The sequence below is a fragment of the Myotis daubentonii genome, chromosome 11, assembly GCF_963259705.1.
Source record: "Myotis daubentonii chromosome 11, mMyoDau2.1, whole genome shotgun sequence".
Classification (NCBI taxonomy): Eukaryota; Metazoa; Chordata; class Mammalia; order Chiroptera; family Vespertilionidae; genus Myotis; species Myotis daubentonii.
This window is the reverse complement of record NC_081850.1, coordinates 29,873,977-30,018,155: the sequence shown is the minus strand read 5'-3', so window position 1 is coordinate 30,018,155 and position 144,179 is coordinate 29,873,977. Positions and strand designations below refer to the sequence as shown.

The following is a 144,179-nucleotide window of genomic DNA, read 5'->3' as shown; positions in this document are numbered from 1 at the left end:
CCAGGGCTCTGGAAGAGATCTTTGTCAACTAAGTTGATACTGATTCCCTTCATCTTTACTTGGAGACTCACAGATGACACAGAGCTGTCTCTAGGTAGAATTATTCTCTAGGGTCAGGGGTCAGGTCAGCATGGCCATGTGGTAAAACACACACACACACACACACACAAAAAAAAAAAAAAAAAAAAAAAAAAACACACACAGAAAGAAAGAAAGAAAGAAAGAAAGAAAGAAAGAAAGAAAGAAAGAAAGAAAGAAAGAAAGAAAGAAAGAAGAGAAAAGAAAAGAGTATTAAACAAGGGGTGGCTTGGACCTTTACTTGGAAAGTTCTTTATTTTCATATACTTATTAGGTAGCTGCTTCCAGATGACCTTAAAGATCTCTGTTCCTAGAGCGATCTCCATTCCCATGTTGTGCTACATTTGACTTTTCTTTAGAGAGCCTGGCCTTCCCTACCACCGTACGCCAGCAGATCATCTATCTGCTATTTAAATGGCACAGCAGTTTTTCCAGGAACATTGGGCTCTAGGAGGCAAGTTGCGATTATAATTGCCTATTTTCATTTGTCATTTCCTTGTAAAAGCAGCTCAAATGCGGTGACGAGGGGGCCACAGCCAACAGTTGTCTGTCTCGGTGAGGAAATGAGAAAGAGAGGGCTTTTCCGTCATTGACCAAGTTCAACAGTTTTTTAAGATTACTGATGGGATGAAGTTTATCATTGTAAAATGGAAATAAATCATGGGTTGTTGTCTTTTGAAGTGAAATGTATTACTTTAAAATAAGGATTAAGGTCTTTGGGAATAGGCAGGATGCTTTGAATCAATCTAACATTTCTTTTTTTAAAATAAGCATTAACACATGGAGAAATGAGATCTTTAAAAGACAATGCTAACACATACAGGGGCCTTTTGTTATATGCATGAATTAGCTAAATACAGTTCAAAAGCAGCAAGTTCTGCTTCTGGAAAACAGCAATTTCTCCTTAATAGGGAAGCCATACAATGGCCTGAATTCTGCCCCCTGCTGGTTACCTGTGGCAATGGAAGCAGGAGATACACACCTTACAGGGCGAGATTGGGCCACGTCATGTGTGGATGGTGCCCTTTAACAGGAGTGAGGTGGCGAAAACATTTACTAGGAGTGGCCACAGAGTTCTAGAAACGGCCTGAAACAAAAGGGTATCACTCTGTGAAGCCACCGTGGGATCCAGCAGTCTTGCAGGGGGCAGACTTAAGTGATCTAAATAAAAATATCTCTGTCTGTGAATTTAATTTTATCCCTGCTCTTCTCAGTGGGATAAACACCCTTGTGATGATCTTCATCTTAACATCCCCTTGTGAGCGCTTTTTTAAAAAAATATATTTTTATTTATTTCAAAGAGGAAGAGAGAGATAGAAACATCAATGATGAGAGAGAAGTATTGATCAGCTGCCTCCTGCACGCCCACACTGGGATCCAGCCCGCAACCTGTGCATATGCCCTGACCAGGAATCAAACTGTGACCTCCACGGTTCATAGGTCGATGCTCAACCACTGAATCACACTGGCTGGGTTCCCCTTGTGAGCTCTTACTTTCTTCCAATTCATTCATATCCTCTCCTCTTTCCTCTTCCTCGCTTCCTACTTTTCTTTTCTCAGTGTAGTGGGCTCAGGGACTGGAAGAGAAGGAATGCAGTTCCACAATGGCCATCATCTCCCATCTGCTGTCCTCAGTCCTAAGGGGGATTCAGTGTGACTGGCTCCTCCATCCAGGCTGCTGTATCTCCGCTTAGGACAGGAATTTTGTTCAGACCAGGTAGAACCCCTTGGGTTCTAGCAAAAGACTCCTCCAGTAGAAGAAAACAACTCAGACAAATGCACGGGGGAGGCAGCATGGGAAGAAAGAGGCCCCAATTTCATGACCACAGACTCTGAACCGGTGAGCTGGAACTGAAAGAGAACCCAGAGAAAAGCCCAATGTATTGATTCACTCCACAAACATTTGCCAAGACTCTGGGTTAGGCACTGAGGATACAGAAACTCAGATCATTCAATTATAGTACAACAGCTGAGTGTGTGTGTGTGTGTGTGTGTGTGTGTGTGTGTGTGTGTGTTATGGTGCTGCCAAGGTTCTATATGAGCTCAGAAAAAGAACCACTAATTTTGAGGTTGAGCGGAGGGCGTAATATTACCAGGTAGCAGACGTGCAAAGATGCAGAAAAATGAAAGGCCACTAAGTATTCAATAAATGACGGAAGAGTATATGATGAGGTAGAGGCATGGGGATCATAGAATTGAAGTAAGATGAGGACAATAAAGTGAGTCACAGAAATTAATATGTCATTGGTAATCCTGATGTCCATTTCAGTGGCCTAGTAGAGGCCAACTACAGTGAGAGAGGAGGGAGCTGATAATGAGAATAGGTGAACAGATTAGCATTGGATGCATTAGCATTGTGTTGGATGACAGCCCCCTTTTGTTACTTATGAGGAGAGAGAAGGAGGCAAATGTCTGTATTGCCACCTGCAAAACCTGCAAGGAAAGTAGAGCAGGAAGCTGAGTGCTGGGCAAGGGAGGGGGAACAAAGGCTTGTGGGGAGACAGAAAGTGAAATGAGCAAGAAATGGCCATAAAGCCCAACATCGCCAGCCATCAGGAACATGCCTTTCCACCCCCAGCAAACTGGCGAAAAAACAGTAGGACACAAACAGACATATATAGCTCTGATAATTACAGGTGTTGACACACGTGAAGTGGCATGTTAGCTTTCTGCACACCTGCTTTGAGAGCAGTTTGGTGCTATGCAGTAAAGGTGGAGGTGGGCACACTCTCTGACCAGAGAGTACACCTCCAGGAATGCACCGTGCATAAGCACAGGGAGGATCTAACCTAAGTGGTCATCGACAGGATCTAGAATTTAAAATGTAGTACATAAGGTGGACCACTATCCAGAAGTGAAAACAGACTAAGTATACATGTACAAAAATGGAAACACATCTTTAGCATAATATTGAGAGAGGAAAAGCAAGTTGGAAAATGATATGTATATGTAGTAAGGCATTACTGATGTAAAATTCAAAGCACACAGAACAGTATTACATATAATTAATGGATACATCTATTTATGTAGACTAAGTAAAAAACAATAGATAGGATACATAGCTCAAACTTATTGTATCTTGTATCCCTGACATTTTATTTTGTAAAATAATTCAGGAGATATGCAGACAATGGAATACCATGCAGCACCAAGAATAAAGGATCTACGACGATACACAACTGAATGAATGGATCTTGCAGATTTAATTTGCTTATCCAGGAAGTTGAGCAAATGAAACCATCAGCAAAAAAGTACATACTGTGTGATTTATATAAAACAGAAACAAAACCCAAAATCAAAGCCAATGTATCTTGGTAGGAGTCAGGATAACAGGCTCCCCTGTGGTGATGGGGAGGGAGGATGTAGACTGGGTCTTCCCTAGTGTTGGTAAAATGTCTTCTTTCTTGATTTTGGTTCCAGTTACATAGGTGTTTTCAGTTTTTTTAAAAAACTGCTCACTTTTCTGAATGTATGTGATATTGCCAAAATAATGTGTAAAATACTATTTGATAAAGAAAAAAATTGCCTGTCAAGCATGGCTCAGTGGTTGAGTGCTGATCTATGAACCAGAAGGTCACGGTTCAATTCCTGGTCAGGGCATATGCCTGGGTTATGGGGAACCCAGTGGGGGGCATGCAGGAGACAGCTGATCAATGGTTCTCTCTCATCATTGATGTTTCTTTCTCTCTCTCTCTCTCTCTCTCTCTCTCTCTCTCTCTCTCTGTCTGTCTCTCTCTCTCTCTCTCTCTCTCTCTCTCTCTCTCTCTTCTTTCCTCTCTGAAATTAATAATGTATTTTTAAAGAAGAAGAAGAAATTGAGGATCATATGGCAAACTAATATTTATTTGCTCTGGATGGATGGGTTCAGAGGTGATTTTATACTTCCTGTCCCTTGCTCTTTATTTGCAGCACTTCACTGTGAGAAAAGGGAGCACAGGAGCAAATCAAGTTAAGAACTACGGATAGGAGATGGCACCGGTTGGCAGTGATAGACAACAAGACATGAAGCCAGAGATCACAGCAGATTTGCTGCGGCAGAACCAAAATATAACTGCAGCCTCCTCACTCCTTAGCCCGGGTCAGTGCTGTCCTCTGGCATGTAAGTTGTCACAAGCTTTACGTTTGCAATGTTTATGTTGGAAACAGATTTGGCTTCCGCCTTTAAGTCATGTGCATGGCCATTACTCTATGTCAGCAATTCTATTTATCAACAATTATAGAGCTTTGCAACCCTCCTATTACCTGTTGATATTTTAAAACATAGGGTTTGAGGTGGTTGAAAGAATAACAATGCTTCTTTCTCTGCCTTTCAGACTTTCCCAGAAAAGGGAGACGAGACCACACCGAGCCCCCCCCCCCCCCCCCCCCGTGAGACAGTATTTTCTAAGCGGCACCAGGATAACATCAAAGCTCTTCATTGAGGGTCTGGCAAGCTCGCTCTCTTTGGTCCTCAAAATAAAAGTGTAAGTCAAGTTCAACACTATTAATGGGTAATCTGTACTCACTTTCTCTGCCCTTATGAAAACAGGCTGAGTTTTATTTGGGAAAGCCAGTGATGGTGTGTTTGATTTTAAACATACCAAGTGTTTGAAAACTCTCTCAGATAATGAAACCTCAAACAGTGTGGGAGATGTATCAGCAAAGTCCAAGAGTACTCATCTCACCCTGAGCAAATAAAACAGAGAACAAAATGCCCTTTGTCGCGCACTGCGTACCCTGTATGTGTGCCGTGCCTGTGCTGCTGCCCTCACTTCCGTGCTCAGCTGATCCCAAGGTGTTTAATCCATGTCACTTCAGCACATCAACTTGATTGCAGAATTTAAAGACAAAGAATACTGTGACATGTGACAGACCCCTCTGGACCTCAGCTTGTTGTATAAAGATGGGTGGGAAAAGCCTCCTAGATTTAACTCTCACGTATCTTGAAACTAAAGCAAGGAGATAACGATACGTCTCATGTCAAAGATGGGCATTTCCGTCAGAGAGAAGTGGAGCAGCCCCGAAATCTTTAGTTCCAAGGTTCAGCATGATCCTGAGAGCCTCTTAATATTTGCTGCCCCCTGTAGTTTGCTCTTGTAAACATTTTATTTAAAAAGAAAAATCAAGAGAGCTATTTAAAACTGCAGTTGCTCTTCTTCTAAATCCTAAGTACTTGTGGAATTTTATTCCCTCTCTCTTTTCAGTCCCAATCCACAAATCAGAGTGATGACATGGGGCGAGTCGGGGGAAGACTGCTATGAGCAGTCGCGATTTCACTTAAGAGAATAAACTGAGGGACATGATTGCCTTTAAAACATGTAGATTGTATTATATGGAGAAAGCTGCTCAAATAAATCCGATTTTCTTTAAAAAGGCAAAGGAAGCATCTGTTTATTAAACTACTTTCTCAATTTCCCATTGCCTTCAGAATCGGTTGTGGGCCATGATTGCCTTTGTCTCCAAGCACAATAGCTTCTAATAACATTATGCTTAAAATAATATGGTAGAAAAGTATACGCTCGTGGTTTGTTCATTTACTGAAACTGATATAGATGGCAGAAATTTTACCCAAGCTTAAAATAGCACATGGAACACTAGGAATTTAACACTGGCCCAGTGATGAATGAAATTTCATTATAAAGAATCACAATCTAATATCTAACTTTAGTAAAAAAAAAAAAATTAGAACTAGTTATCACCATGCACAAATGCTAGGGAAAAAGTTAATAAAAATGTTCATTCTACAACAGATTAATGAAGAGGCATAGATAATCCTAAAATAATGTCATCCCATAGTCTGTGTGACTTGAATAATTTTAGATTTAATTTCATGATTCAATTGTCCTGTGTATATGTGACTCCCAGAAAGATCATGGAAAGTTACTATTAATTTGTACAGTGTTAAAGCTCCCCTCGGTACACAAAACACCTCCTTTAGTTCTTTAGAATCTATATTATATATTTGGATGTTTTTCATCACAAATGGATCAAGAAATTAATACAGTTGACCCTTGAACAATGAGGGGATTGGGAGTGCTGACTCCCTTCCAATGCAGTTCAAAATCCATAGATTGAATCCCCCCAAATTTAATTACTAATAGCCTACTGTTGACCAATGATATAAATAATCAATTAATACATATTTTGTTTTGAGATCAAAACATGTTAGCTCCAATTTTATGTAGTTAACTATAGAGACAAGGCCACTCTAAAAAAATTAAAGGAAAGATTTTAAATAGGAAAAATTATAATATACATAAAATCCTGTTAAATGTGTGATGATAAATCATATTGGCTGATAGTCATTTTTATTGTGAAACTTAATCTTGTTATGAAACTCTGACAATATAATCACATTATTCCATGTGGTTGAGGTAGAAACAGAGATCAAAATCCACCAATCAAGAACTGTTTGCTACATGTTCTTGGGCTCCCTGCTGTGGAGAACATAAAGGAAGCATTTGACCTGGACACTCTTCTCAGGGTGCATGAAGACTGACGAACAGGTAAAGGAGTGAAAAGACAATACGTATTTGAGATATTTACAAAAGAGAGGTACCTTTTTCTTAGAATGTTCATGAACATACAGTCTGAGCTTGGCCGGAATTTAAATGGGAGGAAAACATATAGACTGAAGGGATTGGAAAGGACTTCTGGTGTTTGAAATATGAAGTAAAATTCTGAGAGGAGCTGTCACATACCAATGCTGCCTGCTCTAAAAGCAGACACAGAAGACATACAAACAGATTTGTACCTGACACTGAAGATTTCTGATATTCCCAGAGGGGACCTTGATAAAGAGCTACACTGTTCTAGTAAAGCAACACAGATAGACATTGTTGTGGACCCCAAACTCAGTACCTGGCTGGCAATGCTTCCACAGGTCCCTGATGAAAGGGCCTGGCCAAGAAGGAAGGGGTCTGCTATGGGAGCCTGGCAGACATTTTGGCACCTTCAGAGGGTGGACATGCACACTACTGGAGAGAATGCCGACCTGGATGACAAAATATTTGATTCTATCCCTGTCCCTTTCTTACTGTATGAAGTTCAAGCTGGACCCCAAACTTCTCTAGTCCTCAAATCCTTTATTTACCATATAGGGATTAGTAATACCCCTTCTGTCTAAATCATACAACCATGGTCAAAAGCAAATGAGAAAATGTAGGCAAAACACTGTATAGACTGTAATTTGCTATATAAATTAAGCACTGATTATGTTCAAGTTAGTAATCAACACCTATGACACCGTGTCTCTGATTAATTGGCCGAATCATGGCTGTCAAAAGCCCTCTCCCACTCTTCTCCATTAACCCTCATTCATTTCTAACTTCCCTGTACTAATCCCACTCCTTTTATGAAACTCTCTAACCTTATCCATTGTCACACTTACTTCCCATGCCTTCCACTCTTTATGCGTGATCTCTACCACATTATCCATTTCACTCATGTTCTCTCCTACAGAGGGATGTGCGCCTCTCAGTTGCATTATAAATTCCTGAAGGAAAGGGACCTTATTCTCAATTTTAAAATGACACCAGAACCCTCCTGTACTTGGAAGCAAAGAGTTAGGAATAGAGGGAAGTTGAAAGACACTGGAGGTTCAGAGAGAGTGACAGAGGGAATCCTAAGTGAAGACTGACCCCATCACAGGTATCCTGGCAGTTCTAGCTCTTTTCTTGACAATAATTTGAATTATTTATTTTTCACAAATAATTATTAAATTATTAATTACTTAAAATGAAGATGGCAATTTAGGTCTCCCATTATGTGTGGGCTGAGTTGAATAACTGGAAAACAATCAAGTTAATAAATGTTACCATATAGAATGGTATTCCCGCCCCCCCCTCCAAAAAAAAAAATGAATGAGGTTGGGTGAGCTTACATTTTTTGTACCAAATAAACTAATTGAATTTCTGATCCATATGACTTGGGTAAGGACAAAATCTCGATGGATTTTTTTCCCCAATTCTCTCAGAAACAGCCAGGTTACCTTTCCCCCACTAATGACATATATTATTCCATTGTTGACAACCCTGGCATAATGAGGCAGGATGCAGAACATCCCGCATTTTAGCTAGACAAGCTATCTGTGAAGGGCCATTGTCAGTGGAGAAATAATGTGTCATATCTTACTATTTAACAAGATACATTCATTTTATATATAAGAAGACTACCTTTCATGTTTCAATCGCTCATTTGAAAAAAGCAAAATATAATTCAGAAGAAAAATAGGCAATAATGCAATACAAACTGGGTGCTTAATTTCACTTCATGGAAATTCATTGTTTTGGATTATCTGCATCAGTGATCCACCCATCAAATGTCTCCCTCCATAAACTCCTGTATCAAAACATTTCCCCCCCCTCTCTTTAGAGTTGCCGCCTTCTAGTACAGAGCTAATGGAGACGTTGGTAAGATGAAACGATTAGATATCTGCTGAGCGGGGTTTATAAAATCATCCAGTGTATACTTTAAAGAGGCCTACTCCAGGAGCACCACAATTATCACTCTGAACCTGGGTCCGTTGAGTGGTGTTTCTCTTTTAACTTATAACACTTTAAAACTAAAGGTAGTGGGCCCTCTTGAACGAAAGCAAGTTGAACATAGACTGACTCTGGGTTCCTGTAATTTCAAAACGGACAACGCTCTCACACTTGAACTCAAGCAGTCGCACAATTCAAGACCATGGGACTGAGTTTCTGCAGTTTGGCTGTTGTTTAAATGGAGATGAGCACATCCCCCACCTCTGCCTGTGGAGAGGCAGTAACAGCAGCTGACACTGGGATGGTGGCATTAAGGTCTCCAGGCAGAAATTTGCTGGGAAAGTGCTTGCAAAACAGATTGTTTCCATTTCTGCTCGCCCCATCCTGCAAGTGGTGGCTGCTTCACGGCCAGAAGCAGTTGTGGGGAGGTTGTTGAGGGTGGTTTCAAGGAAAACAGCCTGTGTTTAGACTGGAGCAGAGGCTTGGAACCCACAAAAGTGAGCATTTCTCCTTCCACTAGCATTTGCGATGTGTCACCATGGGGGTTGAGAAATCTCGCCCAGATGCTAGTGTGTGCATGTTTTAGGTGTCCTTGTGGGTGAGGGCTTGGCAGGCAGCATGGTGCCTCAGACAGTCAAATGGGAGCAGTTCATCCCGTTAAAGTCTAGACATTTAAAGAGCAATAAGTGTTTGTGAAAGCTTTTAGAATGGGAGCAAACAGAGGATTTGGAAACGTGAATCTTCCTGAAAAAACAAATCCAAATTAGTCCAAGTGCACTTGGACATGCCTTTCTTTTTGGGTGTATTTTTATTATTTTTTGAAATATTTTACCAAGATCTTTGGGGGAATGTAGGCATGTATAAAAACATTACTAAACGCGGTGGTGTACTGTTCTACTCACCAATTGCTGGTCATCTCTAACACAGAGAGTGGACTTATGTGACAGTACTAGCCAAGTCCTTTGTTCAGAATGTCGAGTCAAATAATTAGGTTCAAGGGAATTATTATGGAGAAATCCATCTTTAGTAGCTAATAAAGACATATCACTTTTAATGCATCGAGAATGTATTCTAAAAGGTAGCAACAGGTTATCATTAAAATGTGCACAAGAGCCTGGCTGGTGTTGCTCAGTGGGTTGAGCATTGTCCCATGCACCAGGAGGTCGCCAGTCTGATTCCCAGTCAGGGCACGTGACCGCACTGTGGGCTCCATCCCCAGAAGGGGGCATGTAGGAAGCAGCCCATGATGTTTCTCCCTCATGGATGTTTCTCTCTCTCTCTTCCTCTCCCTTCCTCTCTCTGAAATCAATTTTAAAACATGTGCACAAGAATAGACATGTGGACTTTTAAAGAATATGGCAGTAAAAAAAAAACACTTTAGATTTTTCTTAGGATTTGAAGGACTCCTAATTGCTCAACCGAAAACAGTGTAATAATTTTAAAAGCACAGTCATAAAAGTAATAAACACAAACTTCGTGTTGTACACTGAGGGGTTCACACTATTTATTTTGAGTGATGCTATTATTAATTTTAAAATAATGAGCCTTCATTTCGGACCACTGTTTGGCCAGAGTTTGACCCTGAAGTGGGATGTGGAATTGATTTCCAATTGTGATTATACTGATGTACTACAATCGGTTGGGGGTGGCCATGATGTTGTGGTGACAATGGCATAATATAAGTGCTACAAGGCCTTTCTGTGGAGTTTTCCACATGCAGAGAAAAGACAGTCATGTTTGTCAGTAATAAACCAAATTAGCACTGAATGCAAATTAAATATGGGGGAACATAGTCCCAAAGAACCCATCACTGACTAGGATTGCAGTTATAAAACAAATGCTTGGTTTAGCATAAGATTTCAGCAAAGCTGTCTAGAGACCATATTGATTTAACTTCTATTTCTGCCTATGAAAGCTGAAACTGGCAGCTTTATATCGTTCATTTCAACTCCGATTTTTATTTTTCCTGAAATGAAAAAAATGTCCTGCTGACATAAGTACAGGTAAGTGACAATTAATAGTGTTGACATCAGCAGGTGTTATCAGATTTAAAAAGGAGGAAAAGGACAGCACCAGGAGGCATGCAAGTGGGGAATCAGAACAGATACTGGAAGGGGCAAAAAGTGGGAGGAACAGGAGTGTTTTAGTGGTCTTGATGGCTTCGTTGAAAGTCAGTAGCTTTGCACATGTCCCAGTGAGAACGCCAAGTACCCGTGACACAAAGCCAACATTTGTGTTTTCTGAATCCATCTGATTGTCTCCGGTGGATAAAAACTTGAGCTCAGATAGACACCTAAACTGGCTGGGAAAAGTTTCAGAAAAGAGAGAAACAAACGAGGACCTCAGAAAAGAGAGAAATAAGTTGATAGCAAAGATCCCTTTCCTCAATGATGACAGTGGAAAGGGCACTACTCATAAATATTAATAATCATGGTAAGAACAATGATCATCTGTAGAGCACTGTTAATTTTGCACATTTGTTCTCCATCTATTGCTTCACTAGAGCAGCATGAGGCAAGTAGGGCAACAATTCTTATCTTCATTTGACAGATGACAAACAAATAGAAAATGCTTCGTGAAATTGGAGTAACGTGTCCAAGCTCCCAGGAGTAAAATACTATAGTGGCAGAGTTGCGGCTAGAACTTAGGCGTCCTGATTCCCAGCACTTAGCTCTTTCCCTTACTTCTCTGACCACTCCTGAGCCACAGGCCACACTAATGTAACTTAGAAAATAAATTACTTAAAACTGCTTTGGCCAAGACTACCATCTCCCAGTAATTCACCAAAATGACTAATACAAAGGGAAAGAGGAGAGGCACCGGCTATACATTCTCTAGGCCTTTTAGAAAACATGTAGTGTTCTTTTGGTCACATACGTGTGAATCTACAAGAAAGGTGATACTGTAGACACCAAGGGAATGGGCACTATTCAAAAGGAATGCCCTACAAATGTTCCCATGGCAAAACTTTAAGAGTCTACGACAATGATGGCGAACCTATGATGCGCGTGTCAGAGGTGACACGCGAACTCATTTTTTTGGTTGATTTTTCTTTGTTAAATGGCATTTAAATATATAAAATAAATACCAAAAATATAAGTTTTTGTTTTACTATGGTTGCAAATATCAAAAAATTTCTATATGTGACACGGCACCAGAGTTAAGTTAGGGTTTGTCAAAATGCTGACACGTTGAGCTCAAAAGGTTCGCCATCACTGGTCTACGATGTCACCCAGCATGCGGTGGGCATTGTTGTGAATAAGACAGTTAAGGGTAATTGTCTTGCCAAGAGAATTAAGATACATATTGAGCATATTAAGCACTCTAAGAGTTGAGATGGCTTCCTGAAACATGTGAAGGAAAATGATCAGAAAAAGAAGGAAGCCAAAGACAAAGGTGTCTGGGTTCAACTGATGTGTCAGCCTGCTCCGCCCCGAGAAGCACTCTTTGTGAGAACCAATGGAAAGGAGCTTGAGCTGCTGGAAGCCATTCCCTATGAATTCATGGCATAATAAGTGTAAAAACAAAAGAGAATGGTGTCTTTTCCCAAAAAAAATATTTAAAGAAAATCAAAATACCCATTTTGTAACTGGATCATATTATTCACTAGAGGCCTGGTGCATGGAATTCATGTACCTGGGCGGGGGGGGGGGGGGGGGGGAGGAGGGGGGCGTCCCTCAGCCCGGCCTATGCCCTATCACAGTAAAGGAATCCTTGGGGGAATGTCCACCTAAGCTGACACTGAGACATCCCTCTCACAGTCCAGGGCTCTAGCAGTCCAGGACCCCTTACTCCTTACTGCCTGCCTGCCATGGAGGTGGGGAAGGCTCCCGCCACTGCCGCTGCACTTACCAGCCACAAACCCAGCTTCTGGCTGAGCGGCGCTCCCTCTATGGAAGCACACTAACCACTTCTGCGTTGAGCGTCTGCCCCCTGGTGGTCAGTGCACGTCATAGCGACCAGTCATTCCGCCATTCAGTCGATTGGCATATTAGCCTTTTATTATTCAGGATTGTTTCAGGTCAGCACATTCTCATTCTAGATCTCCTTGGTCTGACTTTATAGCCCCCTTTTCTGGCCATACTGCACCCTGACTGGTTTGGCTCAGTGAATAGAGCATGGCCCGCGGGCTGAAGAAGGGTCCCAGGTTTGATTCCAGTCAAGGGCAGGTGCCTTGTTTGTGGGCTCGATCCCCAATAGGGGGCGTGTAGGAGGCGGCTGATAGATGTTTCTCTCTCACTGATGTTTCTAACTCTCTATCCCTTTCCCTTCCTCTCTATAAAAGTCAAAATATATTTTAAAAAATAGTCATACTGATTTTAATATGTATAAAAGATAAGGAAATCCTTCCCTGAAATTAGAGACAATGGCAGGCACAAATAGTCTGAGTAAGTTTATAAAATTCACTGAATCTCAATTTTCTTATCTGTAAAAAGAGGAATTCAGATTTGTTTTAAAAATATATTTTTACTGATTTCAGGGAGGGAAAGAGAGATAGAAACATCAATGATGAGAGACAATCATTGATAGGCTGCCTCCTGCACATTCCCTACTGGGGATCAAGCCTGCAACTTGGGCATGTGCCCTAATTGGGAATCGAACCATCAAACCATGATCTCCTGGTTCATAGGTGGATGCTCAACCACAGAGCCATGCCGGCTGGGTGAGGGGTTCAGATTTAATGTTTCTTTATACTTACTTTCCATTCAGTTGTTAATTAATTAATATATTATTATTCCTATCCATGATATATTTATTCATGCTATATATTAATTATATTAATTTTAATAGAATTTAACCTTCCACCCGAGTTTCTGGGCTTATGTTTGTAGTATTGCCACGTGCTAGGCTCCTTTGCTTTTCAAAGTGTGGGTGATGGACCAGCAACCTCACTGTAATTTGGGAGATTGTTACTAATTCAGAGTCTCACGCTCTAATCCAGATCTATTAAACATAATGTGCATTTTTAATAAGATGCTTGATGATCTGTATGTACTTTAATGTTTGAGAAATGTTGTCATAGATCACAATCTTTTAGGAAAAAGGAGAAATAAGACTGTGAATCTGTCTATAAGACACACAGTATATGGTGATTTAGAGGCTCATTTGAAGTCAAGTAATGGTAACAAAGAGGTTAGATTTTTTTTTTATTTTTTAAAGAATAATTATTGAAGACTTCACAAGTCTTAAGGTAGTTACAAAAAATGTATGAATTAAGACTGAGGGTCAGTCTTATCTTGTCCTTATCTTCTTGAATAAAGATAAGTCAAATAGTGACCGGTCTCACCAAATTCAGGAACCTAGATCCACTGCAGAATTTGCCTAAGGAATCAAAGTTAGTAGGTGGTTTAGGAGCCTATCTGACTCTAAAACCTAGTCACAGTCTATTAGTCGGGGCAAGTGACTGGTAGAGAAAGGTAACTTCAGAAACATAAACAGGGAAAGGCCCATGATTGCTAGAAAAAGCATGGAGCCAACATTTAGTATTTCATCATCTTATTAGTCTTGCTTTAAAGTATAATGTCATTTAATGAATATTTTTCCAAGCTACACACCTTCCCAAAGAGGGTATTATATTTCAACTATATTAATCACTTTTCAAAGTTTTCAAATCAGTAGGTTTGAAAAAATTCCCAACAACAGCAAGGATGAATGTTGGAGTATAAGTAATAGCTCTAACCTTAAGTATCCCCAAACATTGCAGAATATGTTGTAAACCTTTCAAAAATAAAAACAAATAAAAAAATATTTCAATGCTACATATTAATGCATTATAGTAAGGAATGATTTTCTTTGAATCTTAGCTTTGTCTTATCAGTAAAACTAGCTGAAACTTTTATGATTTTCTACCTTAAAATTTTTTGTGTGAAACTTGATTATTTTTCAAATACGGCTCTGTAAAGCAATATGCCACAAGTGAATTGGGTGAAGTTCATGGTAACAATAGTTGACCTAAATCTTGTTTCATGTTTCAATTATTTATGTATTTCTAGCGCTCTATTTACAAAAGATTCAAAGGAGTTTATTGCAGTACAATTTTAAAGCAACAAGCCTAAATTTGCTTATATGTGTATTATTGAATTTCCTCCAACTTTTTTATTTTGAAAAATGTCAGGGCTATACAAAAGTTGCAAGATACTACAATGGACACTCATATTCCCTTTATCAATTGTGAGTATTTTACCACATTGGCTTTATTGTTCCTTCTTTCTGGATCATTTGTAAATTAGTTGCAGTCCTCATAGTACTTCACCCTTAAATAATTCAGTATGTATCTCCTAAGAACTAGGACATTCTTTCCATAACCAAAGTAAAGTTATAAAACTCAGGAAATTTAACATTGATATCACAGTATTATGTAATACTTACTTACATTTGAATTTCCAATTTTATAGCTGTGTATTTTTCAATATGGGATCCAATGAAAGGTCACACATTACATTTAGTTGCAATTTTATTTGCAAAAAATACAAATAATCATGTATTACTGTGATCTTTTGACACGTTTCTGAAAGAACAAATGTACTGTAGTGAAACTTCCACACTGATTGTACACTTACAGTGCATATTTTCATAAAATTGAGGTAAAAATCAACTCAACTAAAAAATTTTTTCCTGGTAGATAAATATACACCACATTCCCCCACTGAAATGAGCATGTATAGGCATGTTTGGTGTGAATACACACTGAAACGGGCTGAGGACACACACTCGAACCTTGTCAAGATCGCAGGACAATAAGGCCAGAATTAGAAGAAAACTTCTTCTTGATCTAAATGGCATGAAAGATTAGAATTATGAGTAGGGAAAAATGAAAGTGAACATTGTCTGTCTGTAAGGTCATCCTTTATCAGTCATTTCCTCTAGATGGGTGGTGAAAAGTGAAGATGAAGTTAAAGGACTTACTGTTACATGCAAACCAACCCAATGTTTATGACTAAGGCAAACCAAGCAGTTCCAAAGTAAAGGTTTCTGTGGTGATTTCAATGTGGCCATGGTTTGCATCTCTGTTCCTGTTTTCATAGATATGCATGAACTTAACCTTTTCCTCAGCCTTCCTCCCCGGGCACTCTCGGGTTGTCCTTAAAGGTGTTATTTTTTCTGTGTTTATTATGGCGCTCCAGACAAGCTGAATTTCCTTTGAATGTGTGAGAAGGATGGGGGACTAGAGCACACTGGAGAATAAAGAATAAGCTCCCTTTTTCCTTTCCTGGCTGGCCCAGGATAATCTGTCTCCACACAGGACATTGCCCATACCCTGCCGGTGGACTGCTCAATAAACGTATTCACAATGACCCTGAAGAAACACATGAAGTCTGTGTTGCTAATTTGTACTACATATTGCCCAATGCAAAACTAATTATTAATCTAGCTCAGCTTCATTCGAAATGCCAAAGTTTAAGTTTTCCAAGATCAGTTTTAAGCATGCATAGGTCAGGTTTATTTGTGTAGATAAATCTGTAGGTTGAAGTGCAGAGAGACACATGGCAAACTTTTTTTAAATGCAACATGAATATCACACGTTCCATATTTTTAAGGACCCACATCCTAAGTTTGGTAATTTCCCTGGCCAGATGATGGCTTTTCAACCTTTAAAGTGCTGTTGAACTAACATCTTTTATTTTCTCCTTACAATGCTGGCTTCTAGAAGTTTAAAAGTTGGAATGGTAAAAGAATCAGCACTCTTTTTCTTTTGGCTCTTGGAGAAAAGTAACTCTACCTTGTTACACAATTCTTTTGCAATTCATTTGAATGAACTAAAAACAGAACCCACCGAAGACAGATAATGGCTCTATCGTTTTATAGCAGTGTAACTGTTGGGAAGATACTATGTCCTGATTTATCTCAGTTTTCTCATTTGTAAAATGAGAATAAGTTATCTACTACACACGGTGATCAAAAAGTAAATGAGCACAGCTCGTGTGGCTCAGTGGCAGAGCATGGACCCATGCACCAGAGGTCACCAGTTCAATTCCGGGTCAGGGCACATGCTGGGTTGCAGGCTAGATCCCCAATAGGGGGCCTGTAGGAGGCAGCAGATCCATGTTTCTCTCTTGTTGTTTCTTTTTCTCTCTCCCCCTCCCTTCCTCTTTGTCTAAAATAAATAACAACATTTTTTAATAAATGAGATAACGCTATGCTATGACACACCAACAGAAAATCACTGACCAATAAAGGATATAAATTATTTATCATTATTACATGGTTTTCCTCACCAATGGATTTCATTATAAAAAATATATAAAAGCTAGTCAAGGCAACATTACTATTCTGACTGAATAATAGGAACAATCCTTTTTTTAAATAAAATGGGATATGTAGGTACTAAAGGGGTTAATAAATCATCTCCCCAAGAAACAACTATAAAACTGGATGAAAATGTAAAAATTAACCAATTGAGAATCAATTATTCATGAAAAGTGCTGAACTTCAGGTAAGAACAATGGGAATCTGCCTGGGGTTAATGCCCCAGGTGCTTCCCATTCTACCTGTTTCCTCCTCCACCCTCGCAGCTTGGTTAGAATGACGTCTCCACTAACGCACAGCTGTCTGTTAAGATCAGGAGGAGAAGAGGTGGTTGGAGAAAAAGAGGGGAAAGAGAAGGAAAAGAGGGGAAGGGAACAAGAGAAGAGAATTTTGACACTTACTTTGAACCATACACAAAAAACAACTCAAAATATATCATAGGCCTAAAATGTAAGAGCTAAAACTATAATACTTCTAGGAGGAAATATAACAGGAAAGTCTTTGTGACCACAGATTAGGTTAAAACATCTTATATATGACACCAAAAGCATAACCCATAAAAGAAAAAAAAAAATCAGTAAGTTGAACTTTATCAAAATGTTTTCTCTTCAAAGTGCCAATAAGAAAATGGGAAAAAGGGGGGGGGGGCACAGACTGGGAGAACGATAGAAAGTATTTGCAAATTATATTTCCGATAAAGAACTCATAATAAAGAAAAGACAACTCAATTAAAAACTGAGCAGAAGACCAAGACATTTCACAAAGAAGGTATATGAATGCCTAATTTAAAGAAAGATGTTCAGTGTCATTAGTCATTAGAGACATGGAAATTTAAACTACAAGGTACTATATGTCTGTTCTTGTGCCAGTACCAAGCTGTTTTAAGAACAGTGGCTTTGTAATACAGTTTGATATCTGGTATTGAGTTCCCACCTACTTTGTTCTTTCTCAGGATTGCTGCAGCTATTCGGGGTCTTTTTTTATTCCAGATGAATTTTTGAAACGTTCGTTCTATTTGTGAAATATGCCGTTGGTAATTTAATGAGGACTGCATTGAATCTATAGATTGCTTTGGGTAATATGGACATTTTGATGATGTTGATTCTACCAATCCATGAACACGGTATATTCTTCCATCTGTTTATGTCTTCCTCTATCTCTTTTTTCAGTGTCCTGTAGTTTTTGGCATATAAGTCTTTTACCTCCTTAGTTAATAGAGACCCCAGAAATCGACCCAAACCACTATGCCCAATTAATATTCGACAAAGGAGGCAAGAGCATACAATGGAGTCAAGACAGTCTCTTCAATAAATGGTGTTGGGAAAATTGGACAGATACATGCATAAAGATGAAACTAGACCACCAACTCACACCACACACAAAAATAAACTCAAAATGGATAAAACAGTTAAACGTAAGATGGGAAACCATAAAAATACTAGAGGAATCCACAGGCAGCGAAATTGCAAACATATGCCGAAGGAATTTCTTCTCTGATAATGCTCCTAGGGCAATGGAAACTAAAGAGAAAATAAACAAATGGGACTACATCAAAATAAAAAGCTTTTGCACAGCAAAGGAAACCATCAACAAAACAACAAGAAGACCCACTACATGGGAGAACATATTTGCCAATGATACCACCGATAAGGGTTTAATTTCCAACATTTACAGGGATCTCATGAAACTTAACAAAAGGAAGATAAACAATCCAATCAAAAAATGGGCAACGGACCTAGATAGACACTTTTTGAAAGAGGATATACAGAAGGCCGAAAGACATATGAAAACATGCTCAAAGTCACTAATTATACGAGAGATGCAAATCAAAACGACAATGTGTTATCATCTCACACCTGTCAGAATGGCTATCATCAACAAATCAACAAACAACGAGTGTTGGAGAGGATGTGGAGGAAAAGGAACCCTTCTGCACTGCTGGTGGGAATGCAGACTGGTGCAGCCACTGTGGAGAACAGTATGGAGCTACCTCAAAAAACTAAAACTGGAACTCCCATTTGACCCAGTGATCCCATTACTAGGAATATATCCCAAGAAACCAGAAATGCCAATCAGAAAGGATATATGCACCCCTATGTTCATAGCAGCACAATTCACCATAGCTAAGATTTGGAAACAGCCTAAGTGCCCATCAGCAGATGAATGGATTAGAAAACTGTGGTACATATACACAATGGAATACTATGCTGCTGTAAAAAAAAAAAAGGAACTCTTGCCTTTTGCAACAGCATGGACGGAACTGGAGAGCATTATGCTAAGTGAAATAAGCCAGTCAGAGAAAGATAAATACCACATGATCTCACTCATTTGTGGATTATAGAGAACAACATAGACTGATGAAAAGGGACAGACCCAAAGACTGAGAAACAGCGATCAGGCTATGAAACCCTAGAAGGAAAGTAGGGTAGGGCGGGGGTAAGGGGAAGAGATCAACCGAAGGACTTGTATACATGTATATAAGCGAAACCAATGGACATGGACAACAGGGGGATGGGAGCATGAGTGTGCGGGGTGGGGGGGGGAGGTTGGGGGTTAATGGGGGGAAAAAAAGAAAAAAAATTAGCATTACATAGTGAACATTCTAATACTGGAAACTTTAATAAACATTTTATTGGATACATAAAAAAAACAAACAAAAAAAAACTACAAGGTACTATGATAGCCCCATTAGAATGGCTGTAATAAACAAGAAAGACAATAGCAAGTGTTGATGAGGATGTGGAGAAAGTGGAACTCTCTACATTACTAGCGGGGATGAAAATGGCACAGCGACTTGGTAAAGCATTTTGGCGATTCTGTAAAAAGTTAAAGATAGATTTACCAGATGACAGGAATGTCATTCCTAGGTGTCCACTTTAGAGAAATGAAAGCATATGCCCATACAGGTACGTGTGTGCAAATGTTCACAGAAGCATTATTCTTAGTAGACCAAACTGGAAACAATCCAAATGTCCATCAACTAGTGAACAGAGAAACAATATTGGGTATATTCATAGAATTCAGTCCTTTTCATCAATAAGAAGCAACAAATTTTTGATAAACCCTACAACATGGATGAACTTCAGAAACATTACTCAGAGTGAAAGAAGCCAGGCACTGACACAAAGGACCGAGTATTTTATGATTCAATTTATATGAACTCTCCTGAAAGGGCAAATAGAGATAGATAGCAGCTCAGTGGATGTCTGGGATTAGAGTGGAAATGGGAGTTAACTGAAAGCAGGAACATTTGGAGTGATGGAAATAATTCTGAAACTGGATTATAGTGATGGATACAAAACTATAACTTTATGAAAAAATACTAAATTGTAAACTTTCTGTGGATGAATTATGTGGAATGTAATTTATATCCCAATTAGGCTATTAAAGATGAAAAAAACTCTACTAAAGTCAAGAAAATGAATTACTTCAGGAAATGTACAATTTCTTAATAAATACATTCATTGTTTAGTTAAGTTAAATAGAATGAGAATTAAATGTGGGACCAGATTTCAATCTTGGCTCAATACATTTCTATAGAAATCTGATCTAGTTACTGTGGTTAAAGCTCAATTTCCTACTTTGTAAAATCAGAGATGTTGATGCATATATTCCCACTTGAAATCACTGTTGCATAGTTCAAATGAGTTATGAAAGTGCCTTGTAAACCATAAAACTCTGCACAAATGTTAATTATAATGACGATATGTCACCTGTTAAATAACCATTTTTAATAATCTGTTTTGTTCTTTAGCTTAAAGCCTTTGTGGTCTTATGCCCTGACATTTTGAGAGGCTCAAGAATATCACCTTTGTAATGTATTTCCCCCTCCTTCAAAATAAATATTACAGAATTTGCTTTTAAAAATACAAACAGCCATGGCTGGTATGGCTCAGTTGGTTGGAATGTCCTCCATGCTCTGAAGGGTCAAAGGTTTGGTTATGGTCAGGGCACACTCCCAGGTTGCGGGTTTGATCCCCAGTGGGGACATATACAGAGGCAACCGATAGATGTTTATCTTTCCCATCTATGTTTCTCTCTCTCTCCCTCTCCCTTCTTCTCGCTCTAAAATCAATAAACACATACCCTTGGATGAGGATTAAAATAAAAAAATACACAAAACTTTATGAATATGAATTGATCATTCTGCAGCACATGTAGTATAAAGTTTATCAGGTAAATGGTTGCAAGTAATTGGCAAAGGGATAAAAAGAAAAATACCATGTATATTCCATAGATGTTTGTAAGAAAAAATATGAGTATTTCTTGCCTTTGGAGTTACTGCTATTCTTAGAATCCACCCTTGTAAGACATATTGCTGAAGGCATCCCTCTGGTAGATGTTCACAAATACATCAAAGGTAAAAAAAATAAAATAAAAAAAATTAAAAAGTATGTTGCAACATCAGTCTGTTTTTATCAAGCCTTGTATATTATTTACACATGAGAGGTTCTATTCTGAGTCTGCATACATCTGGCATAGCTCATATTTTTTCTTAATTTAAAATAAGTGTTATAATGAGAGCCTTCCATTTAATTGCTCTATATTGGTAAGCTTCTGCCCCAAATTTAGGAATATGTTGAGCAAGAATGAGATTCTCATTAAAGTATGCTCTCCCTGCCCCATCCCCATCCTCTCCCTTTCATTTCCCTGTTTCCTGAAAGAATGACTGGGAACAGAAGAAATCAATGCTCTGCAGCTAAAAGTATACGTATTGGTACCGATGAAGAGGGGAGGCCAAAGTCACTGAGGCATCGTAGGTATAACCAGCTTTGGAGTTAGAGAGAATTGGTTTAAATCCTGGCCATTCTAAGTATTACCTGTTTAGTATTCATTCATTCAGCAGACATTTATTAAGTATCTACCTCAAGTCAGCATTGTGCTAACTCCTGTCAATGCAATGATAACAACAACAAAAACATGTTGCTTTTCTCTGGTAGAGGTCAGTTTAGTTAGGGATTCATATGTTAATTGTATAATCAGACAAATGAATACGGACTACAACGAACAGGAAGTGCTCTGCACAAAAGGAACAGGAGGCATGCAGTGACATCCATCCAGAGTGGATCATTTTTTAGTCCCTCTCTCTTCCATAGGATCAATCTATTTTCAAAATTATTAATGTTCTCACTACTAATAATTGCTACTTTAGTCATTCTGAATTTTGAAATAAACAGGAAACAATACATTGTAATTTTGAAGATAGTACCCAAATTAAAGAAAATACTTTGTGTGAACAAAAATTTGTTCTTTCTAAACAAAAATATTACTTGGCCATTTGTGCTGTTTTGCCATTTTAACTTTTAAACAGAAATAACAACGTTAAGTGCCCTTACAGGATTGTATAGCATAAGTAACTCCATTTTTGGGGGGCTACTGATAATTACTGTGCTATCATTGCTTATTTAGAATGTACTGTGTAAACTCAGAAAGATCTAATACAATAGGAGCTAACCAACCCTGTCTCTGAAGTGAGTCGTAATGACAGCAAACCATTATGAACTTTTCCAACAAATGTCCATGGCGAGGGCCGACAATGTAACGGGGAGTTCTCCAAATTAGCTCCCATAGGAGACAATACTGATTGAATACAACACAATACAAAATTAGTAATGTTTTAAAAATACTAATTTGAAATGTACAACATATTAAAGCTCCATAATCACCTCATCAATCGTTGAGAAGTTAGACCAACAAAAGATTTATTCAGGAAAGACGGTTAGAATTGCTGGCACAGGTACTACTAAAAAGCAGAGCAGCATTTTGTATTTTATTTCTGTTTTTAAATCCTCTACCGACAACGCGCGCCTCTTTATTTCTCCCACCCTGGCAGACTACTTTTGCCATCCTGTCCTTGGTAAACAATGAGAGCATATAAATAACAAGAGAATCTGAATCACAACGTGTGTGCCAGACCCCCGTCTGAGAAAATGTGTTCACAGAGGTGCAAATCATTTGGCGAGGCCAGTGCTAGCAAAGCTAGGAAGAAAGTTGTATGAAAGCATTTTGGAGAAGTATGTGCATGAGACTATGCAGAGCTTCATACGGCATATTCAGGATTATGACTTGTATCCTAAAAACATATTCAGGATTTGGGTCTTTATCCCTTGAGAGGTTTTTTGGTGGGGAGAAGATGGCGGGGGTGGGAGAAGATGGGGGTGGTGAGGGGGTATCATAATCCGATCAGTATTTAGAAAAATGTACTCAGCGACAGAGAAAGAGTTTGGATGGGAGCTGGGGTCAATGAGGGTCAGAGATGCTACAACACGAGTGTAAGTAAAAGATAGGCCCCCAAGTGACAACTGAGTTCAATGAGGGGGTTCATGGCAAGAGGCATTTACAGCAAGTAAGATAAGCAGGGATTAGTGCAGCATTGGATGCGTAATATTAGTCTCTTAGTAGGGTTCTCCGGAGAAACAAAAGGGGGGGGGGAGAGAGAGAACGAGAGAGAGAGAGAGAGAGAGAGAGAGAGAGAGAGAGAGAGAGAGAACGAGAGAGAGAGAGAGAGAGAGAGAGAGAGAGAGAGAGAGAGAGAGAGAGAGATTTTGCTTTATTCTAAGGAATAGTTCACACAGTTACGGAGGCCGAGCTGGCCCATGATCTGCAGGGTGAGCCAGGGCATGGGAAACCCACGAAGGCCGATGGTGTAGATCCTGAGTTCCACTCCAAAGGCTGGCAGGTTTGAGACCCAGGAAGAACCACTGTGTCTGTCTGAGTCCAAAGGCAGGAAAAAAACGGACATCTCCGCTCCATGCCCTCAGGCAGGAGGGAACTCCCTCCGACTCACTGTGGGTCAGCCTTTGGGTTCTATTCAGGCCTTCAGCTGATTGGACGGGGCCCACCCTAATTTGGGAGTCCAGTCTGCTCTACTGAATCTACAGATTCAAATGTGAATCGCATCCAAAAATACCCTCAAAGCTATGCCCTGAATAAAGTGTGACCAAATATATGAGCACCCTGCGCCAGATCAAATTGGCCCTTAAAATTAACCATCACACTGAGCACAGGGAGAGGGCGGTGTTCAGAAAGTTCCCTGTCTTTACAGTCTAGACCAGCCGTGGGCAAACTACGGCCCGCCGGCTGGATCCAGCCGTTCAGCTGTTCTATGCGGCCCGCGGAGCCGAAAGAGCGGAGGGTTCTCTTGCTCTCCCCTCCACTCCTTCACCAGCAGCAGTGTTAACATGTATTGGTTCACACAAACACGCCATCCATGCTTTTGTTCCGGCCCTCCGGTCCAGTTTAAGAACCCATTGTGGCCCTCGAGTCAAAAAGTTTGCCCACCCCTGGTAGACGATTTGATAGCTGGCTGTTGCCCTCACTAAGCTAGGGAACACTAGACAGCACCAGGATTTAGGTCCGGGTCAGACAGTTTATTCTGTACTTACTGACTTTGACATGACTTAGCAACATCTGAGTAGGTATATCAATGGATATATGGTCTGGGACCCAGAAGTTTGGTTTTAGTAAGAATAATATGGAAGTCAATAGCATGTAGATGTTAATAAAAGCCATAAGCAAAGATAGAAAGGCAAAGAAGAGTTAAAATAGGGTAGCGACAGAAAAAAGGTCTAAAATCTATCCGTGGGTAATTATATCACTTAATGACTAGATACGGAGGATAATCCTGCAAAAAAGCCTGAGAATCACAGTCAGAAAAGTAATGGTCGCACCATGGGGAGTATTGTGTAAAGAGCCTCAGATAGGGTGAAGGGGGAGGGAGGGGGGCTGCAAAGGCGAGGTGTGCTGCTCACAGAATACAGAGAAGGGGGAAGAATAAATGAGCAAAGATGAACTGGAGACAGTGTGTAGAAAGCTTTTAGAAGAATTTGACCACGGAAGAGAGCAGAGAAATAGGGTTGTAGATTATAAAATTCTCAGTGATATAGTTGTGAAATTACCCTTTCTTACTAAACCTAGTGAAATCAACCAACTAATATAATCACAGAGTAGCAAGATAGCTCACATAATGCTCAAGGAAAACCATTCATAAGTCATGGCTTTACTGGTTTCTTTTATTATTGGAAATCATGGGCTATAAAATGCAATATATTATACATAATGAATTATTATATGTATATATATATATCAGTGCATGTACCATAGGAATAAGCCTTTCTCATAAAATCTCCCGTGGTATCCAATATCCAAGGCAAACTGTACACATAAACCACAGGATTCAGGCAGATCCTGCATATAATTGTATTCTCTTTATGAGGCCTCATGGGATAAATGCCTCCCTTTTCCTGCAAAAGAATAGAATTGCTTCATTGTATAGGCAATGGGAATCGCATTACGGATTGTATTTTTCACATCACTTTGGGGCAAGAAAGCTCAGGGCTAAACTGTGGTCCATTTGCAACAACCTGAAACAGAAACCTCAAAGCATGATTTTGTCTACATGTCTCACCCCCCGTTTTTTTTCTTACCTTTCACTTCTCATCAGTCCAGTTTTTCTTGTGTTCTATGGATTTCTACACTATGTCTCCAATTTCTAACTATAACAGGGTACAAATAATGAACACATAATCCTAGCAGTCTGTAGAATTCAGAAGGATGCACCTATACCTGGTAAGTGTATTGATCTACTTTATTCTAGAACACAGAGTTGGTGTCATTACACGCCTCTAGAGGAAACGTTTGGCAAAATGGCATGATACAGATCTCAAGATCTATTGCTAGAGATCAACTAGTGAAAAGGCAGAAAGGGATTTACAGTTTTACTTGAAAGGCTGGTTGTGTGTGCGCGCACTCTCCCACCACATCACGTGTGTAATTGTTAAACAAGCTTCTCCCGTTCAGGCTGAGAGGTGTATTTTTAATGAGCGGAAGACATTAAAGGGAACTCGAGTCCTCTCAGGACCAACAGCGTCACAACAAGCTTTCAATTAGGGGACATCTGTTGGGAATGCAGGGGAATCTCTACGCAAAGTCAGCCGCTAATCACATTCACCTGCCCTGGCAGCCAGACAGCCCTCTGCGCTGGGAAAGGTTGCTTATTCCCTCCATGCTCAATCACATTGCATTAAGTGGCCACCTGGGTAACGTGTTAGTGCGCACCTGCTGGCCTACTCCGCCTCACAAAACGCACTGAAATGAAACTCCCAAAATAGACAGAAAGCAGATCCGCCCTGGCCCAGAAAGGGAGGCAGACAGAACAGCCAAGAAGAAGAAAAGACCCGAGACTGGAAGTACATAATGAATTGTCAGGAATTCAGCATTAACTCGGGGACCTGTCGTTAACATGTTCCCCTGTTCTTTCACAGTGGGTTTAAGGCATTCTTATTCCTGAAAAAAAAAAAAAATATTCAGCCTTTTCACTTTCAGTACAATAGTATTTAATCTGAATCAGACCAAATAACAAAATAACAGCCAGATCTGTAAGAGGGTCAGAGCAAGCAATATATGTATAGAAACAATTTTGGGGGGATGATTGCTTTTTGCCCACTTTGGAAATGGATTGTGTATCTTTCTTTTCTGAACGCATAAAAGGTACTTTTCCTAAAACATAAAATTTTTTTAAGATAGTTTATTGATTTTTAGAGAGAGGAAGGGAAGCGGAGAGAGGAAAACATCAATGTGAGAGCAAAACATAGATCCGCTGGCTCCTGCATGCCCACTACTGTGGATCGAGCCCACAACCCAGGCAGGTGCCCTGACCTGAAAATGAACTGGCAACCTTTTTGTGCATGATCAACACCCAACCAACTGAGCCACACTGGCCAGGGCCATACAATTTTTCTTCATTGTATTTCAATTGTTGGGATGGAATATTGTATATTTCCTGTTCTAAAGTTATAAGCAAAGGCTAGTTTATAACACAATACAGGTTTACCCCACTATCAGAAAGTAGGGTGATACTGTGAAAACTTTTGTGAGCCAAAATACCATAAAGCAAAGAAGCAATTAGCCATTAGTTTATGTAGAAAAACTTTTGAACATTTCCAGATCCCCAAAATAACCTAAAACATACCAAATACACTTAATTATGTCCAATTTGACACTAAGCATAACATCGTTAAGTTTTTCTAATACCTTTGGATATGTCTCGCTAACAGATGCACAAAATAAATTGAGATAAAGCTTAGGTGCTCACAGATACACTTAAAGCTACACTTTGACCCTGAGATGCTAAGTGTACATTCACGGAAGGAGCTTGGCGGGGCCACGCTTGCTGCTCAGGGTGCGTGATGCCTCCATAAAGCCTGACTCTACCAAGATTTGCTGCAAAACAAATGCTGAACCTTTTTTTTCTTTTTTTTTGCCTTTTTTAATAAAAGAGAAAATCCTTTCCGGATTTCATTCCATCAGTGAAAACCAGTACTAAAGTAGATCTTTTGTAAAAGGGAAGTGGCATATTTTGCTTAGCATAATAATCTCCAGCTCCACCCACGCTGTTGCGAAGTGTAAGAGTTCCTTCTTTTTTACAGCTGAGAGTATTCCATTGTGTAAATATGCTGAGAACAAAATAGGACCAGAGGCATGGGTGCATGGCACAGACTGACAGATGGTCTCAGAGGGCATGGGTGGGGGTGGGGGTGACTGGAAGAGATTATTCAAAGAACATATACGAATACATATATGCATAGCCCATGGACACAGACAATAATGTTATAAAGGCCAATGGCCTGGAGGGGTGTCAAAGGGGAAAAAATGTGGGACATCTGTGATCGTGTCAACAATTTTTTAAAAATAATAAAAAACAATATTTTTAAAAATATATTTTATTGATTTTTTACAGAGAGGAAGGGAGAGGGATAGAGAATTAGAAACATCGATGAGAGAGAAACATCGACCAGCTGCCCCCTGCACACCTCCCACTGGGGATGTGCCCGCAACCAAGGTACATGCCCTTGATCAGAATCGAACCTGGGACCCTTGAGTCCGCAGGCCAATGCTCTATCCACTGAGCCAAACTGGTTACAGCAACAATATTTTTTAAAAAGAAAAAGTGGCACAATGCCAACTTTCAAAAGGCAGGGGTTACCTATACTGTAGATCAAATGTTCTGTACTTGACAGATTGCATTCCTACAGCCGCTTGCACTGTTATTTTTGTCTAGTACAAGTTGTATTTAAAATTATTCTCTCTTTTAAAAGTCAGAATTGGTCTATTGACAAACCTCAGAACATCTTAAGAAGTTCAACCAAAAAATACAACACATCCTAAGGCACATACAGTTTATTTCTGATCATTTCTAAACACATAGCTCCACGCAGATCCCAATACTTTGTGAGCTTCTCTGTAATACTCTAAAGCAGCGGTTCTCAGCCTGTGGGTCGCGACCCCTTTGGTGGTCGAACGACCCTTTCACAGGGGTCGCCTAAGACCACCCTGCATATCAAATATTTACATTACGATTCATAACAGTAGCAACATTACAGTTATGAAGTAGCAACGAAAATAATTTTATGGTTGGGGTCACAACATGAAGAACTGTATTTAAAGGGCCAGAAGGTTGAGAACCACTGCTCTAAAGTCAAGAAAAATGAGAAGATTTGACCCAGGGATTCCACTTCTTGGAATATATTCTAAGAATCCTGAAACACCAATCAGAACGAATGTATGCACCCCTATGTTCATAGCAGTGCTGTTTATAATAGCCAAGATCTGGAAACAGCCCAAGTGCCTGTCAGTAGATGAGTGGATAAAAAAGCTGTGGTACATTTACACCATGGAACACTATGCAGCAGGGAAAAAAAGGAGGGTCTCTTTTTTTACTCTTTGAGACAGCATGGCGGGACCTGGAGAGTATTATGCTAATCGAAATAAGGCGGTCAAGAAGGACAAGTATCATATCACATGATCTCATTCATATGTGGAATCAAATGTACAAAATAAATTGATAAACAAAATAGATCCAGAGACAAAGAAGCATGAAACACACTGGGGAATCTCAGTGGGAAGGAGAGGTGGGTGGGGGGTGGGAAGAGAGTAACCACAGAATGTATATGCATATGTGCATAACCCATGGATACAGGCCTTGGGGGCACAGGTGCAGGGTGGAGGAAGTCAATGGGGGAAAAAGGGGAACATTTGTAATACTTTCAACTACGAAGATACATTTTTTAAAAAGAAGGAATGAGAGCAGTTATCTAGTTGCTGCAGGTTAAGAAGAAATTTCAGCCAATGAATTAAGAACTTTCTAGATTCTGTTGGTAAAACTCTACCTAACAATTATTCATTTCTCCAGTTCACTCTGTCTACTTAGACATAATCACATATAAGTGCAGTTGTAATACAAATAAATAATATAATAATAAATAATATAAAACTAAACTGTTTTGCATGCTCACAACTGTAAAGCTACTTTTTGCCTACTCTTGTGTGTGTGTGTGTGTGTGTTTGTGTGTATTTTCTCAAGGCAATAATTTCTCTTTGAAAAGCAATGAATTTAAATGAAGAAAAAGACTGAAAATTTCTAGTTTGGTCATATTTTTATAGTTGAATCAAAATGATTAATAACCAAATCTAGCTCTTCTCCAAAGCACTTAGACACAATTGATGCATTGAAATAAGAAAGAATATGAAAAGGGACTACAACAGAGCCTATAATTCCCAACAAGCTTCTCTGTTTTCTGTTGAAGATAATCAGTAAGTAGATCACCAAGGCATCTATTAATCACTGTCAATTTTGAGCAAGTGGAGGTTCTGATTGGCTGTTCACAAATGGCCAGCTGCTAAAGGAAACTAGAGAACCTGTGGAAACAAAATCTTTCCTTCACTAAAATAACTACCAGTTAGAGGGACGAAACATCTTTAAGTAAAAGGAGAAAGGAAATAAATTGTAAGAAACAAAATGTGTAGATTCACCAGACAAGATATTAGCTTGTGAGCACTAGTAACATTTATCGCAGCGTTCTAGAACAATGCAAAGAAAAATTGATGTAAGAAAATTAATATACATAATAAAGCATCGTCTCACATCACAGCACATAGCCTTCTCTGGTGCACAGTATCATGGACTATATTTACATATGTATATTTCTGCTTGCATGTGTGTATCATGTTGCTCTTAGCAGGAGGACTTTGAAAAGGTCAGTATCTATGCTGTAGGGTAAGGCAGAAATAGCTAATACTAGCAAAACGTGGATGGTTTCTTTAATGTTTCTATTATTACTAGCTGACAATGTTTAAGTCTTTCCAAATTCGTTATCTAGGTATTACGTTTTAACTTTCATTTATTAAATAAGGCATTATAGTTCTTGCTAAGTTTTGTACCCGAGAACTAGGAGCTTTCAATCTAAGAATAAATGTTGGCTGCAGAAATATTTGATCTTGATAGTCAAGTGATTCCAGGAGCTCCCTTTGTCATTCATTTCATTGGTGTTTTCAGAGAATATACCAGACAGTTTTGCTAAAAGCACTTTTGGACATCACTTCCCAGACCTCAGCTAATGGATACAAGGTGAAACAATCTAATTGTCTTTCCCATGTGCTTGGGATTTGAGCACAGCAATTCCAGTCTGTCTTTGGGCATGAACTTGGATGGTACTTGGAGCTGTAATGTGTGCAGAGAAAGGGAAGACTGCTGGGGAGGCATAGAGAGACTGGGATGAGAAACCATGTAGTCTCAGAATGAGAAAGAAGAGATGGAGAAAGAAAGAATCTCACTTGGACCCAAAGAACTTTCCAGGCCTTGCATGGCCCCTTGTATGGCCTACCTGTACTTCTTATACTCTTCTGTCATGAGATAGTGTTGGAAGTTTTCAATAAATTAATTTTCTGTTACTCCTCAAAGTAAGTTTGTGTCATCTACATCCCAATGATCTACCATAAGACACTTGAGATATATGAAATTAAAACCAAGTTATTTGCTCACTCTTTCCTATCTATTATCTATCTATCTATCTATCTATCATCTATCTATCTATCTATCTATCTATCTATCTATCTATCTATCTATCTATCATCTGTCATTTCATATTGGTAATAGCCATATCTCTGTGGATATAATTTACTTGGTTAGATGTTGTTTAGTTTATGCTTATTATAACTGTGAAGTTGTCACTTGCAGGTTGAATAATTAACAAAAAATCTTTTTTTTTAATTGGGAAAGAACAGTCTAACCCTAGTCCCTGAAGTGTGTGTGGCAGGTGGGGGTGGGGGATTGTCGTGTATGGTGGGTGTCAGCATGTTCACTGAGCAAACAATCAGGAGGAAGAATAAGGTGACCTTTCAGTAGGTACTCAAACTGGAAGTTATTCTTTTCTTCTCAAACCAGGAAGAAAAGAATCTCTGAAGCCATTCTTGGCACTTGGGAAGAGACCGATACAATTCTAAGCCGGAACAAATTTATTAAGTATAAAACTATAATAGAAATATAGGTACTTGATTCTCTTCTAGGTAGTAATTCTCTCTGAGTTAAAGCCTGAACTTGCTCACGTCCCCTATCTGATGACTGCTGTGAGTATTCGCTCAGCATATGTACTTGAGGCGCTACTTTAAAATGCTGATTCCTGGTATCTTTCTCTAGACTTATTGAATCTGAGTGTGTGGGTGTGAGGTTCATGAATCTGTATTTTAAAAAAGCGATCCCTTGACATTTTGATGTAGTAAATCCAGTCTGGCCTTGGGGAGTCACTGTTTTTTGTTTTTGTTTTTTTTTTTTAATATATTTTATTTATTTTTTACAGAGAGGAAGGGAGAGAGAACAGAGAGTTAGAAACATCGATGAGAGAGAAACATCGATCAGCTGCCTCCTGCACATCTCCCACTGGCGATGTGCCCGCAACCCAGGTACATGCCCTTGACCGGAATCGAACCTGGGACCCTTCAGTCCACAGGCCGATGCTCTATCCACTGAGCCAAACCGGCCTCGGCGGGGAGTCACTGTTTTATGCAACTGATGTGTGAGCTTTGGTAGAACTAGAGTCCAAAGTGCATAATGTACAAAAGTGAGATGTGGATCTACAGCTGGACAAAGAAGAAGATGGAGCATAATCAGAACAATTCGAGGGACAGCTGGCCAAGAATCAAGACAGATACAAACCCAGCCGCTCTTCGCTATGGGGTAATCACTGCTATACCACCGAGAAGGGATTGGTAGTTCACATGAGATTCGTACTCTAAACTGTCATCAGATTATTCATAGATAGTACACTATTTTAAATCTTTATGTTAGTACTTACTTAAAACCATGTATTTGTGCATTACATTTTCCTCAACTCTTTTGTTTTTGTTTTCTCTATAAAGTCCAGTGGTAATATATGCATATGCTTTTGCTATTGTTATAAAAATCTTCTGAAATGGGTGGACCTAATTGATAGTTTTTTAATTAACATCAAGACTTTCAGAAGAGCTAGATCAATGAAGCTCATTCCTTACACCCTGGTCTCTAAGGGGGGAATATTCCTTTTCTACGCTTTTACCTTACACACACAGAGGCACACACACACCAACACACACACAGATACACACACAACTTCACATGGAGAAGCACGCACACAGACTCACACATACACAGAGGCACACACACAACACACACAGATACACACAGCCCTTTGCTAGAACCACTTACTTTCTATGAATAGAATAGAAAGATTACCAGGAAAGTCCTTACTTTGTAACAAGAGTCAAAATAACCTTCAGTCTCCTAGATAGCTCTCAATTATTATCTTTGCCATCAACTTCATGGAATTGATTCAGAAGCCTAACAGGTAGGTATGAGAGTTGCATTGAGAATGATCACTTGTGCCCAGCTCTTGAGCTCCTAGATGCTTTTTTAATTTAGAAATTGCATCTAGCCATTTAAAATAATAACATGGCTTAGCAATCTTAAGTCTCTTTGAAACAATAACAAAACATAGGCAACTTTTCCAAATGTTGTCAGTCTCCTTGATACCTACTGAGGAGTAATGAAAGCCAAGACATGTGGCCCTACGTGCCAGAGGGATGTAATCGCCCTCTCATGGAGGCCTTGTGTCCTTTAAGACAATGCACTGGGGCAGATGTGGTTTTTAATCCTGCATTTTTGAGCAAGGCATTGCAAAATTCGGAAGCTACAGTCTATATTTGAATCCTCCAATTGTTTTAATTAAAAAAATCTTTTAAACTGCATTATGCCATATGCATAGTAAAAAGACTGAACTGCTTATAAGTCATTATCATTTATAAAGAGAAGAGAGTCATTTTCTAAATTTGGAACAGTAGAATATTTTAATTTTATTATTATGTCTACTATTTGTCTTAATAAGGCACAGTCCCAGGGGCCAAAGCTACTATTAAATCCAGCACCTCTCTCATCACTCTTATGATTCAGTGCCTTCTCAGAAAGGGAGTTCCTTTAAGTAAGTCTATAGTACTGAGAAGGATTAACATTGGCAAAGTACCAAGCAAACACTTTTCATTATTTCACTAACGCAAAAAATGTTCCTAATCCCCTCCCCCGCAACAAGCAATGTTTCAATCCTGTATTCACTGGACTTCTAGTAGCTGTTCAGCTCTCTGCCTGGTACAAGGGAGGTAGAAAAAAAAATGAAACAAACAAACAAACAAAAACAAATCTAGTCTTTAATGGGATAGAAAGAGGAACCATTTATTAGGTGCTTTCTATGGGTCGAGTTCACTGCTCAGAGCTTTCAGCATATTGTGTCATTTTGTGTAATTTAGAGTTTATTTGAAGGGCAAATGCATCCTTGTAAACATCAGGAATCATAAATAGTACTTACATTTTACAGAACTTGTCAGCCCCTTGCTCTTGTTTTAGTTTCTTAACACCTCAACTCCCTAGAGTAGACAGTTGGGTCTATTGAGGACTCTCCTTCATTAGCCAACTCCCCAACTCCTCTCTTGTAATTGCAGAACTGCTCTTGCTTGGGGAAAGACACTCTGACTCCTTGCTCCATTCCACCTTTCATGCCCACCCACATTCAGTAGGACATAGCATGAGTCAGAAACCCCAGATGTGAAATAGGACAGAACATATATTTCTTGATATGTTTTTCTGATTTCTTTTTTTAATATGACAGTACCTAGCATTAATGAAATTTCAAAAAGCTGGATAACCTGTTTAGATCTTCGAAGCTATTCTTTATGACATGGTTGCTATTTGCTTATGTTGGTGACAGTGGTGGACATGAACACTGTGACTTGCAGGTTGCAAGTGTTATATTCCCTAAATACTTTAAGACATCCTGAGAGTTCAGGCCAGGAAAATAAAGCAACTCTTCCTGCTCAGTCTTCTTATGACCATTTAAACAGTGGACTCTCCCAGGTTTCTGTCCTTGTCTAATTCTCTTCTTGCACTACTTCACCTTTGAGTAATCTCATTATTCCCTGGTTCCTATTACTTCCTATGTGATGATGCAAAGTCTTCAACTCCAGTCCGAGGCTTTTTCTTGACACGCAGACCCACACATACAATTATGTATAGGCCATCTCTCTCATAAAAGGATGGTGTAGGATGGAAATGAAGAGATTGAGGGAAGCACATTCTACTTGCCTTCATCTCACCGGTTAAAAAACATGCCCATATCAGAAAGGTGAAAAAGTCAAGAGTACGCAAATTCACCTACATAATTTCTGAAGCATAAGACACAGCTCTATTTGTTATGACAGGATAAAAAAAGAAAAAAACAAGCAAAACACCAATCGCTACAACATTTAGGTTATCTGTGCTCTTTGTGAAAGAGAGAAACATGGATGTGAGAGAGAAACATCACTGGGTTGCCTCCTGCATGTGCCTCAACTGGGGATCAAACCCACAACCTAGGTATGTGCTCACAACCTTCTGGTATACCGGACGATGCTTCAACTAACTGAGCTACCCAGCAAGGGCCAAGATATTTTGTATCTACAGCGATATCCACAAAGATCACAAACTCAACACAATATATGTACTGTGTCTAAGACAGTAGTAGCTTGGATGTCATCCTCTCCTTTCCCTTTCCTTTACCTCACACATTTAGGTGCCAAGTTCTAGTCCTCCCGCCTTTAAAGATCTCTCATATTTCTTTCTTGCCCCCCCCCCCCACTATTAAAGACTACTGCCTTACTTCATCAAGTCCTCATCAATGTATTAACAGTTAATGTATTAACTGTTCTATTGCAATACCTTTCTAATTGATCTGCTTACAAATTCATCCCTATTGGTCCATTTTTATAAGATAGACTAATAATTCAGTTTAGTATATTTCAATGACTTTCTCCTTTTCAAGCTAAAACCCGAACTACTAAGAATGACATAAAATGGACGGCAGGACTGGCCCTGCGATAAATTGAGAGCTCTGTTTCTGCCATGCCTCCCCTCACACACAAAATCAAGTCATTCCCACTCTTCTTGCGGGCCCATTAACATGACATGCCCTTGTTCATCAAACTGCTTTTGCTCAGATGGCATCATCTGACTGGAATGCATTACCTTGTCCCTGCACCAAGTCAGCTTTTACATGTCCTTCAGAACTCCTTTCAAATGTTCCTTCCTTCCTCAGGGAAGCCCTCCTGGACCAACGCAATATCAATGGGTTTCCCCTCCCACAACTTGTTAGAGTAGCATGCTGACCTCAGTAAAAATAATAGTGCTAGTAGTCACAATAGTAAACGTTAACAGTTACTGAGTGAAGACGAGGTTCCATCCACCATGACAGCATGTTGATAAATTTTGCCTTGTAGTTTCTAGTACTTTATAGAGAATGTCTGTCAACTTGATAATTTGTCCCATGAGACTCTGAGCTCTAAAAAGGAAGGTTTTGTGCCTTCCTGAATGTTTATCTATCCTCAGAGCCTAAGTCAGTGTCTTACTTACTAAATGACTGAACGTTCTGAAAGGCTGTGATTATGTTCTTCATGGAAAATTTCCAGATTCTTTCTACTGGAAACAATCACTCAGAGACTGAATTCCACGTTGACAGGGTTTGCATTCTGTCCTTGCTTACATTAAATATCTTCAGGTATATAACTGGGCTGCCCATCCTGCAAGCTGTGCAGTTAGTGAGTGGCTTTATCATCCTTTCTGACACTATCTCTCAGCAGCTGCCCAAATCTTCGGAATTCAAGTTTGGGGTTTTATGTGGGTTATTTTTTTTTTTTTGAGATTTTTGTTTTTATTACTCAGAAAAGCTTCATTTTTAAATTTATTTAGCTTTCTGACTCTGTGCTTGTGCCTTCAACACTTTCACAACAATTTTCTGCTCCTCAATAAGGAAAGCATGCTTGGTCCTGCCACAGACACAGTTAGTACACATGGACCCACCATAGGCCCTCCGGACGTGTTTTTTCGTTTTAGGCAACCTCGTTAGAACTGCAGGCCTCACAGCACGAACTCCGCGAAGTCCTTGGCCGGGCACACACCACATGCAGATTTTGGTGCTTTCCCCACCTTCTTGGTGTAAAGGAAAACACTTCTATTACCAGGGGTTAGGGACAGCCTGGTTTTGTTAGAGGCTGTATTGGAGGACAGCCTCTGATTGCATGTCAAAAGCTGGACCCTGGTGAGTACCTAAACTGAAGTCACCCTCCCAAGAAGAGGAAAAGGAAAGTGCTTGCGAGTTCAAAGGTGCAGGATTCAAGTGTTAATGTCATTCAAATCTTCTCTTTCTGGTATCTACAAATTTAAGTATTAACACTATCTGAAGTAAGAAACACCATTTGGGCCCACAAAAGAATGACAAATTGGTTTTGATTTCTTTCCTTTAGAACATGGAATTTTAGTGCTCAAAGAGAGCAATGCAATCAGGTCATCCAATCTCTATCCTCTCTCCTTCCCCTATTCCCTCCCTCCCCTCCTCCCTCCCTCCCTCCCTTCCTCCTTCCCTCCTTTCCTCCCTCCCTCCCTCCCTCCCTCCCTCCCTCCCTCCCTCCCTCCCTCCCTCCCTCCCTCCCTCCCTCCTTCCCTCCTTTCCTCCCTCCCTCCCTCCCTCCTTCCCTCCCTCTTTCCCTGACCTCTTCCTTTTTTAATGGAGGAGACTGAGGTCCAGAGAAGTATGAATGATTTGTTCAAGGTCACAGAGCAAGTTAGTAGCTACACTTAGATCACCTCTTAAGAATAAAGAAACAAGACAAAATTGCAATTTAACAACTTGAAGCAAGTATCCTACCACACTCTCCCCCCTTTTAAGATATACTTTGATATTGGCTAGTCTTTTTCATGAAAGGGCTCTAGAGTAACATCCAAATGATCTTTTATTCCTTTGTTATATCAAGTTAAAGCTTTTATTCTGAATGATTTAAGGATGGGCTGCAGCATACATAAATATATTCATTTTTATCACTGACACCAAAAACATGCCCCTCAAGTTCACAGGGAAAGAATGAGTTGAATCAGTTTTCTGAAGCATGTGACTGATTTCCAGTGAGCTAATGGATACCTGATGTAGTTATTCTAACCTAATATATTTTTTAATGCATCTAACTGCAGGCATATTTGGCCCAGAGCCATCACCTGATGTGCTACTTCTCTGTCTCTCAGCCAAGTCTATTTTTGTGCTTGATACATTGACATCAGAAAATTCCAGGGGGTTATTGGGAGATAAGAACATCATACTTGGTAGAATTTTGACCATCTGTAAGGGGAAAAAATGTGATGCAAGCTTGGGTCTTAAATGTCCCTACCATTCATGGTCAAAAGCTTTAAATACTTTAAAAATAGTACATTACAAACCTAGGATTCCTTGTGGCAAGTTTTCTACATCAATGTTAAATAGGTGGACATGGTTGGGTCTTTGCATTTCAGGAGGAGAATGTTTCTTTAGCAGGTGAAGCAGAATTGAAAAACTGCGAAAAGAGGTGAAAGATTTGGTCCGAAAGCTTCAGATGAAAAGCTTAAGTAAGGTCAATGATTTTACACCTTGTCTCCTTTGTCTCCAATCACCATCTAGCCTCCTCCTCTGACCCCCAGATATGTGAATGGCTGATGATGAACTAATGAGAAAGGAAGAGAGAACTGGTTACAAATAAAAAATTTTTATTGAGAAGATAGACTAATATAGAAAAACAGCTTAAAGATGAAAAGGTTTGTGGTGCTAGGCGATTCACATAAAAATAGCATTTAATAAAGAGAAGGCTCAATCCTCTAAATTGAGTTTCAACTTGAACTACCCAAAATCAGGTCCAAAAGATGCCAAGTTTAGCTGGTCCCCGTCTTTGAATTAAAATATATGGGGAATTTAAGGTATTAGCAAGTAACAGGTATTGAAATTCTTATTCATCTTCAAGCCACCAGAATTATACTGAGATGGCGATGAGACCCGAAAAAGGAATACTTCTTTCACGTAACCAGCTCTATCTTTGCTGGGAGCCCTGGGGGAGAAGGCATTTGAAAGTCTACTGTTTGTTTCACTTGGGAAACCCTGGTACCGAGAAGTTGCATGAGGCTTAATGCCGTATGAAATGAGAAGCTAGAAAATGATATTTTTCAAAGACTGTTCCAAAGAACAGGATAATCAGTCTTACTCTGAGTAATTTATTCCTCTTCTCATAATTGTTCTTTCTCTTTCTTTCCAAAAGTAGGTAAACAATTTCCCTTTGGGGTTACATCACCAATTTGAATAATGATACACAGTCCCTGTGTCTGCAAATATTGCTGGAAGCCTCAATACACAGAGTGAATCATAAACCTTTTTATATCAAAGTTCTGATAGATCTTTGGTGGGGCCTGGCTCCTGGCTACATGGCTTGACATTTCACTCCATCAACTCCCAGAGATGTGTTTGTTATTCCCTCTGCTTCTGACACATCATCAAGAATGACAGAAGGCTTCTTCAAATCAATTGATGGAAGGTTGAGAAGAAGAGAACTTCCACACAGGTAGGGCATGATTAGGTTTACAGTAGTAAGTGAAACAGTTTATTCTTGTATTATTATTATTTGTTAATTATTGTATCATTTTCCATAAGAACTGTAAACCTACATTTTACCCCACCCTGTATAATTTCTGAACTATTCAATTGTGTAAGACAAGTAATTTAGTGTTTGGTGTATGTGACAATTAGAAATGTCTTAGTTTTCATTAGTTCATCTCTGAAAAAGTCTTGCTGCGAGGAACTAGAAAGTTCCACTTAATGTTTACATGGAATAGGAACTATTACTAAGAGATAGTGTGGACGAAAGGGGCCTCATGCTAACCTGACAAGCTCAGGGAAGACCTGCATGGTAGTCTTGCAAACTCAGAGACCTAAAGTAACCACAAAGGAGGGTCTGAAATTAAACTTTAATTAAAAGCAGTCATGGTGGGTAGTTACATCCTAGGCTGGTATCTTTACTGACAAGGTCAACCTTTACCTTAACTGAGCCTACCTGTCTTTTTGCATCTATGATAACATATCCTGGGTAACTCATAACTTCCCTTTTTCTGGACCCCTTGGGGCACAACCTAATATGCCCAGGCACCATGACAGATACCACAAATTCTTCCATTGTTATCATGTTAATTGTTGACTGTTGGCTATCCTGCACCCACCTAAGTATGTGTCTATCATTTTACTTTTTATCCAATCCCAGGGATTTCCGCCCCCCTCCCCCTGCTTTCTCCCACATCTCTAATCTATCACCAATGGATTTCATGTAACACACCTATGTCCCCTCCTTTGATTGCAATGTATAAAAATAGATGAAAAACCGCCATTCTCTGGAGCTTTATCCTAATCCATTGAGCTACTGCTTCCTGACAATTATTGACAGTTTGGCTCAGATAAACTCAAAAATTCTTTACAATTTTGAATGTTTTTACGTTAACAATAGAAATGGAGATATTAAGCTTAATTTCACATGCTTATAAAATATTCAAAAGCATGTGATAACACTGCTTAATTGTAGAGGTCAATTCTAACACACAGTTATATGTTTCATAAGACCTCAGTTACAATCAATTTATTGCTAGACTAGAGGCCTGGTGCACAAAATTCATGCACTGGGGGGGGGGGGGCGTTCTCTCAGCCCAGCCTGCACCCTCTGCAATCTGGGACCCCTGGGGGCATGTCCCACTGCTGGTTTAGTCCCGATCCCACAGGCAGTCAGACATCCCTCTCACAACCCAGGACTGCTGGCCCCCAACTGCTCGCCTGCCTGCCTGCCTGCCTGATTGCCCCTAACCGCTTCTGCCTGCCAGCCTTATCACCCCTTAACCACTCCCCTGCCATCCTGATCGACGCCTAACTGCTCCCCTGCTGGCCCGATTGTCCCCAACTGTCCTCCCCTGCCAGCCTGGTTGCCCACAACTGCCCTCCCCTGCTGGCCACCTTGTGGCGGCCATCTTGTGACCACATGGGGGCAGCCATATTGTGCGAGGGCGTGATGGTCAATTTGCATATTACCTCTTTATTATATGGGATATTCAAATGATAAGGTTAAACATATTAAACATGGGACAATTAAAAATGGTTTCTTGAAAAGAATGCCCTTTGGAATCCACATTAACCTAAGGGAATAAATAATTAATAATAATAATGGTATTGAGCACTGGATTTTACTAATACATTTTTATAAATTCATCTAGTGAGAGGGGCACTTTTTTTTTGGTTTATTTATTTTTGGTAACAGGTAAGAAGTAAAATAGTTGCATAGTTGTTGCATACATGACTACTTCCCAAAGGCATATATTCTTTCTAGTATTAGAGAATAGAGATAGTGGCATTTCTTCTTCATCATAATTTATTGGCTACCTGAGAAAAACATCCATTAGCTCTATTAAGTTGAATAACATCTTAAAACAATTTGAGACAACTACTGTAACATTATAATCACATTATAACATCACATTAACTATGGAAGCGTAGGATAAAATAGTCAAGAGATGTATACAATTTACATTTAGTCATATACAGAAGAGTGTTTAATTTCATGTAAGGTCACATCAGATTTCCTTTCCTATAAAGCCACATTTTCAGAAACACAGTTTGAGTATTATAAAAATAAACAGAGAATAGGTTTTCAAGTTACCTATGCCCATTCATAATTGCCCTTGTTCATCCAGGTGACTGTTATATACCAGTTCCAGCATCGCGCATTATGTCTTTCCATCTCTCTTCTCTGTGTAACTGAGGGTCTGGTGTTTATAGCAATACCAGTCCCTCAGAGGGGCTCTGTCTCTTTTTAGCTCTAACTCTGGACATGTGCTGCTTGAAATGTCCCTCTCTAACCTTGACTTCTCTCCCTTGCTAATTATTCAAGACTCAAAGTAGCATAATATATAAAGATTTGAACTTTGGGACCCTCCTCCTCCTTTCCTTAAAAGATTACAATTAAATGACTGTGTTTTTGCTTTGCTTCTCTGTTTTGTTTTGTCTCATTCTAGCCATTGTTTAAGAATACATGGAAAGAGAATTGAAGGGTCAAAATAATCTCATGGCTGTATTGAGTTAATCTATTCTCTGATTCAAATGGTAAGTACAAACTTAAATCTGTATTTTCCACTGAAAATTAGGCCAATTTTCACTCATTCATTTCCTGAGTTTCCATTATGTTTTTGATGCTGTGGAGTATGTGGATGAGAGAGATATTAAAGATGCAAGATCTATGGATGTTGGTGATTAATTGGATTTTGGAGGATAGAGAGAGGATAAATACATTAAAAACATAGCTAGGACAGCTGTGCTAGGTGAAATATGGTGCCATTTACTAAGATACATAATACAGGAGGCACAATATATAATAACCACATAATGCATATAGTAATAATGCAGCCCAAATCTGCCCCAATATTAAAAAATCTGTCCTGTTGGTTCATAAGTATTCTTAAACTTGACAATATTATGTCTTGATTTATGGTTTGGGAATGTATTTACTATACTACTTAGTATAGCACAGTAGCAGTTAGGTACATACTGTTTCATAATGGCAAGTCAGTAAAATGCTACTTTTTCATCTGAGAGCATTTTAGTGAAGGACAAAGATGAAGGCTGTTAGCATGACTTTTCTCACAAAGGGTCCACTATGAATAAAAAAAAATTACTATTACTCTGAACATTCTAATCTCTCCCCAAGACACTGACTTCTTTCGGGACAAATTTTCTACAAAGCAACTTTGAGCTTAGCTTGTCTAAGCTTTCAGTAAAGATATTAGCTTAGTTAGCATATTAATTAAGACAAGTTCCAATGTCCTCTTCCCTTCATTGCTGTATAATAATTATATGCTCAACATTTGTCCAGGGCAGTTCCATTACATAGAAGCGGTCCGACTGAGATTGCTGGTACTCAGTTCTGCCATGAAAGTACTGCAGTATGTTAAGGATTCCTGGCCATCAGCTACTTTATTTACTTTTGGACTATGTAATTGAATTTTGGTTGTACATTATGTGATTAAGGATTTAGAATACTTCAAGGTCCTTTGGAATCTCTTAATGGGTATAATAATGTTGCTACTACACATGCTGATGATTTAAGCCTATCTTTTATTGCCCCTGGAAGTCTTTCTCATCCCATTAGAAGGGAGATACTTTCCCTTATTGCCTTAATTTTATTTTTTTGCTACTCTGTTTAAGAGAGGCCCAAAGAATCTATGTTAATTTACATATTTTTTTTTCCTAAGGAAAACCCCAGGTTTTTTTAAAGGACAAAATAATGATAAAAGAAGAAGTGAAGAGTTTAGGAAGACTATCACTGGGATAGTCTTCAACAGCTTATTTCAGTTCTGTGTTGTGCATTGCTGGCAATGAAGAAAATACTCAGAAAAAAATTTAAAGGTGTTAAAGTTACTCCTCAAAGACTTTTTGGATTGAGATAGGAAATAAGTTTATCAAGCAGATAGGTAAGAAAGTGGACAAACAGACAGACAGATGCATATGCTTAACTTCTGTTTGAAAGATAAGAAATTCTGTAACATTTAATGTGGCTCTATCATTTACTGTGACCAAGGAATATTTTCCCTCAATCATGAATAATGAAAATAATATTTATAGAATTGACTGAGATAATGCATTATATTGTCTTAGCTCTTCATCTATACAGTTATGTGTATTATATGCATATAACACACACACACACATACACACACACACCCCTGTTTATTCCCAGATGTATCTGCACTGCAAATCTTTCCAAATTTAATTAAAGCCAATCTGAAAAAGAAATCTTTATTTCTTTTCTATTGTAAGGAATTGTGGAAGACAGCTAAAAATATTTTCATATTTCATTCTAAAATGCTTGACCATTTGAACAGGTTAAATAGAAACTAAAGCAATTAAATGTGATCAATACTAATGATAATACAGACACTGAGGGCCATATATTGGTATACCCAGTGATAGTCTTCCTAAACTCTTCATTTCTTCTTCTTTTATCACTGTTTTTTTCTTAAGAAAAACTGTGGAGTTTTCCTTAAGAAAAAAAAAATTAAGTTAACATATATATCTCTAGGCCTCTTTTAAACAGAGTAGCAAAAAATATAAATTAGAATAGGCCAAAGTATCAGTGCTTTAAACTTAAGTCAAAACTGTCGTTCTGCATTTGACAAATTACACACAAAAACTTGCACCCCCCCAAAAGGGTGTTGGATTCTTGTAAAGGCAAATGTGTAGAGTCTGTAAAATTCCCTGTATCCCAATCTCAGTCCATGAAAAGCGGGGGCTCTGAATGCACCTCCTGGCGATATGCACACCCTGAGAGCTTGCTTTGCATTGACTAGTTTCTTTCTCCCAAGACTACATTCTACTCCTCACACATTCAGTCACTGACCAAGGCTCTTCGAAGACCTCTGTACCTAATTCTTCAGCATCTCACGCTGCGTTAGGACATTGCCAACACTCCTAACAGGATCCTGATGCAGTGGCTGGCCTGCTGGTTGGAGACCCTCCCCGTTTCCATTGCCAACACTTCGCAGCACCCTTGCGCCTTAGACAGATTCTGTGGTCTCTTCTCAAAACTGCCACTGCAGGATATTCACAGTAATGATAATGAAGAGGACGCTGTTCACCGGACCAACGTTTAGTGACCTATATGACTGCCTAGATTGAAATTTCCTGGTGCCCAGTTTATACTGGTGTCTAGTTATATTGATTTTAAACCTTGGTTCCCAGGGAAGTTTATGGGCTGAGGGCAAGATTCACATCTCAAACCTCAAGAGTGAAGAGTGTGGAACTTCACCTGACCCTCCCACCAGGCCAGGCTGCTCATGCCCTTCAAGCTCTCTCTATTCATAAACACCTCTACCAAACTAAAGTAAAATTAAAAAGTAAAATAAAATAAAAGACTGCTGCCACCTCTTTCCCTAAACTTGTAAAATCAACAAGGAAGAACTTATTAAAAGTTTCAATATACAACAAGAGGGGTATATGTGCAAAAATAAATAAAATTATACATGTATATATACATTTTTTTTTTTTTTTTTTTTTTTTTAGAAAAAGAGCTGGCTCTGCTAATTTGAGCTTCGAGGGCCTTGGGTAAGTAGCTTCATCTCACTTATTTCAGTTTTCTTGTTTACGAAATGAGGAAAATAATTCCTAGCGTATTGTTGTGAAGACCGAGTATGAATTTGGAAGCATAAATACAAAGTGCTATAGTAGTGAACAGTGCTATATTTGGCAAAAATAAAGTTAAAACAATTTTAAGAGAAAGTCAGTGAGTTAAGGTGATTAAAATACATTGGACAAGAACCTCAGCAAATGTAGGACTTGCTTAAGGGGCTTTAATTAACTGGACAATATGAAACAGGTAATAAAGGCGTTCATTTGACCTGCTGGCACTATGTTGATCAATTGCTGAAATCAGTATCTGGTGTCTACTTGCCCCATTGCCAGTAATATATTTTAACAATGTATTTTCTGCCGCAATTGCTAGATTAAAGCTGGTCTGATGAGGTACAAGTTACCTCTTCCGGCCCCTGCCCCTGCCTCCTGTTCCTAAGACACAGACTTACTGTTCACCTGATTGGTGACATGAACATTAAAATTCAATTTGGCGCACAGAGAAGAGGACACTAACCAGGCTCCATCGGCAGCCTGGGCTTGCTGTCAGTGATGGGATCAAACCCATTACTCAATGTGATGAGGCATACATCCTTGGAGAGAAATTAAAATAACAGTGGTTTCAGATAAACTCTGAGGGAAGGCAAGAAAATTTCATCACCATTCTGAAAAGAACTACAATTTGATTAAACACAACACAACATACAACGGTCAAATTTTTTAAAAAAGAAGAATGGAAACTCAATTGGCTTCGGCAACTCTGATTTCCTTCTTTCTTTTACATTTAGCTTTAGTGAGGTATCATTGGCTAACGAAATTGTAAGCTATTTAAGGTGTACATCATGATAACCTGAGACAAGCATATATTGTGAAAAGATTTCCCCTATCCAGTGAATGAACACATCCATAATCTCACATATTTTTTCCTTCCTTTTTCTGTTTTTTTCATTTTTGGTAAGAACATCTGAATTCCCCCCTCCCAGCAACCTCAACCATAAAGCATAGAGATATCAATCATAGTCACCTAAACATCAGATCCTCAGACCTCATTCATCTTTTAGCTGAAACTTTGTACCTTTTTACCAACCTCTCTCTATTTCCTCCTCTTACCCCCAGCAACCCTTTTTTCTACTCTCTATTTCTGTGAGCATGACATTTTTTGAAATATATTTTTATTGATTTCAGAGAGGAAGGGAGAGGGAGAAAGAGAATCATCAATGGTAAGAGAGAATCACTGAATGGCTGCCTCCTGCACACCCCACACTGGGGATCAAGCCCTCAACCGGGCATGTGCCTTGACCAGGAATCAAACCGTGAACTCTTGGTCCGTAGGTTGGTGCTCAACCTCTGAGCCATTCCGGCCAGGCTGAACTTGACATTTTACAAGTGATTTCCTTCTTATGATTGTGCTAGATCAGCCTGTATATTTGGATTCTGCCCTTCAGTTTAAATTCATAATATGCCCTGGCATAGAACAAAATGATTCTTCACAAGGTCCAGGTGAACTTCGAGAGTTCTGTGTTCTTTGTTCTGTTTTGTTTATGTTGGCTGGGTAGGTGGCACAATACCTCAGCTAATAATCAATTTTCAGTTTCCTTTTTGACATAGTCTATATTCTTTCCATGGATCTTGAGGAAAGTGCTTTGCCAAAATAATAATAATAATAATAATAATAATAATAATAAAATAAAATAATAATAATAATGGCATACATTTATGAAATAATTGCAATGCATCAGATACTATTTTTAAGTGTTTTTCTTCTGTCAACTCATCTAATCCTTTCAACTATGAGTTGGTATTGCTATTATTGCTGCTGGGCCAATTTGCAGTGTCCCGTCCAAGGTCATGCACTAGGAAGTTATGTCCAGATAGTTTTCCCAGAGAGACCGGACTCTTCACTACCACTCTCATTCATCTTCAACAGTACTATTGGTTATGATTGGTGTTCACTGTGTGTGTGTGTGTGTGTGTGTGTGTGTGTTTAAGATAAATTGAATAATATAGCCCTTTCATAATTTTAATAGTGTAACGTTTTTTGGATTTAATTTATAGAACACCTCTGTGGTGACATATGAAGTAGCTTAGTAGTAAGACCCATAATTTGTGCATCCTTCACAATTCCTGCTAGAGTAGATGCTCTCTGCTCATGGGATGAGGGACTCAAGAAACAACAAAGGGCCCTGACCGGTAGTTCAATGGTTAGAACATCTGCCTGCACACCAGAGGGTCACAGGTTCGATTCCTGGTCAAGGACATGTACCTGGGTTGCAGATTCCATCCCCAGCCTGTGTCAGGGTATGTGAGGGAGGCAACCAATTGATATGTCTCTCTTACATCTCTCTCTCTCTCTCTCTCCCCCTCCCTTCCACGCTCTCTAAAAATCAATGGGAAAAAAATCCTGGGGTGGGGATTAGCGTCAACAATAAAAAGAAACAACAAAGGATGACTAAAGCCACAGTTCTGGAATTTTGGGGAAACATAACAGATGACATGATAGGAGTAATTCAGGGCACAGCAGATTCGGCTGGACAAAGGTTTCCAATTTGTTTGTGTGTTTGTTTGCTTTCTAATTTGAGCACTATTTGTAAGAATGATTGTAAGAATAGTGTGGTAAGACTTGTTTCTACCAAGGAGAGAAACTAATTGGTAGATAAAAAATAGTAAGAGTGGCAAAAATAATTTATGATAGTAAATGTTGCATCATTATTTTCAAGACTACACTTCACCTAGAAACCACTTTCTATTATTTACATGAAGATATAATCACCCCTACTCCTTGGTTCATAGCTTAATTTGCATGAGAGGCCTTAGTAGGAAAAACAGTAAAAATGTAGCTGAATTAATCATAAATAATAATCATATCCATTTATATAACACCTTTGAAAAGATCCCTGGAATCTTGCTAACTTTTAAAACCATGCACCAGATTTCAAATGCAGAACATCCTGCTAATGCGATGTCGAGGTTACAAATTTAAACACATTGAGGTCAGCAAATGTGAGAGGTATGGTTCTCATTACAACATCATCTCACCCACATACGCACGCTTTATTATTTTTTTCTTAAAAACTCACATTTAAGAGTGCAACTGCTACTGAAAATATTATGTCACCCTAAGTGTCTAGCATGAAAAATTGTAAACATTGTGGGATTGTTGTCTTTCATGTGTTGATATTTTGATCTATAGCATAAAATTGCTGCAAATTGAACTTTGATTTTTTTCCTCGGATCATAAACTCAATGAAAATGCTGACCTAGAAAGCAAATAAAAATTTGATCTGCTCACCTTGCTTATTTTAGTTTGTGCATTCCCTGAATTCAAGAATGAGTGGAGGCACAGAAGGGAGAGCCGTGCTGAAACTAACACTTATTGATTTCCTACTGTGGTTGAGACACAGTGTTAGGTGTTTCGTCAATATTAACTTAACCAGACTTACAACAATTCTAAAAACTAGCTATTGTTAGGTTTGATAGAGCAATTGAATTGACGCCCCCTCCCTGGGAACTGGCTTTTCAGGTCATTTCACTATGGACAGTCCCTTTGACCACATTTCACTTGTGGTGACCACATTCCATTATCTCCCCTCCGGGAATGCTTAAAGAAGACTCCGCCCAGGACAAAGCCCCCCAAAGTGCTCTAAAAGCTGCTGACTCCCCATCACTGGGTGCTGGAGCCATCCAGGCTCAGCCACCAGGTGTGAGGATGATGGAATAAATTCGTAATCCCTCACCACTCTGGCCTCGTGCGTTCCTCCTTCAGCGACCTAGTAGTTACTAGTATAACTATTTTTACAAATGAGTAAATGGAGGCTCAGAGAGATTAAGTGACTTGGCCAAAGTGAAGCTACTAATGACATGCAAGTCTAAATTTGTTAGTTTCTAATGCTATTCCCACTTTTCCCACTAGATTTGGGGGAGGGGGGGGACCTAATAAAGTATCTCTACAGACTGCCTACCACTTCCCCAAATCAGGGTCTTAATTTAGAGATTTTGCATGTTTAAGTGATAGGTTGTAGAATTTAGAAAAAAAACCAAAAACCCAAGGACAAAATTTTAAGCACAAAGTTAAGATTCTCCAATATATTCCTCACAATTGACATCCAGCATCTTAAATTAGAAGCATATGGAGAAGGGTATGTGAGTCCAGTTAAGGAGGAGGCCGTGGGGCAAGACCATCTGCTTGTATGCACCGACTCAGTCACCTTCTGGGGGGAAGGGGCATGATGCAGTTTATCAAACGAGTTGTCGTTGTACTGGGGGAGGAAGGTTTTCTTTTATGACAGATAGTTAGATAGCCACTCTGTAATGAAAATGTCATGACAGCATATGGCATGATAGCACACATACTGTATATATACTGTATAACACTGTGTACGATAGAGAAAGCATCCACATTTTTCTAATACATAGAACTACCCAGAATTTCCTTTTTAGAGCTGAAAAGACTCTAAAAGCTATTCCTTTGCCATTCCCAACCTTTTAGAGATGTGAAAACTTAGGCCAGGGAGGTTAGTTTATTTGTTTAAGCTAGCAAGTGTCAGAGCCCGCACTAAAACTGAAGATGACTTATGCAAATTTTACCTCCAGTTTCTGATCACAGAAAATAGACTTTGGAAGCTAGCTTCAGAATTGCAGCTTGCTTTGCAATAATTACTTCAGAAAAAAAATTTTTAATGCGTTTTTTGTTGTTAATCTTTACCCAAGGATTTTTCCCCCCATTGATTTTATTTTAGAGAGAATGGAAGGGAAGGGGAGAGACACAGAGAGAGAAACATCCATGTGAGAGAGACACATTGATCGGTTACTTCCCTCACATGCCCTGACCAGATCTGGGGATCAAACCTGCAGAGTTACGTGCCTTTGACGGGAATTGAACCTGCAATCCTTCAATCTTCAGGCCGAGGCTCTAACCACTGAACACTCTAGCTAGGGAAGAAAAGTTTTGATAGTTGAATCCTACTTGAGATAGCCTGGGAAACACTCATTATTTAAAGGATACACTTTGGAGTGGTTGCATGAAGCAATTTATTTAGCACGAGAGAGGGGAGGAGATAGAGAAGACAGAGTCAGAGACAGAAAGTAGACATTTACCTGAAACACTTTCTCCACGGTCCTGGCTTAGCACATTTCCCTAATTTTCTTCTTATCATTTGGCCCTACCTCTACTGATTCCTCCTCTTTTCCCAATACTATAGACCAGTGGTTCTCAACCTGTGGGTCGCAACCCCTTTGGGGGTCGAACGACCCTTTCACAGGGGTCGCCTAAGACCATCGGAAAACACATATATAATTACACATTGTTTTTGTGAGTAATCACTATGCTTTAATTATGTTCAATTTGTAACAATGACATTGGGGGTCACCACAACATGAGGAACTGTATTAAAGGGTCGCGGCATTAGACAGGTTGAGAACCACTGCTATAGACAGAGTGTGTCAGAACGCAGTCTCCCATCTCTTTTCCTCTCTTTCCTCCCTAACTCTTGGGCCATCTAATCAAATCCCAGTATCACCTGTAGGCTGTTAACTTCACATAACTTTAAGCACTGAACTTTCTACTAAAATCTAGATTCACGTGGCTAAGAATGTTATGATAGTTCTACTTTGTTATGTAGTAGCTATCTCAACTTGGCCACATCCTTAACCAAATCATTCATCTTTCACCTCCCATCTCCTATCTCTGTGTTCTTTGTTGCACTAAAGAGCAGCACTATTCACCCAGTTGCTCACTAGAAACCCTGAACACCTACCGCTCTTTCTTTCCCATCCACATCCAGCCAATTAGGAAATGCTGTCGGGTCTACTTACACAGCACATCCACGGTCCAACTCCTCCGCACTTTCAGCACAATATCCAAAGCCAAGCCACCATCATGTCTTTTCTGCCCACAGCAGCTCTCCTAAATGGTCTTCCTACTGCCTCTGTGGCCTATACTGCACGCTTTACACATCAGTGAAAACACCCTCCCACTACTAATTCTCTAATGGGTTTTTAAACCACATTTGAATTCAATTCCAAAGTTCTTATCATGATGTATAACATTACTTCCTTATTTCATTCAGGTCTTTGTCCTAATGATGTCTGAAAGGCTGTCCATGAACAGATAGATAGAAAGATAGATGATAGATAGATAGATAGATAGATAGATTACTCTTTCCTTGCTTGCTTCATGAGGTCAGGGACTTCATTTGTTTTGTCCACTTTTATACACTAAGTACCAACCTCTAATAAATACTTGTTGATAAAACAGACAATGTTTGTTTTATCAAATTTATGGAACTTGAAATACACAATGAAAAACTCAGCACATCTATAATAATAGAAGAGTAATATGCTAATTAGACTGGACGTACTTCAGGACCACCTTCCAGATGAAGCTGGGGCTGCCAGGGAAGCTGGGTCGCGGATGCTGGAGGAAAGCTGGCAACCAGGGGAAGGAAGGCCTACTCTTGCATGAATTTTGTGCACCGGGCCTCTAGTTATATTAATGATTATAACTGAAGTATTCCATTTTATTTAGCACTATCCTATGAAAGGGTGTCCAGGACTATTTTTTTCTTGAATTAACGATACAATGGGTATTTTCAATCGTCACTTTCAAATCATATAAACTAAACAGATATATGAGTATTGGGCTGTCACTTAATACATGCATGCATACATATAGTCACACATTGTCCTACACACAAAAAAAAAGTACGGGTAAACGGACTTTGATTTGATCCAAAGCGCTTAGAATAGTGATCCTGGGGGATTTTATATTCTAGGGAGTTGCGAGTGAAAGAATCCCACAGGTCACAGGTGAGCAATCAAACTGTTTAAGGGCAGGGTGTATCTTCACCGGAAAGATACTCATCATGTGGCTCAGAAATGTTGAAAAGTGAGATTAAAAAAAAAAATCAAATCAATGTAGAAATGATCATATGGTGAAAAAATAATAAACTTGGTCAAAGAAAGAGAAGGAATTAAAAGAATTTTAAAAATTAAATGTACCCACCCTCAATAGGTTGCAGTGAGAAGTCCCAAGATCAACCTGAGCTATCACAGTGGAAGCGAAGAGTCAATTGAACGTTCCCTGGCTTCCCTTCCGGAGCAGCTCCTGGTGCCTGCTAGGGTGGACCCACAGCTCCACTGCGCTTGCAGCCTCAGAAATGTGTGCTTGCCCCTTGCTCCACTCCAGTGATCGTACAATAAGAACAAGTGTGATGCTTTAAAATAGCTATTTTTCCTCACAAAAATGTCTGTTTTTGGTTAGTGTAGGAGATGCGCAGGATTCTTTGCAAGCTCATACCAGGGGTGACTACAGTCTCCTGGTGGACGTGTGTGCAAATGTGTGAGTGAGATGTGGGGTTTTCAGAAAGGTCCTTCCCAGAGGAAGCGCCATTTAAGCTGAGAAATGAAAAATGCCCAGGTGAAGGGCGTGAGAGGAGAGGGGGACCTGGGCTTTAGAGAGTTGTTTTAATCGGAAGGAACAGGATTCATCTTAAAACTGACACATTCCCTGGCTGGTCTGGCTCCGTGGATAGAGGGTTGTGATAGATCCTCCCTTCCCCCTACTGGTGGGTGGAGTATGACGTAACCTGTACCTTATATGGACTATACATTGAACCACCAATCCACACCTGCCAAATAGCCTAAGCCCTTGTTCCTTTATGGACCATACAGTAAGCCATCAATCATCGTGCGCCGAAGGGAGGATCTGTCAGGCTGGCCTGCGGACTGAAGGGTCCCTGGTTAAAGGCACATGCCTGGGTTGCAGGCTTGATCCCCAGTAGGGGGTGTGTAGGAGGCAGCCCATCAATGATTCATGCTCATCATTGATGTTCCTATATCTCTCTCCCTCTCCCCTCCTCTCTGAAATCAATAAAATATATTTAAAAACAACAACAACAAAAACTGACACACGGCTAGTAAGTATACAAAGAAGTCCTTGGTCCTAGTCTTAATTGCTCTGCTTTCTGTTTTCTTAGGAAATTGGTTAAATGCTTAGGACTTCTTCATTGGCTGTACGATGTGGATAAAAGCAATGGGCTCAAGGAACCACATTTAAGATTTAATTAAAGAAAAATAATATAAATAAATACCACGAATAATCCATGTAAGAAATACAAGTTATATGAAAAAAAACTCGACCGAAGTTATTACTGCAGATGCAAACTACAGACTGACACTCTTTTTCTTCTGATTCATCTTCTGTAGTTTCATGGAAAGCTGATGTTCCCTCTGGGCTGTTGTACTTTAAAAAGGATGATGGAAAAGTAGGCAGCATCTAAGGAAAGAGCAATGAATTGACGGAGAGGACCCTTCAGAAATGAATAAAGAAGTTTTGTGTTATCTTGTCTAGAAAAGAGATGGTAGAGAAGGGTATTATAACTCTCTTCAAAAATATGAACGACTAATATTAGGAAAATGTAGGCCAGATGTGCGTTAGCTCCTCTGAAAAAGTTGGCTGAGTTTGTTTAAACATTTGGAAGAAGGTTACTTATGGAGTCCTGGGGGCAGGAGATGGGCCGTCTTCTTATCAGTTCTTGAGATACCATCTGCTTGGACAAAAAGATACTCAGAGATACCCATTCACTCTCTTGGACTGGATTATTCCAGTCTGACAGCCACTGGGTAATTTGCAGAGGACAGGGGGCACTCATTTGGAAGACAATCACCTGCATAAATCCTCACTCTCTGGGAGACAAGCAGGAAGTGCCCTTCCCGGAGTTCCCTGAGTTCCCTCAGAGGGGAGGTGCCTCTGGACTGTCAGCTTTCTTTTTCTGAGGGGCTGTTTCTGGCTCTTTATTGTCTCCCAAAGAAAGTCATTTCCAAAACACAGGCCCAAGGACAAAAATCTTTTAAATTTTTCATTACATTTTGGAACATCTGAATTTAAAAATCTAAAATATGTGCCTTTTAATTAAAAAAAAAAAGTCTTCACACACATCTAACTCCTGTAACATATATAGTGCTAACTCGTTATGCCATCTCAAATGTAACTGTCCTTTGCTGAAGAAAAAAGGAACTCATGCCTTAGCCCTACATATAGCCTTCATTTGCATATCTATGCATATATACACACACCTCATTTTACATTAAATCTGTCTCTATACTATTTATATTTATACCCATTTGCAGGGCCCAAGTATATTTGGCCATTTTTGAATTCTGCTGAGTATTCTTAGGAAAGTATTCTTAAAAAGTTATACTTGGTAAACTTTGCAACAGAACTGAATTATGGTGGAAATCCTATACAAATCACTCAATCTTCCCTGCAGCAAAAAATTACAATGTCAGAAACATAAGGTGCTGACCTCCCAGTGTGAACAGAGTAGGGGGTGAATGATGGGGATAAAGCTCTTGATTAGAAATGTTTTTCTTGAAGAATAAAGCGTTTATGCGGGGAAACAGCCATGAATAAAGTCCACTACCCCCTGATGTTTATCCATATAAAGCACAAGGTGATTTCTCTTCAAGGGAAGAAAGGATGAAAAATAAAAACCTCACATTTTGGACTGATACTCAAAGTTATAAATGTTTAATGCATCTGGTTACTACAATGTTACAGTGGTTTCCCTTTAAAAAATAAAAAATGTGTGTGTGTGTGTGTGTGTGTGTGTGTGTTTAAGAAGAAGCAAATGAGCTCTAGCTGGTTTGGTTAAGTGGAAAGAGCATCGGCCTGGGGACTGAAGGGTCCCAGGTTCGATTCTGGTCAAGGGCACATGCCCAGGTTGTGAGCTCGGTCACCAGTGGGCAGCGTGCAGGAGGCAGCTGATCAATGATTCTTTGTCATCATTGATGTTTCTCTTTCTTTCTCTCTATTTCTCTCTCTCTCTCTCTCTCTCTCTATCTATCTCCCCCCCTTCCTCTCTGAAATCAATAAAAATATATTTTAAAAAATAAAAATAAAGAAGAAGCAAATGAACAATCCTAAAAGTGAAAAAGCATTATTTAATTTTAGAGTATAGAAGTGACTAGTGGGTTATGTGCAAATTTCTTTGAAAAAATTACATCGGCACGCTGCTTGAATTGGATTGTTTTAAAGTCAGAATCAGGGATTGAAGCTCTGCAACTTGCTTCCCAACAGGGGAGCAGCTCAGCTCCTGAACGCCATGGACCATGACAGAAGCAGAACACTCCTTTCCTCCCTCCCTCTAAAAATTCCAATAAAATATCCCCTGGAATAAGGAGAGAAGGTTTTCACTGAAACTGAACTCACCACCATCTTTCCCAGTGGTTCTGAACTCTTGAAACAGTTTGTTTTTATTGTTGTTTTTGTTAATCTTCACCTGAGAATATTTTTCTATTGATATTATTTTTAGAGAGAGTGTGGAAGGAAGGGGGAGAAAGAGAGAGAGAGAGAGAGACATGCACGTGACAGAGACTTATCCATTGGTTGCTTCCCGCACGCCTGACGAGGGTCTGGGAGAGAGCCTACAACTGAGGTACGTGTCCTTGATGGGAATAGAACCTGAGACTCTTCAGTCCATGGGCTGATGCTCTGTCCACTGAGCCAAACTGGCTAGGGTGAAAAACAATTTGCCTTTAAAAAGTACCAATGTCAAGTCCCCCACTGAAATTATTTGGAAGGGGCCTATATATTAGTTAGTTTTTTCTGTTGTTTTTTGTTGTTGTTGCTTGGTTTTTTTAAAACACCCTACAGGTAATTCTAATATGAAGCTAGGGCTGGGACCTACACTGGCACCCCCTTTACACATTTCTACTTTATTAATGCAGTAACAATAATTCAGTCATATAGTCTAACAATTTAAGTCCTGGCCACCCGTTCCTTCTTTGCTCTCTGACCCTTCTGTTACTAATCTCTTTGCCACCTACATAGTCAAATCTTGGCTTGACATGTTGTACTACAATAACATTCTCCAATGTTGACTCTCTCCAGGCTGGGTCTTTTCACACGCAGGAATCTTCCAGAGACAAAACTTTCATTATTTTATTCCCTAAACATAACCCCCAAATCTTCAATTTGCTCACTTACTCCTTCAGAAAAACATTCGAAGTTTTTATATAGAGCATTCAAGGTCCTCTGTAATCTGATCCAGACTTTCTTTCCAAGTTGAGAGTGTATCATTCCACAGCAGGAATCCTCAGCTCCTTTGAGCTTTATCTATATTCAATATTTCCTGAACACCTTCCCAAATTCATCTTCTTGATTTTTTCTTCTGTTCTCTTCTTGAAATGTTGACTCTCTCTGCTCAACCCAAATCAAACCATATCCACTCTACATCCTCGCTCAAGTATCCTTTCCCAAAGCATTTCTCAACCATGAAAGCAACCTCTCATCAATTAACTGTCTGTAGCACTTATTATTTGCACTATTCATCTTGCTCAACTGTGCTCCCAATGTTATTGTAAGCTCTTCCAAGACAAGACATGTATTTCACATGCAGCTGTGAACACCTGGTGCACATAGTAGGTACTCAATACTCATTTGTTAAAGGAATGTAAAATGATTAAATGGCACAGAACTAATATGATCTCATATCTTAGTGGCTTAAAGCTGAGTATGCAAGTGCTGGGAAGTGCTGCCTGGATCCCAATGCCAGAATTATATTTATGAGGACATATGGAGGACAAAACAGAAGGGAATGCTACAGTCCAAGAAGGGGGAAAAAAAACAATTCTCAGAAAAAAAGACCATTTTTAACCTTAGGGTTCATTTAGATCTCCAAAAGATCACATACAAAAACAGTGATGGAAAGTAAAACTTCAGCATGGGAGAACCAACAATTTTAAGCCCCTTAAAATGTAATGCTAATTTAATTTTCCTTAAATAAAGCTTTAATCTTTGTTTCAATTCAACTTGAGGGACCAGTAAAGACCTCTCCATCCTGTTGGTGTCTGAGTATGAGAGGGGTGCTAGCATTTGCTTTCACACAGAAGGAACTGATTTATTTAGAGACCCATGATGCCTCACTTCCTTCCCTGTCCTGCCTCCCACTTCCACCTCCAACTAAGCAAGAAGGACATGGAGTCACAAATGCTTCCTGTACCTCTCCCTTGTGAAGAGAATTTCTAACTTTCTCCCAGAATGATTTAGATACGACATTTGACTAACCTTTAATTTTTAAATCAGAGTGTGAGAATGATATTGGTGCAATTTTGAGTATATGAGAGTAGTGGACCTTTCTCCCTCATCTCTTGCCATTTAGAATCAGGAATATGATGCCCAGAAAAACCGATCTTGATAAACACACTCCCCATGTCAATGGTTGATCCACGAACCAGGGTGTAAGCCAATGAGCTTTTCCCAGTGATAGAAAGTATCTCAGAAACAGGCACATGGCTGAAGTAGAGCCAATAGGATACAAAGGGAAGTGGAAGTTATTGCAGGGAAGACATTTTCTTACTTTTCAGAGAGATTCATAGAAGGCAAAGTCTCTCTCACTCTTTTCCACTAGACATGGCAGAGGAAGCAAATACCCTTAATTGCTACTAAAACCATCCCACAACCACAAGGGAACAGAACTGGGGATGAAGATGATGCCATGGTTGCTGTCTATGAGGTGAGCTGGATCAGATTCCTGGAAACCCACTCTGCCTTCTGGCTTTTCTGCTATGCGAGCCAATAAATTCTGCCTTTAAGTTAGTTTGAGTTGGGTTTTCTGTTATATACAGTCCCAGGCACCATAAGTGATGAGATGATCCCGGCAACTGAGACAGATCCTAAAGGAAGAGCATACCTAATTCTGAATGCCAAACTGGCTCCCTAAACCAAAATGCATTTCCTTTAAATGGTCTGATTTTGATCGTGTTTAACATGTCACTGGATCCAGTGCATAAAGGCATTCAATCATGATTTTTCAAATAATTATTGAGCACCCACTAGTGAGAGTCCAGATGAACATTGAACAAGTACTTCTGGGTGCTATGAGGGTTAGGAAGGAGAACTGGGTACTAAGGAAACATATACGAGGGGAACAAACCTACAGTGAGAGAAAAATCCAGTTTTACCCCAAGATTTGATTTGAATAGAAGACAGTAAGGGGAAGAGTTGGAATAGAAGGAACAGCACATATGGCGTCCTGGATGAAAGGGAGTGTGGTATTTTTAAGTACCTGGAGATCTCAACTGTACCGAGAGTGGGAGGAAGAGAGGAGCGCCAAGAAATCAAAGTCCGTGAGAGTCAAGATAGGCATTTTGCATTTCATCCCATTTTGCAACATCACAGGTGCAATACCAGATGTAAATGACAGAAGAGTAACACTATTCTAACCATTGGCATTTTGTTTAGAAGATAATTGTTTCAAAGAAAGTCTGTATTTATATGTAGGAGGTAGAAATTCATGCTGATAAAAGAATCATATGATTATATCCATTGGAAGGCACCTATATTTTATTTCAAATGCCCCACTAAGCCAGATGGATAAAGTTTCATGATCTTGAACATACTGGAATTGTTTTCCAGCATGTTTTTATGACATGCCGGAAATTATGACATACTGGAATTGTTTTCTGGCATGTTTTTACAAATAATGCCCATGAAAGTTCATAAAACTTTTAAAAAGTATGTGGCAACCAGTAAGGATTCAAAATCACTTTCTGGCAGGAAACATTTTTTTTAAATAAAAGTAAGAATAACAGTTATTACATACATTGAATTAGTCCCGCTTAAAGAATTGTAATAGTTTCGTACATGCTCAGTCTGGCGGGCTGTGTCATTTCATTTGGGAGTAAGAGTACAGTGGGAGAGGATTTCGTGAAGCAAAGGAAACAGGTACGGCTAGGAGGAAGGAGAGGTGATGGACCAGCCCGCCGAGCCCACACTGTTCTCTGCTTGGTCCCCTTAGTTACTCTGTATAACAGGTGATTTTATAGAAATCTGCAGCTATTGTAGGGTTATAGACATTCTTCAGAAATTAGATTCCATTTAGTTAAAATCCATGTGAAATTTACTATCTGCGTTACAGGAGACATGTTACATAACTTCTCTAAGCTTCAATTTCCTCCTTTGTAAAGTGGAGATAATGTTAATTTTATGTCATAACTTTATTCTCAGGATCAAATAAGATAATACTTATTGAACACTACCCCTGGAACATAGCAAGCACTCAGAAATATCAGGAATTATTAGCTGCAGTCATTCATCCATAATGCATGGAGAAATATCATTTTCAATCCATAATACACGTAGAAATATCAGTCCCTAGGGGGCAGCCCTGATAGGAAAGGAGATGGGGCTGTCTTACCTTGGAACTTCCGGTACATTCAGGAAGAGAAATGGGACCAGTCACAGGGACATAGACTAAAACACGGCTTTGAGCAGACAACAAGGTCGGTAAATGCAATCCTGGAACATTCTGTCGTTAGTACCCAGAAATCTTGAAATCCAAGATTTGAAATGTAGTTGGAATACAGAGGAAGATGCCAGATATTGACAATACGAGCTAAAGGTTGGTGTTAAGGGAGTAGCGAAAGTATCGCAACGGACCTTGCTGCACTTTAAAGATCTGGCAGCCCAGTGCAGTGACCTTACTTACTCTGTTGGGGAATGAAAGGCTTGACCTAGACTCTGGCTAATGTCAGAAGACCTGCTTTGTAGTTTGATCCTGACGCTCATAAGACTTTGGTTTTGAGCAAATTAATCGTCATTTTAATGATTTAATTTCCTCATCAGTAAAATAGGGATAATTATATCTGGTCTGCCTACCAACACCCATTGAATCATTTTCCTGTTCTTGGGGTTGCAATATGAAGATGAAAAGAAGTGTTCTATTGCACCCACTGTCCAGTAAGGAATCAAATATTAACAATCAATTATACTACATACACTCACTACATAATACAATGCGATGCCATCTTTCACAAGGACATGCATGAGGTTCAGGAGAACCCAGTGTGGAAGGAACATCCATGCTTGCCCATGAGAATTAGGGAAGAGTTCATAGAGGAGATAAGATGTAAGCTGGTGTTTGATAGATGACTGGGAGCTTTCAGGTGGGTGGGGGAGGAAAAGATACTCCTTCCCAAGAGAGAGGGCAGAATGTACACAAAGCACAATAGTATCTTCGGGGGCTGAATTAGAAACAAAAGTTGCAAGTAAGTCAAGCCAAAGGTTGCTTGAGGTTCTGCATTCGTTTCCAGTGCTATTACAGTCATTTCAGTTGCAGAGCCTGTTGGGAAATGACTGATCTTGATCCTGGAATATTCCTCCCATTTGGCCAGCTTCTATAATTCATTCAATTAGGTCAGAGATAGCGTTGCACCTGCAAATGTCATCGCCTCCAGTAGCCAACAGTGAGCACACTCTGTGCTCTGACTTGCACGCACCAAGCACAGCTCCTACATTCACTGAAGGGGCCCTTCTGCATCAAGGTTGCGGAGACTAACGGAGCATCCGACATGCCTGATTGCGTCCTTTCTGCCCAATGGCTGAACAGAAGGTTTCAGTTTCCACTGCCTGCTAGGCTACTTAACCCTTCTTCGAAGCAGAAATACTCAGATGAAGAAACCCAACTGTTACTATAATTTAGTGGATGTGAGACATCTGCATACGACTTTGCGGCATCTGGCACTGTTCGAAACATACAGAATTCAGTGCTGCAATTCCAACTTCTCTAAGTATGCCACGTGCCAGCTTAGGAAACATTCACTCACCGTGACAGCACCTAAACTCTGCTTCCAAACAAGGGGGAAGGGGGAATTATGCGTTCTGCAGAAACAACTGTGTAAGACGGTACGCCAAATGTGCGGTGTGAGGAAAACGCTAGTCAAAGAAATACCATTTCAGGCAATTTTAGATAATCTCCTCTTTATATCAAGATGCGTTCTTATAAAGTGCCTTTTCCAGGACAGAAAGTAAAAGGAGGCATTTCTTATTTCCAATTCGTTTTATAAACTTTTACTGAACATCTGTTATATGCTAACCGTCCTGCTGGACAACGGGAATTAGGTAAAAGGCTCCCTCAAGAGGCAAGATGTAAGAGAACAAATAGCTACTTGGGGAGAGAAAATCAAGTATTGCAAGTATCACTTCCTTTGGAGAACCACCCCACGTGCCCTGGGGGCGATCAGTCTGGGTGCTCTGTCCCTAGACAGCCCTCTCAGTCCTGGGAGGCGCCCGAGTCCCAGCGGCTGGTACCTGCCACCTTGGGACTCTCCCACCAAAACCTGCGGGAGTTTGTTTCTTCCCACCCGGGTTGCTCAGGTGGGAAGAAGGGACGCTGGATGCCATTTCAGCCTTCATCTTCCTCAGACAATGAAGGAAGCCCAGCGATGGGGGGGGCGTGACCAAAAGGAGGAAGGGGAAAGGAAGAAAGGAGGAAGGAGGGGAAGAAACTAGAGGAAACGAGGGGGAAACCTTTGCATCAGGTGTATCTACAGCCTCATATTTTAAAATTGATTTTTAATTTAATTCAATGTTAATTAGAAATGTGTTGATTTGATATCTGAATATGGGTGTTGTAAGAATCATACTTAAAATATCAAATTATATGGGGTGAGGTGGGGTGAAGACAAGAATTCTTCTTTCCTTTATGAGGAATTTGGTTCTGCTATAGTAAAGAAACTAGTTAATCTGTACCTGTTACATTTTAAGACTCAGGCTATCAAAAGTAGAGCTTTGAAAAACTGGTGTAAGCATTATTCAAAAACAGTGTGGCGTTATCCAGTAAAGGCAAGGAGACATATATATTCTGTGAACCAGCAATTCAACTCTTAGGAACTCGTGTATATGCACATAAGGATGAATGTACAAGAGATTTCCTAGCAGCATCGTTTGCAATAGATCCAAGCTAGAAACCACAGCTATCTACCAAGAGTAAAATGCATAAATAAATATACAATAGAGTACTACCCATCAATAACAATGAAGGAACTATACTCAAGAGCATGGTACAATCACACTACCATAATGCTGAGTGACAGAAACTAGACAGAAGAAATATATAAAATATAATTACATTCATTCATAGGGAAAAAACCCCAAAATATATTATTTGGGGTTAGTTGGTAAAACAATAAAGTAAAGCAAGGGAATGACGATTAGAAAAGGTAGGAGAGTAGAAACTCCTAAGAGGGCTTGAGTGGTTTGAGATCAGAAAATGGCCCGTAAAAGGCTTCAGGGTGCTAATAATGTTTTAATTTTTAAACTGGTATTCACTTCATAGCTATTCCTATAATTACATTCATAGAAGTTTTATGGCCTTTTTTAATGTGTGTTATGTGTCACAGTTAAAAAAAAATAAAACAACACAATGCATTATGATTAAAAATGAAGGACCTACTAGAGTAGGAAATTTGATAAAGGTTATACACCAAAAACTCCAGTAAACATTCTACTCAGTGGGAAAACCTTAGATAACTTTCCCTTTAGAAACAGCATCACGACAATGATACTCATTATCGTTACACCTGCTTAACAGAGACCTGGAGTTCTTGCCTAACTCTATAAGAAAAGTAAAATAACTAAAAGATTGAAAGAAATGGAAGAAAGGAGATAAAATTTTTATTATTGGTGAATGAAATAAATACCTACCAAGAAAAGTTAGCACAATTAAATTCAAAGTAATTGTTTTTGTGTTATTGTTTTTTGTTAGATATAAGATAATCCTCAAAAACCAATAGAATTTTTGGCACATAAACATTGTTCAAAGTGAAAATGTAATTTTTGTAACAAAAATAGTAATAAAATTATACAATACCTATGGATTTTAACTTAACAATGAGTGCCCAGGATTTCACTGGAGCAAAATTTCTTTCTCTAATACAGAGTTTACATTAAAAAAAAATTATGCCCCTATTTGGAAATAATAAAAAATAAATAAGTTTAATTCCCTGAAAATTAATAGATGAATTAAAAATAATATGCAAAATTTCATCTGGATGAATTTTAGAATTCAGTGCCATTCTTTTAAAATTTATATAGAAGAATAAAAACAAACAAATAGTTGAATATTCTTTGAAAAAGAAGAGCCAAGAGTAAATATTTGCTATCTCAGATAATTACATAAAAGCCATAGTAATAAAACTAGGATGGCTCTGGTTCAAGGAACATCCCAATGAAATAATAAAACCAAATTGTGAGCTTACTAATGCTAGAAAGTCCATACCTGATAACCTGGCATCAAAAATCAATAGGATGTGAATGAAATTTTTAGCATATGGTATTAATGAAATATATTTATAATATCTGGGAAATAAAACTTTATTCCTACTGAAACATATATAAGCATACCTGTAACAATCACTTATAAAATATAGTACACATAAACATATATAAGTATATGCATATAAAACATATAACAATATATAAGCATATTTATCATAATAGCAACACATATATATAGGCAAGTACTTTCCTAATTGCTTTTTCATATAATAGCTCATTCGATTTTCACAACAATCCTATGAGTCCATTTGTATTACTACCCTAATTATAGGTACAAAAACATGTGTATAAAGATTAAGTTGTTCAAATTCACCCAGTTAGTAAGTGAAGGAGCCAAGATTGTGATGTCAAATAGTGTGGGTTGCAACAACCTTGGTCTGAATTACTACACTATAAAGCCAAAACCATGAATGTAAAAGTAAATCTTTGTGACCTAAACATTAGGAAGGACTTCTTAACCAAAATTCCAAAACCACAAATACTAAGGCAAAGAAATAATGGATTTTATAAAGTAAGAATAAAGACACTTTTCACTAAAAATTAAATAGAAAAGCTCACAATAAGATGACAAATTGGGACAGAAAATTTAATTTCTAACATCTAAAATGGACAAGATTTATAGTTAGATTATCAAGCATCTCCTGCTAATCAATAAGAAAAAGATACCAACTCAATTGAAAAACAGGCAAAAGATAAATGAGAGGGAACCCCCACGCTGAAGAGAAACCTTACAATAAACAAAATGATGGCCAAATTCATGTCGTTAGAGAAATGGACATAAAACACTGACATCACCTTTTACTTATCGTATTGACAAAAAGTAGAAAGCTGAACCATGCCAAGTGTTGGCAGTACTACAAGAACCCTCATTAAATTCCTGTGGCTATTATAGACTGAGACAGACATTCTGGAGGACAATCTGAAAGTACTTTGGCAAATTCCGAATATCCACAGACTATATGACCCAGCAATGCTACTCAAAGCCATAAGGGTTCATATACATGAATATTTCTCAGTAGGTTGTGTTAGTGAAAAGTTAGATGTTATCTAGGTAAATGGGCTAGTTTCATACCATAGAATATTAGAAGCCAGAAAGAAGCAATATACAATGTACATATAACCATGTGGATAAAATTGTAAATCAATGCTGAGCAAAAATAGTAAGTAACAAGAATTTGTACAGCCTACTCATGGCTCAGTGGTTGAGTGTTGACCTATGAACCAGGAGGTCATGGTTTGATTCCCTGTCAGAGTATGTGCCTCGGTTGTGGGCTCCATCTCCAATTTGGGCTGTGCAGGAGGCAGCCAGCTGATCAGTGATTCTCTCTCATCATTGATGTTTCTATCTCTCTCTCCATTTACTTCCTCTCTGAAATCAATAAAATATATTTTTAAAAAGTAAATATTAAAAAAAAGAATGTGTACAAGTGAAACATAGAAGGATTGTCTATGGATGGACAGAAATGGGAATGGGGAATGAAGATGAAAGGGGATGAATCAATGGATGAATGGATGAATAAAATCAACCAATGATGATAGTGTGTCATCCTACAGAGGAATCATCATACTTCATGCCTGATGTCCATTAAAGGGAGAAAAAATAAAGAAAAAGTGCAAGACCAGCCACCAGGTTGATTCCCAGTCTGGGCATGTGTGGGAGGCAGCTGATCGATATTTCTCTCTCACATCGATGATGTTTCTCTCTCTATCTCTCCCTCTCCTTTCCTCTCTCTCTAAAATCAATTAAAAACACATCTTAAAAAAGCAAGACCAGCATGCATATGGACTTGATGGAGATTACATTCTAAAATGAAAGATAGATATTAAACTACTAATTACAACATTGCTTTTTAAAAATATATATATTTTATTGATTTTTTACAGAGAGAAAGGGAGAGGGATAGAGAGTTAGAAACATCAATGAGAGAGAAACATTGATCAGCTGCCTCCTGCACACTCCCCACCGGGGATGTGTCCACAACCAAGGTACATGCCCCTGACCAGAATCGAACCCAGGACCCTTGAGTCCGCATCAGCTGTGGACTGAAGGGTCCAGGGTTCAGTTCTGGTCAAGGGCACATGCTCGAGTTGTGGGCTCGATCCCCAATATGAAACATGCAGGAAGCAGCCAATCGATGATTCTCTCATCATTGTTGTTTCTCTTTCTCTCTCCCTCCCTCTTCCTCTCCCTTCCTCTCTGAAGTCAATAAAAATATATTTTAAAAAGTAAAAAATAAAAGTCCATGTATTATAGTACAGTGGTTAAGCACAAAGGCTTTGGGCTGGAGGCCTTGAGTTAAAAATTTGTTCCTGTAATTTAATTTCTTTGCACTTCATTCTCTTTTTTTGTGAGATGGTAAGACAATAATGCCAACTTCATAGAGTTATTGTGAATATTAAATGACTTGATATACTAGTAGGCAAGTGTTTGGATAGCAACTGGTCCATAGTAAAAGCCCAGTGTATATGATCTGTAATGATTGAAAATCTTGAGAATATATTTTTAGATTCCAGCAGCAAACTACAGCAGTTTTCTTCTTGGAATAATTTGCATGGGGCAACTATCACAGCTAATGACACGAATGAGCTGACAGATGTTGAAATCAAACAATAATAATAGTAATAATGGCCATACCTGTTTGGAACATTTACTATGTGGCAAAAATTTATGTATATTATCTCATTTAATCCTCATAAAAATCTGAGAAGTAGATACTATCATTACCCCCAATTTACCGATAAGAAAATAAAGAACTTTCAAAGTCACACAATTTGCAAGAGATGGAGATAGGATTAAACATTATCCCCTGCTAGCTTACTACTAGTTTATTAAAATTAATTTTTCATTTCATCCTATACCAGAATTAAGTCAAACAAACTACTGCCTTGAATACCTTTTTTTATTCAAGTATTATGCAATTATATTAAACAACTTACAATTCTATGGCAAGCTAGTTTAGAAAAACAAACAAACAAAAATATATTTAAATGCCCTAACATCATAAACCGAATCCAGGAGACACTTCTGATGGCACTAGCTCACCCAACGACCTATTGATCCCACATATACTTCTATGAAAGTATTTATTATACTTTATCTCATGCATTTTTTTTACTTTTCAAAGTGATTTTATTGTATTTTAAAATACAAATTGTACATATTTAAGTTATACAACATGTTTTGATGTATATATGTACTAAAAGAATAGTTTACAGTCAAGCTAATTAGCATATCCATCCATGCATTCTTGACTTGTCTGATTCTCTCAGTAGACTACTAATACAGTCCCTGGTATTCAATAAATGTGTGTTGAATGAATGTTGGATTTAAGCTGAGGACCACTGATGATATATCCTAAAGCCACTAGTTAATAACTTCATTAAACATGAATAATAACCCTGATCGGTTTTCTCAGTGGATAGAGCCTCGGCCTGGGGACTGAAGGGTCCCAAGTTCGATTCTGGTCAAGGGCATGTACCTTGGTTGCAGGCACATCCCCAGTAGGGGGTGTGCAGGAGGCAGCTAATAGGTGTTTCTCTCTCATCGATGTTTCTGACTCTGTCCCTCTCCCTTCCTCTCTGTAAAAAAATCAATAAAATATATTTTAAAAAAAGATGCCTCAAATTTAAAAACAAAACAAAACATGAATACTATATAAAAGAATGCCAAAATATAATGAAGGAAAAGAAAAAATTCTGATTTAAAGATTTCCTCCCAAAAGTAATGAAGATGAAGACATTTAAAAGAAGTTTTATATCAACATTTTAATAATCTTAAAATATTCACAGTTAGGAAGAATTAATGCTGAAAAAGTAAAATGGAAGGAAGGAAGGACGGAAGGAAGGATGGGAGGAAGGAAGGAAGGAAGGAAGGAAGGAAGGAAGGAAGGAAGGAAGGAAGGAAGGAAGGATGGGAGGAAGGAAGGAAGGAAGGAAGGAAGGAAGGAAGGAAGGAAGGAAGGAAGGAAGGAAAGAGAAGAAAGAATGAAAAAGGGAAAAAAGAAATGATATAAATATGTATTGAAGACCAACTGCTAGTTGATGATCTTGATATTAATATACATGATCTCATTTACTTCTTACAGCAAGCTTTCATGGACACAAATGATTTCCTTTATGACTAAGGACACTGAGACCAATACAAATTAAAAACTTCTAGTGATGCTTTAGAATAGACTTCTGTTCTATTCTGCAAATTTCCCAAGAAAATTTAATAAATGTAAGTTATGAAAAATTAAAAAATTTAATCAACATTTACTAATGTTTGCATACTGTCTTGAGAAATAAATATATACAGGGTGGGGCAAAAGTAGAGTTACAGTATGACTACCCAAAATACAGAGTTTATTCTTGTATTATTATTTATTAGAGGCCCAGTGCATGAATTCCTGCACCTTGAGAGGAACTGTGGCCACAGGGCTGCAGTGGGCACAGGGGTGGATGCGAGCGGCAGCTCCAGCACTGGCTGTGGGTGCGAGCGGGGTCGTCACCAGCAGCTGGTGTGAGAGGCAGATACTGGCCCTGATCGCCACTCAGGAGCAGGGGGTGGGGGGTGGAGAAGCCCTGATGGGAGATTGGGGCCAGCAGCGAGTGTGAGCGGCAGGTCCGGTGCTGGCAGTGGGTGTGAGTGGGGCCGGCACTGGCAGCAGGGGCGAGTGCCCGGTGGGACCACATTGAGTGGGAGCAAAGAATTTTCAGTAACCACCAGAGGCTCACCCCGATGACAGTGACCGGTGCCCTGGCTTGGTCTGGTGCCCTTGCTACCTCCTCCATCCCACCTCTCAGCCGTTGCCTGTCATGTTCCGCTCATGCCCCCTGGTGGTCAGCGCACATCCTAGTGACCGGTTGTTCAGTTGTTCCACTGTTCGGTCTATTTGCATATTAGGGTTTTATATATATAGATTAACTAGTGGCCTGATGCATGCACATTGAAAGGGAAAAATCAGAAGAAATATACTTTAATATTGCTATTTGCCCTTTCTCTCTCAGTGCCTGGGTGCCAGGAGGTGGCCCCACCCATCCACCGCTGCCACTGGTCACCATCTGCGAAGCAATTGCTGGGGCGATCGGGCCCCAACTCATACCCACCTTGGCCTGGCACCGCCCACTCACCTTCTGCACCATCCTGCCGAGGTCCCACTCTTGTCAAGGTCCATTCCAGCAGCACCTCCACTGCCGCCCACTGCCAGCGCCGTGTTGCCGACACCCACCATGTGATGTGCCTCCCCCTGGTGGTCAGTGCACGTCATAGCAAGCAGTCAAACTCCCAGTCTCCCAGTCAAACCACCACCCGAGGGGACAATTTGCACATTAGATTTTTATTATATAGGACTATTTGCCATACAAACCACTGTAAACCTACTTTTGCCTCACCCTGTACTGTAGATAAAATGGTGACAACCTCCAACTGGGAAGCATGTTCCTATTCTAGGTAACTTGTTTTGGGATGGATGTTTTATAGATCTTTAATAAACCAGTAAATGGAATTCAAGTTTCTTTCTGCTTTAATTTACAGGCATATTATTCTTCATTGACTACTCCCAGGGAAAAAGTCCTCAGGAAAAGCAGGGAGCTATTGCTGGGAGGTATGTGCATCATGATTCATATCCAGGAAATTGCCTTTTTCATGAGGGCCCTATTATTTCACGAACCGTGGGTATATTCCTTACAATCCTCGCTTTTCCAAGATCAGAGGACTATTTTCGGGATGGCACCTGTTGCCATCAGTTGGAGAACAGCCGTTTCCCTGCGTTGGCTTATCTTTTGACCACATCTATTGCTTTCATTTATTAGGCCCTTTTAACTCTCTGCTTACTTGATGCCATGCTTAACCAACTGTGGCATCACATTAAAAGAATGAAGACACAGACAGGACAAGTGCCTGTGGAATGACATGCTGTGTACCAAGGGAGATTTTTGGAGGCCCTGTATCAAAGCAGCTCCGTGGAAAAGTTGATAAAAGGAATGGGCTTCTATTAAGTATATTTTGTGTATGCATGTGCATCTACATGACCTATATAAACTATTCAGTCAGCAAAAAACCACAAGGCAAATGATGACGATGACGGCGGTAATGATGACTGTACTAGTTACTGAGCAATCATTCTGCTCTAAGAATGGTGGTGCTAAGTGCTCTCAACTCTGCATTTCAGGTGAGGAAACTGAGTCCCAGGGAGATTAGGTAACTTGTGAAAACTAGGTATTGTTATTTCATGTAAAGGAAAAACAACTGATTAATTGATTTTTTATGAATATGTAATTCCAAAATGAAGTTCTACCTTAAGCAAAATCAATTTAATTACATAATATATAATCAAAATATTCAAAGTTCAGGTTTTTGAAATTTACAATTAATGTTATCTTAATGAAAATTTGAGGAAAAAAAGTAAGATTTTTTTTAAAATCTACAAAAAACATGTTGGGGGGAATGCAGATTGATGCCACCACCATGGAAAACAGTATGGAGTTTTCTCAAAAATTAAAAATGGAACTGTCTTTTGACCCAACAATCCCACTTCTGGGAATACGTCCTAAGTCCCGAAAAACGAATCAGAAAGAATATATGTACCTCGATGTTCACAGCAGCATTATTTACAATAGCCAAGATCTGGAAACAGCCCGAATGCCCATCAGGATATGAGTGGCTAAAAAAGCTGTGTACATTTACACAATGGAACACTACACAGCTATAAAAATGAAAAATTCTTACCCTTTTTGCTATAGCCTGGATGAATCTGGAGATTATTATGCTAATGAAATAAACTAGTCAGAGAAGGACAAATACCATATGATCTCACTTATATGTAGAACCTAATAAACAAAACAAACTGATGAACAAAATAGAACCAGAGGCACGGACACATGAAACAGGGGGGAGGGGTTGGGAAGGACTGCATAAAAACAGTAAAGAGAGTAGCAAAGAGCATGCCTACATAGCCCATGGACAGACACCGGAGAGGTGAAGGCCAGGGGAGAGGTTGGGGAGGGGGGCGGGGTGCTGGGTGGAGGTGGGCAAAGGGGTAATAATGTCAACAATTAAAAAATAGTCACTAGGACATAAAGGTGCAGTACAGGAAATACAGTCAATAATATTGTGAATAACTTTGTGTGGTGCCAGGTGGGTACTAGACTTACCAGGAGGATCGCTTTGTAAAGCATATGATTGCCTAACCCCTATGCTGTACGCCTGAAACTATTACAAAATAATCTTGAATGTCAACTGTAATTGAAAAACAAAATAAATTTAAAAACCTCCTAAAACAATAACACTAAAACTAGATGGTTCTAGACAGAGTTTGCTAGTAGTGTTTACAAATGTATTGATTACATGCTATGTTATAGGCTAATACATGCATTTTTCTATTGGGAATGTACTTCTTAAAAACCTACAAAAATAAATATAAAACTGAAATTAAGGCCTACAAAATTACTCAGCTTGATGTATGTATTTATTCAGTGTAATAAACATTTCAGATGAATATATGACTGATGCTTTTTAGATAGCTTAAAAAAATGTGAAAGTCTCATCTCTTCCTTGCATAAAAGGTGAAAATTATAGAAGAGAATATTGAAAAAACATATAAATATACATCAAAAATTGATATCATTCCTGGTTGGTTTGGCTCAGTTAGTTCAGTGCCATCCTGTGCACCAAAAGTTTGTCGATTCAATTTCAGGTCAGGTTGGAGATGTGCAGGAGACAGCTGATTGATGTTTCTCTCTCTCTCTCCCTCTCCCTTTCCCTCTTCCTCTGCCTCTCCCTCTCCCTCTCCTTCTCCCTTCCTTTCTTTAAAAATCAATAAAAAATATTTTAAAAATAAAATAAAATTGATACACTTACTTTTTATTTAATATTATATATCATAATAGCACTTGAGCCTCAAAACCATGATTTTCAATGATTGTTTACTCATCTATGACATAGATATAATTCAAGCAATCCTCTGCAGTTGTACCTTTAATTTGCGTCCAGGTTGCCATTATTTTAAAAATTACTAAGATAAACTTTTGCCTCACTCTCAACTATTTTCTCAGGATACAAATAAGTATTTTTTGGAACAGTTTTTAAAATGCAAGATTTATATGAATGTCCTGAAATCTCAGTTCAGTTCAACTCTCTTTCCACACCGTGACTTCTTTTTGTCCTATTTCAGTTACTCTCACTATATTGTTGGGTTAAAGTCTTTGAGAGCCAAGATAGTCACTGCTATTAGATTTGAATCTTTCCCTGATAATTAGTACAGTGTTTTGCATATAGTAAGTGCTTGAGAAATGTTTGTGGAATAAGTAAATTAGTTCATGATTGAACTAGGATCTAATTCATATTTCCAATTATGCCTAAGTAATCACCATCAAACACTAGGCTCCATATGCTGTCTTGCAGTGCCAAGTTAATATGCAAAATGACTATTTGAGTGATAATAATTTGGAGTGCATTTTAGCTAGTCATTTCATAAGTAAAATGTAAAAGCATGCATATGAAGATCATTTCCACTGCCAAAACAATTTGTTTAATCTGGGCTATATCAAGTAGTTCCAGACTTAAAACGATTGTATAAGATTGTCAGTGTAAAGAAATGTTTTGTCTAATTTAATTTTAAACTTGTTCTCTTCCTTTTCCTGTATTGGAGAAGTCTAATCATGTATACTATTTGATCTATATGTTGCTTACATCCTCTCCAGAGCCTGATTTTTCATCGCTAAATGTGTTTTTTTTTCTCTCCAGAAGAATGGGATTGGGAAGTGTTTCCATTTTTTTTTTTTTTTGCCTTAATTAGAAGTGGATATTATTGATTTTGTGGAGTGGTTAGAGCAAGACACTTGACTTGCCCATAAAGATGAAAGCAAAGATGTTGTCTTTACTATGGGTAATGTTCCCATTCTTTTAAAACATATTTTTATTGATTTCAGAGAGGAAGGGAGAAGGAAAAGAGATACAGAAACACCAATGATGAGAAAGAATCATTTATTGGCCGCCCCTCCATGCCCCCCACTGGGGGTTGAGCCCAAAACTCAGGCATGTGCCCCTGACCGGAATAGAACCCAGGACCCTTCAGTCTGCAGGCTGATGCTCTGTCCACTGAGCCAAACCAGCCAGCCCTAATGTTCCCATTTTTATCTCTTTACCTGACTTTTCTTCCAAGCTTCAGTTCTACCTCTCCACTTGGCTGCTCAGCATTTCTAGCTGGATGGACACTGGCTACACACACACACACACACACACACACACACACATGCACACATGCACATGTACCTCCAAATAAGCTCCTTTTCTCACTTTACAAGTATGCTTCTCCTGAGACATCTACTACTTGTCCTCCTTACCATCTATAAACGACCAGTGACGAGTCTTGCTGATTCTATACTGGAAATGCCTCCGTCCCTCTTCTTCATTCCTGCAGTAACTTATATCAACATTGATCCCGCTCACTCTTGCCAGAGCCATAGTTTGTAAATGCAAATTGGATCCTCTCGCTCCCTAAGAGACTTCGAAAGCCCTCACCTAAAGGTCTGACCTAGAACGTTCCACTCTCTATGACCTGCCTCCAGCTTGTATTCCCGCGTCTCTCATTCTAACTCTCTTCTTATATTAGTTAGTCTACACTCCATTTTAGCTAAATCACTGGTTGCTTCCCATAAGGCTTCTAAGTGGCCTGTTCAAGCTATAGATTCTCTTTGAAAACTTATCATTCTTTTGAACCCTCAAGGTCCCGTTTAAATGCCATCCCAAAGAAACTGTACTCTGTTTTTTAAAGTCACAAAACATTTTTATCTCCACTACTCTGTAACAAAGTGAAAAACGTATTTTATTTGCCAGTCCTAATTGTGTCTTGGGAAGAGAACTGTCCTTTTTTTTAATACCCTGGTGGGCTTCTTAGATCAACAGTGAGGCTCCGAAGGCTTGTCTTGGAAGGAGATAGTAAAGGGAGATTTAAACAACCTATTATAAAGAAATGGAGGCGAGGCGTCTGAGGCAGAGAGCGAACGCAGGGAGGAGGAAGTGAGAATGAGGGTGTGGTACAGCAGAGGTCCTACAGAGAAGGTGGCCAGTGAAATATTCTTAGTTACAAATATTGAATGTTCAGGTTTAAGTTGTTTACTTTATTTGTCTTTTATACTCTGAAAAGCCTTGGGTATTTCACTGGCTTTTGTTCTAACACAAATCGAGCAAAGGGATGGCATGAAGCAGAGAGAAAGGAACAGTTCTGGGGAATGAGACATGTGTGAGATGGAATCCCGAGAAAGCAGAAGCTGAGAGGCAAAAGTGAATTGGGGTCCACAAATCCTTAGTAATTAACTTAAATTTGGGGTGTAGGCAGAATATTCTTGAAATTCCTACATGCTATCGAATAAGCGCTTGAGTTGGATTTTCTAAATTTGAAAGAGCAGGGGAACATTAGCTGATGCCTGCACCACACCCTTCAAAGCCCGCTCACTTTCTAGTTGTGTGGTGGTTCTTGCTGTGTAATCCCTTATCAGTTCCAAACTGCAAGTGTCCGCCTTTGCAGAACTCACCTTTGTACCCTCCATAATGCTTAGCCTGGTAGCTTCATATATAGGCTCTCCATAAACATCCACGGAATGAACGAATAGGAAACGGTAGAAGGAGATTCAGGTACATGGAGTCAGGTCACTAGGTTACCTTCATGCAAAATTGAGAAAGGTGCCCTTCTTAGGCAGCCCCAGCTCCGTCAGCAGTAACTGGTGATGCGTCCAGGTGTATGTACATAGACCTGATTCAAGGTGGGGGGAGGGGTGCACAGGGGACTGGGGTTTAGCCATACTCCATAGCCCCTGCTTTGGCTTGTGCCGGGCACAGGTGTAACAGCATTAGGTGGCAGTCCTGACTGGAGTGAGAGACACAAGGAGCAATGGAGGAAAAGAGTAGTTGCCACATGGAACCTGAAGTGATTTAGTAAATGAGGCTTAGAAAGTGCAAAGTTTCTGATTGGAGAGAAATGAAAGCTAATAGATCTTGCCTGCTCGCCTAGACTGCTGAAGATTCCAGACAATATCTACTACTTTGCAAGGCAGTGCACATATAATTATTTAGAGTTGGCTTTGAATGACATTAATTTCAATGCACTGAAGCTGTCATCGTTTTTCTTTCTTATTTCTTATGTTTACAGCTGTGGTTACTTTAGATTACAGATTCTTGTGAAGTTGAAAATCTAAACTTTGGCAATGAACCCAGCCTTGTAATTCATTTTGTTTGTTTCTTCGAAAAGGTTAAAAGCAGTTCAGTTGCCCACATACAGGAACATACTAGATAAGCCTAAAGTCCTTTAACTTCAAAAAATCGTTTTTCAAAATTGACTTTAGATAACTTTTGAAAGCCTTTACAACTAATGAAATTATTCTGAAATATCCACACATCCTCTGAAGTATCCCTAAAGGGCTGGAGAATAAATCTACCAGATGATAATATCATGATATGAAGTCCATTGGAGAGCAACATTAGGTTTCTAGAAATTTTATCAACATTCTTAAGGATATTAAAATTATCTCAGTAAATTCCCCGTGGACAAATTGAGAGTTTTGGTTTTTTAAACAAAGGACATTTTTCTATTAGAGAAAATGGCTCTGGCATTCCATTAAGAAGAGACTGAGCAACATCATCCTAACTATATGGAACCTCAAATCCCCACCTTGACTAACAGACAGTAACAAAGACTAAACCCCTGAAGGTGAACTCTGTGCTTATAGCTATTTCTCAGAGCAGATCTCTGGGGACTCATGGTGTAGATTTATGAAACATATAGAACAAAGGGTGGCTTCAAACAGGAAATAACAGAGACCATGAACCGATAACATATGTGTTTTTGCAGGCCAAAATTCCATTGTGTAGATTTGTATGGAGAATATGGGTATAAAAGTGACATAGACATCAACCTCAGTAGATAAGTATGGGCCTCCTAGGAGTCGAAGCCGAAAGCTCCCACAATCTTCTCACAGCATGCTGAATTACTTGTTTCTATCAACTTGCTAACGGAATTTCCTATTCTTTTATTTTCAAGAGCCAAGTGCTTTCAAGATCCTGATCAAATATGTGGGTTATTTATCACCTAAATCAGTTTATCAAATATATATTTGCTCCTCAGTGAGCACATACTTCTATGCTGGGTACTTAATAAACAGCTGAGTACAATAAAAATATGTTTTATTACTGGTGACCTCACTTTTATGTTATGGTAAGGAACGTCTTTAATGTAGGGACGATGTCTACATATTAAATGGTAGAGGCTTATTAGTATGCTCAAAATTATTCCAAAGCATCTGCTGTCACACAATTCTGTCTGTTAGTTTAAATTTTTCTGAACAGGCATCATTTAGTAAAGTCAAATGTTTACATTTTTCAAGGCAGTTCCATGAAGCCATTGAATTTTATTTTCAAGTATTGTGAAAAGAATTATGGGAACACTTGTAAGATATCTACTATGCTGGGAACTTTGTGGACTGCCCAAGTGGCACAACTGTATGCAGCAACCGGGGCTTATATTCTCTATGAATGGAGAAGCCAACTTAGAAAAAAATATGGCCAAAAGGGGATAGGGCTGGGCACACATACTTAGATTTTTCACCCTCAATTTCTTCTTCTGCTTTTTTTTAAGACTAAGTGAGATAAAGTGATTGTATATAGTATATAAAATATTATGAAAGAATATGTTATAATTTGGCTTTTTAACTTTCTACAAATTTGTAAAAGAGAATTCCTTTGCTATAAGAAATATAACTAAATTGAAGAATAATGTTGTGTGTTTTTATAAAATATATTTTTATTGATTTCAGAGAGGAAGGGAGAGGGAGAGAGAGATAGAAACATCAATGATGAGAGAGAATCATTGATTGACTGCCTCCTGCACGCCCCCTACTGGGGTTTGAGCCTGCAATCTGGGCATGTGCCCTTGACCCGAATCAAACCTGGGACCCTTCAGTCCACAGGCCGACTCTTTATCCACTGAGCCAAACCAGCTATGGCGAGAAACAATGTTAAAATCATTTCTTTTCAATGTTTGAAATTTCTTTTATTTCCATTGGTTTTCTGTTGACTCTTGTGCATCATTAAGTCTCATCAAAGCAAAAGGTAGATAATTTTTTAAAAGTCTTAATGTTAATTTAGGTTAATATCTGATTAAAAAATGTAATTCATCAAGGACAGAGTGTAAAAAAAACAAAACAGGCCAACAAATGAAAACAGTAAAAAGCCACAAATGACAATGAAAATAGAAGTATTTTGTAAACAAATTAATACACTGAATCTAATAATTTCACATTGCAATGGGGAGAGGAGGTTAAAAGGAGTAAATATTACTATGCACTTATCAAATTGCATGCATGATCTGGTTGACTTAGCATTGAATGCTGTTTAAATGAAATGTACATATCCCAATGTCTCGTTACAGAAATTATATGACCTTTCCTTCTATTATGTGTTCTGGGTTTGCTCCAAATCCCACCATTTGCTGCTTTTTTTAAGGGTATAAATGACATAGACTTTAAACTTTCATTTGCTTCTTTCTATAGGGCTCAAAAGTGAAGTCCTTTTCTCTGTTCTCTGGCCCAGAATGACCTTTAATCTTAAGCAAATGCTTCCCTGGCAAATCAATCCTGAAATCATCATTTTCATCACTATAAATGGGATCTCCCACATTTATAGGATGGTTTCCAAATAGGACAGTGAAGTATGATTCTTACTTCAATTTTAAGAGAATAAAAATACCACCCAAAGGGAAAGGACAGAAAAAAAAACACCCATCACTCCAGAATCATTGACTTTATCAATTTTCTAGCTCCCGGGATAAAATATTTCTAAAATTATTTCCATCCCACCGATCTAGTTCACTCTGCTCTGCAAGTTCGCCATTTTCTCCTTCTGGATTATTGTTCATATGCAACAATTACCATGTCTTTACACTATACATAAAGCCAAATATTTATTTGCCTCATAATTTTCACAATATTCAGGACTACTTATATTCAGAAGCTCTTTATTGTGACTATTCACATGCAAATCTCCAGCCAGTACACATTATGGTGCTGGCTCACAATATAGCTGTGAGAAGAGAGTATAACCTCTCAGGATAGGGACACACACCAGGGCTGACATTTCAGGTTGTTGAAGTGTATCATCAATTAACCTCACTTGCAATGAGTCGAACCATACCATGTTCTATTACTCTGTAACACACTGCGGACAAATCCATTTGATGTGATACAATTTTCCTTTTTTTCACAAGTCATTTTTTATTTTCCCTAGTCTGTTTTTTATCATGAGTTATTTAATATCATGGGGGCTTTCTATCACACATATAATGTTGTGACTAGTGATAACTAGATGGCTACAATTAACCTAATAGACTATCAATGAATCCACCTTCTATACATCATAAAAAAATTCACTGAGATATGCTTACCTAAAGAGAGAGTGGTGAAAAGCATAATCCTTCATTAGGAGTTGTAACTGATGATAACTTCAAATAAGTAGAAGAAAATATTTTGGTACAGTGGCAGATTTCCTCTCATCTCATAATTTTTCTCCCTTATCTCATAGGTAATAATTACATTTTCGTGAAGTAATATCAAAAATCTCAGGCTTTTACTGCTCAAGGATATCTGTTTCTTTGAGAGAAAACATTGTTTATATTTCTCTCTTGTGTTCAGCAAACATATTATTTGTGTTATATACTTCCTCATCTTATCTTTACTATGATTAAGCCAAGTATTATCATTGCTTTTTTTACATGTGAAAAAAGAGAGGTTCAAAGAAATCAACTCATAACATTAATAAGTGATATACTTGCCCTAACCGGTTTGGCTAAGTGGATAGAGCGTCGGCCTGCAGACTGAAGGGTCCCAGGTTTGATTCTGGTCAAGGGCATGTACCTTGGTTGTGGGCACATCCCCAGTAGGGAGTGTGCAGGAGGCAGCTGAATCAATGTTTCTCTCTCATTGATGTTTCTAGCTCTCTATCCCTCTCCCTCTACCTTCCTCTCTGTAAAAAAATCAATAAAATATATTTAAAAAATAAGTGATATACTTGAGTTTATCTGAATTCAAAGACCAATGTTTTAAAATTCCAAAAGAACCTCTTTCAACTATAAACATATTTTAAAATGATGGAAGGCAACTTCTACACTCAACATATACTTAGAATATTTGTTTCCTATTTAATGTAGAATATCAGTTACAAAGCATACTGTGTGTTTTAAAAGTCCATTTTAAGCAGTAATTGCAAAAATATAATAAAACAAAATAATACAATAAAATACTAGTTTTTATTAAAGTGAAATGAGTAATTTAACATTCTAGAATCAAAAATTGTGTGGATGTGTAGATTTTATACTGTAATTAGCAATTTTTAATGAGTTCTGGGTTATAAAACGTGTCCTAAGAGAAAAGGAGATGAACAAAAAATGAACCATTTCCTTAAAAATAAATAAATACAATGACTATTTTAACAAGAACCTCCACTTGTGACGGCTATGCTTCCTTTCCAGATGTATCAACCTAAAAAATTCATTTAGGTTATTTTAAGTTTAACACATGTGATAAAGCACCAGGCTGATGGAAACTGAAACCTACATTATGAACTGTTCTGGAATATACAATAAATTCCTTTGGATGTGAAGACTTCTAGAAGCACAAGCAAGCAAGCAATGGTGAAATCCATCTTCCTTCCCACTTCTCAGGCACATTAGGCTAATTCCAGAAATAAATCCAATCAATTGGCAAGTTAACCTCTTACTCTTGTCACAGAGGCCATCTGCAGACTTGAGTTTAACTATTTTCTTTCTCCTTGGTCATAGTCTTGTCTTTAGTGGCTCTGTATTTATGGGTGTCACTTAAGGAATTTATCTATGATGAAAATGTGCCCCAGAAAATCATTCATTTTACAAAAACTTGGATGCAGGGGTGGTACATTAAATATTTTTAATTCTTTAATGTGGATTATTTTTCTACTGTGGTACACTAAATCACTCCTTCGATGGTTTTGTATTTCTAACATTATTTACTCGAGACTTACTTTATTTGGGCTTTGGAATTGATTGAAATGAGCTGGGTAAAATTTATTTTTGACCATTTCATTCTAATCATTCCTGCAGGCTCAATTTTTAGAACCCAGTTCAACAGGCTGAAAAAAAAATTCCTCAGGAGAGAGACTTATTTTATTTCCCCCTCTGTGCAATCAGAAATGCAAAATTGTAATCATGGGCATATTTACTTTAAAAAGTTTAGATTAGGAATATATTTCATTTAGACTTGAAAAAGCAGAGAGAATGACTATCTTACATACTAAGAATATACTAACTCTATGTATACATATGTAAATTATTGCTAATAAATACTATTTAGTGGCAGAACTGAATGATTGAATGTTTTATTCAATATAAAAATTTGTATGGCATATATCCTGTGATGTTACAAGTTGCTTTGAATAGATTCTCATAGCTAATCAACCTTTAGTGAATTACTGAGTAACGATGGCCAGCACAGCTTGGTTAATGAAGAGTAATGGCAGGTAACATTCATGTGGAACTTCCAGGGGACCTGGCTGTGCTCTCAGCATTTGGCCTGTTTCAGTCATTTAATCCTGCGTGCTGCGTGGTTGAGCAAGTTGGTCGAAGTGATACAGGTGGTAGGCGGGGAAAGTGGAATGCATCTTCTGCCAGTTTCCAGAGCCCATACTCTTAACTATTGTGTTTTAAAATAATTTTAAAAATAGCTCTTCGAGGTTACGTATGCCTTGATTCAATGTCCAATTTTTCAACAATACATAATGCACTGGTACCCTGAGGTTAATGAAGTTATTGTATGCCTCGTTTAAATAAAATACTGTTCACATAAGGAAACTTTCATGACAAAACTCAGCTGGAAAACAGAATAATTCTCTTCCATTTAGCGAAAGATGGTTTTTTTTGCTCTATTGTTTCCGTTATTTCTTCTGCTCTACTATTTCCATCAAGTATTTGCTTCATAATAACTTTTTTATGGTGGCCTATTTAAAATATGAAACTAACGTTTTGAGTGTGCTGATACGGGCTTGGGGATCTTTATAATTCAGTTATACAAGAATCAGTCTGCAGTAGGATCAACCTTGAACGCGAGCTCTGCGGTTAAACTCGAGTTTACAACATGGGCTGAGTGCAGAACTGTTTCTCCTTGTGCTACAGATGTCTGTCTCCCAACTTCCTATGAACTCTCCAAAGAAGACCCCACTTATTGTTTCTGGGAAATCCATATCCAGACTTTGATTTTATTTTTAATTTAAAGAAATGTTTTCTATTTATGTAAGGAATATAGAATCATTGCGGAAGAGTCAAAAAATGAAGGAAACAAAACTACTTACAATCTAAATCAAGCGATAACAGCTGGTTTAATTTTGTATAATTTTCTCTTACTATATTTAAAATAGATTTGTATACATATTTTATAAGTATATGCATGTCTATACACTTTTATTTCTTTTGTGTAATACCTAATATAGGGTCAAGTATTCTTATTTTTCACTCAATATCTATAATAATAAAAGCATAATATGCTAATTAGACTGGATGTCCTTCCCAACGTCCTTTTGGATGACCTTCCAAATGAAGCCGGGGCTGCAAGGGAAGCCTGGGTCCCGGGTGCCGAAGGGAAGCCGGTGGTGGCAGCCGGGGGAAGGAAGGCTTACTCTTGCACGAATTTCATGCATTGAGCCTCTATTTATATTATAAAAGTCTACCCAAGCTGTTTATAATTATAGACTGATAAAATATTTTAACATTTAGATGCATTTCGATATTTAGCTTTTACAATAATTGTGGTAAATATTTTGGAACATAAATTTTGTAACTTTTAAAATGATATGTTTCTTACTTAGGCCTGATGGGTAAATTGGGACATGCCAGGTCGATATGTATGACTGTTTTAAAGGTTCTTGTACACTAATACTGCATGGTTCCATTTCCACAGCAGAGTCTGAGAGTGCCTGTCTGAAGGCACGCTTGCAGTAATTGAAGGTGTTTTTTTTTTCAGTAATCAGTCTTTGTTACTTAAAAATGATATATTACTTTAAAGCTTGCCAGTCACTGAGGACTAGAGAGGCTAAATATTTTTATATGTGTATTAGGTATTAATATTTGTTTTCTTGAGCATTGCTTGCTTTCTTGTTTATATTTGTTATTTGAAATCCAAAAATCATCATTAATAAATTAACCATGAACTTCTTTTTCTTAGAAGAATAAGACCTCATAGGAATTCATCTACTAGTACCTTTAGAGCCTTTCTAAAAATTACTTGAGGTCAAAGTATATTCCTCATTTACTAAAGAGACTATCATGGGAAAGACATTTGTCATGAATTTCTTTTGCCATTAGTGATATTAAGTTTCTGCGGACATATTTCACCAGATGTGAAATGGCTGGCCAGGGCTGAAGGTGTGTGTGAGTGTGTGTGTATGTGCATATGTGTGATAAGGGAGAATGGACTTTGTTAAATTGGCCTCTACTAGGTAGAGTTCATTATTTTGGCTTTATTAATAGTATCCTCTAATATGAATATTTCCAGCAGAAGCATACATTTTATATTAGTTCCTTAGCACAATTATTATTACTCAAGTGCAGGTTATATCTTAGCTTTTCTCACTCCTTTTCATAATTTTAGAATAGGGAACATAGGTATATATGGAAGAGAAGAGAATAAAAAGGTGTTGTGTTTGTGTGTGTGTGTGTTTTACTCATCACCAATTTTTTTTATTCCATAATGTGTGCCAGATACAACAATAAATGCCAGTGTGTGAGTGAGTGTGTGGGGAGGTCTGTATATGTGCATCTGTTTATGAGGACTAGTGGTTTAGACTTGGGATGACATACACAATAAGGTGATGATTATAGTTTCATAGGTGGGCAGGTTATTCAACATATGTACTATTTAAGTAAAAATAGATAAAATCATATAGGATAGCCGTAACCGGTTTGGCTCAGTGGATAGAGCATCGGCCAGCAGACTGAAATGTCCCAGGTTCGATTCCAGTCAAGGGCATGTACCTTGGTTGTGGGCGCATCCCCAGTGGGAGGTGTGCAGGAGGCGGCTGATCGATGTTTCTCTCTCATCGATGTTTCTAACTCTCTATCTTTCTCCCTTCCTCTCTATAAAAAATCAATAGAATATATTTTTAGAAAAATCATACAGGATAGGCTGGTATAGGTAATCCCTTAAGTAGGACAACTACTTAGGAGGTATGGCAGACGGGATTCCAGATGTGTGGAAATGTTCGGCAAATGGTAGCAGTGAAAAGGGTAAGAAAAAGATGGCAAGGGAGACATTTTAAAGGAAGAAATGTCAAGATTTTGAGGAAAAAGAAATACTTGAGGGGCAGGGGAATGAATCAAAGGAATCACTGAATTAGCTTTTAAGAATGACGTTGATATTGCTCAAGAGAGAGCAGTGGGAAGAGAAAAGGTATTTGTGGAGGAAGATAAAATATAGATTGCTATAATAAATATTTAAGTGAAAATATCAAATAGGAAGGAGAAATAACTCAGGGGAATCCAGACTAGAGGTCTGTTTTTGGAATCCTCAGCCTGGAGACAATAATTAAAACCGTAGGCCTGAATGACTTTTGTAAGGAGGATTGGAGAGGATAGGGAACTGAAGATTGAGCTGTAAGTGGCAAAAATAAATAAGATAGGGCAAGTGAGAGTGAAATGAATGAAAGAGAGAGAGGGAGAGAGAGGAAATGCGGATGGTTCTCAGGAATACACATATATGATAGCGATTAGAAAAGCATCATATGGAGGTAGTTGTAGTTAATATCATAAAAATCAAATATTTCCATCAGCAGATGAGTGGATTAAAAAACTGTGGTACATCTACACAATGGAATACTACGCTGTGTTAAAAAAAAAAGGAATTCTTACCATTTCCAACAGCATGGATGGAACTGGAGAGCATTATGCTAAGTGAAATAAGCCAGTCAGTGAAAGATAAATATCACATGATCTCACTCATTTGTAGAATAAAAGGAAAATTATAAACTGATGAACAAAAACAGATCCAGAGACAGAGAAGCATTGATCAGACCGTCAAACCACAGAGGGAAGGTAGGGGAGGGCAGGGGTAAGGGGTAGACATCAACCAAAGGACTTGTATGCATGCATATAAGCCTAACCCAGTGGTTTTCAACCTTCTGGCCCTTTAAATACAGTTCCTCATGTTGTGACCCAACCATAAAATTATTTTCGTTGCTACTTTATAACTGTAATGTCACTACTGTTATGAATCATAATGTAAATATCTGATATGCAGGATGGTCTTAGGAGACCCCTGTGAAAGGGTCGTTCTACCGCCAAAGGGGTCGCGACCCACAGGTTGAGAACCACTGGCCTAACCAATGAACACAGACACCAGCGGGGTGAGGGCATGAGTGGGGGGTTGTGGGGAGACAGAGGGGGGATAAGGACACATATTTAATACCTTAATCAATAAAGAAAATAAAGAAAAAACTAAATGGAAAAAAAAGATTTTCTGCACATTCCTTTGGGGACTGGATAAAGAAAAGGTGGCTTTCAATGACTAGGCATAAGAAGAATAAGAAACTACAGGGATGTGAGTTATAGCATAGGGAATCCTATATAAAAAGAGGTAATATGCAAATTGACCACCATGCCCTCACAAAATGGCTGCCTACAACCAGGCTGTCAGTGGGGTTAGTGAGGGACAACCAAATGACTGAACAAGCAGGCTGCGTGGGGTGACCAGGCTGGCGGGTGGGGCAGTTGGGGGTGACCAGGCCAGCAAGGGGGAGAAGTGGGGGCGACCAGGCCGGCAGGGGAGCAGTTAGGGGCGACCAGGCCAGTAGAGTGGGGCAGTTGGGGACAACCAGGCCAGCAGGGGGGGCATAAGAAGCAACCAGGCCAGTGGGGGAGTCAGTTAGGTGTGACCAGGCTGGTGGGGGTGGGTGCAGTTGAAGGCAACCAGGCTGGCAGAGGGGGTAAGTTAGGGGTGACCAGGCCAGCAGGGGGGGAAGTGGTGACCAGGACAGTGGGGGGGAGCAGTTAGGAATGACCAGGCTGGCAGGGAGGGGGCAGTAGAGGGCAACCTGGCTGGCAGTGGGGGGCAGTTAGGGATGGCCAGGCCAGCAGGGAGGGCAGTTAGGGGTGATCAGGCCAGCACGCAGAGGCAGTGAGGGGCGATCAGGCTGGAGGGGGGGGCAGGTAGGAGCGGCAGGCAGGCAGGTGAGCGATTAGGAGCCAGTGGTCCAGGATTGTGAGAGGGACGTCCAACTGCTGGTTATCAGGCCTAAACTGGCAGTCGGACATCCTCTGAGTGGTCCTGAATTGGAGAGGGTGCAGGCTGGGCTGAGGGATCCCCCCTCCCAATGCACGAATTTCATGCACTGGGCCTTTAGTATAGTTAATAATATTGTAATAACTATGTATAGTGCCAGGTGGATAATAGAATTATTGGTGAGATCACTTCGTAAGTTAAATAAATGTCTAACTACTATGCTATACACCTGAAACTAATATAATATTGAATGTCAACTGTAATTTAAAAATTCAGAAAAAAAGGTTTAATAATCAGAAACCAGAGTGCAGGTAATTTAATATTTAAATGAAGTAATTCACCTATTATGTTGGTCCCACATAATTATCTTTAAGATATTAAAATAAATATGGATGCTAATTAGTATATTTTTGTAATGCCTATTAACTGTTGCAATGACATTTACTAAAGCTATTTTTCTTTAGGAAAAAAAACTATGAAATCCTAGTTTTTGTAATCAAAGCTATAGGTGGTATCTCTGATTAATGTCATTTTTAATGTTATGTAATAAAGTACTTTATATTGCTGAACCGGTTTGGCTCAGTGGATAGAGCGTCGGCCTGTGGACTGAGGGGTCCTGGGTTCGATTCCGGTCAAGGGCATGTACCTTGGTTGCGGGCACATCCCCAGTAGGGGGCGTGCAGGAGGCAGCTGATCAATCTCTCTCATCAATGTTTCTAACTCTCTATCCCTCTCCCTTCTTCTCTGTAAAAAACCAATAAAATATATTTTTAAAAAAATAAAGTACTTTATTTAATGACTATATTTGTCTATGTGACCTGAAATTTTATGTTATTGGACATAAAACAAGTTTTAGCAATCACTTAAATGATGGGTATTATTTCCAAAAAGAAATCTCTTCTATTAATTTACATAGACATTGGTTAACAATTCAATTCCTTCATTTTCATTAACATTTCAAAAAGTGTTTTGTTCATTGGTTTGGCTTATATACATGTATACAAGTCCTTCTGTTGATCTCTTCCAATGGACATGGACAACGGGGGGATGGAAGCATGAGTTTGTGTGTGGGGGGGAGGTTGGGGGTTAATGGGGGGGATGAGGACACATTTGTAATACCTTAACTATCCCAGTCAGGGCACATGCCCAGGTTGTGGGCTCCATCCCTAGTGTGTGTCATGCAGGAGGCAGCCAATCAATGATTCTTTCTCATCATTGATGTTTCTATCTCTCTTTCCCTCTCCCTTTCTCTCTTAAATCAATAAAAATATATTTTTAAAAGAAAAAAAAAGTGTTTTGTTTTGTTTTTAGTTTTCCCCCAGCATATTGTTTTATGAGAAGAGTTAAATATTTTTCTTGTGTCTCTTTCACTGTATGGGGTTTGTTTTCACTTGTTTGTTTTTGTGGCCCTAATTGGGTATTTTATGTGCTTTTCTCTTTTCTCTTGAAGACAAAAAGACATCAACCTTTTCTTCTACATAGAATTGTTCCAAAAAAACGAAGTCAGTCCTTAGTGGTATCAATTCAGAAGGACATTGGCATGTATTCATGAAAACGGCTGCATCCAGAATTAGAAAAACTGAGTTCATTTTTTTTTAGTACAAGAATCTTTATACAAGTTCTTTTAATAACATTCTCATAAGTTCTGTAGCTAATATTAGTGGATTTTATGAATGAGACTCTGGATTTTAACCATTCACATCTCCATTTCTTAATCTATAAGATTATATCACTAAATCACATTCCATGATTCTAAAGAGTTGCAGAAAGTATGAATGTTGTTTAAATGACAAGAGAGAGCGCACTCAATAAAAGATTTAGTGACTTTTACTTATATTATGTTTTAGTTTGTCTTACACTCAAAGTTAGGTGAAGTATTCCTGAGAATTAAGACCCGTATGACAGAAACCATGGAATCTTGTGAGAAAAAAGCATTAAGAAAAACCTTTTAAAGCACTATTCACTTACTCTTAAAGTGAAATCATATTGCGAATATAAATTTACTTCTACATTTTTTATTACAATAGTTACTCAGACACGTCTTTGTATAGATGGGTTTGATAACAGTATCTCTCTCACAGTGTTGTTTTAGTGATGAAAGGATTAATATATGTGAAAAATTTGGAGCAGATACTGGCTCATCAGGAAGCATACAGTGAATTGTAGCCATTATCATCACAAAATGAAACCATGAAGACTGAGTCTTGTGCTTGCCCTACTCTGTGTGGTATTTTCCCCATTAACAACTCCACTGGAGATATGTTAGGTCTTACTTCTCTATCTTTAATGTGTGCATAGTCTGAGCAATACTGACCAAACAATTAAATGACTAATAGAATGCAATAATTTACTTGAATCAAGTTTTTCCCAAAAGCTACTGAGATAACTTTATTTTCCTGATTACAAGAAAGAAAATCTCCTATTGCCGAGAAGATTTCAGTTCAGTAATGTTCAATAAATTCTGTCAACTTTATTGCTTTGCTTTTTTTATACAAGCCCTGAAGAAGGAAGGTTTTCTCAGACTCTTCAACAAATAATTTTTTCTTTACTTATCAAATGTTTATTAAGTGCTTATCATTGTGTTCCACTCTGGTGGACCCCAAAAGGTATACAATTGCTTATTCACAATAATTAGACAGAGAGACACAATATGAACATGAGCAAATGACAATAGAGGCTTCAATTGTAATAGGCGTAATAAGGGATAGTTGTTAAAGGCATTTAGAGGAGGAAGTCATCATTGCATCCCATTAATTTTTTGAACAAGTATGGCATTGGTATACGTGGATGAATTCAGTTCAGGTTTATTCACAAAATAGGACTTGAACAATACTTTGAAGAATGTATAGGAGTTAGAGGGGCCAAAGAGGGTGAGATGGAAGGGAGATTTATGAACTTCAGAATGGGGTTCCTCTTCCAGAACCAGTTCCCTCTCTGTGCCACTCTCTCAATCAACCAACATCCCCACCGCTTTAAATGACTTGCTTCATTTCGCATCCTCACTAAAATTCTACCATGTAGGGATCTACTTGGAGGGAATAGCATGTTCTGCTTCTCACAGTGCAGTGTGAATGAGTTAGCTCTTCAAGGGCAATGGAGAAAAAGAAATTTGAAAGTATGGAGTCATTTAGTGGGTGAAGAGCTTAGCTGGGGTTTCAAAGTTGAAGATTTGAGGCAAGCAGAGGGTAGCAGGAGTGCACTATTTGCCTGAAAGAGATTTTTGTCAAATGATCAAAGATCAGAACAGAGTAGTGAGCAGATGTTGAAGACGAACAAATTAGCTTTTTAAATACCGAGATGTAATGAGAGAAGGCAAGGCAAAGGGCTAAGTCAGAGTGATGCTGGATAATATTGAGAGATAAATTTGGAAAGGTAGCATTGGTCTGTGCTGGACTGTGGAATATCAAGTTAAAGAATTTGGTGTTCATCTTATATGCAACAGAAAATGCCCTTGGTTGCTCTGCTTACATCCACAGTTTGAAATTAAGCTAAAGGGAACACCTTGCAAGTATTCTGCTGTGTTGGGGGAAGGTGGTGATGATGGTGTAATTTCAAATCGCTCCAAAATCAGCCCTCCTATTATCCTTATACGTATTTAAAGTAATTAAGAAAGGCTCTAGAACAGTGGTTCTCAACCTTCCTAATGCCAGGACCCTTTAATACAGTTCCTCATGTTGTGATGACCCCCAACCATAAAATTATTTTCGTTGCTACTTCATAACTGTAATTTTGCTACTGTTATGAATTGTAATGTAAATATCTGATATGCAGGATGTATTTTCATTGTTACAAATTGGACATAATTAAAGCATAGTGATTAATCACAACAACAATATCCTATATAATAAAAGCCTAATATGCAAATTGACTGAAAGCAGAACAACTGGCGGAATGACCAGTTGGTATGATGCGCACTGACCACCAGGGGGCAGATGCTCAACACAGGAGTTGCTCCCAGTCCTCAGGCCCCTGATCGCCTGCTGGTCGCCCCACAGATCTGCCCTGATCACCGACCAGGCCTACTGACCCTACCCATGCACGAATTCATGCACTGGGTCTCTAGTGTAATTATAGATATGTTTTCAGATGGTCTTAGGCAACCCCTGTGAAAGGGTCGTTCGACCCCCAAAGGGGTCTCAACCCACAGGTTGAGAACCACTGCTCTAGATCTATCAGATAGACACAAGGTAGAGAAACATGTTTAACAAAACCACAGCGATGTAATGAGAGAAATTCTATATGAAGATATACAATATTCTTTAATAAATGTGCAGCATTTTAAAAAGTAGGGGAAACTTAAGAGACTTAACACATATAACAATCAAATCCAATATCTTGGCAGGGAAATTTGAACATGGACTAGGCACTTGATAGTGTTAAATAATTATGCTATTTTATTAGGTGTGATAATGGCATTGTTATGTTAAAAAAAAGCCATGATCTGTTAGAGATACACAAAAATATATTTGCAAGTGAAATCTTATCATGTCTAAAATATGCTGTGAAAAGATTAAGTCCTCCCCACCCTCATGTTGGGATAAGAAACAAAGTTTGGCAACACACCAATCATGTCAATACTTCCTGCGAGGAGATGATTTTCATTATTCTCTCTACTTATGGGGATGTTTGAAAAATTCCACAGTAGGTCAAGCTATTCTTCAACTCAACATGTGATTTCACACCTCTGCTCACTCTCTTGGATGAGTATTATTGAGGATGGTGCTTCCATATCATTTAATACCCAGAATATTCAGAGTTGAAGTCCCGTGCTGCTAACACAGAAGGTGCCACTGACTTCTGTTTTCTTACCAAAGAATCAAAGCAGAACTAATCACAGAAGTTTCAGGTTTTGTAGTGTTGTATACTGGCTCCTGAGAAATTCTCTCTAGGATGCAAAACACTAATTTATATCTTACAATGTTATGAATGCTGTAGATGCCATTCTCATGAGTTGAGGGAGAAAAACTGATACAGTGTGACATTATAGAGAGGCCTCCAAAACAGCAATCTCTTTCTTTAATTAAACATGTATTTCTAGACATGGATTCCATACATTTTATTGGTTAATTATTGATAACAAGGGAAATAACACTATATTCCTCTCAGAATGGCTAAAATTAAAAAGAAAAGAAAAAATACTAATGGACAATACCAACTGCTGGTGAAGATATGGAAATACTTGAACCAGTGGTTCTCAACCTGTGGTTCGCGACCCCTTTGGCGGTCGAATGACCCTTTCACAGGGGTCGCCTAAGACCATCCTGCATATCAGATATTTACATTATGATTCATAACAGTAGCGACATTACAGTTATGAAGTAGAAACGAAAATAATTTTATGGTTGGGGTCACAACATGAGGAACTGTATTTAAAGGGCCAGAAGGTTGAGAACCACTGAGTCTTGACCCACCAAGCATGACTGAAGGAATTCAAGAGTGCAGCCACTTTGGAAAACAGTTGGCAACTTCTTATAAAGTTAAACACACTCACTATGCAAATCAACTACTCTACTCCTACACGTCTGAGTGTTTACCCAAGAGAAAAGAGAACATGTTTTCATAAAAAAAATTATATTGAAATATTACAGCAGCTATAATTCATAATCACCCCAAACTGCAAACAACCCAGAAGACTTTACCTGGTGAATGGATAAGTGAACTGTGACATATGCATGCATACCCTACTACTAAGTTAAAAAATAAAAACAAACTATTGATACACACAATTGCATTGTTGGATCTCAACTGCATTATGTTAAGTGACAGAGGCCAGACACAAAAGGCTACATATTGTATGAATGCCTTTATAGAGCATTCTGGGGAAGGACAAACCACAGAGACCAAGCCGTTGTTGACAGAGGATAGAGGTGGAGGGAGGGAGGCGATGACTAAGAAGAGGCATGAGGGAATTTGCGGAGTGATGCGGTTGGTTGAGCAGTGGTTCCAGGACTCTGCATGTTTGTCAATATTCAGAATGTACACTAAGAAAGGGTGAATTTTATGTAATTTATACAAATCTAACTAAAATAAGACATTAAAAAATCTTCAAAGATTCTTCCCTAGTTTTTGTATCTGATTCTCATTTCTTTCCTCATTTCCTTCTTTTTTAAAAAGGCTAAATAGCTGCCCTGGCCAGGTTGGCTCAGTGGATAGAGTGTTGGCCAGCAGACAGAAGGGCCACTGGTTTGATTCCTGTCAAGTGTACCTTCCTCACTTAAAGGCTCCATCCCTGGCTCAGGTTGGGGTGCCTGTGGGAGGCAGCCAATTGATGTGTCTCTCTCACATCAATGTTTTACTCTCTCTGTCTGTCCCCCCTCCCTTTCACTCTCTCTACAAATCAATGGGAAAATATCCTTGGGTGAGGATTAACAACAACAAAAGCCTTAATAGCTGTAAAATATCATCATTTGGATGAATTGTCACTGGCAAACAATACTTCGATTTAAGCATTTAAGCTGCCTTTTCATTTTTCACTATTATAAGTAAAAGTTGAATATAAAAATAAATGATCCACAGTATTATTTCCTCTCCAGATGTGTTAACATGGCTGGAAGTATTCTGACAGTCCTATGTTATTGATATTTCTCTGCTCATAAAACCAGGACTTGTATATTCTACAGAAAGAAAAAAAAATATGCTCAAAATAATCTTGTTAATTTTGAGAAATGTTGTAGATTCCTATTTTGATGTTCAAAGTTTGTAGATCAAGCCATGTGGAGGGAAACAAGGAGATGGCACATTGGCAGTTGAAGAAAAATAATTTGATAAACCGCCAATAGCTAGAGTACCATTGTTTGACTTCTTTATTAACATAAATTCTCTCTTTTGAAAAGCCATTTTAATGTACAAGATGGGAGGGTGTAATTCCTGGATAAAGACAGGCACATAGAAATGGAGAGAAGAGACATAGAAATGGGGAAATATCCTATCTAATTAAAGAGAAACATGGTAATTAGTGTATGACCGCTACCCTCCCCATTGGCTAATCAGGGGCGATATGCAAATTAACTGCCAGCCAAGATGGCGGCTGGCAGCCAGGCAGCTTAAAATGAACATGAGGCTTGCTTGCTTCAGTGACAGAGGACTGCAATGTTCCCCACCTGCCTTGCCGGCCTCTGAGCCTGCAGTTTAAGAAACATTGTAACAAATATAGAAGCTAAAACAAAACCCCAGAAACCAGCTTTCAGCGAGCTGGGATCTCAGAGCTGGAGTTGATACAGAGTTTCGATTATAGAACCTAAAAAATCAGATACCTGCTTTCAGCAGCTGAGGCCTCAGAGCTGGAGCCAGGCTAAAGCTGGCCCAGAATAAAAAAAGAAAAAAAAAGAAAAAGAAAAAAAGGAGCAGTTGGGAGCTTCAGTCACAGCCTGAAAACAGCCCTCAGCTCCTCACCCAGACTGGCCAGGCACCCCAGTGGGGACCCCCACCCTGAAGGGTGTGTGACCAGCTACAAACAGCCATCATCCCCTCACCCAGGCTGGCCAGGCACCCCAGTGGGGACCCCCACCCTGATCCAGTACACCCTTCAGGGCAAACCAGCCAGCCCCCACCCATGCACCAGGCCTCTATTCTATATAGTAAAAGGATAATATGCCCCCCAGCACCGGGATCAGCGGAGCCATGAGGCCTCCTGGCACTGGGATTAGTGTGACAGGGGGCAGCGCCCAAACCCCCTGATCGCCCTATGGCTCTGTGTGTGACAGGGGGCGGGGCCACAACCTCCCTATCAGCCCTGCTCTGTTCCTGACAGGGGAAGGCGCCCCAACCCCCTGATCGGCCCTGTTCTGTGCCTGATACGGGGGAGCTCCCCAATCCCCTGATCGCCCTGTGGCTCTGTGTGTGACAGGGTGTGGCGCCCCCAACCCCCCCACCCCACGGGCCCTGCTCTGTGTGTGACAGGGTAGAGCCATAGCCTCCCCATCGGCCCTGCCCTGAGTGTGACAGTGGCGTCGTCCCAACGCCCTGATCTGCCCTGCTCTGTGGTGTGACGGGGGCGATGCCCCAACTCCCCTATCGGCCCTACTCTGTGAGTGACAGGGGGGAGCTCCTCAACCCCCTGATGGGCCCTGCTCTGTGGGTCACAGGGGGGAGCTCCCCAACCCCCTCATGGGCCCTGCTCTGTGCATGACAGGGGGTGGCGCCACAACCTCCCCATCAACCCTACCTTGGGTGTGACAGGGGGCGGTGCCCCAACCCCCCAATCAGCCCTACCCTGAGTGTGACTGAGGGTGGCATCGCAACCTCCCGATCCGCCCTGCTCTGTGCATGACAGGGGGCGGCGCCCCAACTCCCCAATCAGCCCTGCTCTGAGCCCGACCAGGGGCTGCACCTAGGGATTGGGCCTGCCCTCTGCCACCCGGGAGCAGGCCTAAGCCAGCAGGTCAGTATCTCCCGAGGGGTCCCAGACTGCGAGAGGGCACAGGCCGGGCTGAGAGACCCCCCCTTCCCCCCGAGTGCACAAATTTTTGTGCACCGGGCCTCTAGTAAATATATAAAAGTAAAGTTACATTGTGGTTCATCTCAAGATGTTGTTTCCACTTAACTTTATGAAGCTTTGACCTATTAAACTTTATTTTTTAACTCACCTTTGCTATGGACCTGCACAACTAGGTAGAGCATTTATTTATTAAGACTCCGTTTGTCTAAGCATTTTTTAATGGCCCCCATTGCCATTCCGCCATCTGGACACCTGACATTTTAAAAACAAACATTTCAGCATAATTGATAAATTCCACCTTAGATGGCTATTATCAGGTCTGACTGCTACACATACAGGCAGCCCTCATTCCACCAAATTAAACCTTGCTAAGCAGATTGAGCATAACAGCATGCGAGTATTAACCTGAGGGATCTACCAGGGATTTTAACCAGTGTGGCACAAGAATTTTTAATTTAGTCAGGGGCACTGACCTCTTTTCCCTTAGATTGTCAAATAAAAACTGACAAGAGCCAATACAACAATAGCCATGCAGTGTGAGTGAATCAAAATTATACCTATTTTTTTGGTGTGCCGCTGTATTTTATTAATTAGTTTATGTGTGCTGTGAGATGAAAAAGGTTGAAGATAGCTGCTCTATTCCAACAAGAGTGATAGTCTTACAAACACCAAACTGTGAGAAATAACCTGGGGGATTTGGGCCAGAAGCACACTCACAATGGACAGGCCACAGGAGATGTCACCACTGCAGGTGAGACTTGACTTGCCATGTAAACAGCCCAGTGAAGAATGCTACCACATGGCCCATCCAACGAACAGCCGCAGTTATCCTGCCTTCTGGTACCTTTGCTAACACCCACTTAAAATGCCATTAATTGTGGGGAAAAGGTAAAAGAATTAACATTAAAGAGCATCTTTTCTTTCTGAGGCACTTCTGATTCATGCATCTATCCATTAACATAATCAGCAGAAATGTCTCACATACTATAAGCAAAACACTCTTCTGGGTCATGAGGGTGCAGCGATAAGCAGGACAGACTATCCCTACATCTTTGGAACTTACATTCCACCTGGGGCCCAGGGGAGGAAAGGGTAGAAGGTTGGAGCCTTTAGACTATCTGTGAATTTGTAACTTTCCTCTCTTACATTTTAAGAAACTGAAAATCAGAGAAACCGAGTCCCTTGTCCAAGGTTACATAACTAGCAAGTCTAGAAATGTCATTAGGATCTGGGACTCCAACAAAACACTGTTTTTGCAAATCAGGAAGTTTGCTTCAGACAACAACTTCCTGTCTCTTTTATCCCAGCACTTTGAGATATATGAAACTACAGGCTTCTTCAGGTTCAGTACTAAAAGCTCTGGATCAGGGTTCACACATCTGAGATTTAGGAGAAGTTAGGGGTACCCAGGGCTCAGAGGTCCCATCAGTCTGATTTCAGAACTATTTTAGAACTTTGATGGGATTTTTGGACTCCCATTTTGAACTACATTGCTTTTGTGGAAAAACGCCCTAAAGAGTTCTGAATGAATGATTCATACATGAACGTTTGAAGTATAAACTCTGCTACTTCTGATTTCTAACTCTCTGCCTTCTAAAATACACGCTTTCATGCTAGTTTACATCTCATGTCATCCTGAGTAAAAATAGAAAGTTTTCTTCTTCTATTCCTTATATGCCTTTCAGAATGGTTCTCCTTCAATGAGTACCTGTCTAGTTTCTGTCCACTTTATTTCTGTCATGCAGAAATAGATTTCTACTACTAGAATCCTGTGTGTGTTTGGTGGGGGGGGGAGTTCACGCCCCTATTAACACAACATTCTGGAATGCTAATTAAAGTACTCTATTGATCAAAACTAGAGTTTTCCTTTGCTTTCTAAAGGTTATGGACAAAGCTTGCTTGATAAAGTATTATATTATATATTATATATAGAATTTAGGGTATTATTAAGTCCCTTCAAGTGAACAAGGAAGTAGCATGGTAAAGGGAGAAACAAAATGTTCAATATAAAAAAAGTATTTACCATAAGATTTTCAGAAAAATAGTGGTTTCAGATTTTAATGTTAATGAGGAACTAAAGCATGTTCATAATTCCTATGTATAAATTAATGTTATAATAATTGAATGAAAGCCAAGTAATGATGAAGTCATTAATTAGTCAGCTCATACTAGAGATTGATTTGCAGAAGCAAAATTCAAAGGGTGACTACATCAATAACAGTGAAAAGTAAAATTAATGAAATTAATTATTCGATTATATAAACTTACTATTGTCATTTTTGGAAGTTATACCTGGTCCCTTTATAATTAATTATATGCCTAAAGAAGGTGGACATTTATAGTAAAAAGTATATCTTTATAAATAGAATTTCCCACACCTTTATGAGGTCTAATTTGTACTGTTTAATATTTTATATATAATGAGACTTATTTTCTTTCTAATTTCAATAATTTGATTTTTTATTTTTTTTAAATGAATTAGAGAGAGGGAGAGAGAGGAGAGAGAAACTTCAATTGGTTGCCTCCCATACATAGCCAGATCAGGAATTGACACTGCAACCTTTTGGTGTATGGGATGATGCTCCAACCAACTCAACCACCCAGCCAGAGCTCAACAATTTACTTTTTGGCTTTAATGTGATACTGTGCTTCTGCTTGCTTCTTTATGTCCAAATCCATGTCTTGGTAATTTGCTTAATGGCCTACTCTCATTAGGACTTGCAGCTGCTCCTGTTTAACAGGCTTTTCCCACAACATTGGAGTTCTTGCTTGCTCCCCATCAAGGAAGGCCCACCAAAATGCACTATGTGCACAGAAGGCTTCTCTGTGCTACATCCCTCCTTCTATTCTCAGTGTTACTTTCAGTGATATGTTTGATGCAATTCTTACTGTTTTATAAAAGCCTGTTGGCAAATATTTAGGAATTTTGTGAGTGGGGCCATAGCTAGGAATCAGTGAAAGTAAAAGTATTTAAACTAAAGAAATCATCAAATGTTTTTTACTACTGGAGAGCTTGTTCATCAAAACACCACTGGATCATTGTGTCTTCAGAATACATTAGGTGACTGTGTTTAGACCTCCCAACTGTGACCTATTATTGAAATACTCGGGGCCCAGGGCATGAATTCGTGCGCCTTGAAAGGAACCGTGGACCACGAGGCTGTGGTGGGCACAGGGGCAGGTCTCTGTCCATCCTCTGTGCCCCCGCCTGGCCCCTCCCACCATGGCCCCAGTCCCCTGTCTGCCTGCAGCCCTGCTCCTGCCACTGCCTCTCCCATGTGCTGAAGGCCCCAGTCCTGCTCACACCCACTGACTGCACGGAGAGATTGGGGCTGGCGCCTGCAGCAGGTGTGAGTGATGACTGCTGCCCTGATCACCCCTCACGAGCAGAGGAAGGTGGAGAAGCCCTCAGGGGTGATCAGGGCCGGCACCAGGCACCGGCAGCGGGTGCGAGTGGGGCTGGTGCCGGCAGCAGTGTGAGCACTGGATGGGACCATGGCACACAGGAGCAAAGAATTTTCAGTAACCACCAGAGATTCACCCCACTGATAGCAACTGGCACACCGCCTTGGTCTGGCGCCCCTGCTCACATGCTCCACCATCCCGCTGTGGCCAATGCCCGCCATGTTCCACGCTCTGCCACCTGCTGCTGATGCCTGCCATGTTCTGTGCATGCCCCTTGCTTGTTCAGTGACTGGTTGTTCAGTTGTTCCGCTATTCAGTCTATTTGCATATTAGCCTTTTATTATATATGATTCATTTTATATCATACTAAAGGCCCAGTGCACAAAATTCGTGCACTGGGGGGGGGGTGTCCCTCAGCCCAGCCTGCACCCTCTCCAATCTGGGACCCCTGGGGGGATGTCCGACTGCTAGTTTAGGCCTGATAACAGGCAGTTGGACATCCCTCTCACAATCCTAGACCACTGGCTCCTAGTAGCTCACCTGCCTGCCTGCCCCTCCTATCTGCCCCCCCACCAGCCTGATCATCCCTCACTGACTCTGCATGTTGGCCTGATCACTCTAACTGCCCCCTGCTGGCCTGGTTGCCCCCAACTGCCCTCCCCTGCCAGCCTGGTCTCCCACAACTGCCCTCCCCTGCCGGCCATCTTGTTGCTGTGGGCACCACCATCTTTGAGGGTGTGGCAGTCAATTAGCATATTCCCTCCTTATTGGCTGTGGGTGCCACCATCTTTGCGATGGTGTGAGGGTCAATTAGCATATTCCCTCTCTCTTTATTATATAGGATTCTACTGTATCTTGTCCCAGTAGATTGATCTGGAATTACCTTAAAGTGACTATCCCACCTTAGTAAGCCAATGTGATTATGGATTCTAGCTACAGCTTTCCCCCTATTCTTCTATAAGCAACTGATATGAACAGGTGATTTATGACCCTCTGAACACTTTGGGAAGTCTGTCTTTTCCACTTAGGTCTGTTATTCTGTAACCCAGAGCTTCCCTCTGCTGGCCTTAACTGTTAAAATACATCTATTTGTAGTTTAGCCTCTAACATACCAAGATGTAATAAAAGACTAAGAATATATATTGTTCATTAATATAAATATATTTTGACTATGGTTTGGGGAAGTAAACACTTTAAGGGAAGTTATCTAAGGTATGACTGGTTTCATGGTGGTGATTGTCAACTGAATCCAAGTGTTCATTTGAGTGCTCTGGTCTAAAGTCAACTAAAGAATCATCTACTCACCTCCAGTGTGGGTTCTTTTTAGTGATGCATCATAAGGTGTGGACAATAGGCAGAGCTTGGCTTTGATGTCTCCAATTAAACAAGTTGGTTGTCTAACTGCTCTTTTCAACTGAAATTCCTTAACTAGATTTCTTTAATTAGCATGTGTTTTGGAATGGGTCTTCGATAGCTAGTAAATGACTGTTGTCTTACCACAATTACTAATGATTTATCTCTATAAGCAAAATCAGGAAAATCACAATCTCTAAATGCCTAATCACATGATAACATGTAGGCACAAAGAAATAAATCAATAACAATCTTCCAGGCTATTTTGTAACCTTTCAAACAAGCCATCCACTTCTTGGCCTTAGGGCTACTGCACCCTTAAACAGACCCAACCTCCAGAATGGTAGCATCATGCCATCAGTCATTTGCTGCACTGCAAAGACAAATGCGGGGTATACATGCACTTTCTATTTCCCCTTTAGAGAAATCTCATGTTCTTATGGATTCTGACCCTTTATACACCATAGTTGTTGTTTTTCTTTAATAGAATTTAAGGTCAACCAAAAGTTTTCAAATTATTACATGTTTTAGCATTTAATATTATTTTTATCTGTGTGATTTGTGATTAGGAAGTGTCCAAGTTACTGTAGTCCATTTTACAATTTGAGAGTATGCTGCAAAAGCTTTGAAACATCTCCAGGCTCCACATGAAATACTTTAAATAAATTATATAAAATAAAAATCTTATTTCCTCATCTACCTCTTACATTTAAACCATCTCAATATGGGTCTTGTTGGAGCTGTATAACCATGACAACTTTAAATCACCTTCCTGTTCTAAACACTCTGGAATTCTAAGCTTTTGGCACATAACTCTCTGTGCTGTTCTCTTACTTGGCTCTTGTTGGATGAGATGACCGAGATCCGGAATGACTGCATCCCGTTTAATTCTTCCCAAATGTTGCCCTTCCTGACATTCTTTAGTCACATGGATCATTCCCATTTTTTAAAAGGTGAAAAAGTGCTAGGGAGAAAAGAAATTTATGTTTGGACGATATAACCACATTGCAAATTAGGAGACAGAAGGTGAAACTGCCCATGTACGAGAGGTGGGGTTGAGAATAAAACCTCCCCTGAAACCCATAAAACTCATCTTTTGGTGGAGCAAACAGAGAGGAGCAAGCTAATGAAATTACTCTCTCCAAGTGCACTGACTGAGCCATAGCTCAGATTCAAAACACGTGTGCATGTAAGACAAAAGAATATGGACTTATTTTTAATGCATGTTTTGTTCAATTGAATAGGGCATAAGGAAGCCAAAAGTGAGCTCATTTTCAGTGCCATTTGCATTATCTGCCAGGTGTTAAACTCATTACAGACCATAGCGCATTTGCTGGAATCATCCATTCCTTCATTAGACACACTCTTCGTACCCTCCAGTACATATATTTTGAGTGGACTTCCAGGAAGAAAGATCCAAATAGTTTTGTTATGGCTACAGTCTGTTTCCATTTATTAAAAGAGAAGCAAGTTCAACTAAGTAGGGGACTTTAATAATAAGCCAACTAACAACACGTGTTGACCACTTTCTATCTTCTCAGTTCATTACCAAACATTTTAAATAATACAGGAAAAAATGGAAAACTTGGGGTGAGTCCCAATTTCCTCTCTATAAAGTGAAGATTAAAAATGGCAACTACTTTGCTTGGCTGTTGTGAATCCATGAAATAGCATTTGTATATGAAAGTAGCTTGTGAATGGCACCTGATAGGTGCCTAATGATTAATATCATTTATTGAAATAATAAATTTATAATTCTCCTAAGTTAAGATCATGCCTAAAATAATGAACAAAATAAGGGAGGTGTAGAATTCATCTGTATCCTGAGTGAGCCACCCAACATTATAGATCATTTCAAAAGGTGACTGCAGTTACCCTCCCCTAATCGTTTTTGGTAAAAAGTCATCTATAAAGAGCTAAGTATAAGAAGGACCAATAGACAGTTTCTGCTCTCTCAGCTACAGAGGATGATGGGATTGCTCCCAAGGGTGCATTTTAATAAAGTTCACTTTATTATTCTTTAATACATTTTAGCAAGCTTCACTGGCAATAACCATGACTTTCTTAAATGAGAGACACTTTTTCTTCTTAAAGGAGTAAATCAAGACTTCGTACCGTAATTGGGTATGTCTGGCAGACAAATTCATACCTCTAATTGTTCGGTGACTGAGCTAATATTCTAGATCAGTTAACTAGCTTCACTAAGCTGAAGTCCTTGCTATAGAAAAATAAAACTATCCATCCATGATTATCTGGGAAATATAGGGCTCTGAATTTTCCTTTACCAGAGAACTTTTTGGGACTTCTATGTGAATAACCTGGACTTTTTACCCTCCTCATAAATTAAATAATTTTTAATCTCCATCAATGAGCCATAAGATGGCTGCTGTCTGGTTTAGAATGAAGCATCATGCAACTAATTCAACCAAGACTTCTTTCACTTTCATGTCTGAAGCACATGAATTTAGCTGTCAAAAGAAAGAATGGAGGTGTACCCAACTGACATTGTAATATGATTTTCAACATTAATGTCTGAATCTATCATTCTAGGTCCTGCTCCAATAGAAAGGCTATGATAGTAAATAAAATGATACATAATTTATAAATTTGAATCCTCCTACTCCTCCTCTCTTCTTCCTGTCCTTATATTTCTTGTTCTTCTCAAAAATGAACAAAATATATAATTTTAAAAAGAAATTCTATGTTTGGAAATAGACAAAGCAAGAGTCATCCATCCCCCTGGTATTTATGAATTCCATTTTAAAGGCTAGTGCTATTCTGAAGAGTCACTGATCCCCAGAGTTCTTTCTCTGTAAGTGGCTTCTTCTTGTTAAAATGGAGATTGAAACTCTAAATTTGCAATTCCCATTAGGTTTCAATTACCATATTTATTCACATAATCTACCTGCTATTTTTACCCTGAAATTGGGAAAAGATATTATGTAAGCATCTGCCTACTGGTCTTATCATTAATTTTAGGGAGCAATACTTACATTTTAATTCCATTCTTCTGATATTTAAAGAAAAAAGTTTTATACCTTATTATAGTAAGGAGTCAATAGTACAATTCATTGTTTAGGTCTTTTAATGACCCTATAGACTTTTTTCAATATAAATTTTTTTCTATAGCAAAATATTCCTATTTAATAAGGTAGTATTTGTATATAAGAAAAAAAAGGGAGGGGATTAAATTTTTGAAAGATTGGTTGGTGATATTTACATTTAGCACAACAAGGTAAGTAGACAAGTAAATCTAATGGCTTTCTCTTCCTCTACCCTGGCCTACAGCAAGCTGAGGTAGAAGAAGCTGACTGACTACTTGTAACATTTAATGACTCCTTTATTCGTAGAGGAGAACAAGTAAGTATATCTAATGGTAAACTCTTCTGACTTCATTGTTATTTTAAAGCATACGCTTAAGAGAGCATGTGTTCCCACCCACAAGCATTAAGGAAAAAGAAATAAAAAGATAAACTAACGTTTAGTTCAAACTGTGGGTAAGGTTGGAAGTAGAGGTATATATATAGAAATATAAGGTAATGAGTCTTAGGAAAATATTGAAATTTAAGTCCAATAGATCTTTCCAGTTCTAACCTTCCATCCTCAACCACTTGATTTTGTTTTCCTCACCAAGGTGTTTTGTTTTAACTGTCAGCTCCTAAGATAGCTCAGGCTGGAGGAGGAAAGGGATAGTATAACCTCCATCCTCCTCCAAAGCCTCTGCAGATAAGATCTAAGAGAAAAGATTATGTATATTATAAAAATGTATCTTCCTTTGAACAAGTCCCTGACTAATTTTAAAAATTTACTTTATGTGCCTGGCCTTATCTTATTTCTAAAAGAGTTCCAATAGACCTAACACAAGCCTATCAATATTTCTCTCTAAACATTCAGAAATGGCTACAAACTTTCCATGAACTCTCAGAGACATCCATGCTTCATCCTCCCACTCTACTCTGGACCTGTCGCTTTAGATGTCAACATACAACTATTTCACTGGCACTTCCTTTCACCTCCTTCCTGTGTTTGATCTTTGTTTTGTTTTATGTCATTTATTGCTAAGTGTTGCTTAAGCATGTCCTTCAGTTTTCTTATGATAGGCAGTAATTCTTAAAGTATTTTGCCTGTCTGAAATTGTTTTTATTACAGCCTCAGACTTTATTAATAGCCTGAGTGGATATAGAATTCTAAGTGGAAATCCTTTTCTCTCTAGAAGTTTGAAAGTTTCCTGTCTTTTAGCTTCCGTGTTTTCAAGGTTTTTAACTGTAGTTTTGAGAACTACAATGACATTTTTATCCCTATTCCTCAGTATGTGACTTGTGATCACCACTGCCCTCTCCGCTGCCTTTATTCCACTCCATGGGTTTACAATCTTTAACTTGGTTGTTCTGTAATGTTCCCATGATGTGCATCGCATCACAGTAGGTCTTTTTTGTTTTTTAAAGAAATATGTTTTGGTACATTCGAGAGAGAGAGGAAGGGAGGGGGCGAGAAAGAGATAGCAGCTGCCTCTTGCACACCTCCAGTGAGGACCAAGCCTGCAACCAGGACATATGCCCTGATCCAGAATTGAACCGGTGACCTCCTGGTGCATGAGATAATGGTCAATCATCTGAGATACACCAGCCAGGGCAACACAGTAGGTCTTTTTAAAAATCCTTATGTTGAACAGTCATTGGATCCTTTCAATCTGGAGAATCATGTCCTTCAGTTCTAAGAAAGATTTCTTTTGTTATATCTTTGCTATTTTCATTCTTTAGATTTTACATGGTCTCCCTTTTTGGAAGTCATTTTAATCAGGTATTGGATATCTTGAATTAATTTCCTCAATAAAATAATATTTTCTTATCAACCATCACTTTTTCCTTTTGATATTTTTTCCAGGACATTTTCTCAACTATGTCTTTTACCTCTCCCTTTGTATTTTTGTCTATCTACTACAATATTTTAAATATCCAGGATCCTTCAATTTTTATCTAATTGTTATTTTTTTATGATTTGTATCTTTGTTTTGTTATCTTTTATGTGGAAGCTGTTCCTCATCTATCTGGTCATCTGAGCAGTGCCATAAGAAGTTCCTATGGGAAGTTACGTGTCAGTAGGTATGTGGTTGGAGGCTTTATGACAAAGTGATGGTTAATGAGATCGTTTTACTTTGGAGTAATAACCTCTATATATAGTTTTATGTGGATGTTTTCTCAAGGACCATTATGTGTTTCCAAAGAATATTTCATTTTCATCCTTGTTCTGATACACTAGGAGTCGGGGGTTGATGTCTAGGGAAGATATTTGAGCTTCTTTTTTCATGATTTCTGACTAGTACCTCATCCCTAGTCTTTTTTGTTTTGATAGCCTTGATTTGAATTCAATGTCTCTAAAGTTTTATACCACTGGTCCCTGGTGGAAAGGGTGGAGAGGTGGCCCCTAGCTATATGGGAAGAGAATTAATGATCTAAGCATAATCTAGAGAAATGAAACCTAGAAAACTATCAAACAATCATTTTCAGTGTTAAGTACTCTCCTTTATGCCCAACCACTTGACAAGTTCAAATCCTAAAGTCTTCTAGGTTTTTCAGATTGGTGGTAATGAATTAATGCATGGCACAATTATTTAAGCTACTGGCACATAAGTGATTAGGGAATACATCAGTGAAACCTAGAAAACTATCAGAGTTAGAGATAAGACCAGACAGTGATATAATCTCTCTGATTTTGAACTGGAAAAAAAAAAGATACAACTCTTATACATTGACTCAAATGTTTACCCACTTTCCTATTTAGACCCTTCTGACTGTAGTAAGGATTATTAGGCCCTGGCCAGGTAGCTCAGTTGGTTAAATAATTGTCCCGATACACCAAGGCTTGGGTTTGATCCCTAATCAAGGCATATACAACAATCAACCAATGACTGCATAAATAAGTGGAACAACAAATTGATATTTCTCTCTCCTTTCCTCTCTCTCAAATCAATAAATAACATTAAAAATAAACATTAAGTTGACACCTTCTGCTTGATAAAGTGTCAATAAATTCTTGCAGCTACATTGAAAACATTATTATAGACCTCTCAAGTTTTGTGTGTGGTTTAATTCATTTGCCCATAAATATTAATTTTAAGTCTATTATAGCAATACAAAGAAAAACTAGATGAGTTATCTACCTTCAAATTCTTCTCCAGAATTTGGAAAGTATAGACATATAAACACATTATTATAATAGAGCATGATAAGGGCTATTAGAAATTATTTAGAGTACCATGGGGCTAACTGAAGGAGACACATATACAAGTGATGGTACCATAAGAGAAGCCAACCTCTGGGGAAGCAATATGATAAATTCAGTGGTACTAAAGTCCAGGATGTGTGGAAGGGGGAGTAAGGTAGAGAGATAAGGCTAGACATAGATGAAAGATTCCATTCACGAAATACATTACATTCCTTGTAGAAGGCTTGCGTCCAAGCAGGGAGGAGACACAAAAATCTGCATTTTAGAATTACTATTCAGGCAGCATAAAAGTTATAGATAGAATTCAAGTCTTTGTTCCGTAGAAACAAGTCTATCCAGTCAAATAAAGGGAACCAATCATATAAACAGAGATGATCCTTTTTATAGAAAAAAACGAAAGAGACAGTATTTCCTGGGTAAGCCATCACACTCTTACTGACCTCTGGCTGATATTTCTTATTCAAAGTTATGGAAATGAAGGCAAATTAAAATCACTTAAAAATGGAAAACAACATCAATTAAAAATCAAGAATTTTTCAAAATCTGCTTGAGGAAAACCCTGCCTGTCTGTGAATAATCACTTTATTGAACCCTCTTCAACCCTTTTTGAGTGTTCCCAACTGACAGGGTCCCAGCTGACACACACACATTGGATTGTCACAAGATCACTGTTACATGTGACGGGGGTTAGTAGTGACCTGAAAATGTCACGTATTCATTATATGACAGACAAATAGGGTGTCCCCAACGAGACAATATGGGGTAAAACATTTCAGTGGTTTGTGTTTATTGTTTTGGTGTGGGGGGAAAAACTCCCTTGAATTAGGGTTCATATGTCGTATGCTCCTAACTCAGATTGCCCTAGTTATAAATTGCTGTAAAGCGTGTATCCTGGTTACGTTGGAGATTACTTCTCTTAAGTAGAAAGTGGCAATTATGGTCTGCAGGGGCACTCAGAAATCCGATCTGTTTTTGAATCCCGGGAAGACACGCAGGTGGGAGTTTTTTAGGGATCACCAGCTGTGGCTGTTCCAATGCTACATGGTCTCACATGTCCCAATACACTGTTCCCTCAAGGAATAACTTATAATTTGTCTATTATTTTCACATCCTGGAAGACTTGTAAGCCTGGAGCTTTTGGCTTAAATATTATAGAATTAAGTGCTGATGTGAGAAAACAGGCTATGGATAAATAGATGGTAAAATGGTATTAACTGCAACATATAATTACATAGTCTATAATCACCTCTGTGGTTGTTACAGGCCAAATAAAAGTAGGCAAATGAGGTGTGCATTAAGAACAAACTGCGTTACTCAAAGCCTTGAAACTCAGAGTGCACTCAGCACGGAAAGAGGCCCACACGCTATTCTTTGTCAGTATCACTAAGAATACATTCCTATGTCCTGAGATTCAGCCTCTTAGAGTAGGAAATGCTATAAATATGGTGTTTTCACAAATCTAGTGTAGTGACAACTCAACAGCTATTTTACATTTTCTTTAGTAAAGCCAAAGTGACATGTTTTTTTTTTCCTCTAATGTGATTTTAAATTCTCCTTCAAAGTTGGGATTTCAGGGCTGCCCCTGATACTGTTTTGTATGACGATACCTTTCTGGCAGATGACTTTAAGGTGGTCCTCAGGCTCCCCTCCTCCTGATGGCTATATTCTTGTATAACATGTCCCCTTGAGTTTGGACAGGACCTGTGACATGCTTCTAACCAATAGTATCTGGCAAAGGTGACAGGATTTCACTCCCCTGGTTATGCTATGTTATAGAAGACTTTATCTTGCTATCAGACTGGTGCCACAGGCTCTATTTCTTCCTTGCTGGCTTTAAAAAAGTATGGTGCCATGCTATGAGAGGGCTTACAGAGAGCGCCATGAGGCAATGGACTTCAGACAGCCTCTAGGAGCAGAGAGAAGCCTCCAGCCAAAAGGCATAAGAGGCTGGATCCCTTGCTCGTAACAATCACAAGGAAATGGATTCTACCAACAACCTTAGTGATGGAAGTGGGTCCAGTGCCAGTCGAGCCTCCAGAAGAGAACCAAGCCCTGGCTGACATACTGACTGCATCCTGGCAGAAGAGCAGGTAAGGCGTGCCTCCACCCATCCACAGAGACTGTGAGCTAATACATTTTTGTTGTCTTAGCTACTGAGTTTGCGGCAATTTGTTACACGGCACAGAAGACTGATACACTTGCCCGGTACATGCAGAGTGAGTCCCACGGGCCAAGTGTTATCACAGCATTTGAGATGACTACTCAGGGCCGTAGGGGTAGGTGATTTCTAATATTCATGGCTAAGAACATCAAACAAGGCACGATGCTTTCCTTTCACACAGGGATATGGGTAAACTCGTTACAATATCCAATGATTGTTCCACTTTAAGCTGGCATTAGGGCAAAGCATATTTACACAATATTGAAATTTTTGTTAAGCTCCACCCATTAAAGTGTGGTATCACATGTACGTGTGTTTGTCATTCTGCCATCCAGGATAAGGAATCACCATGATCTGCATGTGAGGGTTTTTCTTTGCCATTACGTCCTGTAACATCAGGTAGAAGAGTAAAACTTCACAAAATTTTACAAAGCTCAGCAACGCTAAAAGAAAATCTGCGACTTGCTTTTGCTATGCTCACCTTCTCTGTGTGGTTCCAATTTTAGTATATGTGCTGCTGAAGGTGCAATGTGATCTGTCTTTGCACTCACTGTCCACTGTCCTATACTGCCAAACATCTGCTGTGTCAAATATCTATTAGAGTCAGTTGGTCACTCTCTTAGAGAAAGTTTTCAGCAGAGTGTGTTGACTGCCTGCTTTCTTGAACGGAACAAACACAACAAATCACACTGACAGAGGCAGAAAAAATGGGAGTTAATGTTCCCTAAGTACAAGCTGTGGCGCCTGGCCACCTCACCCCCTACCCTCAACCCAGCCGAATACAGTGCATCTCTGGGAACCTGGAAGGTGCCAGCTGAGCGGTTAGCCGTCTGATCCCGGTTTACCTGTATCCGTACAATGTCCCTCACCCCTGTGGGCTCATCAAAGATCCTCCGTGGACTCTTTGGACCAAAGCAAGAAGAGCAAACATCTATCCCAATTTCACACCCACTCCCAAGAACTCACTCTCAGAAACTGTGACTGGAATTGGGTACCTCACGGAGATAGGAAAGAAAACCTTATCCAGAAAGGAAAATTGGATCAAACATTTATCATCTCATATCAGGTCTGGCAATGATGACTATATATGTATTGTTGTTTAAATTAATTAATCTTCTTAAAAGGAGGAATTCAGATAGGGCATATACTCATTTTAAAAACGCTCAATGCGTTGATATTTGAAAACTCCAGTCAGTTCTGTTTGCTTGTTTGTTTTCAATTTTTGAGGCTTTAGAAACTTCCCATCAAAATAACAAGAGTGGCTAAACTCTGATGTCTTATGGGGGGGAGGAGGGACTTGTAATACTTTCAACAATAAAGAATTATTTTTTTAAAAAAATTTACTTGTATAGCAACTTCTAGAGAGTAAAAACGTAAGAACTATTTGTGAATAAATAAATTAGAATTAAAAAAACTCTGATGTCTTGTGAAGAGCTTCTGCAGCAATAATTAATAGATGGGGCCATGGACACTTGAATTAATCTTGGAAACCACGGTCAAGGTGATGGGGACAATAAATGTGCCGTGGGGATAAGCCCTAGAACTGCACACCATTGTTGTGTTCTATCATTGATATTGATGATAGCAAAGAAGCAACCACTCAAAGACAGAACTAATAATAAGAGTCTTCGAAGATGGAAGGACCCTTTCTCATTTCTACGTTTGGTAACTGTCCATGCTTATTAGAAACCAATGATATTTTTTCCTGCCCTAAACGGCACAAGCAACAAGCCTTCTTTTCTTCTCTTCCCTGCTACATTGTAGGCAGCATTGGAACCAGTTAACTCACTATCCTGTAATAGCCTATTTGAATACTAACATTTTCCCCCAAATGTAAATATGTAGAAAGAGAGGTTAGAAAATCCAAGTATTAATACTATTGCATGGTTAGAAGTATATGGGCACTGCAGCCGGGACCGACTCTACCCTGAGCAGATTCCCAAAAATGACATAAAAATTCAGGGACCATCCTGGGGCAAAGGCACTGGGAGGTGTCCACCACGTGTTTTCCTGGTGGTGGTGATGGGGCCATCGCCAGCATTAGTGACATTACTGGGGTCAGACTAATTCCACTCTTCCTTTCCTTCACAAAAGGGCATGGCATGCACTCTCGTGGTCTGAAGGTGTCATGTAGAAGCCAGGTTTCCTAGGGAACATGAATCCTTTTTAGGTGCATCTTGTAGTTTAACCAGCCAAACAATGAGATTGCACTCAATGCTTCCTGGCCCTTGAACTCTTCTTGGCTGCTGCACGTTTGCCCCCTTGGTGCCTTCTGATCCTCATAATGAGTACTTGCTGTAGATAATGAACATTTTTCTATAGCAAGGAAACTGTAAGCTCTCTGTAAGATTCATAGGGGAACAATAAATCTCTTTGGAAATATAGAGGTAGCCATGCAAAATAAACAAGTGTTTGGTTCATTGCTATTACCTCATTTCTCTCTGGAAGCATTTATTTGAGTTTCATGAGCGAAGTTGATATTGTAAATAAAACTTCCCCGTGATCCCAAGATAATACTAAGTTTTCACAATCCATGCCAATGTGCTTATGTTGCACAATTTAGATTCCTTCTTTTGTGTGACATTCCAAATATTTCTCAATAAGAACATCCTGTTTCTAATCATGCCCTGAAAAATACCATCTAGTAGCTTACCTTTTCCCTCTGAACTTTTCTATGCTTTAAATCTAGCCTTAAAAAAGTAAAAAGGATACCTATCTGATTACTTAGAGTGAATCAGATCACAATCAACTCAAAAGAAAGCATTATACTTGTCCAGAAATGCCTCACGGGAATACTCCCAGGAGGAAATAAGTGTGTTTATCTATTGTGATAACAATACAGCTGCCTAGCAATCAAGTTAACGTTATGTCATCTTTATCAAGCAGTATGTTTAGAGTGGAGACAATCTGAGGAAAGAGAAATCTATATTGTGGTATCAACACAATGAAAGCGTATTTCTACAGTAAAACACAGTCAGCCTCTTGTTTATGAAGTAAGATAACGACTACTTAAAACGCAGTGTTTGATAGGCATAGATTATTTACCATTTAAAAATGTCATAACACATAAAAGTTTAATGTCACTTAAACTTTTCTCCAGAATCACTTTTTCAACATTACTTATTCTAAAAAAAACATATAAATATTTTATTGAAAAAGGGAAGAGACTTTGTTATAATCTGTGTGTACATATGGGTAAGTTTGTATGCGTGTGTGTGTGTGTGTGTGTGTGTGTGTGTAGGAGCTGAAAGAAAATTATTTTTTTTAAATTTTGTTCAATAGTCTATTTAGGATAAATTGTTTAAAGAAACATGTTTACTTTAATGAAGTTAATTACAAACAATTATTTTTTAAATTAAATAATTTACCAATCATGTAGGAGCCTCATTTTTATTTTTCCTAACAGCTTTTTCTTTTCTTATAGAAATTGTTTTTTTCTTATAGAAATTCAAGGCTGGTGTCTCTAAAGGAACGTTAAATGTGCATTTGGATATAATAATTACCCTCTTCCCTGACTTCAGCACCTATACTCAGATGAACCACAGATTTCACACCAACAGTAGAAAAGCAGCAACATACAGAAAAGAGGATCTTTGGGGTTTTGTTAAGGAGGAGAAGAATTCCAACAAGTAGAGAGAAATATAGGAGCTGGGACTTGTCTACTAAGTTATCATAGAAATGCAAATGAACTGGATTTTAAAGGCACATGCAAGAGGACTTGAGGCTGTCAACTGACCAAGCAGGAAAGAGTTGTATATATTTTTTGAGTGCTTATGTATGCCTTCCCATAGAGATTGTCCAAGGCACCACACTGAGTTAGTGCAACTGACTTACTACTTACCATTCAGCTGCTCTCACCCACCCTGGGAACTAGAAATCATTTTTGCTCCCCCTCTTCTTCTCCATCAAATATTTTGTCTACACCAATGTGGATAAAATCACCGTGATTATATTTCTAGGAATATTTGTATGAAAATATTGTATCTCACTAAGGAAGGTAGCAGGACATTTTGCAATGTACATGAGCTGTGAAAAGAGTGATGGGTCCCAATTCCAGCTCCCCTCCTTTTCTAGCAGGTGACCCCAGTCCTCCTGCTCATCTTTCCTGAGAATTCACATGGAAACAGGGGCAATCAGATATTCTTTACATGACTGACATAAAATTATATTTAAAAAGTATATATAAAACCACCCAGTCCAGGGCTATTGAAATAGAGGAGAGGGCCCAAGCGTTAGCCCATTAGAGGAATGTAAGGCACCAGAAGGCAGGGAGAGATGTTCATGAGGCTGATGTTCATGAACAACAGCAACAACTTTTCCTGAACTCCAGACATAGGGCCATGAAGGTGATGACAAAGGCTTTTAAAATGGTAAGTTGATTTACCCCCAAAATACATTTTTTAAATTATAAAGTTGAATTACAAGTACAAACACCTGCAACAATCCTTGCAGATTCATTTGTGTGGCTCATGGGATTGCAGACAGGAAGCACTAGGGAGCTAGATCCCAAGTCTCACCAGTTATGCCATTTACTAATCCAAGTTCCAAATACTTTCAGAGTGATAACTTGTTCAAATGCCATAGCAATCCTGTGCAGAGGTAGTATTCGCCTCCTTTGAAAATGAAACCACTGAGGTCCCGGGTGATTAGGTTGGATCTTAAGGGTGGTGCTGGGATTTCACCCAGTATTTTGGATTCAGAGTGAAGGGACACTCTCTACTCTCCCACCATTGAACTCTGCTCTATAGTTATGAAAAATAATAGATGGTGGACTATTTGCGATAGCTTTTTTAATGGGGGACCATAAATTACCAAAACATTTTTCCCAAGATATGTCAGTTGTTGAGAGGAAAGAGACCTTTTCGTGATGATAAATGATCGACTCATAATAGTCACCAGAAAAACAATGAACAACAGCAACAACCATAAACATAAAGCACAGTTTCCAAGTTCCGCTACAAATGAATTTTTACTTCTTCGTATTTTTATGCTAATAAAAGGAAAGTTATCTTGCTGAACTTTATCATTTATTTTTTGGAATAGAAAAAAATGTCAGTTCTCTTTCTTACTCCATTAACGGTGGGCTCCGCCTTCATCAACCCAACCCATCTCATTCCAGTACTGGGTGGATCTGAATTGCCCAAACTCTCAGCTGCTGAGTCATGGCTCTACACGAGGTAGGTTCGGGGAATTAAATCAACCACTCACTGACTTATTCTACTGAGGTAAGAATAAGACTACTATAGCAATACATGTTTTGTAAAAAACATTAACTTGTAAAAGTTTACGCTATGGATTCATAATCACTCTTGACCATAAAAACATACTCATTTCTTTGAGCTTAAAATTGTACTCCATCTATAATGTCTCTGTGTCTATCTATCATATATAGAACATTCATGTAGGTTTTTTAAGCTTCTGAATAATCTGAAAGTGTTAAAAGTTCTTTTTCGTTCCTCGTGCTCCACAATAAAATTGCTAACACTTTTCTCAGAGGCTACAACCTACAGTCCTAAAAAAATACTATTAAGTAACAAAACAAAGAAAATTTAAAAGATTAACAACAACAAAAACTTAAGCATGCTTTAAATCTTACCTGTTCTTTAGATCCCACAGCTGTTCACCACACGTCTCCCTAAATGAAGAAGAGATGTGTCACCAGTTAAAAAGTTGTAAAAATGATGCTATTAAACTACTGCTCATTTAGGTGATGCACGTTTATATTCCTCAGCTATGGAAAACGTCAAATTCCAAAGAGAAGTGAAATTAATTGTATTTTGGCATTTCCCTTCATGATGATTGTTGTAAAAAGCAACTTAAAATGTTTCTTTCTTAAATCAAAAGAAGCAAAAACATGCTCTAATTATTCTGGGAAGAAAAATGACAGTTTAGAATATTAATTCAATATTCTTCATAATCAGAAGTATATATACTCTGAAATAAGTTATATATAATCATCAAATATTAAATTTAAAAAATTCTGATGGAAAAGTCTTTGAACAATTCTTACAATATGATATATTCCTTACATTGTAAGGAATGTCTTACATTGTTAAGATTTAGTTCTTTGGTAAAAACACACAGAGCCCAGTTCAGTTGCTTTACTAACATCACTGGGTCTCGAGCAAAATACAATCTCTCAAACCAAGACGATAATGTTAAAAAATAGAGAGACAAATCTGATTTTAAAACTGAATGGAGGCAAAGGCTTATTAAGATTTTAATTAAAAACAGAAGTGTATTATTAATATATTTTATTAAAGTAAAAAAGATACAAGTTCATGAAAGTGTTACAGTGTTCCAAAAGTTTCACAAGCCATTCCAAAAACTGGACAATCATGCTGGCATTTTCCCAATGATTTGCATTAAACTTGCTCACGTGTTTTTGTTTTTGTTTTGTTTTGTTGTTGTTTTTGTTTGTTTGTTTTTGTAAGAGTGACATGAAAGAAATCAGTTTAGACTCTCTGTGAGTAGTTTAAGGAAGAGGAAGCATTAATACACTTCTGTAAATTTCTGGAAAATGCCACCTGATTCTGAGTGACATAAAGCAGATCTGTAGTTATCTGTAGACATAGGTAGAGAAGGGAGGAGGGAGGTATCAAAAAGCCATAATACATTTTTTGAGTTGATGGATATATTTGTTATCTTGATTGTGGTGATGGCTTTACAGGTATATACATATGTCAAAACTCATCAAGTTGTGCGCATTAACATGCACGGCATATGTCAACTACACCTTAAAGCTCTAAAAAAGAAGAGATGGAAGCTTGTGAGATACTTATTGGAGGGCGTAAAATCAATGGTTAACACATTGGAAAGGAAATGGAAGTTGTTATTGTAATTTTTGTTTTGAAAACATTATCTGGATGTTGTGTGAAGGCCATTTGGGGAGAAGGTGCCTGGAAGTGGAGATGAAATTCTGTAAGGAGCTTGGACTACCATATGGGCAGTGGGGGTAAAGGATGTTGGCTCAGTTCAGGGCAGAGTTAGTCGGGACAAAGCAGAGGCTTGCTGGGGCACTGCACATGAAGGTGGGACACCGTAAGGAAGCAGGGATGATGGCCAGGTTTTTGGTTTGAGCAGCTGGATGTACAGTGCTGCCATTTCCTGAGATAATGAAGGAAGGAAGCACTAAAATTCAAGGGGAATAAGAAGAGTTACACTTGGACAAATTATTTGTGACATGCCTGTGAGACAGCCAAATGGAAATGTTAAGTTGGTAAAGGTTTCTAAAACTAAGAGGAAAAGTTTGAGCTCCAAAAATACTGTTGAGCCTGACCAGCATGCAGATGAACGTGGGAGGCTTTCGCAAAGTGGAGGCAAATGCCATCACTGCGTGGGAATATGAACAGGAACCCAGGGTCCAGACGCCAGAGGGCTTATCTGCTTAGATAAGTACTTACCTTCTCCCGCCCCCAAGTAACCAGAACGAGGGTGAGAACATTCTGTGACAAGAAGCGAATTATTTCTTATGCTCCTCAGAGGCTACTTTCTAAACTTGATGTTTTAAATTCTACAATCCGGATAGGAAACAAAACTATACTATTGTAGTAAAGTTATCTAATCTGCCCCCAGTTTAATCTTGACATCATCCTTAAAAGCTCTTAAGTGTTTGATTATTTATATAATACATGTTTATAATTTTATAATCACCTCACCTAATGCCCATCTCCTAAATAATCTTGATATATATTTTGTTTCATGGATACTTTTTTTAAAAAAATGCTTTTTAAAAATTATATATGTTTATTGATTTCAGAGAGGAAGGGAGAGGGAGAGATAGAAACATCAATGATGACAGAGAATCATTGATTGGCTGCCTCCTGCATGCTCCCCTACTGGGGATCGAGCCTGCAACCCCAGGCACGTGCCCTTGATCAGAACTGAACCCAGGACCCTTCAGTCCACAGGCCCACGCTCTATCCACTGAGCAAAACCAGTGAGGGCTGTTTTATACATTCTTTTAAAATTCATTTAGAAGTGAAGAATAGAGCTGTGCTAAAATTTGGGGAAAAAAGAAAATCAAAATAATTTGCACAACTTGACAACATGTACATGGAATGTGGAAAAGTCTGTGATACGATTTGCTGAAAGTAGCTGGAAATTCTGTAGTGTGATGATCTGTAAGCAACAGCTCTTACATACTCATTGTGATCAATCATAGAATCAGAGCAAACAACTTTGAAGTTATAATTTATGATTATAGAAGAAGGAGAATAAAACATAGAAATTTCATGGCTGGTATGAATGGTATTCTTTAAAGTAAAGCTTAGGTTGAGAAGAATACACGGGAAAGCTAGTTTTGTTAGTTTGCATTCGCTTTGAGCCTACCCCAGATGTTGGGGAGTTACGTAACCTTGCTAGACTTTTGTTTCTTCATCTGTAAAATGGGAATTATTCAAAGAACTTCCAAGGGTTTAAGTGAGAATAAATGGGATAAAATACACAAAAATGACTTGTACAGTGCAGAGTATTAGAGACTGCAATACAATAATAATAATGAGACAACATATTTATTTAATGATGGTACCTGATAGTGATTTTAATTTGTGTACTGTATTTCATTTCATTTAGAATTTTCCAAGTCATTAATAAGGCCTGGGAAAAAATAATGTCAACTTTTCAGATGTTGATGAAAACAATAAATGAAAGAAACATGGAATTTTTAAAAGTTTGCACACTTTGCCCTAACCGGTTTGGCTCAGTGGATAGAGTGTCGGCCTGCAGACTGAAGGGTCCCAGGTTTGATTCTGGTCAAGGGCATGTATCTTGGTCGTGGGCACATCCCCAGTGGGGAGTATGCAGGAGGCAGCTGATCGATGTTTCTCTCTCATCAATGTTTCTAACTCTCTATCCCTCTCCCTTCCGGTCTGTAAAAAAAATCAATAAAATATATTAAAAAAAATAAAAATAAAAAAATAAAAGTTTGTACACTTTGCTGACTGTGAATTTTGGTATACACAACAAAAATGAAGGGTATATACTACCTGCTTATGGTGTATTTCTTGGTCTGAAACACAGTTCATAATTTGGTTCTTCCATCTCTCCCATTCCTGTCTTTATATTTCCTTTTCTAATTTTTAATTTACTTTTTTCCCTCTGCTCCCTGTGATACTGCTCATTTATTTATCTACTTGTGATACAGATTAAATCATTAATCATAATTTTGTGTCATTATATTTTCCTTTTTATAAAATAATTCAGTATTTACTGTTTTTTCCCTTTGTATGATTTTATTGGGGTGACACTGGTTAGCAAAATTATACAGACTTCAGGTGCACAATTTTACAACACATCATCTGTACACTGCATGTCAAGTCACTGTCCATCAACATTTATCCTTCCTATACCATCTTCTACCTCCCACCATGTACCTATCTCCCAGCAATCAGCTCAATATTCACTGTTGAAAATTTTCACAATATACTAAAAAAAAAAAAAAAAAAAAAAAAGTCATCCAAAATCTTATCACCAAGAGATAACTGCTTTTGACCTTTTTTGCTCTGTAGTCACATAGTCTCTTTTCAATGCACTAATATATTTTACAAGTTCAGTAATAGCAGCATGAATATTTTAATTTTCCATGAATATTTAAAAATGATATGAGTTGTTTTCTACAACATTTTTAGGTACTGCATAGTTATTTAAAATTTTAATTTTATAGATGAAATATGATTTGTAAGACCCATCATAAAGGTAGTCATCAGTTATTTTTTTCTTGTATAAGCAGCTCTGTAATAAACATTCTTAAGGCTATATATTTGCATGAATCATGATTATTCCCTTAGGATGAATTTCTGGACTCAGTCAAGCCTGCATTTCAAATTACAAAAATTATAATACCTATTGCCAAATGGCACTCCAAAAGACTATAAAATTCAACATTCCTATAAGCTATATATGAGAGTGCCTCCCTCCTCACACTGTAGCTAATAGTAGATATTGTCATTTTTCAATTTTTACATTTTTGTCAGTTATATCTTTTATTGTTTTAGTATATATTTTGTTGGTTACCAGTTGGACTGAAAAGTGCTTATTTTTTAAAAAATTTTATATTTGTTAGTTTCTGAAATTATCATGTATTTTGTATAGTTATCTATTAAATCACACATTTTTGGTATAATCACTTCTAATAACTTCTTATATCTTCAGGATATCAACTATAAAAATAAAGATTTGATTATGAAGACCAGTGATGACTTTAACATTTCCAGGATTAACATATGCTGAGATTCATCCTAAAACCCCAAAGAAAGTTAAATAGCTTTCTTAATTTACTGAGATGCAAAAGTGATTACAAGTAGATGAATGAATTTAAGTTCAGTTTCATGCTTATTTTTTTATTACTCCATTTTCATTCAAATTTGTATCAATGTTGCATTCAGTTTATTGTTATGTAGTCTCACCACATTTCTGGATTATTTACATCAATATATTTTTATTCACTATTATGTCTGTTATGTTCTATTTTCTCTTTCTCTTGAAATTGTGTGAACATGATTTTCCTTTATTACCCCAAAAGAATGAACTGGTGTAACTGATTTTTTCTTTACATATTACCCTATATTGAAGGGCTTACTGGTGTAGCCAAAGTTAAGAAAGAATTACCCTGCAGTACCATCATTGTGTAAGGTTTTCCTGTGTCAGCCAGGGCCCTAATGTTTTGCCCTGGTGTTGGCGTCATTACATAGAACGGAACTTCTTTGAGATCAGCAGCTAATCACAAATGTAATAAAGGGAATTCATGAGCAGATGTATACTTCTCTAGACTTTGATTTAGGTGTAGTTATTCCATAATAAAAACTAAAGAAAATTAGGAACTCGTGTATCTTCAAAGAGTGTAATCTAGCTGATGTGCATGCGCAGTTAGCAAATACGTGTGCCATACCAATAATGAGTATTGAAATATTTTACATTAATTACTATAGTGCTTTATAGTTTCTTCACTATCTCATGTGACCCTTATTTGTCAATAAGGAAGATACTATATTGGGATAAAAAATGAGCATTGTAGACATATTTACTTGCAACGTGATCTTGGGCAAGTTAGCTAGTCTCTGAAAAACATCAGCCTCCTTTTTGGTAAAAAGAAAATAATACTTATCTTTCAGAGCTGCTGTGAGTTTTGAAAATTACAGTGGATTTTGTTTCATTTATTTATTGTTATTTTAAAAATGTTTTTATTGATTTCAGAGAGAGGAAGGGAGAAGGAGAGAGAGAGAAACATGGATGAGAGAGATGGGCTGCCTCTTGCACATCACTACTGGATATTGAGACTACAACCCACACATATACTAGGGAATTGAACTGGTGACTTCCGGTGCATGGGTCAATGCTCAACCACTGAGCCACACCAGCCAGCCTGCAGTGGAGTTTAGCACTTAATACACAACTCACTCATTCATTTATTCAACACATATTTTTGAACATCTACCATGAGTTCTAGATACTACAAATCACAGTTTGAAGGAAAACAGGTTCCTCCCCCAATACTGATTATATGATAATGGGTGATAATTAATAAATAACAAAAGTAGATAGATAGATAGATAGATAGACAGATAAATTAGGCAAGTAAATGGATGGATAATGTCAAATAGATCTAAGTACTACAAAGAATATAAAGCAAAATAATGTGGTACCATATGGGTAGTATTGGATATACTGAATAGGGAAATCAGGAAAATCTTGTTGAAAGGTGATAATATGAATTGAAACCTGAATAAAAGAAAGAATAGTCTGTCAAGAGGAAGTGGCAAAGACCTAAAAAGGGCATCTATGAGCAAAGGCTCTTATGTAGGAACAAACTTTACTGTGTGAAGAGCACAGATGTGCCCACTGTGGATAGAACATAGGGAGCTAGAAAGAGCCTGATAGAGAGGGGTGGGCAAGAAGGTGTAGGCCAGATCATAGATTATGTGAAGCTGTGTTGGCATGGTAGGGATGGTAACAGGGAGCTATCATGATTACAATGACGATAAGGATCAAGTTGATTACCAATTCCTGAACTACTCCTTTTCCCTGTTTGAGCTACATCTGCTTGGACACCAACTTCTTTTTGCCAATTATGGCCTTTCTCCTTGACTGGATACTCTACTCTCTATCCTTGGCTTCGGTGCCTGCTATGCTTGGTGTTCTTCCCATTACTATTTCAAGGTTATACCTCAGCTTTCCTACACAGCCTTGATCACATGCATCTTGTCTAGCCTATTTTCTGCCCACACCTTCCAGTTTTCCAGGAAGACTCACCACATGTAACTGTCAACCAGGATAGAATTTGCTTCCCCTCTTGACATTCTTTGCCTGCATTTAAATTAATAATACCCTTAATGATGAGAAATATATATATATATATAAACACACACACACATACATACATATATATATGTTTATATATTTATATATATATGATTGGTATCCCCCCCAAAATATATACATACACTTTGAATAATTATAAAGACAGTATTTATTAAAACACATTTCATTTTCAAAATTGAGCTATTAGCTGTTAAAATGTGTTTACATTTTTGGGGACACCCTGTGTGTGTATGTGTGTGTATATATATATCAAACAACTTGCAAATGCAAGTTAGGCTTCATCTATTTGACAATAGATGTTACAGAGAAAACAAATCCTTACAAATGCATATGCACACGATACAAATGCTGTAATTTTGTTTGAAGTTATCCAGCTGTTCAAAAATTATTGAGTTTGAGTAGAAATGTTTTTCTAAAGCTCTCTTGTAAATATTATAAGTTTTGGTTTGATCAGCAGGAAGATAGCAATATAATTTTAAGAACTGATGTGTGGCTTTCAACCAAATTAGTTTCCTTAGTGCCAGTCATTATACTGTATATTTATGTCTTGAAATCTTCAAGCTTCAAAAGCTCTCAATAAATTCAGAATACATCTGAAAAGTCCTATCACATTTCATGAAGGTGATATGGGTTGTAAATAGAGAATGAATAGGCCTGAAGGGAGAATAAGGTGTTTAGTGACGGTGGAGTTTGAGTGCCTCTAGATTTGTTTTTTCTTTTTTAAAATTTTATGTAAGATCTGATTTTTAATACCTATCCTATACTTTTATAATATGTTAAACTAACCATCATTTGGCCTGCTCAGTTTCTACCTTATATAAAATGACAGTAACATAAACAAATCCCCTATAGTGAAGGAGCTATAAACCATATTCAGCTCTTTACCCTCTACGCCAGGACGCATTACTTTAATTGGTAATTCTTTGTGGGAAATCTCATCACATACTCCTTACGCATGTAGACATATAATCCACCATTGCATCTATCATCCCCTGAAGAAAGCTTTTGCTATCACCTTTAAACATATCCACTAAGCAAGTGTACAAAACTCCCCTATCTTAAATTCATGTTGGAGATCCCTTATCAAATCACTTTTTCCAACATAGTCTTTTATTAAATCTTCTAAATTTGTTTCTGAGAATTCCTCAATACTGATAAGACAGTCAGACAGTATTTGTTGGAGATCACTGAATTATATCTTCCATAATATTATTACACTCACTATTTTTCAGATATCAATATTCGTATCACTTCATATACAAATAAATCACAGAGCTAAAATTATACTAGTTTCACTTGATTTTCCATTTAGTGTGTGTTATTCTTCTATTTCTCATATTTCATTTATTCCTCTAAAACAAGAATAAGAAAAGAAATCTTTATGGAAACCTACAAAGCTAACCTTCTAATGGAATTAGGGGTAGAATAGTGTGGTATTACAGCCAATTGATAACTAATATAAGATTGTTGATTAGTAAATTCTATATGCACACTTTTATTATAATTCCATACAATCATCACTCCATCTACAAATATTTACTGAGTATTCTCTATGAAAGGTACTTTGCTAAGTATTATGAGGGACAGAGAGAAGTACCAGCCCTCAAGATATTGACAGTCGGGACAGCCAGCAGTTCTCATGCATTTACAAAAAGTAACATACAGGGCATGCCAGCTGCATGGTATAGCTAATACCCCTCATGAGATGAAATCATGGTCTCGTGGTGGTTAGGGAAACCTACCCAGGAAGGTTAAACTTAAGCTTGGAGAGCCTTGAGATATTACCAGTTTCCAATTATGTTGAAAAAAAAAAACAAAAAAAGGGCGGGGGGGGGGGGGTAAGGGTAAAAATGTGAGCAAAGAATGGAAATGGGAGTCACAGGGTATATTTTAGAGCTGTCTTATCCAATACGGTAGCATACGGCTGTTGAGCAATTCAACTGTGGCTAATCCGAACTGAGATGTATGATTTCAAAGACTCAGTATGGAGGGCTTGGTCCAGGCTCCTCTCCAGGGCCATGGCGTCCTGAGTGTCACCCCACTCACCCTGGGGAGGCTCCTGTCCTGGAGAGAATGCGGCCAAGGCGCTGCTTTTGCCTCTTTGCGATGCTCAGCGCCCTCGAGCTTCTCCACCAGCTCTCAGAAGAGGCCCACGCCCTGGAGAGCCACACCTTCGCGGTGGACACAGAAGCCCCCGCGAGGAGCTCGCTCTGCTGGCTGAGCAGCTGCGCCAGTCGCCGGGCGGTGGCCTGGCTGTGCTGGCCCCGCTGCTGCAGCCAGAGAAACCGCGGGGGAGTCAGACACGGCCCTGAGAACCCCAGAACCCGAGAAGCGGGGCAGTGGCGGGCCTCAGCCCTGTGGGCCGTCAGGGCCTGAAGGACTGCCCGCGCTGTGAGTGACCCTGAGGTGGGAGGCCATGAGACGCTTCCCGTCCAGCCAGCAGCGCGCCAGCCTGGAGCCGGAGGCTGCGGACGGGACTCAGGGCTGGGCAGGTAGCGCGCACCCACTGCTCTGAAGAAGCGGCCGTCCTACGCCCTCCTGACAGTCCGCGCCGGCCAGAAGCACCAACAGTGAAATTAACTTGTATTGTCACACACACGCACACACAGGATTTTTAAAGCTCAGGACGCATTTCAAAGTCCAGGCTCCATGTCCAACACGGAGGCAAAGACCCCAAAGCCTGTTCTGCAGACACTGGCCTTTCTGGGGGGCTCCGAGCAGAATTCGGCACTTACCGGTGTTCTGGGAACCCAAGGGGTGCCCACTTGGGGTGCTCTATTGAAAAAGGAGCCCTGGTTGTCACTTGACTTGCAGCGAGTAAAGGAGACGGGGATCCACAGCCAAAACGCTGTCTCCCGAGAAGGGGACTCCGCCATTGCTTATAAACGCCAACTGGTTAATTACACATTGATTTCACTGGCTCCACTTACAGGGCTGGGCTCCTGTTGCGCTCAGCCTGTTTACAGCTGGCCCGCACAACACTGCGCTACCTCTTAACATTTAGCAAGAGTAGCATTTAGTCAGCATGGCCGAGACCTTGAGACCCTTGTCCATCTAACACCAGGACAGGGGGCTGGGCCTCAGGGATGGGCAGGCTCCTTCACCAAGAAGGATATAGCCCTTGGGACATGCTTTCTGGGAAACCTGCTTCCTGGGAAACCTAGCAACAGGCCAGCTCTTCAGTCAGGCCCTCCTCCGGGCTCTCTCCTGAGGAATAGAGACCCCCAGAGGGTGGCCAGTCAGCACAGCGCATGCTCACACAGCCCTCCAACCACCTGGGCCCAGGCCTGGGCTGGCCCCGCCCACAAGACCAGTCCTGGTCCACCGGTCTCCTCTCTATTGGTTCTGGAGGAAGATGGTGAGGACCTGGGTCATGAGCATGATGCTAAGTGACATAAGCCAGTCAGAGAAAGACAAGTATCACATGATCTCACTCCTGTGTGGAATCTAATGAACAAAATAAGCTGATGAGCAAAATAGGTCCAGACACATAGAAGCATGGAACAGAGTGCGGATCTCAGAGGGAAGACAGGAGAGAGTGGGTGGGTGGGAAGAGATCAGCCAAAGAACTTGTATGCATATATGCATAACCCATGGACACAGACAATAGGGTATGGGGGGATGTGGGTAGGCTGGAAGAGGTCAGTGGGGGAAAAAGGAGGGCATATATAATACTTTCAACAAGAAAGACATATAAAAAAAGACTTAGTATAAAAAAAGCGAAATATCTTGTTAATATTAATTATCAATCATTACTCATTGAAATTAAAATATTTTGGATATATTAGGTTAAATATAACAATGTTATTATTAAAATTAATTTCACCTATCACTTTATATTTTGTAATATGGCTACTAGAAAATTTAAATTTTATATATAGCTTATATATTGGTGTCTTGCATTATATTTCTATTGGTCAGCTTCAAGTTACTGAGTACTTGTTAGAAGGCTGAGCTTATTAAATATATATTTTTTAAGAAAAGTAATCAGGTGCCGGAAGCCAGTCCAGCCTTGCGGCTTGACACAGTCACTGGAGGGAAGAAACATCTGCACAGCTTATGTTTCAAGGGACCTGGCTTATATGGCATATGTTTGCTCCCCCTCTTAATGCTATGTGTTTTAAACAGGACCACCTCCCCAAGAAAGGTTGTTTCCCCAGGTGAGGATTTTTCCCTGAAGTTAGGGAGGGAATAAAATCCCTTAACTAAGTGCCATGTGGGTAGTTAATCACTTTAACTATGAACAATCACGCTTAAGCTACATAATCTTTACTCCCTGGAATGGAGATAAGAAACGCCCTAACCTTTGGAATAGAAATTGATAGGATTAAAATCAACTGGTATAAATACAGATGTAACAAGACAATAAAACACAGAACCTGGCTGGAGATCCGGGCTAGATCCTGGCTGGAGAACCTCGCTGTGCTGATGAACTGAACCCTGTCTCCGTGTCCTTCCTTCTTTGCCGACTCTGTCCACACCTTTGGGAACCCCTGGACCTGCTGGGGCTAGACCCCAACAATCAGGCTAAAAAGTGGTGACTGGTTAGGGGAGAAAAGGAACTAGAAACACAGAAAAGTATAACCTATTCAAAGGCCTACAATGAAGTGACAAGAACTGAATGAAGCAGGTGGCAATGGGGGAAGATTTGATAGCATAACAATAAATACTTTTTTGTGTCTAATTATTTTTGCTCAATGAGATAATTTTTTTAGATTGTTCCTAGTGCCAGAGACTTTATAAAAAAAAAGACTTTCAGAATAATCAACTCCAGTGACTAGACATGGATTTAGAAAGAGGGAAGAATGAAATATACCTGATGTTGTATATTCTCCCAGACAGGGAGAAAGGTGATACAATTGATGGAAGCGAGAAATCTGATGGAGGATCTTGTTTTGTAGAGAAAGGTTTTCAAGTTCTGGAATGTATTGTACTGATGTAGCTGTGATGATGATTAATCTCTTGTTGGGATGAAAAATGTCAGGAACCAGTAGACGGCTAAGTCTGATCTAGTGGTGTACATCAATAAGTAAATTTACTTTAAGACTTTGGTAAAAAGGAATTGGAATTCAGGAAGGAAATGTTCAAATTGATCCTAGAGATCAGACAGCCATCTTGGTAGAATTGAATTCAAAGTTGAATTCAAGGGTGATACTATGATTTCAGGTAGTGATTTTTTTGACAGTTTAAATGCAAAGCAAGGAATTGAACCATAGAGAATACTGACATTAGGAGGTGGATGTTCTACAGAAATAAATTGATCGGTTACGGAAATGAGAAGGGAATGAAGACAGCGTGAGATCATGAAATTAAGAAATTAAAACTATGTATCAGGAAGTAGGAACCAGTCACCAGGAGAAAATATTTTAGGAAATGTATAAAGGAATGCAGATGGTACTTTACCATTTAGCATCAAAATATTATCTGGCAGGAATCCAACCTTCAACCGTGAAATCTAAGAAAAACCAGATGTCCATGGTCTGTCTTCCTGCCTTTGGGTCACGTGGCCATGATCAAGCTTTTCTCCAGATGTGTGTTCCCTTTTCTCATTCTCTAGCAAGCATGCCTATCCCATAAAGTTCCTCCTGAATAGTGTCAGATTTATTGTTTCCTGTAGCATTTAATAATGGCGCCCTCAGTCAGCACTTACCACAGACTGCCCAGTGTTATCTTTTTTGTGCATATTATTTCTTCTGACTCCAAAACGATGTTTTTGGTATTCTACCTGGCTGCCTCCCCAGGATTGCCCTTAAAATTAAATTATTCCATGCATAGAGGAAACATCTGATACAGAAAAATCCAGCCCTAGCTGGTATGGCTCAGTGAATAGAGCGTCCCAGGTTTGTCCCAGGACAGTGAATAGACTGTCCCAGGTTTGATTCCAGTCAAGGGCACAGGCCCCAGTTGCAGGCTCGATCCCCAGTAGGGGGCATACAGGAGGCAGCCAATCAATGATTTGCTCTCATCATTGATGTTTCCATCTTTCTCTCCCTCTCCCTTTCTCTCTGAAATCAATAAAAAATATATATATTTAAAAAAGTAAAAACGAAAAATCCAGGGCTAAAGTTAGTAGGAATGCTTGATCTAGAACAGTGGTCGGCAAACTCATTAGTCAACAGAGCCAAATATCAACAGTACAATGATTGAAATTTCTTTTGAGAGCCAATTTTTTAAAACTTACACTATATAGGTAGGTACATTGTTATTAACTTAATTAGGGTACTTCTAAGCTGGCCTTTGCTAAGAACGTCCTCAATCTGATTGAGGTACGTTCGCTGAGGTCGACCCCTTCCAACTCTCCCATCCACACTCGTCTTGTATACGTGTTTCAGATAGACGAGTGTGGATGGGAGAGTTGGAAGGGGTCGACCTCAGCGAACGTCCCTCAAAACAATGTACCTCCCCCCGCGCTGCGTATCCCACGGCCCGACTGAGCTTTGTCTCCTGTCGCCCGACCCATCTACACTCCCTTCTTCTAACGCCACTTCTTCAAAATAGACTCGTCCAGGCCAAAAACCGAAAACCAACTTCTGCACATGGGCCACGAAGTTTCAATTGCACTGTACCTGTGCGCCCACACGTGGTATTTTGTGGAAGAGCCACACTCAAGGGGCCAAAGAGCCGCATGTGGCTCGCGAGCCGCAGTTTGCCCACCACTGGTCTAGAATATGAGAGTCGCAATGTTCCCAAGGACCCATAGATCATCACTGATTTTTCATTTCTCCACCAGTTTTTATTCTTTGTGGCCTTTAGTGATGTTTAAGAGTGGCACCTCATTCATTCATTCATTCATTCAATAAAGTAGTAAGATATTTAGAAGGTTATAAAATAAATTCAATATACATCCTGCATACCCTCAATTGTAATTCACATACATGTTTACATGTCTCCCTTCCACAATTGAATGTAAGACTCTCGAAGAAAGGAACTGGTTATTAGACACCTTGTCAGTGTTTGTACTTCCAGTTTCTAGATGGTTCTTGGCATTTAGTAGACTGTCGACTCACATTTGTTTAATGAATATATAAATCCATGAAAGTGTGACTTTCTTCCTGAAGGAGCTTACAGAATGGGTAAAGACGACAAAATATGTGCACAAGTCAACCAGAGTACACATGGGAAGGTGAAGCCAGATGGAGAAGTACTCAGATAAAAACATATTATAAGTTTAGGGAAAGAAAGAAAAATGTCTCCTATGGGGATGGCACAGGCTTCTTGGAGAAGCTGGCATTTGGAAGGTTGAATTGGGCAATGTTCTCTACCTCTCGGTGATGCTCTGAAGAGATGCTCATAAACAGGGCGGAAATGAGCACTAGGGAGGCAAATTGATGTGATTCACAGGACGTGGCATTTTCTGCACACACAGTGTGCCATGCTGGAAAGAGCTTGGATGTTAGGACAAGGTTTGAATCCCAGTTCTGCCTCTTACCCTTACCAGGCCTTTTCTTTCCTTCTTTTTTTTTTTTTTTTAAAAAAGCCACCATATTTTTATTGATTTCAGAGAGGAGAGAGAAATGGGAGCAGCGCCTATTGTTCCCATCAGAATATTTTTATTCCTTTATATTGATTAAGGAAACACATCTATTTTTCCCCATGTCTGGTGAGTTTTTACTTGAACTCCTGTGACCAAGGAGTACTGAAATTTTCTTTACAAAAAAATTTTTTTTTCCATAAAAAGTTCATACAATATGTAGCTACACAGCAGGGTTTTATTTTAAGGACAACGGCATTTTTACCTCCTGTTTTGTGTGAGGGTCTGTGGGTTGTGGAAGATGAGAAAAGAGCGTCCCCAGCTGCCACAGCCCAACAAAACCCCTGAAAATGATGACTGCTTCCATTTGCACCCAATGCCACATTCTGAAAGCAGTCTTTTTTGAAAGGAGGGTTGCGAATAGCTGCTGCTTCTCCAAACTGCACTTGCGTTTCATGATGCCACAGTGGCTGTCTCTGTGCTGACGCAGCTCCCAGCCTCACACCAGCCTGCCTTTGAGCTGTTAAAGACTTTTCATTCCCAACAATGAAAAGAGCATCCTATAAAAGCAGAGAGGCCTTGCTTTTAATAAGCTGAAGTGGAAAAAACGGACAGTCGCCAAGTAGAAGTGATTATAAGGCCAGGATATGGAAATATAGCGAATGCCCCTCCGTGCGCCCCCCAAGATTGGGCAATGTTCTCTACCTCTCGGTGATGCTCTGAAAAGATGCTCATAAACAGGGGGGAAATGAGCACTAGGGAGGCAAATTGATGTGATTCACAGGACGTGGCATTTTCTGCACACACAGTGTGCCATGCTGGAAAGAGCTTAGATGTTAGGACAAGGTTTGAATCCCAGTTCTGCCTCTTACCCTTACCAGGCCTTTTCTTTCCTTTTTCTTTCTTTTAAAAAAGCCACCATATTTTTATTGATTTCAGAGAGGAGAGAGAAATAGAAACATCAATGGTAAGAGAGAATCATTGATTGGCTGCCTTCTGCACACCCCCTATTGGGGATCAAGCCCGCAACCCAGGCATGTGCCCTTGACAAGAATCAAACCCTGGACCCTTCAGTCCGCAGGCTGACACTCTATCCACTGAGCCAAATAGGCTACGACTCGTATTTCTTTTTTAAACTTGCTAAATTGCTTAACTTTTCCAAGTTCAGATTCCTGCTAATAAAGCGTGTATTAATTACTTCTCAGTGTTGCCGTGAGGGTGTTGAGATAATGTCAATAAACCTGGTGGGTTCATGACAGATGTCAGTGTCCTCTCTATTGTATGTGTGTAGGTGAGTGAGGGAGGGGTACCCCACCTCTCTGTAAGGGACTTCTCCCACCAGTGGATTGATTCACTTCAGATTAGTATTAGGATATAAACTGAGTAATCTTATCTTTCACTGAGAAGATGGTGTCATTCTCCCACCATCTGTAGTGTTTGCGTATGTACTTGTCTGTTCCGAACAGGGATGTGTTTGAATGCTAGGAGAGGCAGCTGTATCTCTCCCTCTGTTCTTCATTTCCCACTGGGCTCAGTGGGTAGAGTTCATAGACACAACATATAACCTCGTGGTAATTGTTAGGGTCGCTGAAGGAGGAACACTCGAGGCCAAAAGTGGTATGGGATTATAAATTTATTAGGTCATCTGGAGACCAGATGGGCTGAGCCCAAAATGGCGCCAGCCCCCAGGGATGGGGAGTCAGAGATTTTATTTTGTTATTGTTGATAGTATGGGTCAGAGATTTTAAAGGACCCTAGCAGTTACTGTTTTTCTGTTGTTGTTGTTATTTTTGTTTTTTCTGATGGGGAATTCTATGGGTGGGTCTGGATCCTGAGCAAGTCTGGAGGGGAAAGATAATGGTCTTAGCAAGTGGAATGTGGTCTAAGCCAGTGCTTCCCAACCCTTTAATACAGTTCCTCATGTTGTGGCGACCCCCAACCATAAAATTACTTTCGTTGCTACTTCGTAACTGTAATTTTGCTACTGTTATGGATCGTAATGTAAATATCTGATATGCAGGATGTATTTAGGCGACCCCTGTGAAAGGGTCATTCGACCCCCAAAGGGGTCGCGACCCACAGGTTGAGAACCGCTGGAAGCAAAAGAGAATGTTGATTGTGAGGTGGCCTAGAGGTCAATTCCTAGGGGAGGGGGTTTCGATTCATTTTATCAGACCTAACAGTGATCAAGTCAATGTGAAAGGGGTAGCTAGCTAGTTTAATTGGGCAGGTTTAAAAAGCTTTAGGACTAAAAGGGGTCTATAGGAGAGGAATACATAACGGAGACTTGAAGGTGCCAGGGTGTTTCTCTCACTTGTACAGAGAGTAGAGAAATGGAATAGGCAAATAGAAATATATCTGGCCTGTGCAATTAAAGATAGCCATAAACAAAAAGGTATCTCAGGCCTGAGCCATTAAAGTGACCATAAGTTAGGCCAAAAGTAGCCCTGACCTGAGTAGCTGGGAGGGCCATAACATAAGGCCTTCTCTGCCAACACAACTGGAAGAGCTATAAGAAACTAGTAAATCAAAAGTGACTCCAACCAACACGATAAGGGGGAGAGAAGGGGGAGGACACCACATGAGCTTTGAACTTTGAAAACAAATTCTATGTAGCAAAATAACCAATAAGAAGGGGTCAGGTTCAGACGAAGAACTACAGCCTATTTAATGCCTCAAGACAAAGAAGCAGTGGTCACTCTTCTCAGGGGCCCCTCTGTCTGTCCAGGAGGGACAGGGCCTTAGGCTTAGAATTTAGAATTAGGTTTTAGAGGTAGCATCTGCTTGCAGTAAAGTTCCTGTACTTTTCACCTATCACCTTTTGTCCACGGCTTCATTCTTTGAAACCATCGAGACAAGAACCCAGGAATTCAGGGCATTCCAGTTCAATTTTTGAGTTTCAAATGTTTCAGACAAAAGCTTTCCTTTTCCAAGGATGAGACAGCATAAGAAACAACAAACGTTATTACTGAGAAAGGCCTGGGAAAACGTTTGCTCCAAAGTCCTCATGCAGATGAGGAAACAGAGGCCTAAGAACTAGCTCACTTGCCGAAGATGTTAAGAAAGTTAATGGCGGGGTTCAAATTAGACCCCAGATTTCTGTTGCTCAATTGAGGGAGCTTTCCAATCGTTCCCCTACCTCTCAATCATTCCCACATTTTTAGAAGCACGTACAACCACATTAAACATGAATGCCACATGCAAGGCCAGAAGCTTGAGATCTGTGAAGAGATGGCTCTGAGTGCAACTATCTTTGGAAAATACCGGTGGTGATCACTTGGAAGATTAATTTTCCTTCTTTGATTGGCAACAATTCTGAATGCATTCTTTTTTAACACACATGTACACACACATACACTCACACACAGACACACAAAGGTTCTGTTTTCTTTGGGGATTAGTTAGTTACCCAGGTGGTCTCATTCAATGACGGCACCATCTCTGGCTTGAAACACCCTGACTTTTTGTTGTAGGGACTGCAGTATGCAAATTGACTGGAGTCAATCGTACCTGATTTTCTAAATTGCCTCTGCGATAACAATTCTCCCGCCGGGTAATAAGCCATTCAAATCAAACAATGGGATTGATTACACATTCCTCACTCTGGGGAAACTCCATTAGTTTTACCTGAATAAAAACTGCAGAACAGGGCCTAATTTGGGGTAAGTAGTGTACAAAATTCTCCAGGAAGCACAGTGAAAATAAGTTTTGAAAAGCTTCAACATTACTCTTTAGCCACAGGGAATATCAAGCAAACAGAATGTTATTTACTAGTCACATAAAAGCATGCCTAAGTGAGTATCACTTGGTTCAGGCCAGAATTGACAGAGCTCTTACTCTAGCTGGCTCTTGGATAGAGAGTAGGCTCCCAGGGAATTCTGGGAGCTCTGTAGCTCTGTTAGAAATCCACATAGTGAGCAAGTCTCTCGCTTGAGATTTTCTAATTTTAAGCCACAGATAACTAGTAGTAGGGAGACCTGGAAAGGAATCCCAGCTCCTAAATTGTTAGATGTTTGATGTTGGGTTAAGACTCAGTGGTCGGCCAACTCATTAGTCAACAGAGCCAAATATCAACAGTACTTCTTCAAAATAGACTCGCCCAGGCCGAAAACCGACTTCTGCGCATGGGCCACGAAGTTTCAATCGCAGTGTATGCGCGCCCGCACGTGGTATTTTGTGGAAGAGCCACACTCAAGGGGCCAAAGAGCCGCATGTGGCTCGCGAGCCGCAGTTTGCTGACCACGGGTTAAGTTATTTAACTTTTCTGAACCTTGGGTTTCTGATACCTAGCTTGGGCTTAAACTACCTGCCCTACCTGTTCCCCAAGATTGTTGTGAGAATCAAATGAACTCACGTACAAAAGGTGACTTGAAAGTGTCAAGTGCATCACTCATGCAGAGGATTCTTCTCATCAAGATGTTGGCTTTTGCTGAGCGTGTGCACAGGTCTATAACATACAGCGTTCAGCCACTGGTGGGGTTGGTCTTCTTCTCCTGACCTAAACTCATACACCTGGATGCAGTATAGTCAGACTTTGCAGTCCAATAAAGTCCTATTCAAATCAGTCTCCTGCCCTAACCAGTTTGGCTCAGTGGATAGAGCATTGGCCTGCGGACTCAAGGGTCCCGGGTTCGATTCTGGTCAAGGGCATGTACCTTGGTTGCAGGCACATCCCCAGTGGGGAGTTTGCAGGAGGCAGCTGATCTATGTTTCTCTCTCATTGATGTTTCTAACTCTCTATCCCTCTCCCTTCCTTTCTGTAAAAAATCAATAAAATATATTTAAAAAAAAAATCAGTCTCCTGTTTACTAGCTCTGTGTCCAGTGGCAAGTTATCCGACTTGCCCAGACTCATCTGTAAATGGACAAAGAAATAATACCTGACAGAGAATCAGCAGTGTAATGCATGGGACATGAATACCCTGTAATTAATGATATTTGTTATTATTAGCAGAGAATAGCTGCAATATGCAGGACTATTCCACGGTGCCTTTTTCTGAACCAAGAACTTTGAGCTCCTGGTGCAGTCTGAAATCTGGACTGGCGTCATTCCGATTCCTCTCCTCTTAGCCAGAGGAACTTCTGTAAAAGGACTGATAGGACATTGCTGCCTTCGGGATGAGAGCGCCTAGACTGTGAGCCCCTGAAGAGTAGGATTATGCTTTTTTGCATCTCACCAATGTGAGTATTCATAGTGCCTAGCATGGAGGCTGGCATATGGCCAGATGCTCAGTAAACACTTTTGCATGAAAAAGAAGTCTTTGGCTTATGTAAAGACAAATGGGAACAAACAAATATCTTAATTCCTTTTGTTGAAAATATGGGAAGAGATACCCCTTCCCTCCCCCTTTTTGTCAGAATATTTACCGTGGAAACTAGTAAGTTTAAGTTGTTTCTCTGCTTCTGGGAAATGTATATTTTTAGAAACTAAACAAGCCTTGTATTAACATTATGACTTAGGAGTGTCTTGCTCAAGGACATCTCATTCAAAGTCATCTCTTTGAAATGTAAATGTCAAAGGAGGTCATGCCCCTGTCTTCCAGTTTCTGTGGGAAGGTAGAAGCCTAAATTTGGTGGGCTCCTCGCTCCAAGTTCCAAAACATCTTCCTGATAAAAAGATACAAGTTTGATTTATTTATTTGTTTGTTTGTTTATTTATTTGTTTATTTATTTTTTTTGTCCCTTAGTCCTCTTGGATAAAGTCAATTAGCTAACATAGATGGTCACCCCGCCTACCAGGTAAAGTTAGGATAAATGATATGTGACCAATGATGGTGCCAAGTCTTCTTACTTGAGGACTAATCGCTGTTTATCTTGAAAACATGTGGATGAAAAAGAGGCCACATAGTAGAACTGACAAGCTCAGGGGAGGCCTGCATGACTGGCCTTAAAACTCAGAGACTGAAATTTTTAATTATCAAGGAGTCATGGAGTCAAGGAGTCACATCCCTTGACAAGGTCAGTCTTTACCTTAAGTGAGCCTGTGTATTGTCTTTTTGCTCCTAAGCTAACATACCTTTGAAATGACAGAGTAATTATCTTTTCCAGATCCCCCAGAGCATACACTCACTGCACCAAAGAACAAGACCATAGAACCCTCATTGTTCATTATTAACTACCTTGTACCCACCAATGTAAAACAAGTATGTGTCTCTGCATTTTGCTTTTTATCCAATCCCCCAGATTTCCTGGTTTTGCTTTCTCCAGCTCCATTAATCTACCACCAATGGATTTCATGTAATCCTACTTAGGTCTCCTCCATTTAATCTAATGTATAAAATAAGCTGCAAAACTGCTCTTCTCCAGAGTATTTTCTCAATCCATTGAGATTTATTTCACCATGATTGTTGTCAGTTTGGCTCAAATAAACTCATAAGAATTATCTACAGGTTGAATATTTCTTAGATCAACACATATATATGTAATGAGATATATCTGCTTTCTATATCAAAGGTGAGATTGCTTTCTGACTTTTCAATCTCAGTTAATTGGTTCTGATGCCTGTCACATTCTAGTTTAATGCTCATTCATCAATAAGGGTGTGTGTGTTTTTTCTCTATTACCTTTGTCTGTTGGGATAAGGTTTGTTTGTTTGTTTGTTTTTACCTTATATTTCCCCTATATTTGCTAAGCAGAGTATCATGTTTCCCAGTCTAAATGGGATTTGATGACTAGGAGATAAGGAATGGCCTGCAGAAGAGATGAACCAAAGAACTTATATTCTTATATGCATAGCCCATGGACACGGGTAATAGGGTAGTGAAGACCTGGGGAGTGGGTAGGGGCTGGGAGGAGGGGGGGGGGTAGAGGGGAGAAATAGGAGATATCTGTAATACTACCAACAATAAAAAGTATATTTAAAAAAAGGCCTATAGGAATTCCTATCAACCTAACTCTGCTATGCTAGATGCATTTTTTCTAGAATCTTTCATTCAGAAGTTACTATTGATTTTATTATTAAACTAGAGGCCCAGTGCATGAAAATCATGCACTGGGGGGGGGGGGGAGGTCTCTCAGCCCAGCCTGTACCCTCTCACAGTCTGGGAGCCCTCCAGGGATGTCTGACTGATGGTTTAGGCCCGCTCCCCGCAGGAGCACAGTCGGACATCCTTAGTGCTGCCACAGAGGCATGAGAGTCTCCCGCCACCACCACTGCACTCGCCAGCGTGAGTCTGGCTTCTGGCTGAGCAGCGGTCCCCCCGTGGGAGCGCACTGACCACCAGGGGGCAGCTCCCACATTGAGCGTCTGCCCCCTGGTGGTCAGTGCGTGTCATAGTGACCTGTCGTTTTACCGTTCAGTCGATTTGCATGTTAGCCTTTTGTTATATAGGACTGGGAATAGAAAGACTGAGCTCTTGGTCCTTCTATCTGAAATAGATACAAGCCCAATTCCTATTTCATAAATCTGCTGGACAGATTAAATGGGAAGCACTGAGAAGGAATGGATCATCCTTACTCTTCCATAGGAGGTAAGAATTTTGAATCCTAATGATGGCAGTTTAAACATTACTGTTCTTGATTATTTCTTTGTGTAACTATAAACATTCAATAAGTATGCCTACCTCTTTTGCTACTTAACTGGGTTATTCTTCAATTGAGTAAGATTAAAAAGTTTCAACTGACTGAGTCACTAATAAAGATTATTCCCCTCTGCCATCCAAAGAAAATTCTAATTCACTATTCATAAATTTTAATTGCCCTATGGCTAGGCTTACCTTCATTACTTGAAAGTTTCCTAGAAAAAAAAAAATGTTGGGCAGTTTGTATGGAAAGTGGGAATTTCCAGAGCCCTTTCTAAACAATGGAGTAAATATTTAATGATCTGTTAAATAGAGGAAGAGTTTAAGACAGCTTAGCACACAGGACATAAAATGAGCAAGTGATTTTATTGAGATAAAAGGAAAATAATTGTTAAAAAAAATTAAGGGTCTAACTATAGCCAAAAAGAAATGAAAGAAGACATGATAACTAAATGTAATGTGGAATCTGGGATGGGATTTTGGAATAATAAAAAGACATTAGGTAAAAAGTAAGGAAATCTAAATTAAGTAGTTACTAATTGTAATGTAATTAAATGTACCATTCTAATGATAGATGTTGCTAATAGGATGAACTGAGTGCAAGGTATAGGAACTCTCTCTGGGGGCTGGGAATAGAGCTTAGACAAAGACCCCAGGTGGGAAATTCTACCATATCTTATTTGTCTTTTTATCCCTAGGCCCAGCACAGTGTATACTAAATGAAAATCCTGTTTAATATTTACTCTCACCCATTTCCTACCCCACCCCCACCCACCAACACGTAAACATCCCACTCTGTTGATAAAACCCATGCCTCTTGGTTGAGCCTACCCAAGTTTTGATAAGAAAAAGCATAGAACACAACCTAAACCAAAAACTTTGACCACCAGGTATTTTCTCGGAGTTCAAAGAACTGGGATGCTTCCAACTGTCCTTAAAAATTAAAGTTAACTTGGTCTGAGCACGAATGCACAAAAACGTATGCTCCCACCATGCAATCTGCCAGACTGTGTACTGGGTTAAAAATAAAATGTCATCTCCACATGGTAAGTCCCTTTAATAAACCTATTAAAATCAGGAAGTAATTCATCCTGTGCCTTGTATTTGGCATTAAATCTAGGCCAAGTCTGAAATAGAGAACCTAACAATGTGTATCTCAGGACAAAATAAACCCAGAATGTCAGAGTTGGAAAGGATCTCAGAGACTATTTAGTCCAGCACCTTTGTTTTATGGATGAGTAAGTTGAAGCCTGGGGAGCTTAGCTGGTTTGTCAAAACTCCACCAGCTTATATGTTTGTATGTCACTTTATCCCATAAAAGTATGAGGAAAAACAAAAGTAGACTAAAAAAGAATATATGTGTTGTGTTAGTAAACATGACCTTAACGATTCACCAATTAAAATTGGCTTTTCGGGGAGAACTATTTATTTATTTATTTATTTATTTATTTATTTATTTATTTATTTAAACTTTTTTTTTTTTTTTTTAAATATAGAAACATCCATGCTTCTATGTCTCTGGATCTATTTTGTTAATCAGTTCATTTTTTTTTTTTTTTAATAGAAGCATGGAACAGACTGAGGAATCTCAGAGGGAGGGCGGGGAGGATGGATGGGTGGGAAAAAGATCAACCAAAGAACTTATATGCAAAAATGCATCACCCATGAACACAGAAAATCGGGTGGTGAAGGCCTGGGGTGGGGGGTGGGGCTGGGCTAGGAGAGGTCAATGGGGGGGGGGAGGGGACATATGTAATACTTTCAACAATAAAGATTTAAAATAAATAAATAAATAAATATAGAAACATCAATGATGAGAGAGCATCATTGATTGGCTACCTCCTATATGCCCCTATTGCGGATTGAGCCCACAATCTGGGCATGTGCCCCAACCGGAATCGAACTGTGACCTCCTGGTTCATAGATCAATGCTCAACCACTGAGGCACATTGGCTGGGCCAGTGAGAACTTTCTAGAAGTACTAAATCTTATAAATATGATTGACAGCAGAACTAGTTCACTCAAAGATGGAATATGTTATAACTTCAGAGCGCTGCAGAGGGGTTCCCTGATCTAAAAGTTACTCTCCCAACTGCCAACTGGACTCATATTTCTTTAGAAGGCAACACCAATTCTCTTTTCATAACTAAAGGCTTAAGATAAAAATATCCTTAAAACGATTCCTTTTGTCTTTTCCTCTTTAAAAGGGTTGTCAGGTGGTAGATGGAAGCTGACAAAAAAAAAAAAAAAAGCCACAGGAAAATCCAAAAGTCATGGAGGATGAAGCATTTACATAATTTAGGAAAAATGGAATAAGTTTTCCCAAGGCCAATTTCTTAGGAGGTCTGATTTCAGAGCACCTAGTTGCACAAGGAGAGATGGTATTTATGACTAGCTAATAACTCAAGCAAGTACTTTAGCGGCAAGTACACATGGTGGTAGTGTTGGTTTAAACTACATAACTTCTGGTAAGTCAATTAACTTTCTGGGGCTTAGTTTAATCATCTATAAAATGTGAATAACTTCACAGAATGGGGTAGAGGTTATAAGTTAATGAAATGCATAAAATGTTTGAAACCCAGAGCAAAGGCTAACTACATTTTTATCCCTTTCTCTTCCTCTACTCTCACTTCCTATTCCGCATCAGATACAAAATCCTGAGGACCCATAATAATCAAATAATCAAAGATGTAGGGTGAGTAAGAGAGATAAAAATATATTTTGACTGAGAAGACAGAAAGAAAGTGAGAAGGCTCGTCTATTTGATAGCAGATAAGAGGGCAGAAGGGGACCAAGCAGGGAACAGTGTGGGCTCGGTTGGCTGGTCCATCACCTTTCCTTCCTCCTAGCTGTACCTGTTTCCTTTGCTTCACGAAATCCTCTCCCACTGTACTCTTACTCCCAAATGAAATGACAGAGCCCACCAGAACTGAGCATGTACAAAACTATTACAATTCTTTAAGTGGGACTAATTCAATGTATGTAATAACTATTATTCTTACTTTGATTTAAAAAAATGTTTCCTGCCAGAAAGTGATTTTGAATCCTTACTGGTTGCCACATACTTTTTAAAAGCTTTATGAACTTTCATGGGCATTATTTGTAAAAACATGCCGGAAACCAATTCCAGCATGTCATAATTTCAAGAGTTTCATCAAAAGGTTGATGAGACTTGGGGACTCAACAGGGTTGAGTCACAAATGTAGTCACCTGTTGGGAATGGCTGAATGGCATTTCCCCAAACCTGAATAGGATACATTAAATTGACTGTGGCTCCAGGCAGCTAAAAGGCATCCTAATCTACATGTTATTGCCTCCTACTGGCCAAACACCTGAACAGCCGTGGGCTAACTCCCCCATTCTGACAATGGACTCTGTACTAAACCCTGACCCTTTGAAGTGAATATCTCTGCCTCGCCTCAGGACAAGTTGTATTAATAGAAAGCATGGGGTCCTGGGGACGGAGATAACCTAAGGCCCTAGACTTAAGACCTTAGAACTTAGCTCCTTTAGCTAAGCTCCTCTGTCCCCCAATGCCTTTCAAAATTATATTTCTTCTTTTTAAATTTTGTTTTATTGTTTAAAGTATTACAAAGAGTATTACATATGTCTCCTTTTTTTTTTCCTCCCTTGGCATTCCAAAATTATATTTCGTCTCTTTATTAGTCTCTAGATTCCTATGTCATCTACGCACAGCCCCTTCTCCAGATTCCTGAACCCTTCTTGATGCTGGGACAAGAACCCCAGCAAAAACATATATAGAGATAATGTTGGAAAACTCCTACACGCCCCCCCCTCCCCCAATATTAAAATAGAAAGTAAGGAACAAAGGTAAGATTGCTTTTTGAGAGTTAAACTATAAAACAAACATAAAGAATTCAAACATAACTGTACAAATTCTGTGCAATGAGCTATATAAATGAATAGCTATACAAAGTTACACATAAATAGACAGAATGCCTCTAGAGTAAGGCCTAGCCTGGAACATAACTAAAGTTATGTACATATATGGAGAGAATGTGTCTTACAGAAGGAGTGTTAGCAATGGAAAGAGGATGCCGAGAATCAAAGGTTGGTAGTGGACGACCCCTGCCCCACTTAAGGGGCCAGTTTCGCTAGCTCCAGACCCAGGTCTCAAATCCATTTTGCAGCTCTGTCCTCACAGTGAAGGCAGGTGCACGCAAATGCTTATTTTTAAAACTCTCACCATGTCATCTAGGGCTCCACAAACTAAGGCCTGCGGGCCAAATCCAGCCCACCAGCCTGTATTTGTAAATAAAGTTTTGTGGAACACAGCCTCGGCCACAGCCACTCATTCACATACTGTCCATGACTGCTCCCTGCTGCAACAGCAAAGCTGAGTGGTCACAGTTACCACTGAAACCGCCTGATCCTCCAGGCTGGGAATATCTGCTCTCTGGCCCTTTGCAAAAAAAGTCTGCTGGCCCCTGATAATTCAGCCAACTTGCCTTGATTCCATACTCACCAAACAACCTTGTGATGCCGTATTGTCTGTTTATCTGTTTACTCTTGTGCATACTTTGTACTGGGAGCGGGAGAACTTGCAGAATAGGAATACGTCAATCTGTTACGGGGAATGCTCTGTGTAGATTAATGCTTATATAGCTGAGCTCAAAGGTGGTGGGCTGACCCGGTGCCCATCCCTGACGTACTGTCACTGAGGTTTGCTTGGAGGTCAGCCCCTCTTCTTCCGGGTAACTCTGGGACTCACAGTGCACCTTTCCTTTCTGACAGCATGTTTTGTACTCCCAGGTTACAGATGAGGAAGCTAAAACTCAGAGTTAGGAAGAAAGAAAACTGACATTTATTGAGCATCTACTCTGTGCTAGGCTCACAGCTGCTTCCTTGGCATTTAATCTTCACAAGCCTATGTAAGAGATGTGAGATCAAGTGCGCATTTTCTCAGATGTAGAATCGGAGGCTCAGAAAGGGTAAGGCCACATTAATTTGTTAGCAAAGCCGGGATTTGCAACCAGGTGTTCAGGCTTTCCACACGACCTACACTGCCTGGCAGAGGCTTCTGTCGCTAAGCTTAAGAAAGCAGCACCGTATGCCTCGGTCTCTTCCTCCCACTCAGGTGTACTCTTGTCCTTTAATAAACACAGATTACGTTAGAAAATCCTAGAGATTTTAAAGGTGTAAAATTTTAAAACAATTCCTGAACACTTATACTGGAGTATAGAATCTTAGCCAGCTACTTTACATATTCACCCTGCTTTTGCATTTAAAAAAGAAAAAAAAAATTGGTGCCATGGCCTGATGTTCATAAATAACAGTTCTTGGGGGGAAAAAAAAAAAAAGGACTTTTTTTCCCCCCAAAAAACTGGTCTTGTACTTGTAGTGATTTAAATGTCGTTCTTTGAATTCATTGCAGCATGAACATATTTTAGAATTTCTAAAAGCTGAACAGAATGGAGGGTTATCTATAACATGGGCATAATCACAGTCATGATATCTGTTTTAAAATAAAACACTAAAAAGAATTAAATGTTCCCTTCAAGCCAAACTCAAGGAAATTTCCACATAAAATAGATGGTAAACTTGCAGTTCGTGTTGCTTGCTGAGAAGGCCCCTCTGAACCACCTAATTCAACTCCTGAATTCTTTAGGAGTGCAGACCTCTGAGAAGCGTTTGGTTGTTATTTTTTCAGTCCTAAAGGAAACCAACCTTTAGAAACAGAGCTGGTGCCACCCTCTCACACAGTGCTCTACCTGCTGTACTTCCTTTCTTCTTAGCGAGACTGAAAATCTTCGGTGGCAATGTGCATCTCAATGGCACTTAATTTACTGCTATTCAGATGGTGGATATATATATAAATGTTGCCAATGCATTATGGTGGTAGAAGACAGGATTTTCAACACATGGTTCATAAATAGAAATATATATGAAAATATTTTTTAAAAAACACTAACCCATAAGTAATTCCTTTGCCTAGTTCCTTCCTTCATTTTTTTTTAAATCCTCACCCCAAGATATTTTTTCACTGATTTTTAGAGAAAGTGGAAGAGAAAGGGGAAGACAGAGAGGAATATCGATGTGAGAGAAACACATCGATTGGTTGCCTCCTGCATAAGCCCTGACCCGGACCCAGGCCAGGGAGGAGCCTGCAACTGAGGTGAGTGCCCTTGACTGGAATAGAACTCAGGACCCTTTGGGTCACAGGCCAATGCTCTATCCACTGAGCCAAACCGGCAAAGGCTCATTTTTTAAAATGTGGAACCAGAATGAAACCCTGAGGGGCCATGGACTCAAATGAGTAAACACATTGACAATTAGAAGTTACTTGGAAAATTCTAGCACAGGAAGTTAGCGCTGGAAGGCCCCTCTGAACCACCTAATTCAATCCACTATACAGGTTCCTCCCAGCTCTCTACCATCAGCCCTGTGGCTTTATTGAGGGAGAGCTGGGAGGAACAACCGGAACTTGTGATTCCAAATCAATCCCTTGGACTGGCTTTCTAGGAAAAATAAAAAGTTTACATTTCCTTTAAAATTGTTTGAACAAAAGGTCTCTAAAATTCAGGAAGTTATTCTAGGTCTCTTTAGTCTTGGCAGGAAAGGGACAATATATTTTTTAGAAGGCTGCTGGCGTGACGAAAATCTGCTTTATCCTGGCTTGAACATGAATGGGGGAGTTTATTGGCTCACACAACCAAACTATGCATGGTGCTGGCTCTGGGTGAACAGACCTAGAGGTTCAAACACCATTGGGATCTCTCTGTTTTTCTCATCTCTGCTCTTTCCTATATGCTAGTTTTATTTTCCCCGCTGGTTTCTCTGTGAGGCTGGAACCAGAGCTCTAGGAGGCTCCAGGCTTCATTCTTACTGCCTCATCACCAATGAGGAAAGAGAACCCTCTGCTAGTATTAATGAGGAGAATCCTAGGGGAAGATGGGGATGGGTTCTAATGAACGTCCGGATTGACCACTGTGGTTGCGAGGCTGATACTGGGACAACTCGAACTGGAATCAGGTACCAGGAGACAACAGGCTATAAGACTGAAGCTCACCTTCAACTCACATTTGGAGTATGAGAGAGGCAGGTTCCCCAAGGAATTGGGAGTGATGTCACCAGAGCAAGGAAAAAAGATGTGCTGAGCAGTCAAAACAGCAGGTGTCAGACCAGAAGTCCCTGAAGACGTACTTGGCCCCTAGAGAATACACTTGGCACTTAGCATTTTTTAGCCTGCTCAGCATCTGGAACTCCTTCCTTCTTTCAGGGAAGCATGCACCTTACGTGCCTTGGTGGGAGACATAAGTCATTTCCTACTACCTATTTTCTAAAGCCATTGAAAATGCCAGATACGTGGTTCCCAGACTCCTCTGTAACCAAGGCACAGGAACTTGACCTAGACTCAGTCAAGGTCCTGGATTTTGAGTCAGGAGTTGGTAACATCAATAAAGTCGTTCACAGGCAACAGCGGTCACAATATCCATTCCAGGGACAGCAGCAGCAGCAGTGGATGCAAGCTGGCCCTCCATATTCAAGGGGGAGTGGTGTTCTGACAAGACTGATTTTTAGTCTGAATTCGAAGGGGATCCTGCTGGTTACCCAACTTCATTTGTAGATGCACATTTTGGGGTCTGATTCTCCAGTCCTCCTGGAGTTATTATGAATTCCCAGTAACTTTACCACAAACTGGCTCTCTGCTTAGCCCATCTAGACTCAGTTTCTGTGGCTCACAACTAGGATACAAAACACTCATCTAATTCAGTGTCCCCAGCACCAGAAAACTCTGGCAGCTTCCTGTGTTGTTGGGAGACTTAATACCACTCCTCTTTGAGAAATTTTGATGAGCAACTTATCCTTTACTAGTAAATGCCGGTTATTTTTCATACTTGATGTTACTTACATCAATCCATATGAAAGAATTCCAGAAGCACATTTGCTAGTGTATGCCATCCACTGGTGGGTAGGTGCTATCCTTGTTAATCACTACAAGTTCAATATTTCTCTTATATCTGGAGGTCCTCAAAGTCACCATTACCTTCTTTGTTTTCCTCCTTTAGTTCTACTAAGGAAATAATGTCAAGAAGTAGATCACTTTCAAATAAACTGTCGGGCAGAATATGCCTTTCCAACCTTGAAAGAAAAATGGTCTGATTCCCAGTTCCTCAGAAGCAAGGGGAAACACTAAAACTTCAATGTTAGACTTTCAGGGTTGAGTCGGTATTTAATTTAAACAAGAGCCAATCTAGTCCTTCAGAAGTCTGATCTATTAGTGGTGTAACTGTGTACCTTCAGTTGCCCCAAAGAACAATAAGGATTAAAAGTTGCTTTTAAAATGACTACCTGGGATTCCAGTCTGTTTTTACAGTTTTAGGTGGAAAATAAAATTTAGACCAGAATTGCTGGGGAATGACAGGAAACTGTTGCTGAGGCTAAATACCATCTGAAAATATCCAACGAGTCACTAAAGGATTTATTAATTTATCTTCTCTCCAGGCTGTGTTTGTCTGGGAAGAGGATGCACAGAGACACATGGTTGCTCAGGATAGAGGTCACTGACCCCTGTGAGTAGCCCAGGCTAATCTTCCACAAATATCTACACACGCTGCTTGGGTCGGAGCTGTTGAGGACATGTTCATAGCAAATTGAGTGGTGTGGGATTTCTCACGGCCTCCCAGAGGTACATGCACTGTAGGTGTGTTTCGTCACTCATTTTGTGAACACTAACAAGTTTAGGCATTTCTGTCTCTTCCAGGGCAGGCTCAAGTGTAAAAAGAGTGACTGTCTGACTTAATAATAATGACACTCTTAAATTCTGCACTTTAGAGAAGTAGATCTGAGCTTGGAATTTATCAGGAGCTATCAAATCATCACAGCTAACCATGCTAGACACATCAAGTCATTTTCCACTGAGGGAGAGTATACAGTAATTACCTTTTAGAATACTTTCTCCTGGCTTCTTCTCTTCTGCTTTTTCCTTTTAGTTTTACTGAGAGCTAATCAGCAGTTGGAAAGAATGACATATCTTTGAGCGTTGAGAATACCAATGAAATAGTTACTTTGAACATATTGCCATAATAGCTTATTAACGAGTACTACCCAAGACAGTGCTATTCAGACCATTTGCTGAGAAGTGCCTGGAACAATCATTCTACTTATAAGACAGAATCAAGATAATCAACAGAAACAAGAAACAAATGAATCAAGTGAAGGCTCTTGACGATAGAAATAGCCAAGCCACTCCAAAAATGATGCTAAAGAAACATGATTGTCATTTTAACCAACTAACTAGATATGTTCTGTTATGGTCAAAATTAGGAGCCTGAAATACCCTCCACAACCTCAAGGATTATAGAGCATTAGGTGAATCACTAGTGACATATGGGAGCTCATTAAAGGAAGATGAAGTTATGAGCACCCGGGGGCCTTGCTGGAAATCAGAGCTTTTTAAAAGAGGCTTCAGGGTCAGTCATACTGATTGGAGAATGCTCTTCATCATCCTTAAAAAATCTCTTTATTACTTCTCAGTTATCATGTTGTTTGAGTGTTGGCCATTGTTGCAAATTTTCAAGTTGAGAGTGTGTAGTGGCGGTGGGTGGAAGGTTGTCATTTGATTGATTTTTAAAAAAACATATATTTTTATTGATTTCAGAAGAGGAAGGGAGAGATAGAAACATCAATGCTGAGAGAGAATCATCAATCGGCTGCTTCCTGCATGCCCCACACTGGGGATCGAGCCCGAAACCTGGGCATGTGCATCGACCAGGAATTAAACCATGACCTCCTAGTTCATAGGTCAACGCTCAACCACTGAGGCACGCTGGCTGGGCTCATTTGATTGATTTTGATAGTAAACAGCAAAAGCCATTGGAGAGTAAGACCTAGTGCAGCCTTCTTAGGCTGTTCACCCCAGCTTCAAGGCAACAGTTGAAGTGGCAAGAGCAAGGACAGCCGTGGTAGCCTCTATGTTATGGAAGCTGTGTCTGTAAGCTGAGCTTTGAATGACACATTATTTCCTCTGTGCACCCCAATCTATTTTCTGCCTGACTAAGCTTATAAAACTCTGCATAAATTCTCCCTCTCAGCCTGTTCCATAATCCTGTGAACACAGTGTCTTCCTGCTCATTCCTTCAGCCAGCAAGCACCAGCTGTTGGGTCCTGGAAACATTTTACATTAAAGAAAAAGAAAAAAAAGAAGTCGATGATCAGAAAGCTGTAAAAACTGCACAATGCTTGAGATATGCAAATGCTTCAGGGTGGTGGGTATCTGACCTGCATAAAAGAAATGATTAGGTTTCCATCAATCATTATGCTCCCGAACAACTCTGCTGAGATCTGTCGATGTGGACGCTCTTCGGCTGCCTGGGTTCTGCACAGTCTGTAAACTAATCCAGTTTTGTTTGTTCTGTGCTAAAGAAAGGATAAACTCTGAGCTTGAAAATATGAACAAAGATGCAATTATCTTAACTAAGCCACTCCAGCTTTATTTTTATGCAAAAAGTGCCACAAACTTTATTATCTATATTTTTCAGCTTCAAAAGGAAAGTGCAAGTCACTTGATAATGTCTCTGTAATTACTTGAATGCATACTTCATGCCTCAAATGCACAGGAAAGCTCATTGTTATAATTAGAAGTTATATAAATACCCAGTTTATACAAATGGTAGCTAATTACTTAACTGAAATGACAGATTCTTGCCATCCTACCAGGAAAGATACCTTATAATATGTAATTCAAACCATAGGTCAAAGTGGGAGATGTGATTATAATGTGAAATTTTCTTTTAAAAATATTGGTAGCTGCTATTGAGAACTGAGTAATTAACTGTTTCCATTTAGAGAATTATTTCAGGATATGTCTGGAAAACAACTCATATCTACACTCCAAATTGTTTGAATAGGACATTTATGCATTTTCTGTCACTAATGTCTTCCTATTAATTTTACTGATAATCTTTAGGAGGGATTGAAAATCAATAAAATAGATGATGATATTCTATAGCAGGGGCCATAAAACTTTTTCTTTAAAGGACAAGACAGTAAATATTTTAGGCTGTTCAGGACATGAAGTCTCTTCTGAAACTACGAAAGCAACTTTATACTTGCAATGGAAAAGCAGCTATAGGCAGTATCTAAAACATGATCATGGCGGTATTTCATAAAACTATTTACAAAAATTGGTGGTGTATGGACCATGGTTTGCCATCCCCTGCTCCTTACCAAACATCTAGTGGCCTGAATGAAATACTAGTCACTACTATCCTCTAGATAGTTTATGTTTTTTACTTTCATTCAAAACCTAAGGTCTTAGCAGCCCTTCTTCAGGGACCTTCAGCTAGAGAATTAAGCCTTATTGCTCTAAGGCACCCAGTGGCATGACGGTAACTTCTCTCCTGTGCCTCTTTGGGAGTAACTTTGTATGATCCTTGGAAGAACTACAAGAGTCACTCAATCACTTAGTTTTCTCATGGAAACCTAGCTGAGAAATGCAAGAAATGGTGTTTGTCAAAACTATCTAAAGTGCCCTAGCTGGTTTGGCTCAATGGATAGAGCGTTGGCCTGCAGACTGAAGGGTACCAGGTTCGATTCCAGCCAAGGGCACATGCCTGGGTTGCAGGCTCAATCCCCAGTAGGGGGCGTGCAAGAGGCAGCCAATCAATGATTCTCTCTCATCATTGATGCTTCTATCTCTCTCTCCCTCTCCCTTCCTCTCTAAAATCAATAAAATATATTTTTAAAAAAACTATCTAAAGCCACAAAATAGAAGTTTGGGTTTGTAGTGACTCTTGGGGTAATAATACTGAGATAATCATGCAAAC

General features: G+C 39.3%; 1 long non-coding RNA gene and 2 pseudogenes across 1 annotated transcript in view; 2 read left to right on the top strand and 1 right to left on the bottom strand.

Annotated features, from left to right (window-relative positions):
* LOC132212762 (uncharacterized) overlaps nucleotides 1-5,355 on the top strand; it is a 6,834-nt gene extending 1,479 nt beyond the window's left edge. The window contains exons 2-3 of the long non-coding RNA XR_009447779.1: nucleotides 3,988-4,177; nucleotides 4,392-5,355. This is a non-coding gene — a long non-coding RNA (uncharacterized LOC132212762). The remainder of the gene's footprint in view (nucleotides 1-3,987; nucleotides 4,178-4,391) is intronic.
* Nucleotides 5,356-11,328: 5,973 nt separating this feature from the next.
* Nucleotides 11,329-12,052, top strand: LOC132212794 (large ribosomal subunit protein eL21-like; annotated as a pseudogene).
* Nucleotides 12,053-35,810: 23,758 nt separating this feature from the next.
* On the bottom strand, nucleotides 35,811-120,276 carry LOC132212706 (uncharacterized; annotated as a pseudogene).
* Between the last annotated feature and the right edge of the window lie 23,903 nt (nucleotides 120,277-144,179).